Below are 122,444 nucleotides of genomic sequence, written 5' to 3'. Positions count from 1 at the left end.
ACCTTGGCGCACCTTTACATGTGAACCCGCGTCACAAGAGTTCACGTACCCACCCGTGACGACAATGGCAGGCGCAGGCTGAGCCTTTTGCTTTGTCTGCCTTTTTTTTTGTCTTTTTTTTTTTTAGTGTTAGCATTAACAAATGTCAAATGTAAAATCCAGTTCCTGGTCAGTAAGAAACATTTAGAAACACAGTGGCAGAAATTCTTAATAATGAAAAAAGGAAAACTAAACATAATCTGCATACGTCCCAATCTTCTTTTGTATAATTTTTATACTATATAATTTTACCAGAAGGAAACCATGTTTACCAAATGTAAACAAATTGTTCAAAAACAACTACGGTACAGTTCAATGTACAAGAAGCTATTTATAGTTACTGGAAATGAATGCCGAACTCAGCGCCCCAACCCCCCGCAAACCCCCAACCCCACCCCACTTCACGTCTTTATGTCACACCCGATATGGTTTGAGATGGCCACGAAGATGCACGCCAATAATGTCTTCCTACACGACTAACACTGGACTTAAGAAAAAGGAAAGGTTTGGAACAAAAGAGCTCAAGAAAGCCGCGGAAATTTTCAGAATTCAGTATTCCAACGCAAGGATGCCAGCCAGCCATCGCCCGCTCGCCCGCCCAGCCGCCCACCTGTACAAGGACTGGCCGACTAAAGCTTTGGCAATGGCGTCTGGGCCCACAAACACACACGTGTCCATACATACAGAACTGTGGCTTCAAACCATTTAAAGCCGTTACATAATTTCATAATTTATACCCGAGCAGACCCTAAGCCAGTGTGCCCGACGGTTTAAATAAGTTTTTTGTTTATTTACTAGACCCTGAACAAGTAGAGCCACTTGTTTCCAAAACCTACGACAACGTCTGCAAGAAACCTCTGTGGCTGTCATGGGTTTCTTTTTCCTGATGCAGGTTTTTTTTTTTTTTAACAAGCATAATAGTAGTACTTATTTTATTTGCAAATTTTGGAGCATGCTATAGTCATGGTGACGACATACTACGGTACACACTGCTTATGTGAAGGAAAAAATAAAAATCCCCATTTATATATTGGACCCCAAATGTCTAATCCCTCATCTTCACTATCACAATGACTAATTACAGGATTTCATTATATTTACAAAATATTAAAGTAATTTACTCCTCTACATAACCTTTTCGCCGCTTCTCATGCAATAAAAATGAGAAAGAAAAATTCCCGTTCAAATCCGTCCCAATTTGCCACTCTCGGTCACGGAGTCTCCCCTCCCTGTTCACAAGGACACAGTTGCTTTTGTTTGCTTGCTTGCTTGTTTTTAGCAAAAAGGATCTTTGAAAATTCATGAGCAACGTCTACCGATTTGTTTTTTCTTTTAAAGTCTCAACAGCTGAGATGACTTGAAGGAAAAAAAGTGCAAGGCGTCCCCTTATCATGGTGTAAAAAGAAAAAACGGAAGTCAGCCGGGGCCTATTGGAATCGTTTCTAAATAAAATAAAAATTATAATAATTCGGACACTGGATAACAAACTACAGCAGCAACACCGGCCACCACAAGGAACAACTCTGTACTCAGTTTTCTGGTTTGTTTTTTTTGGTTTTACACCATGAGTCCTTAGGAGCTATGGAGTGGATACAGTGGAGTCTTTAAAAGCAGAGCACACACACACACACACACACCTCTGGCCGGCCGTGTGTGGACTCAGTAATTCAGAGTCGAGTCGTCCCATTCCAACTGCTGCTGCTGCTGCCTGATAACGTTCTGTCCTTCCTCCTGCTCACCATCCTCCTCCTCACTACTTTCAGACTCGGCACTGGTAATGTCATCTTCTTCTCCGTCTTCACTTTCCTCTGCTTCTTCTTCCTCATCTTCGCTGCTGTGTTGGTCTTCGTAGGTCTTTTTAAGAAAAGGAAAGACAAACATGTGACTATAAAAACAATTGTTCAGGTCAGGCACATCTCATCAGGTGCACCACATGGACTTCACATCTTACACAACTTGTTCGGTGAACGTCTTCCGTATCCCTTCCCTTTAAGGCAATCGGCTTTCCAAGCCTGTACAATCCAATCTGAGAGTTGTAGGGAGCTGCCACCAACCCTGGAAGCCCACAAACTTGTCTACACTTAAAAATACTGAGCTGGTCAAAAGTCAGCAGTCACCCTCGTGTGGGTAAGGTATGCACCACCTTAAAGGAATAGGCCACCCAAAAGTGACATTTTTATGGTACTTAACACCATGTTGTCTGAAGTAACAGCAGAAAGAAAAAAACAATCTCATGTTTAGATGCAGAACAGAAATTAAAAACTTTATGAACAGTCTGGTGGGATCTCACGCTACGCGTGTTACATAATCCACATGTCAGTTATCCAGTCGTATAATCAAAAAGTGCAAAAAACATACGTTTTGATAAAATTTTGTTAAAATTCATTCTTCCGGAAAAATCAGTGCATATTATAAACAGGAAACTAGGATTATTTTTTGAATTAAAGACAGGACTCTTGACCAATGAATGAAGGGGAAAGGCGGGTCTTCAATTAAAAATGCAATCCTAGGTGACTTTAGTTTCCTGCTTGAGATTTTTCCAGACGTACATATTGAACAAAACTTGCATGTGTTTTGCGTAAGCAGTCTGAGCTCCAACTGAAATACTGACAAGTGGATTTTGCACCACGACTAACGTGAGATGGTTTTTGTTCCCCCCATTGACATTTTTCACATCATTTATTACTCATGGCATTGAACCACAAGGACTTGTTTTATATTAAAATGTTTTTATTTTTGTTGTTCATGAAAACACAAAATTTGAAATTTTTCTTGCCCCTCCCTACAAACCTCATGTGGTAAGTAAGATACTAAAAAATAACATTTTTGGGGTGGCTGTTTATTTAGTAATGTGCCTAGGAAAGAAGAGAAGCCAGAAAACAAAGCAAAGACCAGGAGAGACCTCCAAACTGGCAGTGACTCCTGAGCATTAAGGCAGCTCATAAAACCGACATTATCTTGTTATCATATTACTTTTTTAATTTCAGAACTGTTATCATTTAATTTCAGTATTACTTGTTATGGTACTAGAAACAACACCAAACAACTTGACATGCACTGTGTAAATTTAACGTCTTCCTAGTAACTTTCAAAATTGATTACAGTTCAGACACCATCCTTATTCACTTATTAATACCAACTGTGCAGTCACTGTTGACAATATTGTTAATCAAGTAATGTATGGATTGTTTCAATAATCAATTAGGAAATCCACGTACAAATTGTGTTAAAAATCGATGCAACTAAATCTTGAATGCAAAACCCCCATATTCCATGCTTTTCTATGGTAGGGTCCACCTTTGTCCTCATAGCTTGCTGAAATGGTCACTGCACAGCCTACTCTGGGCGGTAAGTTAAGGTGGTTTCTACTGTATATAATGTTTATTAAAAATCAGAGAACAATTACTTGTTTGTTATATTTTATAAATGTGTGCTGGTTAGCGTTTGCTGTTCACCGGTTTTTCTGCTTGCTTTCATATCCTAGTGACAGATGCCATGCCCCAGTCAAACGCCTCACTGGACAGTGCAATTGTCTATGCTGTGGTGGTGCTGATCTGGTAACATCACTTCAACAGAGGCCCACTGAATCAACAAGCTAATTAAAATGGCAGGCTCAGTTTTGTGACAAACTCAAGACCCCCTGAAAGGTAACAGAGGAAGAAAGAATGAAGATAAAGCGGAGTGCCATTATGAACAATGTTGTACATCCTCTCTGGCCTTGAGGACTATAAGGCAACAGATTATTGTGCAGAAGTGTGTCAAGAAGTCAGGCTCCTTCTTGCCAATGGCAATATACCTTTATAATGACTCAATGTGACCACTCTCTGTATCCCTAGCCAAGTCAAACCCTTTATTTCCTTTTAGTTATTCTGCTGTGTATTTGTGGAGGATTGCTATTATTTGTTATAGTATTTATTTATCTATAGGTTACCGCTAAAGCTCGAAAGCCGTAAATGTGCACATTACCCAGCTAATCTGCAGATTAACTGATTTGCTCTGTTAACGTGCGGGATCAAGAGTTTTCCGCATTTTACCTAGGTAATGTGCACATTAACGGCTTCCATACCGTTAAAGTTCAAAAGTTTGTTTCTCTCATTTCCTTTCCCTTCTCCTTCCCCCTCTTCCTCCACTTTTAGTTTAGTTTCGCCAGCGTCTTGTCGTCGCCGGTTGTTTTTATTTCTCATAATTTGTGTCGGCTGCTATTGTGTAGCATAGCTAATTCTGTTTTCAAATTCGTTTCTGCCTGTTAGCGTGTGAATTTGTATCGTGATTTCTTTTAAAGCAGATAAATTTAACTCCTAGTATGCAAGCAAGCACCGAATTGGTGAGTAAAATGAAGAAAAGATTCTTGGCAAACCTCTTTAGCCAAGATTCAAAATATAATAGTGTTTTAATGACAAAACGAAAGTATGACTCCATAACTGAAGATGTAAAGCGAATAAAAGTTTCCAGGAAGAAAGAATCACCTCGAGATTATCGAATAATTCAAAGGTATGATGTGTGGACTGTACAAGGCTGTGAAAAACTCATTGAGCCATTGTCAGATGCGTGAGAAAGTGTGAAAAAGTTTGTCCATGCCGAAGAATTATTTGACATATTGTATTCTACTCATTTGTCAACTGGCCACAGTGGAAGAGACAGAATGATCAAGCATTTAAATACACTTTATACAAACATAACCCAAGCCCAAATAAAAATGTTTTTGGATTTGTGCGAACCTTGTCAACAAAAACTAAAAAGTGCGAAAAAAGGGATTGTTGTAAAGCCGATTATTTCATCGCATTTGAATAGCAGATGCCTGGTGGATCTCATCGATTACCAATCTCAACCAGATGGAAAGTTTAAGTTTCTCCTCGTATACCAAGACCACTTAACAAAATTTGTTGTATTGAAGCCGCTCACATCAAAACGGGCGGATGAAGTAGCTTATAACTTGCTTGATATTTTTCTCCTTTTTGGCGCTCCAAGTATTTTGCATTCTGATAACGGACGCGAATTTTGTAATAAAATCTTAGAATGTGTAACACAGCTGTGGCCAGGAATCAAAATGGTTAATGGCAAACCTAGACACAGCCAAAGTCAAGGAAGTGTAGAAAGAGCGAATCAAGACATTGAAAACATGCTCACTACTTGGATGGCTGATAACCAAACAAACAAGTGGAGTGAGGGCGTACGATTTGTACAATTCATGAAGAATTGTGGCTATCATTCTGCAATCAACAGAAGTCCATACGAAGCCATGTTCGGTTGTCCCGCAAAAGTGGGATTGTCTTCTTCTATTATACCACAAAGTTTATTACATTCAATAAATACTGAAGAAGACCTTGAAAAATTAGACGATTCTCAAGAGACTGTGATTATGGGAATCACAGTCAAATCTTGCTCAAGAGGACATTCTGTTATCCCCTGCTTCTACAGAATCACCTATAGAAATACAAGAATTTATCGATAGTATATTGATTGAGGATACAGTTATGAAGAATATTCAGTTACCCTGCACCTCCAAGGAATCACCTCTGCATGTTGAACAAGTCATCACTGAGTTACTCTCAACTTCAGCAGAATCGCCATCACAGTTTCGTACAGAGCTTGTAAAGAGGACAATACAAGACATGGTCTGTATTGTTTGCTCAAAAGCAGCATCAGGTGCTCACAAGTGTAAATCGTGTGATATGTTTGTTCACATAATTTGTGGTAAAATAGATCCTAAAGAGGAAGGGTATGGCAAGAATGTATTGTGCAACATCTGTAAAAAGAATATGGATCAGGAAATACAGCGTGATGAAGCCAAGAAAGGTTTAGAAAAGCAAGCAAAGAAAATGTTAGCAGTTTCTAATGCAAAACACCCAAATGTCGATGAAGGTGTCACTGTGAGAATTAAAGTACCCAAAGTAGACAGAGCAAAAACTGATGCCCGCTCGATTTTAGCTGTGGTTCTTAGTAAAACAGAGGATGGCTTTTATAAACTTGGTACTAAAACGGGTATTTTAAAACAATTGTATGCAAAATCTGAATTCAGTGTTTGCAAAGAGAGATTTTTAACGAAAGAAGATGTCCCTGCTGTAGAAATATCTTTACGTCAAACAGCAATAAAACAATCCCTTGGTACTGGGCAGGGTTTCAGAAAATGTGACTGCAAATCTAAATGTACCACAAATAGGTGTGTTTGTCACAAAAAACAATTGCTATGTAATTCAAAGTGTCACCAATCTTTAGATTGCACTAATAAGTAAGCATAATTTTATCATACGTTTTGCAAATTCATTTCCTTAATTGTAATATTTTCAACCGTTTGATTCTTTGTATTATAGTTTTTTAATTGATTGATAATTGATTCTATCAACTAATTTGTTGATTGATTGTATTAACTTGATTCTTTAGATATCCAAAAATAAATAAATAACATTATGTTAATTTAAGCGTACAGAAACATTGCTGTTGTTCCAGCAAAGATCTTATTTTCACTTTAACGAGTGCCTAGTAGGTAATGTGCAGATTATCTAGGTAATTTGAGAAATGAAACAATTTTCGGCACTTTAACGGATCACCCTAGTTAATCTGCACATTACCTAGATAATCTGTAGAATAACTGATTTCTGCACTTTAGTGGTAACATATATATCAAGTTTCTGTAAAAAGCTAAACCTCGCCCTCTGGGCTAAATGAAGTACTATCTACTTATCAATCAGACCAGACCTCGCCCTATCTGGCCATTAGATGTCCACAGCCAATACAATAAGCTGACAAATCAAAGTTAAGTGGCACGCTACAAACCTTACACATCCCGCACTTTGCCGTACATCATCTTGCGGTATCAGGTGAGTCTTGGGTGAAACCTGTCATGTTTTTTAGATACTTCTGCATAGCCACTGTACTGTGATGATATGCCAAATGACTTACTGTCACAGTGTTGGCAGACAATTACATTTTTTTATTTTACAGTGAACTGTTCCCAAAACCCTGAAACTTCCTGACATTTTCTGCTAGGACCCTATTCTGGGCTTTCTTTGCTTTATACCATTTCCTTAATTACTTGAGGAGGTAAATTTTAATCTGGGATATTTTTTAAATCATGTGTTGACGAATTAACTGATAAACTGAACAGTTACCCCAAAAAAAAAAAACTTCTGCTGCTCTAACACTGAAGATACCAGAAAACACATACTGTGTACTACCACTGCTATCGCAGATGACATGTCTACTCTCACCTGAGAAAATGCCCATAAAAGACATTTATTTTGAATTTATTATTTTTCTGACAAAATCTTGACATTTGATTAGCACAAAAAATGGTATTATATCAGAGGTGATGAAGAAGTTTTTGATCCATAACAACTAATGTGTTATAACCCTTCTTAGTAAGTAAAAAAATGACTGTCTCTAAAATTAAAATAAACTTTAAAACCATTGTTTCTCTCATCTAAGAAATATTCAATTGTTCTTGCCTCCATGGGGTTGACTGTGATGGTTAAAGCAGAGTCATCCCAGTCCATTTCATTTTCTTTGCCATTCTCGTGGTCCCTCATACTCCTCTGATGTGCAGCACGGATCCGGAAAACTCCCAAAATAATCATAAACACCAGGAAGCTGACACAAACCACAATTACAATCGTGGCAGCACTTGGAACAACTGCAAGCCAAAAAAAGAGAACATGTAGACTTGATGCGGTACACAACACAAATTTTAAATTCAGAACCATTTTATCTTTACCATAGTAGATGCAAACTCAAAATTTGTAATCAACTCACACTGTCTAAAACATGATTTTTTTGGGGTCCTTCAGATGTTGTGTCTCTAAATTTTATTTTATACACATCAAAATGTATAATTTTCACTTTGGCCTTTGATATGCTGTAGTTGTTAAGTGATGTGCGTTCACACAGATTACTTGTCTAATCACTCTAAATGTTTTAGATATAACTAGAGGGAGAGCGCTAAAACACATTTTAATAATTTTGAATAATCTGAAAGCAATTACCCAACGCTGGATGAGGTTTTGCTAAATTATGCCCAGGCAAATCCGCATGGTGCATTCGATTGACAAACTGTGGCTGTGCCATCACATTGTTAGCATGGTCGACTGGATTAGCTGTGTGAATAACATTTACCTGAAAAAAATAAAATAGTTTTCAGAAATCTTATACATAAACAAATATTACAGTTTTTTGAACAAAGATGTTATAGATTTTGTTACACAGAGGTAAATAGCACATTAACACTAAAGGCAACACCAGTTGTTAAAAAAATAATTCATTTGTGCTGTTCACAAGTTGCAAATTGTTAAGTTGAACATTCCATCAACGCCTGTAATAAAACATGGCTGTGGCGCTCAGTCAGTGCATTAATATAAATAATAAGTGTCTAGTGGCGAGTGTAAAATGTTTTAAATGGTGCTACTTCATGAAGCTGACTTGTCAAGTGTGTATATAGAATTTGAGGTAAACATCCTTCGATTACCAATATGGTAAAAGCAATTAAAAAAAAAACCATATCAAACAAACACAATAGTAACAAAAGTGGATAACTATTTTTCATACTATCATAAAAAAGCAGTAATTTATGTTAGGATTCAGTAAAACAACAATTTGCAGGTCACATTATTATGTGTGCAAGAGGAGGGTCTGAACTGTCTAAGCACATGACACATCAGTTCTCAACATGCTACTGTATTTTGTTACTCTGACCAGTACTGCTCTGTTCTGTTCTGGGTAAACCTCCCTTTGATAGTATGCCTTGTAAAAATAATAAATAGTCCAGGATGTAATCGGTATATTAGGAAATCTGTAAGTGGATAACTGGATTGACATGCAAGAGTTGACTTATTAATTAAACATGGACACAAAGTTTTTTCTATGCATGAAAAAAGTCATTTTTCAAAAAGAGCAGATGATTAAAAAAAGAAAAGTGGTATTAACAGATTTTACCACCAACATACTGTACTTATACTGTGCACTGTTGACCCAAGGTTCTTCAAAGAGAATGGCCTTAACTGGGAAAGCTGAAGTTGCAGTTTTGAAGAGTAATAACCAAAAAACTCTGCATTTAATAAGATGAGAGCTAGTACACAAAGACCATACTTGATGAGATAAGGCAATTCCAAAACTGAAGAGCAGCTTTAAATGGATGAAAGCATTGCTAGAAATGTTTTAACAAATGCATACACAATATTGCACTACATCTTCTTTAGTAACAAAAGGTTGACCAGGACAACAATGAAACACATTGCTAATCCAAATATTCAAACTGCATTTTCTTGTAACTGGAATCAGCAATGGCTTAAAAACTGCAGAAAACGTCCAATATTAGAAAAACAACAGAGACTGAGATCTTTTACTGTGAAAGCCATATCATCTAGGAACACTTACCTCAACCTTGAACTCATTACTGATGTAGCGGCCATTAAGTTCAGAACAGACCATCTTGAACTTCCTATCAAAGAGGGATTCTGCATGCCAGTGTCGATAGCGGACCTGGTGGAGAACCTGCTCATAATTTGCCATAGTATCCACCCCTGTAGGAAAATTTACAGAAGTAATATTATCACACAGTATTTAAGCAAAGCAATGTTCAGCAAAGGTCAACAGGCAATCTTTTTTGAAGTCTGAAAAGGCTAAATTGTTTTTGTTAGGCATTAAAATCATGCATTTTCTCAAATCAAATAAGCCTTGTTGTAAGGTAACTTGAAATTGACAATATGATTACAAGGTGTAAAGATTTCTTCAAAGAGAGTCTCTTCTATGGTGCTACAATTTCAACAAAAATTAATCTTTAGCGCTTTTACTTTAAATTTTACTTATTGTCCAACCATTACCCAAAATGGTGGAATTCCAACTGTTACCAAAATGGAGGAAATGAAATGCTTGTTTGTTGCTGTATCTTGTGAAATGTCACTTTATTGATCATCCTTCAAGCAGAATGTATAATCATTTCTTTCTTTTTAGAGAGTTACCCTTCATTTTTGACGTTGTTTTATTACTTATGAATACTTTGCTACTATTACTTCTGAAAACAACTGATAAATACAGTTGGGAAAGGAAGGGCTTGAAAATGTGCAGAAATTGCAAAGGAATTAAAAACTAAGACGACGAATAATGTAATAGGGATTTAAAACTGATACCACTTAGATTAAAGGCTACATACCAAACAGCACCTAAAACCACCACAACTTACAATTAAACATTACTGTTTAACTTGCTCAAGGTAGCAATATGAGCCAAACAATATAATAATTATAGCAATTAAAAGTTAGAAGAAATAAAAACCTTACTTCACTTGGTATTCTGATTCACATGGAACACTTTAACATTTTAAAGGAGCTACTCTTTAAATGCAAATATCATCTCATTTGACTCTATTTTACTATGTTCTTAGTCTCAATGTCCACTAAATGTACACATTTTCTGTTTTCAGCATTAATATATACATTAAAAGGCTTAAACTTGAGGTCTTCTTATCAAATGGCAGTACATGATACGCACCAGTAATAATCATTCCAAGGTTTGATGTGCTCATCTCCATTCCTTTTTGATGAATCAAAGAAAGGTCAATGTCCAGGCTCTCCTGTTCAGTATTCAGCTCATCCCCCAAAACTGTCACCTCACACATGTCAAGATTATGCAAAATCTCTTCAGAGACAATGGACTCTTGGACTACAAAAATTAAAAAAAGGTTTTCAAAATACAACATTGATTGCACCAGCCAGAAGGCAGTCAAAAGAAACTCCATTATTCTTCATTTTAAAAGTATGGTTTTATAATCTCAAACTAGCATGAAAGGGAATATACAAAACAGCATCATTCAGACTATAAACAATGTAAAGCACACCAAAATCTTGAGTTTATTCTTAAGGGCACCAGCTTTAGCAGAAGAGCTGCTCACATTTGGTGTGCTGTAATTTTATCTGCCACACATGACATATGGATGCACCTTAAAGTGAACACACTGTGCAGCAATTTTAAAGGTCAAGCCAATTAAGATAATCCACAAATCTAAATCACTAGTGTACCTGTTGGATCATCTTCTCCTTCCCCTTCTGGCTCCACCTCACGAGAGATTGTGCTAACAATCCTGAGCTCTGGAAACAGCTTTACACCCTCTTTACTCTCAAATTCTGAAGCTGCCCTTGCAAAGTGATCAATGCCACTTAGGCTAATCTTGGGTTCCTCTGGCTGCAAAACCATGATGTAGCCTTCTACATTTGGGACAGAGATGCAGGTCTCCTCATTAAAACACCTAGAAACACAGACACGAGTTAATTAAACACAAGACTGAATAAATGTATTCAGGAACAAAATAATGCATGTCCTCTGAAGCTCTTTTTTGGATTTTCTACATGCATACAAGTATAGATTAAGGCTTGTACTTTAACATACTTGACAGCTGTTGTGACTTTAAGCCTTCTGATTCCAGGGGTTGGAAACTGACGTGAATTCAAATAAGACACATGTTGCATTGCTTTATCAAAGCTCTCAATGTCATCTCCCTCCATTACCAACAGGGACTGGTTTGGATTAAAGTGAACCTGAAGCAAACAAAACAGAAATACATTTATTTTATGCGAGTCTGCTGTAAAATTGTATGTTCGTTAAGGTCAGACAAAAAAATTAACAGTAAGTCTGACATGGAAGTTCAAACTGTATATTAAAATGATTCAGTTGCCAAATACAAGACATCTTCTGCTCAATATGCTTAGTAGATAATAAAAATGTACCAACTGAATAAAAATACACAAAACTCTGTATAATAGGAATAGAATTACCACTTTTTTACATATTTTAAATTTTCATTATACAATTTAAAGGACTTCCTAACCACAGTGTCAATTCAGCCTACTTAGGCCTGTACTTTAACTTATTTTGTTTACCCTATGAAATACATTTTCCAATGTCAGCCATGTTTTTAAAAGTAAGAAATATATGCTAGTCAGTATTTTCTTTTGTCTATCAATTTTGGTTTCTAAATTACAATAATTTTAAAAGCAATTGACAAGGTTAATACACTTGAAACTGAGTAGTACAATACAAAGTTCATTAAATAATCAGCATTTAAAAATTGCTTATGAATAAGTATCTAAATAAGCTGCATGCCTCTTGCTAACAATGAAAACTATTTTTTTTAAATATTACCAGTATTTTAAAGTTGCTACTATTAGATTCTGTTAATTATGTAGACTAACCAAAAATGCAACATTCAGCTAGAATCAGCTCACCAAAAGCTTATTTACACCAATTGAGTAAAATGTTGAACTTAAAATATAACAAAGATGGCACATTTCTGTATCTACCATATTACAAGAAAGGTCATGATTAGTCTGTCAAATAAGTCAAGTAGTCTTGTAGTGCCTATTTGCCATTATTATGCTGTGCCCTAATTAATGTTTCCTTTGAAGTTCTGCTTGTGACCAAAGTGTCAACTCTGCCTACACAAGACAGCGCTTAAAGAAATGTTTCTGTAAAATTGATAAGTTCATTAGGTGAATTTAAATGGCCTACATATGATCCATGAAAACCCAATTAAATTAGAAGCATGTTTACCAGCCACTAAAAGCGAAATATCACAAATGGCTAGTGAACACAAGAAACACAAATATTACTAGGCACAACAAAACATATGTGTACATATAAATTCATCATCCAACCCACTATATCCTAACTACAGGGTCACGGGGGTCTGCTGGAGCCAATCCCAGCCTTAGAATATATATTATGCTTTAGCATTATTCAGAGTTATCAGAAGTATGCAGTAGTGCAGCTGCTTCACGGATGAACATTACTTTTTTCCTAAGAGCAGCTCAAAATTGACCCATGTGCATGTGTGAGTGCATAAGAAGATCCTGTGATAAACTGCTACATCACCTAGGGTTGTGTGGTATGCTGCAGTTTGTGGTGATGTGGGATTTTTAAAGAATTTATTAAACTAGCTTCACTTGGCCCACTGTGCAGTGTCTCTTGCAGATGGTGAAGGACTGGCAACGGGGGATGTGTGCAGCTCAGTTGGGCACCTCATAGACTCAGAGGAACTGGGACGTGAGCCAGGTTTAACATTTGACTGCACCTGTTGGCGGGCACCCTCTCTTGCTGCAAGGCCCTGAAGAGATAAGCAAAGGAGATGCCAGATTTTTGCAAAGCAGCATTGGTGCTCATGTTTTTAGTAGAGGAGCAGATCTGCCTTTTACTTTAACCTCATTTTAAGGATGATGTATTTATTATTTAACTTCCACATTTTATCTTGATTTTGTTGAATTATTTATTTATTTTTGGATTGCCACTGCACTATTTGGGCACTTTGTGGTTTTGAACCCATGTTTTGGTTTTGTAATAAGGCACTTATCACTTTGCACCATCCATGTTGACTAATTTGCCCAGCTCATCCTCGATTATGACTACTGACAGCTGCAGGTTCAAACTGCCAAAGAGCATGGAGCCAACCCAGGCTGTTACAGGTTGTTACACACCAGCACTGCCAGGCTTTTTCTGCCAGCAATCCTGAATTCTATTAGGAGGGTCTGGGAATGTGATATTATGATATTTACAAAAAAACAAATATTCGCTCTAAAAGGGAAATGCAAAAGACAGCATATAAAAAATAGGTAAGCAATATCCTTCTGCGGTTATTAGCATATGAATCACTGGTCCTTAAGACCAAGTGTATAGCAGACTACAGAGTGAAGCATAATAGTTCTGATGATTTTTGAAAGCCAAGTATTTCATTTACTTTAACAGTATGTGTCCCACAAGTACAAGGATACAGCATTTCTTTTAAGTAAATATTGATATTTACTGATATTTCAAAACAAATGAAATGCTTAAAATTTTATTTGTGTTACAAGAATCTGTCAGAGCTGAAGCTTACTTAAGTGTCTTGATAGTCGCAAAGACCCTCATATGCCATCTGCTAGCCGATGGTTTGCAAGTGTGTGTACATTCCAGAAGGCCTTGTAGTTCCACAAGTAACCACAAGATGGCAAGCTGCTAAGAAAACCCAACACAACCTTTTAAATGCCTGCAAACATCTATTTAATAGTTCAAAGTGTATCTATAAAGCCTCCAATTTATGTTACCTTAACTTTTGAGAGGATTACTGAAAGACCTGCTTGGCGCTAAAAGTGCCATATTTCAAAATGATTACACAAGAGAATATTTTTTAAAATTACAACATAAAAAATAGACCACAAAGTCAAATCAGCCTCTCTCACTCAACAAAAGACCTAAACATTCATTTCACTGAATCAACATACAACTTAAGACACCTTTGACACCAGTCTCTCTCTTACCGCATATTACCGCAACTATGTAAAAACTGGTTTCTTACCAGTTAAAAATGTAGGAACATTTACAATGTTTTCCAAGTATGTGGGACACAAATTAATTCATTGCCTCATTTCTACAAGAATTTCCTAGTACAATGTATTATCAACAGCAGGAGTGGGGAACTTCTGGCCCATATGAAATGGCCGCTGAAGGTTTCCAAGATTTGATGCGTTTTTTTTTTTCCTTCTGTCACAAAGCTGCTCATCATAGATTCTTTAATAATAAATTATTTAAATATAAATTGGAACAGAACTGTGGCTGAATGCTATGCTTCTTTACTTCCAATACTCAAATGACCCAGTCATCTTGCCATAGATCATTTACAGTTTTACCATCCAACTGCCCTTGCAAGTGCTCAAACTGGTCTTCTTGCAATTGTAACTAACTGTGAAAATGGCAAAGGAAAGGGAATGCTGTGTCTTAACACCAGTGAACAGAGTTTTACTTCTTTGTGGACGTGAAAGGCAGGACAGTGTGCTTTATTTTTGGAATGATAACTGATGGCGCACCAGCCATTGATGACCCACATCCAAAAGGAAATGGCACATAATGGTTCTCAGTGATGTAGTTACATATAACTGTATCATTCACAAAGAGAATCTGTGTTTACCATCACTACATCCAAATCTGCTGTTTCCTACATTAAGATCATCAAAAGCAGAATGCGGCTAACCACTGGTTTTAGGGAATCACTGAAAGGCCTAGAAACAGACTACAGAGATTTTGTTTACTGCTATCAAGTGTGAAAGCTAAGCATAATATCTTCTCAAAATTCACATTCTTAAAAGACAGGCTTTGTTCCACACTGGCGGACTTCAACTTGGAGAACCAGCTATATCTGGTAACAATATCACTGCCACTAAGTATCCCGCAGTAAGTCAAGGAAAGGCATACTCAACTATCATAATTAAAATTAAGCTTAAACTGACAGGGAGCCATTTATGAACATTCAATAGCGTAAATGTCTTTTATTAACATGCTTGTTCTCAGTAGTTTATGGCCAAGTATCACATATGTAAATAATAATCTGCCTCGAAACAGGAAAGATTCCCTAACCCAATCTACAGGTTGCTCAAATCATTCTATTTGCAGCTTTAATTTCATTATGAATTACAAGAACCATGAAGTATGAAAATAGGACTCTTGTTCTTAGGGCTGTACACAAATGCCCAGTTAAATATAAGGTTAAATTATTTCAAATTACTCCTCATACCATATAAAATATTACATTGCTATGGACCTAAATGCATAACAGAGTTTATCAATACAACAACAACATTTATTTATATAGTACATTTTCATACAAACAGTAGCTCAAAGTGCTTTACATAATGAAGAGTAGAAAAATAAGACAAAGTAAGAAAATAAAATAAGTCAACATTAATTAACATAGAATAAGAGTAAGGTCCAATGGCCAGGGTGGACAGAAAAAACAAAACAAAAAAAAAAACTCCAGACGGCTGGAGAAAAAAATAAAATCTGTAGGGATTCCAGACCTTTAGACTGCCCAGTCCCCTCTGGGCAAATACAAACACTCAGACACATAAAACAATCTCATGGTGTTGGTCAGCATAAAGTTTCAAGGATTAATAAAACAACTGGGAGAGATCAAACCTGTAGCTACAGGGCCCCAAAGATGTTGAACTCTCTGCCTGCTTATGTAAGGGATGCCACATCAGTCTCAGTTTTTAAATTCAGGTTTAAGATTCAATACTTCAGTCTAGCATATAATGATTAGAGCAGCTGATTAGGGTACTCATATTGCAATTCTGCATTAGCATTTGTTCAAAATATAAAAGCCTGGCAATCATTATGAACTATTAGTGATCCTCCTCTATTCCTTTTATCCTTTCGGTACCCTACTGTAGATTAAGTGCCATAACTATGGTGCCAAACTACTACTACTGCTTCACAGTGACAGGAGAGTTTTTGAGTCTGGGATTCAATTTGCTTTTTATTAGACTATCCAGCATATGCTTATAATGTAACTGTCCATGATGACAAGGCGGTCACCCTAACCTGTACTCAATGAAGAGCACAACAGAAAAAGTAAATAAAATTCAGTGAAGGAGATTGCATACAAACCTGTGTGTTATACATGACTGCATTATTTTTACATGAAATATACCTAGGGAAATATAATACAAACTTAAAACTGTAAATAGATACATTTTTATAGCACTACAAAGTCTTGTGGTAGGCTTAAGGGGTTGCATCACTCTCTTAAACGTGTTGTTTTCCTTTCTAGTTAAGGCACTATGCACTATAAAATCTTAAAAGTTTAGAACATACAAGACAGGTGAGAACAACCATTAAGCTTGTAATCTTATTTATGCTGCAGTAAAAGCTGAGCATAGTAGTCAAACACAGTATTTATTATATAATGTGAACTGCTGTCTATACTAAAAATTTGTGTGTTTTAAGCATTTTTTCACTCTGGTATTCTGGTATTATCTAAACCCATTATGCAGTTAAACTAGTTAATTTAGCAGACATACTTAAGCAATATGGGCTGCACTTCTTGATCATTAGCTGGTATTTTGGAGAACTGTTAATTAACTTAATTATTTTACATGGTAGAAATCAAGAGCTTATAGGGCAAACAAATTTAGCTAATTCATATTTCACCCATGAAAAATATATTTCAACTACACCCTTAATGTAATTTCAAGTTAACAAAAACACAACAGAACCATTTTTAAGTACATGTTTAGGATAACTATTTAAACTCACTTTAAATATAACAAAAAACTTCAATTTATTTGTTTTCATGCATCCATCCTTTTTATAGACCTTATTGCAAAATGAATTTGTGGAAAGCAGAAACTCTAACACACCCTAAAATAATTGCAGGGAAAGTAAAAATCAGTTAAGGTAAGACTATCAGAACAGAGTGAGTTAAAATAATGCTGCATGCAGTGTTTTGGGGTTTACATAGCAGCTGTTTTTTGGCTACTTTTGATCTACCTGGGTTTCTTTAAGCCCCTCTATAGTCTGCGTATGGAATAAACCAAGAGCATAAATTTGGTACAGACTACCATCATGTGGCATATCAGTACTGAAGACACTTAATTTAGGGAAACTATAATGCTAAGGAGATACTTTGTAACAATGTATAACAAAGGAAAACAAAATGAAGAATTGCAATTTTCTATGGCACCTTACCAACAATTCACAAAAATATGTAGACAATAGTTTTAATTAAACACAAACCTACACAATATCATGATTCAAAATTGTTACCTTAATGCTGCTGCCAAGCTCTTCAGGAAGCTGAATATCCAGCCCCTCTTTGCAGGTATACAGGCAATCAATTACTTTCTTGTTCTCCAGTTTACCCGATCGAATCATTAAACCTGCTAAGTTACCATGAAAGAACTGAGCCATACGCAGGTTTCCACCTGTTGACAGGAAAAAGAAAACGAACAAAAATACACAAAAGGATGTATTTTTCTTGAAAATTATAAATTAATATCATCATGCATGTTAAAAAGTTTCACCAGAAGACCGATCTTACAAATTATGAACATTGCACTGAAAGAAAACATATTTTATCATGCAGTTTGCTTCACATTAGGCAAACAATAAAAAATCCAACTAAATGAAAAAAGGGCATTTGTGTGGATGTGTCAGTGGCATTTTAAATAACCATGCATGTTATGAAAACAAAACCCAACATGCAATGCTTATGCAGCTGTATAAAATATTGGCTCTTACATAGTATGAGGATAGAATTCAGGAAAGCATTTAAGCCAGATTTATTGAGGTTAACTCAAATAAAGATGAATTTCTATTCCTGCACCAGAAATACATTCTTTTTAAATATTCAGGCTTTAAAACACAAAATTTAAAAAAATGCATTTCTTATGTTTTTGCAACAGGTATAAATATTTACTGGTACAAAATTTACTGTACTACATCTGTAGGGTGTGCTTGAAAGAAAATAATTTAAACAGTACTTAAATATGAACGCAATTTCTTAAAAAGGAAAAAGATGTGAAAATAATACAAGCAGCAAACAGCACAATGAAAAAAAAATGATAGCATAAAAGCAATGTTTATCTCATGCTATAAAGGCACTGAAATGGCTTAAAACGCAACCTGCGAACATCTCAGGATTGGTGTCATTTTCATTCTCATGTTCTGCATTGTCTGTAAAAGGCAAAGTATAAAAGAACAGGGAAAGTGGAGAGTGGAGAAGAATTAATAGAGAAAGGGCTAATTAACTGGCACAAGAGATTGACTTAGGCTCAAAAGATCAAGAATCTGAATGGCAATTAGAGGTTATCAATTTAGGCTGTTAAAGACTATAAACAATAAAATATATTACATGTAAATTAAATTAATATTGACCAAAATTTTGCTACTGACAATCCTGCAAAATAACCTAAATTCCAAAACATTAGGGCTTTAAATACTAAACAAAGGAACAACGTTAAAATATTATTAATAACATTAATTCAATTTCAAACAACATTAATGTAAGCAAATTGGCCTGCTGCTTTTGAAAACTAGAAGTCTTTGTTGTTAAGTGGGTTTCTAGGTGCTACTGATATCTTGTAATCTCATTCATTGCCTGTTGCTGAATTGCATTGAATTTTTGGCTCCTTCTCAGAAAAAAAATTCAATGGCTATAGTGTTTATTACAACATATCCTAAACAAACAATATAAGGGAAGGTGCCTTGAATGTATTATTATTATTATCGCTGTTTCTGAAGAAAACACATAAATAGTAAAATAAGTTACTACAATAAGTTCTAGTTTTATTATTAGCATGTTAACAGTATAAAAATAAAATTCCTTCAAAAATAATTGATGGGGAGGTGTTGTTGAACACATTCTGTCTACATATTAATCAAGGTATCTTAAAGAAAATAAGTGCTATACATTTATACCAAGAGTTATAAGGGATTTCAAACCATCCTGAAAAATTCTTGAAAAACTTTAGTTTGTTCAACTTCAGAAGATTACAAGATCCAATAGTCTGTACCATGTTTATAAAATGTCCACATACCTATGCCCCAGAAAATTAAAGCAATGTTAGAAAAGAAAGATGTATTTTCTACTGAAAACCTTAGTGAGGCACAATTGTTTATTTATGATTAAATGGTAGTTTTTGCAGCATGTTTAAAGATTTCACACAACATATCCATCCATTGCACCAAACCGTACTTACAAAGCTTGTATATTTAACAAATGTTAATTTAACAATGTGGTTTTAAAGGAGTGAAGGTATAGTGCTAGGCAAATTACATTTTTTTGTTATTGGTTTGACAAATCTGGGTAACTTCTTATGTTGTAAAAAGAAATCCTATACACAAAAGTACAGGTTGTGCCTGTATTCAGTTTAATTTTCAAGAATATTTCAGTGCCCTAGAAGTCAATCTAGACAACCATTTTCTAAATGCACCACTGCAGGAAGCCAGTGCCTACTTCAGAAGCACCGCATGCTCAGGAAATGCTTCATATAATTACTGCATGCATCGTATAATTATGTAACCATATTTTCATACTCTAGCATGCTTAGCCACTTAAAGATTGAGGTGCAGCTACATCTATAAGGTGGAAACCAACTATGGATAGGGAGTTGCAGTGCATTGAAGGGCACACAAACACACACATACAGAAACCTACACTGGGCCAGTTTAGAGTTTCCAACAAAGCTAACATGGATGCCATTGTGATGTGAAAGAAAACCAAAGCAAGTACCTGGAGAAAACTCCACAAAGACATGGGGGAAAAAACCTAAACAGGTAGTGTCCGGGCTTTTCGCAAATTGTGTGTTTCCATTTCCCATTTTTGAGAACTTACAAGGAAATCGTTTAAGGCCATGAATTTGCATTTAGACACTTTTACTTTTATTCAGTTTCAAGACACAGGCCAACTAAACAGCTTTACAGATGTGAAAAATAAGATTTACTACATAAGCATATGCCCCTAAAAATATTATGCTATGAAGGCTTTAAAACTTAACCTTATAAAATGGTGCCAAATATGTCTTCTTTTTAAATATAGTTCATATGCACATTTTATTTGTATTCACAGCAGCACCAGAATCTCAAGAGGATATATATCTTTAAAAGCTAGGATTTTGAAGCTGACAGTTGTACTACGAGCTTGGAGAATGTAACATTGTCACTAAGGAGTAAAAAGATCTGGCAACTGACTGTGATTGTGTACATGTTTCTCATATAGATCACTCGAATATGATAGAAGAGTTAAATACAACTTTCATCTACTATTGTAAAAAGTGCAGAAAACAGCCAGCTGCAGCAGACTAAATAGTACAAACGTAAACACTGTAAACTGGAGAGATTAGGGAGAATCTCCTTGTCTGACAAATTCTAGTTCCTGTATTTGAAAATGAGTAAAGGAACAGCACATGGCAAAAACAAGTTCATGGATATATTTCACCAGATATCCATAATACATGCTTGTGCTGGCAGTGGAATGGTTAGATTTCATGACTGACACCGGGCCCTTCTAATATGTATAAAACACATTTTGAACGTCACAGATTCAGAAAAATCTGCATAAAGTTGCTTTCACTTTAAGATGATATAATGTACCAAGACACCTATCACAAAAACTCTTACAATCGCACCGATTTCACACTATAACACAATGAAAATTGCAAAAATGAAGCAGTATATATTATATTATTACTAACAAATAAACACCCTCACAGTTTCTACTTCTATGAACATTTTTTCCAATGAATAAATGATTTCACACCAGATTACCTTGCCAGCATGCACCAACCACTAGCTGTGTTTCAATCTTAGAAGGATGCAGTGGATAATCTTCAGTCACCTGGAATGGATCATATGACACTCCATCTACATAGAGTGCCACAGTGGGAAAATCAATGCTAAGGACATAGTGATGCCACTCTTTGTCACATGCCTAAAACAGAAACAAAAAATAATTAAAACAGAAATGACAGTTTATATATTTCACAGAATGTTTTATAAATTAAGCAAAATTTTGAATAGTTAAACATAATATATAAACAAAGCTTCACTATTTTATTTAACCATCAAACAGTTTTAACTAAAGTAGCTTTAAGGTAGCTACATAGTTTATGGAACTTTATCAAAAAGTACTCGATAAAAAAGAGGTCAGATTTCACTAGTGATTCAATAAATTGCTCCCTTCTGCATTAAATCACAGCATTACTATCACAATCTAAACTTTAAAAGTGAAATAATCCAATACTTACAAAGATTTTTTTTCCTTTCATTTTCACATTTCTTGGATATCAACATACTTTGTTAATGAAACCTATCATATGCAGTCACTCTTTTCTGCTATTTAAAGACATTTAATGTAACTGCACCTTTTGAGTAATGTGAGGTACAGTTATGCCTATAAAATTTATTAACATTCTATAACACATGTAAATTTCAGAAACCATTATGAATATGTGAGGTTCAGCTAGCACATAATTAACAAAAATAAAGCCTTAACAGATAGCCTTGCACCAAAAACACTCAATATAGATGAAAAAACTGACAAACCCCTGTCACTTGCCTGATCAAGTTTCCAATGGAATTCAGCAGGTTTGTAGATCTCACTGACTGAAGGATCTTGACGGAACAGAAATACAAATCTGCAGTTATGTACATAGACTGCATAATGATGGCGATTCATATCTGTTGAGAAAACAAAACAAAAATGTGATTCAAGTTATGAACTGAATACTTTTTGTTTCATAACAGTAATGTAACAAAAAGTAGTCGGTATCAAAAAAAATCAATTATATTTTGTTACATTATGTAATTATTTGTTAAACATTATGAATAGACTAGAAAATAAGCCCTAATTTAGAGAACACTGATTATTTGAAACCAATCTAATTTTCTGTCATGATCCTCAAACAAAAAGATTATATACAAGGGGCACTGGCCTTTGTCATGTATTTCCATATTTTCATTAAGCCATTCCAAAAGTAAATTACTCTTTCAAGCATTCTGATGTAGATCAGATTATGTCATTCAGATCAAGGCCTTGTTGCACTACAACTTTACCTACAGTTCACATACGAATTGTCTTACCTGAAGAATTATTCTGTTATAAGGAGAATTATGGGCTACTTCAATAATAAGATTAATCCTTAATGCAGCTAAGCACTCCAAACCACGACATTATGACATTGAATGTTTTTATCACATTAATGCAAACAAATAAAAGAAGCACCTATGTTTAGGATCATTCTTCTATCAGACTATTTTCTATATGATACTGCAATACCTACCCTATGTGAAAAATGTGCTATGATAGCCAAACACAAAACAACATACAAAGTGCTTTGAAAAAAAGTGTTGGCAGAAATGACCCCCAAAGATTTGAATTTGATGAGAATATTTCACATTGTTTTTGCATTTTCTACATACATACTAACCTGTCTTATCAGAGTTACACAGGATGTGCTCTTTCTCTCTGGCACCAGGACCATGTCTCATCCACACAGAGATTGTGAAAGGTTCCTTCATGTTGGTTGTAACAACACCTTCAGGAATCTTGATAGCTTGTGTACCATTGAATTCAAACACCTGGTCACTATCATGACCGTTGTCAGTAGGAAGGCCTGCAGTCCAGTTAACTGTGCTGCTGGGAGCTGGAAGTAATTCCACTGTCCCTGAAGATACACCTGTAACACACATTAATGAAGAATTGAGCAGTTATGGAGAAGTAAGGGGTCGAGCTGGCACTGTGGTCCTTTTGTTTGATTCTATGCCAAGGTACCGTCTGGGCAGACTTTGTATTTATTCTCAAAGTCCAGAGGTCTACCACCCCTTGACAATTTGGTATCCTCCCATAGATGAGAATCATTATGTAAGGTATATTCACTATGCTAAATTTCCAAGGTTGTATGCTTATGTGGAAGCATTTGAGTATAAAATGTAGTTATCTGGTATGACTGTTTAATATAAAAATGCATACAATTTCTACATTAAAAATGTAACTTGTAAAGAATTCAGATCAAAACATAATTTATAATAATAGTCTAAAGTTTGGAAGGTAGTGGATTTAGGGTGATACTGTTTAATTATTCATGATATAAAATGTTATTAATACTTGTGGAATGTAAACATGAGAAGCATCTCAAGATTTTTTATGTATAATGATGTTGGTTATCATGCAACAATTCCAAAAAACAGCTTCACTAAAAATCAGGAATAACAACTGTATATGCTAAAATTATTACATACTTTTGAAAAATTACTTCAGACTTGAACAATAAAGAGATAGCAGTCAACCATTTTTGAATGATGTAACAGAAGTGCATGATTTGCAGAAGCCTGATAATGAAACACTGCTATGACAAAAAGAAATTCTGTCAGACTATTGAATCTGAGATAGATCATTACTAATTTTATGAAGATGGCAGAAAGAAATATTACTTACAAACTATTTACAAATATAAAACAGTGACATTCATTACTTCATAATCCTTTCTCAGATAACAATACTGTGCCAAATACGTTTCCATCCACATGACACTTGGAAGAGCACATGAATGCAAAAATGGAAAGTTACTGTATCTATTAATACAGTAAAATCCATGCAAGCTGGCTCCATAGAAAAGGCTGTTTCTAAGAAGTAACAGTTCTTACCACATAATCTATGAAGAGACTTTTCAGAGTATGTATCTCTGTCACAGCCCTTGCCGATATGATTGGTTTCTAGTTCAATATTTGCCTCAATTGAAGTAATTGGCTCTTCGCAGGTTTCTAAATGCATGCCAGGGAACAAAGCCAAACTTCCTGTTCCAGGCTCATATTCCATTCTTTTATTCCACCCTGCATACATAAAGATATAGTTACATGAAAAAGATAGCAGAAAAATAAAGATTAACTTGAAATAAAATAAAGTCTTCCTATTTCAGTATCCTTTGATCTTTGCATCACTTAACACAAGCTGGTATACATCATTTATCTTTCAAAGTTTATGGCAACCATGTAAAAATAACTTCTATGTAATGTAAGAAACTAACAGTACCTTGCCAGCCAGGTTTACATGTAGGTTTTATATTTATTTTAACAAGAACATCATCCACAGCACGCTTCTTTCCACAATCATATGCTGTAACTGTTAGCTTATACTGCCGTTCTTTGCTGTAGTTAAGTTTCTCTGTGTTTCTAATATATCCTGAAAAACATCATTTATAAAAAAAAAACAATTTAAAGACAGTAATATTATAGTTACACTTAAAAATAGTATTACAAAATGTATTTAAAAAGTTCTCAATCTGTTAAAACAATCCAGGGTGGTCCCATCACAACAATACTTTACAATATTTTCTTCTAATTTTATTACTGAAGAATGCTCCTTGTTGAAAGCCAAGAAAACCCAGAATAATGATTTTATATGTTATAATAAATTAGCAGACAAGACCTTATAATTTAAATTATTTTTAAAAATTATAACAGTGCTTATAACTGTAAACTCATAACGTTAAAGCAGTATCTTTTTCAGCTCTAGTTGTAAAAGAAAGTTGTGGTCTTAACATTCTTGATTACATGCAATCTGTCATAAAGGTAATAAAACCTCTTTGTTTTAACTCTGGGCTTGTGCAATGTGGCAAAAGTGTATTTATTTCACAATATAGGATTATTGTTCCATTCATGTCAAAACTGATGATATCCCAACATAATCAAAAAAGCACGAACACAAGCATTATACAGACAATTATGGAAACATTCAAAAAGGCAAGCACGATTTCAAAAAAAGCATTATCATTTTACTTATTATTAATAAATCTATAATGGTATTTAACATGTTTAATAGATTTGTCATTTAGTTAACATAATAAGCAAAGTACACAGATTAAAAAAAAAACACAATACAATCTACATGAATATATGTGAAAACAACATTGTTTATGAAATTCTACAAATACCTGCATGGCACCAAATTTATAAATTAAATTGAATCGATTACCATGCTACTTTTAAAATCGAGCTGCATGCATGCATACAGTTACAATTAGATGATATCATGACCTGTCACAATCATGCATTTTTGTTTAAGGAAGTTGCATAAGGACTTCCACAGAGGTACAGCAGACTAGTACTTGAATTTGCACATATGCCATAGTGCTTTTATGTGGACTTTGTTATAAAGGAGCTTCATTCTCAAATCATTTGTTAGTCAACATATTACTGTATGGGGTGAGACATAAGCTAGAAACAAATGAAATTATGAAAAAGCATATTATAAATGTGAACCTCCTTAAGAAATGTTGAACTGCTTGCATTCTGGGTCAAACAGTTAACAGCAGACTGTGGGACAATTTCAACAACAAAAGTGATGAGGACTGCTTTTCTCAAATTAAGCTTTTCCTGAAAATAAGGTTTAATAGCTAAAACCATCAGAAGGGAGAAAGTACTGTAGGTGCCAAGTCAAAATATACCCCACTTAGGATCTATGACATTTTAATGTGAATGTTAAATATATATGAATACACTGTACATTACAGCCTGCAAATTATAAGAGATTTCAAATCTCTTCAATTGATGTACTTTAAACAGGACTGTACTATTAAATATTGCAGAATTGTCACATAGCCATTTAAGTCAATCATATTTGCATGCAGGTTAGGTGGATTGGCGATTCTAAATTGGCCCTAGTGTGTGCTTGGTGTGTGGTGTGTGCGCCCTGTGGTGGGTTGGCACCCTGCCCAGGATTGGTTCCTGCCTTGTGCCCTGTGTTGGCTGGGATTGGCTCCAGCAGACCCCCGTGACCCTGTGTTCGGATTCAGCGGGTTGGAAAATGGATGGATGGATATTTGTATCTCAACACCAGAAACTACATATTTATTTTCTTCAAACGTAAGGCACTGTGAAGGGCTCTACCAGAGCTTGGTGCAACCCTCATCATCAACCAGAGGAACCAGTCTGTATGTGGCTCTTTAATCCCTCCTTTACAATAAGGAGCTTGACAACTGAAGGCTGAATTATACTTTATGTAATCAAGGAATCTTAAATCATTACTAGTAAATTTGTAATTGATTGCTAAACTGCAACACATGTTGCCAGATGCTGCAACACCCAGTGTCACTTTTACATAAACTAAGACATTGTGTGCTTTAAGTGATTTACGAATGAAATACCTAAATATCCTAAATATTCATATCATAGCATTCAAATGATAATTTCTAACAGCTACTCTTTTTAGTGCTAAGTAGTATTATTGTTAGGAGTTCAGAGTTCACATATGTCTTTCAAGTTACAACAGGTAATCTATCTATAAGCACTTTTTATATGTGGTGAACACATGTGGTGTTGAAATTTCAGTTGCAATATATCGCCACAGACAGAAAAAGTTACTTATCCTTTAAAAAAATGGGGGGAGGGTACAGGATCCTCCTCTATTTGCTGGTACTGAGAAGCAAAACATATTCAACAAATTTTCCTTATCCAAAGTCACTGCCATAATTCATTAAACTTTTACATGTTTGTAAAAGACTGGGACCAAGGCACTTTAAAGGATTCCTTGTAAGGGCCATGTACCTCATATGAAACCATACATTTCGCTCCAATTTTTAAACCTTTAATTTCAATAACAGGAAAACAAAAATTCTATGATTAAATATTTTGATATCACTTTCTGGTTTAGATAAATAATAAATAAATAATAAAAATTAAGTATATTAAGCTTATTCTGCTGATTGTGTACTTGATTAATTATGTACTTCATTAGTATAGCAAGCTTTATTACAATTTTTAACAGTAACACTATGTCTCTTGACCATGACAGGAAAGTTCTACTTTCAACCAAACCCACTGTCAAGTATTCATTCATATGGGAATGTAATTTTAAAAAGATATCCAGTGATATATATTGTTTGCAGTTAAAAATAAACAATTAAGGCCTAAAAGGAAGAAAATGTTTATGCCATCAACAAATCAGTATGATTCCCCTCTTTAACAGCCCCTTGCATCTGAAAAACATTACCATCTTTATCAATGGTGAAAGGCACATCTGGAGTTACAATTTCATAGCTGCAAATCTGGCTGAACTGGAAGGAGCAGTCTGCATCAACAGCTTCCACTTTAAGGATGTTGTCATATTTTTTCCCCTCTATCACAGTTGCTTTGTATGACTTTTCTTTGAATACAGGAGAGTATTCATTCACATCATTCACTTGAATATGGACAGTTGCTCTAAGAGGTTAAAAAAAAATGATAGAAATACTATTAGACATTTAAGAATAAGATACCACTTCAACTTTTTTTGTTAGTATGCAGTATATTTTAGCTATATTCTACATCTGTTAGGGAAGCAGTGGTACAGCACTATGCACATGAAAGGAGTTATTTATAAAAATTAAATTCTGGCCTTAAATGGAATTTTCAATCATAAAACTGCAATGCATATGCAGAGTATCATAAAGGTATTCAGATTCTGAGAAAGTTTTCGGAATGTTAGATATGGCCAGTGTACCAGCTATGGAGACCATGGGCAAAACAGCATGAATTCCCCTGTGTTTGACCCTTACGTTTGTGCTGATTTGTTCAAGGCACTCTGTTTGTTTCCCCCCACTAGCTCTGTCACATGTAGATTTTAATTTAGTACATATTTCACTGTTTTTAAAGTCTGAATATTAAAAGTAGAATTGAAAAGTTCAAATCACTACACTCAGTTTCCTGTTACTCTAAATGCTATATATGACGTGGGCTAAAGGAACATAATCACATTACATACATTTTATGTTTTACAAGTCTCTCTACTGTATTTGTGAAACGTTCATTATGTTCATGGTGGCACGGTGGCGCAGTGGTAGCGCTGCTGCCTCGCAGTAAGGAGACCTGGGTTTGCTTCCCAGGTCCTCCCTGCGTGGAGTTTGCATGTGCTCCGGTTTCCTCCCACAGTCCTAACACATGCAGGTTAGGTGCACTGGCGATCCTAAATTGTCCCTAGTGTGTGCTTGGTGTGTGTGTGTGTGTGTGTGTGTGTGTGTGTGTGTGTGTCCTGCGGTGGGTTGGCACGGGATTTGTTCCTGACTTGCGCCCTGTGTTGGCTGGGATAGGCTCCAGCAGACCCCCGTGACCCTGTGTTAGGATATAGCAGGTTGGAAAATGACTGACTGACTTTATGTTAATTTTTTCATGTCACTTCTAGGGTTCTGCATGGAAAACAAAAAAGTACCAAAACTGTACTTTGATTTTTATGAACTGTTTTTTTAATTGAGGTACAGTATGATGAATGAGAGTTCTGCTTTTGCCACGGTCTTGCATGACGACATTTTCTCTTAATACCATGCTATCACACTTGAAAGCAAGGTAGAATTAAGCAATAAAAAGGCATACTACATTAACAAAAAATGCTGAAAAAAATTAAGTATCTGGATTTCCCCCTGAACACAGGAGGTGTAAGCTTCATCATACTGATTATAAAAGTCATTATGATTTTAAAAGAATCTCTCTTAAAATTTAGTATAACAAAAAAGAAACTAGTGAGGGAAACTCAAAGAGAGGGCAACACTCACTTTCAAAGATGGAGAGAAATAAGAAGCAGAGAGGAAAGTAAAGCACTATGTGTGACACAAGCTTAACACTGCATGCCCCTAAAGAAAAACTCTTTCCAGGGAAGTATGTAGAAGAAGCAGTCCTCAGTAAGGACTTCTTTCTGTCTTAGAGAAGACTGCAGCATTGGAAAATTTTTGGCATGATTTGAAAATGATTATTTATGAATATAGTCCTAGTGATGTACAATTACTGATATTCATTTATATGCTTATTTTCACCTTTTTTGTTTAGTGATATGTACCTGCTACAAGTTGGTACCACATACTGCATTAAAATGTTCCTCTACTTGGTGGCATTGGCATTAGATAGATTCTAATGTATCAAAAAATACAATAAGCTAAAATTGAGCTGGAGCAATGGGGAAATCTTATTACTTAACAAAATGTAAGCAGGCAGACACCCAAAAGGTTTGAAGCTATTGCTGCAACAAAAAAAGTGACACAACCAAAATAAATTTAGACTTTAGTTTGTGTTAGATATCTGGTTTCAAATATCATTTTGAATGTAAACTTTTTTGCACCTCAAATATTTGAGTATTAAAAAATACAAGTTGAAACAAAATATTTTCTTTTTTTATAACCAAACAATATTCCAAAACTTGCAAAGGATCTGAATACTTTTCAATCCATAATACATGCAAATCCTGACACACAAGGATGTAGCATGATGCATAACAGTTTATAAAAGAATGACTGCACTGTAAGTTAAAGCCTTGTTTAGAAATAAACACAACCTAACTCAAACAGTTCACATACAGGGTATGTTACCAGAGATGTAGTCTACTATCTTAGTTGTTGTGACTGCAACTGACTTTAGGTTACCTAAAGGGCCACTTTAACAAAGTAATAAGCCAAAACGATCTATTTTAGCAAAAAGTGTACTCACTTGTGGGATTTCTTCATGTTGGCACCGTCTGGACCCTCTCCACAATCATATGCCTGGATTGTGAACGTGTGCTCCTTTTGGAGCTCACAGTCAAGCTTTTCCTTGGAGCGAATGACTCCCTCGCCGGTTGTTTTGTCCAGCACCATGGCTTCAAATGGAACATTTTGCCCATGAATCCTAAATCCACAGATTTCACCTGGATTTTTAGTCAAATATCATAGTTAGAAGAAGATAACATATATGCAAGTCAATGCATTATCACTCTAACATTGCATTTACAAATAAATATCCATACTTTATAGCCAAGGTTTATACGGTGAGGGTCTGTGGAAAAAGCAATAGCCAGTGTGCTTCATATGGGTGAGTTTCAGGGAAATTTAGTTATAAATTACAAAACAGCATATCTGCCTTCCAAGCAACTTGTTTACATTGCATCCAGTCATGCAGGAAAACAGCAAAAGATGTAGACAGGCATTTCACAGGAGTACTTTAAATGTGTAGAATTTACAGTAAATGTAAATGTGTGTGTTTGTAAATGTATGCATAGATTCAAGCAGCTTAACTGCTGGTTTAGCTACTGTACCAAGCTACTCCTATAAAGAGCCAAGAAGCAGGTAGATTAAGAAAGGTACAAATAGGAGATTTTTCCCTATTTCAGTGAATCTGTGTGAGTGTGTTCATTTTAGATACACTACATAAACAAGTCTTCCTGTGCAATGCCTTTGTCCCTCAAAAGAAAAAAAAGAATAGGAAAATCAAAATAAAGTACTGGATGAGAATCTGTTAGAAATATCTTTTTGGTTCTTCAGACATCCATGATCTCAAGGTAAGCCACAAGCTATTTTAGATCTATTTTCCACAGAACTGATAGACATGCTATAAAACTTTGAAAGACTAAATCTCTATTTCATATTGTATAAAATGTAGATGGTAATATGTATGCCTACGGGTTATTTACCATCACCTCCGGGTGGTCATTCTCCAATGCCAGAGTTAGAAATTACTGTCATTATGAAGAATAATTGTGCAGCCAATGAATCTAATGTTATCAAGTACACTTCTAATACAACAGAAAATACATTTACCTCCACTTTTTAAACAGATCCATCAACTTCATTATGCCTTAAAAGGTGGCCATAAGAATGCACTCCATAGTAACAGCAACGACTGACTGTGGCATTTATTTTTCTACTATATACTTAAACTTTACTTTCCTATGCTACCATCAGTGAATGTAGGTGCAGATAAAATAAATGTCATCAGTTTTTTATGTAGTACTTCCCACAGGCTCTGCAGGAAGGTAACAATGATTAGAAGGACACCTGACCAGCCTACTCCATGTGTTCTCACTGAGTATCCACTGTTAAGGCAGTATTAAACCCCTTGACTGATTAAGCAATATACAATGTACAGCTAGCCATGATTTTTATATTTTAGCTTGTTATGGTTAATTAAAATGAATTAATGTTAATTTATTTCTCAATATCGTTGTGTAAAACAGAAAAATACAAAATCATAGATTTATTATAGGATGGAAAGTTACAGAAATAGAGGAAAACAAAGTCACTTTAAAAGCCAGGGCAAAAATATTTATATATTTTTTCATCACTATCATACTGTACTTTTTATAACCTCCTGCTCTAGATATCCAAGTTTGCATTGTACAATAAGAAATTAAGTAAAATACCAGATCAAAGCAGCAAGCTTGTATACAATGGTATTGCTGAAGCAGAGGCCTTCCTATGAAAATTACTTGAACACTATTTTGCGTAATTATTTATATAAGAAAATGTAAAAATTTCCAAATAACTAAATTTCAGACATGATTCATGAAGAAAAATTACAAGGAAATGTAGCTCAGCCAGCAGAAAGCATGTGCAGAATTTTCAATTTCCAAAGCCTTCACATGTTTGATTGGTTTAATAAAAATGTGCATGCTTTCTCCCAAGCATCATATGATACCTGGGATAAGCCCAGTTAAAGCTAAGGACAATGATTACTGATTAAGGACACACATTCACATAGAAAAGGGAGGGGGCTGGGGATGTTTCTTATACTTGTCATTTAGCAACTTCGGTTGCCAAAAAAACTATTTTGACATGGTTTCCTGTACTTTCCATTTAATATGATACTGCGATTTTCATAACTTGTGTGACTGCTTGTTTGCAATTAGGCACATGCTGCACAGAGTTTCACAATCCCATCATGTCACACTGCAATATCCCGAACATACATTTCAAACCAAAATCTGTTATTTCTATGCATAATAAGAATGTACATTGCAGTGCTGTGAAAAAGTATTTCCCCTATTCCTACCGATTTTTGATATAGAGTGTTTTCCAGGTCTTACCAAAATGTAACATTAAAAAAGTCCACCAGAGTGAAAAAATAACATACTTTTTGAACTTATTCCAATTTATTTAACAAATAGTGTTGACCAGCGAAATTCGGCCAAGCGTTTTTTGCAGCAAATATGCCATGTTCACTGGTGACCTAGTTTGTCAAATATTTTCCTGAATATTCATCATGCAGGTGGCTTGGACAAATTTTTCCCCCTAGTGTCCCATGATACTTTCCTTGGCAAGTGTGACATTACAAAGCTCTATGGCTGATGTTGGTTGGGACAGCACCTCAACCACATAGAGTATATAACACTAATTTTAGTAGAAGTCTAAAAAATGACTGAAAACTTGCAATTAAACAGAAAAAACACACACAAAGGGATATTGAGAAAGTGTCAGTATACTCATGTCATAATGGCAATGTCTCTTTCTATGGACTAGTATGCGACCTTTGCATAATACGTGAGCCTTCCCCTTTAATAATACTACCCAAAGAGCTATGTAGTTGATGCAAACAGGAAGGAACAAAGAATCCATGTATGTTGTGCATTTGGTGATAGCATTAGCAGTGAACAAGCAAAAATGCCAGGAAATCAAAAAATAAACTATATTTTTCAGTCTGGGAGATACGAGTTATACCGAAATGTGTGGGGGACAACCCTTAGTGAATTCATGCTTCCTGTCTGTCACTGTCTGAAAGAAATTTTACCATTCTGCTATTTAATACTATTAATTTTAACTCAGGGATGTGAGGTAGCTTAACATCACTGCCTCATAGCTCAGGTTACATTTTTGGCCACATAAATTGGTCCAGCATAGCAGGCAGAAATTTTCCTAAGCATACAGGACAAAACCATTGCACCATTATAATCTACTCAAAACTAATTTAGTTTATTCTTATTTACGGACTTCAGCATATCACAGTTTGTCAAGGTTCCTGAACATTTGTATAATTTCACCAAACTTGAAGCGAGGCAAATTTAGCAAAGTTTAATCATCAGTTTTAATGAACAAAGTTAGCCAACATCAAACATCAATCAACTCTATGAAAACTAATTACTCCCTTGTTGAAACAAAAACAGTAAACTTACTCAAAGAGCACATTGTAAATTCATCAAGGAAGTTGCAAAGGAACCTAAAAAATAACCAAAGAAGTGTAGGCTTTTCTTGCCTCAGCAAATGTCACTGTTTATGACTTTACAATCAGAAAGACGCTAAGCAAAAATCAGGCTTCCCTAGAGGGAGCTAGGCAAAAGCCCACTGCTAAGCAAGAACAACGTGAATGCTCATCTCTCATTTGCTAGGAAGCACTTAGATAACTCCCAAGCCTTTTGGGAGAATTTTATGAAATAATGAGGCAAAAGTGGTGACATGGATTCTGTAATGTCTGGCTTAGAGCAAACCCTGCACTGTAAGAACATCACACTAGCAGTCAAACATGGTAGTGGTACTTTGTTGATGTTCTGTTACATCTGAACCTGAATGTTTTTTTTTCTTCATAAGTCAAGTAACCATAAATACCTTTATGTATTGGAAAATTCATAAAGAAAATGCCCAGTCATATGTCAGTGAGCTAAAAATGAAATGTAGTCTAATATTTCAGCAAGACAATGATCCAAAACATAAAAGCAAGTCCTAACCATAATGTCTGCTGAAAAAAGCAAAAAGTTATTGAATGGTCTACTCAAAGTACAAACTTAAAGATGCACAGACAGAACATGAAACACATAGTTCATACTCAAACATCTACTAATATATTTGAAATAAGGCAGTTTAAGGACAGGTAGGCTAAAATTCCACCACATCAATGCAAAAGGCTGATGTTGGATTACTGGAAGTGTTAGGTTGCTGTCACTGCAGCTAAATGTGGCCAACCAATTATTAGGTGTGAGGGTGCAATTACTTTTCACATGTGCCATTGTATTATTTGTTCACTCAGGTGATCTTTACTTGATAGTATATATATTAGATCAGAACACTGATGTTTTTGCATTACGGAGAGTAGGACCACAAAACAACTTGCAACACCTTTTAGATAATGCCATGTCACATTTAAGGACTGCAGATGTAAAAATCTTTGGATCTTAGCTTGAGCTGTCACCTATTAATTGCATTGCATGACTAATTACAAGATGTTTTTTCAGAATTTTGACATCAGTTTCAAGTTGTCTATTGGCCAGCATGTGTACCACAAGGGAGGACCTTTTTGCCAGCAAATTGATGAAAGAACAGCAGAATGCAAACAGTTGTGCCAAGCAAAAGTAAGCAAATAAACACCATGAACAATTCAGTTACCATATGGAATTTAGTACACGAATTTGATTCACTATAATGTTTGATGCCATGATGTACCCACCCAGTAATTTAAAATTTAGGGAAAAGACTGGTATGTCCAAAACTCATACATGAGTTTAAACTTACCACTAGGTTCCTTTTTGATGCAATATGAATAGGCCCCACACATCCTTCAAACCTTCTTTTCTGATTAAAGGCTGAAATGATTGAAATTCACTACAATTTTATTTCTCGAAAGGGTAATTTAAAATTTAGGAAAAAGACTGGTGTGTCCAAAACTCATATATGAGTTTAAAGTCACCACCATGTTCCTTTTTGATGCAATAAGAATAGGGCCCACACACCCTTCAAACCTTCTTTCCTGATTAAAGGCTGAAATTCACTACAATTTTATTTCTCAAAAGGTGGCTGGTGTATTTTGAAAGAAGATAACCTTTGTGCTAGCTATCTACCATACCATACTGCATTTAATTCCATTTTTTCTTTAAAATTTCTCCCATCAGCCTTGCATAAACTATGCAGTATGAACTGATAATTTATCCTGTGACATTGATAAAATGCCTAGGAGGTATTCACTACGCTTACATTTACAGGCCTCATTCAGTCCACAGAACTGTGCAAGACAATATACAAAAAAGCCCCTGATGAAATGCTAAAAGAAAGATATTCATCCAGTCTATTGCCAGACTTCCAAAGTTAGGCCAACAGATGTCACAACTCGATAATTTTCAAGGTATGATAGTAGATGAAATGGTATATGCGCCCTAACCCAGTCCACAAGATGGTGTAGTGACCATCTGAAGTTAAGAGTTTTGATCTTACATTTACAATTGTGTCTGTTCAGTCTTTGTCTCAAACCTACTATGCAACTCTGAGCAAGTCACATTAAAAGGCCTGTGCCTCAAAGAGAATAAAAATTAATAAAATAAATTTTAATGTATCTTGATCCTGCAAGTTGACAAAATAGAGCAAAAAGATATTCTTGATAAAATTGTAGATTTTTCTATATTGGAACCAAAATAAAACTGAAGGTTTCCAGAGTATTTACTATAGATGTTGTGTTACATCAAAATAATAGTGAAAGTAAAATAATCTTCTGTTTTTATAGTGTCATTTTTTGTTTATGTCACATACTTCATTGTCCATTTCATTTCAACTCCCAACATTCACTAGCAGTTCAAAGTAAATCATTAGCACTATGGAATTATGATAAGAATATCATAAAACTAGGCTCTATTATAATATGTGACAGGAATCACAGATTTTATTATGAAACATGTTGGTGAAATAGGATTATTATCAATATTAATGAAAACATGGACTCTCAGAGTACTCAAGGAAATGAGCTTTATGATTATTTCCTTTTTCATTTAAGCTTTGTCATGAATGTCATATCAATTTGACACAATTTCATAGTCTTTTTTTGGGATAGATGGTAGTCACTGTTTTCTGTGGTATAAATATTTCAAAAAATACACTTCAAAAGGTCAACTATATATAGTAAATGAACATAAGTAAAACTTAAACAAAAGTTAACATCAAACACAATATTTCTTTGTTTTTCCCCAACTGACTCTATTTTTTCTTTTCCAAGCTTAAGCATTAGCAACCTTAAGTATATTTTTGTGAACACCTGGAATAAGATGGCTGTATGACCTCCCAGGAGAAGATGGCAAAGGTGTCTTGCATTTCGATTACACTATGCCATTTACAATACACTCATTATATTTCCAGTAAACATGTTCCACATATAAAGAGGACTAAACTAAGATAAATAATATGAATTGGAATTTGTTTAAATATATCAATCAGATCCATACCACTGAAATGTTTATTAGCTATAACTATGGATGTCTCACGTATAGATATTTCTAACCAAAGCCACTGGTCATTACACACCTCATCCAGCTATAAAATTTGGGTTTGTTTTTGTTTATTTGTTTTTTTTTTTTCCTTTTTTGTCCGCTTAACCACCCCAAGGAAAAAAATTACAGAACATGACAGGATATTCTGTACAAGTGCTGAATGCCCAGCTCATAACCAGAGTTAGTGGGTTAATACAATTTCATAAAGAAAAAAAAATAAAGGGAGAGAAAGAGAACCCATCATCACCTTCTTTGGTAAAAGTCACCTCAAAACTCTCTATAAAGGGAGAAAAGATAAACCCAAGTCAGTCATATAGGAGAATTTGAGAAGGAGTGAAAACACTGGGATATAATTTTACTATCAAAAGCAGTCTGCAATACATTAACATGCTATGGCCATTCACAGCATATCTGAGGAAGAGAGAGGAAGAAAGGAAGATTTAATTAAACCAAGATTAATCACACCCAATAAAATGCAACACGAGCTTCTGAAAAAAAGGCAAGATATAAGGAAATACACAAAACATACACTGTTATCCTAATTAATATGCTAAAAATATCAACATTTGGTAAAGAAAACATTTTCAAACTACACAAGTAATATGACTTAAAATTTACACTGATTTAATTTTAATATTGTTTTTTGCCTTTTTAGAAGTTTTATAATTTAAACAAAAGCTGAAGAGCTGAGTTTGAGCATCCCATTCACAAACACAGCATAAAAACCAAAACCCAAAATGACAAGTATTGATACAATGATTGGTATAGTGAATAAGATAGCAGGGCAGCTTGCATTTCTCCATCTGTTCTTACTAACTTCCAGAGCGGTACACTTGAGTTCATCCTGTTAAGGCACGTTCTTGGCCAAAGATCCTAAAGCACTGCAGAGGGTGGCAAAGGCAGCAAAGGCCATTACCAGCACCCATCTGCCTTCTATTCATGACATATGCAACACTCACTGGCTTAGACAGGCAAACAGTGTAATTAAAGACCTTAGCCATCCTGGAGTCACTTTTTTTAAATGTTTTGAAAACAGCACAGGACAGTTGCATCAATAGATTCAGAGAAAATTTCTACACACAGCTCTAAGGTTGCTAAACTGCAGATCATGGGTGTATATATATGTATTTCTTATATATACAGTGCCTTCCATAATTGGGTTAATAATAGGGTTGCCCCTCTGCTGTACTGACAAATTAGTCGTCAGTCAGTCATTATCCAACCCGCTATATCCTAACACAGGGTCACGGGGGTCTGCTGGAGCCAATCGCAGCCAACACAGGAAGCAAGGCAAGAACAAATCCCGGGTAGGGTGCCAGCCCAGTGCAGGACACACACACACACACACACACACACACACACACACACACACTAAGGACAATTTAGGATTGTGATTGCACCTAACCTGCATGTCTTTGGACTGTGGGAGGAAACCAGAGCAACTGGAGGAAACCCACGCAGACATGGGGAGAACATGCAAACTCCACACAGGGAGGACCCAGGAAGCAAACCCAGGTCTCCTTACAGCGAGGCAGCAGCACTACCACTGCACCACCGTGCCGCCCTGTGACAAATTACACATCAAACAATTCAGATGCGATTAAAGTGCACACTGCAGACTTTCATTTAAGTACATTTGCACATATTTTGGTCACACCATGTAGAAACGACAACACTTTTCTACATAGTGCCTCCATTTCAGGGCACCATAATGATTGGGATAATTAACATCACAGATGTTTGTGATTACTCAAGTGCATTTAACTTTTTTATTTGTACAAGCAAGGTGTTTTTCTCATTTGAATAATATTTAAATAAAAAAGAAACAGTATAATTTCTATTTATGTATAATACATACTATCCTATCTTGGCATACATTATGTGGTGAAATGACAGCTTGATGCGTAGCTGATGAAAGCCACTGTTTCACAAGACAATTTTATTATGTAAGAAAATGTCATTGTTATAGAACATTTGCAAAATACCACAATTTATAAAAATAGCTTTTGCACTCAAGCTAACTTTTATTTTTTTTTTACTATTCAATTTATTAATTTTTCTGAAATGTATATAAAATAGATTGACATACACCCTATTTTCCCCAAGGAAATGTTTTGACTAAATAATCCAGCCCTCTGTTTTGCAAAGGTAAAGACCAATTAAAAGGATTTGAAAGTAAATTTGTAATAACTGAAAAACAACAAGGGGTGGCAACATTTCAAATGGCATATAAAACACATACTGTAAACATAAAGAGAAAGGAAATTAATCAACAGTTAAGGTCTATACAACCTCTTCATAAATGATTTACAGACAACCTAACCACCATCTCATATTTAATTCAAATAATTTAATATGCATCATTAATTCATTGTGGCATATTACACAGTTTTGCTGACGATGTTAACAAAAGACTAAAAGCCTGTTGCAAAACATGCATCCCATTCTCCTGCTAGCCCAGTATTTGTTACAAGTTTAAAGGTAAACTCACAGGATTGAACTTGATTCAAACCATAAAACTTCTATATATCTGTTCAAAATAAACATTTAAGTAAGCTGATCAGAGATTAGCTTCACTGTAAGTTTGTATCTGCAAGTGCTACCAACATTGCATTACTAGATTACACATTACAGAATACAGTTAGTCACTCAAAGTCATAACCAAACTTGCCTAAAGGGATATGGAAATATTTAAAACTTCAAACCTTACACCTTCATGCTGTGTTGCTTCACTTTCAGAAGAAATATTAAAACATTTATGACCATTAATATATTAAACTCTCAACAGGATAAAACATTTCCTTTCAATTTTGAGAAAGTGTGTAAACCATATGATCTCTCAAATAAAAGAGGTACTGTAATTAAAGAGCACAGTTCAATCAAAAAGTCAGCTGCTTTGCTTTAACTTTACTGTGAATGAAATTAGGAATGCCTTTGATTAATCTGATGAAAAGAAGAAAAAGTCCAGTATGTGCAACACCTGCTTTAAATCGCAAACACAACACTTTTCTAGGTCTTTGCATAATAATAATTTAAAACTGTCCCTATTCAATTGTTTTAACCTTTATTTAGAAACTTCACTTATCAGAACAAAAGTAGAGATTTTAAATAGTTTTTGTTAACTTTATTTTATGCCGTCACATGTTCTTATCAATTTCAAGTAATGTGTACATTAATATAATTTCTAAATCCTTATTCTTTTAAATAAGTTTGTTTTAAGTTAAATCTACTGTAGAAAATATATTAAAAGTAAATAATGAAACTGCAATTTGCAATTACCTTATCAATTAACCCTTTTTTTCCTTACTTTCACCAGTGAAACAAGACAAAAATAAGTGTACAACATTGTAAGTTGCACTGATGAGAAATTAGTCCCTTTCATTAGTCCTTAAATCTATGCTGTATTTATGCTGGAGAACTTCTGGCTGTTTATATATTAATAATTCTGAGTCATACATGTTATGCACTAAATAAATTATATTTAAATATGGGATTAACCATCCAGTTGGTGCAAAGGAAATTAAGTAAATTATCCTAGAAGGCATTAAGCAACTCAAGATATGATATAATGTCTTCAGCGTACTTATGCAGTAAGTATTTTATTAAATAAATATGTCCCTATTGTTTAAAATTTAAAGAAAAATGACAATGCAACCAGGTATGCTAACTACCAAAAAAACAAAGATAAATAAATCTTCTTTACCCGCATGCTGAAGAGGAGCATCCTTATCCAATGCAATTAAAGGCGGATCAAGAAGCACCTTGTTATCATTTTCTGTAATTATTCCATGATATGTTGTTTCAATCCATGGCTTGTGTTTGTTAACTGTGGAAGAGAACATTAACATTCAGTAAATAAAAATAAAGAAAACCAGAACCAAGGATGTTTCAGCCAACACACAATGTAGTTTAGGACTACAAAAAACAATGGCATAAAATCCAAGATACTTTTAATATAAAATTGGTTGATAATTCCACTGTAAACCAGCAATGAGACAGTGAAAAGTACAAAATATAACTATAATTTCTAATAATTGCTAGCACATTCATTTAAATTAATTATTTTTAAGGTGAGCCAATAAAGAGTTTTTCTTGAAGAAAGATAAATTAGAATGTAATTTAAGTCAAAACAGAGGTATTCATATCAGGATTGCGTCTCTCAATGGACATCAAGTGAACAAGCAATTTGCTAGCCATTGTATGTAGTTTGTTAGCTTTTAACCCAGACAAGCTAATAATGTTTTAGACATAAACAAAATACAAAAGATATCTTAATTTCATTTGTGTGGAAATGTAATGTTTTCTAAAACTTTTTTTAAATCGCATAAACAGTGGTTTTCTCATTTTTTACAATTTACAAACATTTTAAGGATGGTGAAAGTATTATTAGGACGAAAGTTCCTCAGAGTTTTTCTAAAATGCTACGCCACTCCTTAATCACATATTACTTAGAGACATGATCCTAAATGTCCATGTCCTTTCATATATATATTTTTATACATACATACATACATAAATACTTTACACACACATATAGAGTATGTACACACTTCTTATAAAATGTACCATGTGTCTCAATGAACAGAGAGATGGTAAAGTAAAACTGCCTTAAGACTCTCATCTTACACGAGTTATAAGTCCACATATAGCGAAATGTCTTTAGACAACCCCCCTAGATTAACTTCAAACATGGTTTAAACTATACTCATTAATGTGTACATTATTAGCATACGTCAGTTGTTTCACATGAAAATGTGCATCAGTAGTTTTAAATACAACACGCCCACATCCAGTAACGTATTGAACATGCGACTCAGGCTCCATGTAGGAAGCTAGAGAGGAGGCTGACAAAGCAGCTAGTTTCAGTACAATACAGCCAGCTTTTGAACAGTTCATTGTTTTACAAAAATGACAGTATGCCAGTTTACCTCTAAACATACAAAGAAAAAAGCAGACACTAAGACAAAGAGGAATGCATATTTGATATGGGTAAGACAGGTGAGAATATGAGAACTGTGTTAGAGAGTACAGTAGACATGGCAAGCCAGATTGAGTGAGACAGCATGAAAGTATACAGAGGAGTATGCGTCTCTTCTGCTCCCCCTGCTGTGAGGAGATAGAGTAAGTGTACAACAGCATACACCTTGCTATTCCTCGCACACCCTGATTTGCAAAGTGATGAGTGTGAGTTAGTGAGAGTGCAGCAGGGAACATGTTTTTGTTTTTAGGCCACTGTACCTCACTGAAAGTGAATCACAGCAGTACATGGGATACTTCACACACTGGTGTGGATGATGGGGAGCGAGAATTCTCTGGTGGATGTTTTCTTCTTTCTTCCACTACTACTTGAAAGCACAAAAGTACATTAGACTATCAAGCTGCGATGACAAAGGACAGAAAAAGAGACCCCACTTGCACAATGTAATAAAACAGCAGGTTACCCGGCACAGTGCAAAATTAAATTTTTTAACACTCTTTCCCTTACACTTTACTTTTGTATTTCACTACCAATTTCCAAACTGAATTTGTGAAATATAGCTTCTACTGTATGCAATACATTCTGTAGGCATGAGATAATACAAAGCCTACTGAACAATCATTACCGAGATTCAGGCTCCACAACACAATATTCCCACTGTATAATTTTTTTTTTATAAAAAAAAGTAACATAGTGCATGTTTACTGTTACTTATTATTAGACATCCAAATATCAAAACACTGCAAAAAAACTCAAATCAATGCATAAGTAATTAAGTTTTAAAATAAGTTTATGTAAAATACAATAACCTTAAATATTAACATAAAATATTTTCACTGCAGTAATGCAGGACGTATTGTTTGTTGATTAACACCTGTCAGAATTCCACTGTACTCTGTATACATAACGATAATTGCTCGATAAACCTATATCAAAGTTATACTGGTGCAACACCATCCAAATTTAAATTTATCTTCTTGTTTTTTGAGTTTACATTAAGCATTGCTCCAACAATGGCTGTTCTTTTGTTTACTGTTTGAAAGCCTTACTGATGCATTAGCTATGGGTCTTGACTGGATCTTTGAAGACCTTTCATATTTCCTTTAAAGGAAAATGAGAATATTGACACTCTGCATGAAGCGGAGACCCCTCTGCTGTGACAATATGTCTGGCAGCTGAAACCCTCACTCCCTCCATGCTGTAATCTTCCCCTGTTTCTGAATCAGTGTCAGTGATAGCTGTATCAATGTCTCAAGCACTTGCCCTCACATCTGCAGCTTGTCAGTAAATGTAATTTACTGCTCCCAGTAGCATTTGAGTATGAGAATTGATCCAGTATAATGGCAAGTATATGCTCTGCAAGTCCCAATAGAGTTTAATTTGAAAACAAGACAGTGGATGCAGTTGTGCTTTTATCAAACAATGCTGCAACTTGTTGTACTCACCCAAGGATGAAACTCATTAAATTAAGTGTATGCAAACCAGTTAACCTATAGTCCAAACTCAATCTCACATACAGTGATGTCTATGTTGTGTACTGACAACTTTCATCTTCTCATCATTATAAAGGTGGGGAATAACAGTTGCACTAAAGAGTAATTAATTTGTCATTTTATAACTTAGTTCTAGATTTTCACTCAGTTATTCAAAGTTCCTTGCTATGAATTAACACTTTTCTTTTGTCTTTGTGTTTCATTTCAGTCTTGTAATGTCACACAACATAAGGCATATATCGTAATCCTAGTATCTTGCATCTCGAAATCTGATACTATGAAATTTAGTCTTATGACTTATTCCGATAACTGATCATTGAAATATCTGTAAGATTTATAATTAAATGAAATTACAACAGAATAATTACTTAACACTACTACAAAGCCAAAGGTCATGCAAAAAGACAGCTTCCTCTCAGAGATTAACAAAAGAACAGCAAATCAAAAAATCATGAAAAAATGTTTAAACACTACATCATGCCCATGTGTCTGTAGGTAGGTCTGCTATTTCAAAACATCAAGTAATGAGAAGTCAAGTAAAATGACACCTTTTATTTGCTAACTAAAAAGATTACAATATCCAAGCTTCTTTAGTCAAAATTTTTAACTTCCACTGTTGCAGGAAAGCTCTAAATTGTTATTCCAATACTTCCAATACATTCCTTGAAAAGGGCTTTCTGAATAACTCTGAAGTTTTTTTTCGGTAACTTAAACTTTTATTTTAACTCCTGACAGTCTACCACTTACCCTTGTACCATTTCATGGTAAGTCATTAGACTTGAACTGCTTAAATTTCAGTTAAAACCCAGAAAACGTTATGGGGACACCCCTCCAAACCAATATGGTAAAATATTATGGCATAGTCTGTACTCTTCACCCTGGGCAAAATGCAAAATTCAGCCTTAAATGGTACATCATGTAGGGACATTCAACACTATGGAAGTTAAACATTTTCATTAAAAAAAAAATCAAGTAAATTACCTGACAGTATTGAAAAGAAGTATTTTACAAGATGTGATTTTAACAACCCTTAAACTGTTTACATGAATGGTCCTTTCTAAGTAGAGCAATACAGTGATGTTGTGTTTAAAAGTATTATATACTGTACAGCAACATTAATTACTAATGAATGCCTGAAGTGTCTGACAATCTAAAAACAAATCAAACACTACCGATGAACAAATTCTGAAACACAGGAAAATAATTATAATTAAAATAAATCTAAATAAAGTAAGACAGATGCATGTATTTACACCTAAACAGCTATGAAACAGTAATATTTTAAACTTTAAAATTAAATTTACTGTATTACTTTATTAAATTGACTGCAATTTTCTTACATAGTTTCCCCTAATATTTTTGATGGTGGCCACTTCCAAGTAATTCTTCTTCTTGAAGTCAAACATGAGTGAGATGCCAACTTTAACTAGGTATTAGCAATACTGTAAAAAACTAATATACAGGTAATTACATTTTCTGAGTTTTGGTACATAGTATCGGTTCTTGTGACATCCCTATCTGTAATACAATAGGAAAAAATGTAATGGATCACATGACTATGTGTACCATATCTTGACTGGAAAAAGGTAGCATGGTCATGATGTCTGAAGTTACTGAAAATTCATAACCATGTTGCAAACTATCTAAGAACAGTGCAACATTCAGATCATGTCAAGCCTGTGTACTGAAATAATGTATCAGAAACTGCATTCAGATTTAAACTTTATGAATGGGCCATGAACTAGCTTTACCACTGTCTATGTAGTTTAACTTGTGCCATGCACATGAGAAACAAACCAACCAAACAGGAAGACAAATTTAATTTGCCACTAAAACACTGTTTCAGTGAGACATATAAAAAAACCCCAACAGCAGCAGCAAACATAAAAGTATAGTATAAACCTCACAAAAAAGTACACTCATTTAAGAATCACAGTCATTCAGTGTTTTCAATAATGAATGCAGAAAGATCACTATAGAAATTTCCATAAGATTCTGAAAATTCTAGTCTGTTAAAAAAAAAAAATGCAGTCTCAAAGACAAACTTCCTTGCAATTCCCATCGTGTTCATGTTTTGGTCTCGGGTATTGTTTACAAACACTAACCCTGTATTGCCAGTCCCTGAAACTGAAAGCGGCTTGCTGTCACTATTCAATATGGTGATGGTTTCTACAAGCAGTAGGTTGACAAATTGTAGGACAGTTTGCAAACAATACAAAATGTGCTGACTTTGGATAGATTAAATGAGCGTAAAGTAAAATCATGGAAGTGTTTAAAAGTAAGAATGGAATTAGGGGTGGTGGATGCTAGTAAATAGGACTTGATGATGGTAAAAATGAAAGATGTTTTAAGGATATATTTATTCATAGATGAATGTCCAGTTCCAGGTTAGTAGTGGTGAGCTGAAAAGGTACATTTACAATACAGTCTTCATTTTATGTACACTTTAAAGAAACCGAGTGTGATGTAAGACAAGCTAAAGATAGAATGGATATTGACTTGAAATAGTAGAAATTAGTTGCAACAATGTTAAGATGCATACTAATCTATTTTTAAGCTTCAATATTTAAGGCAGTTTGGGTTATTTCTATATCATTATTAATGTCCTTTGTAAAATAGTATCAACTAGAGACTGGGAACCCAATCGAATCGGGCTACAAATTCTACATTTGTGAAATCCATACTTCTCTGCAAAGAATTATTTGTTTTTTAAGTCCTTGAAATGATTTTGTTATCATGGCACTGATTTGTACTTAAAATAGACCTTTTCGGCTGATGTAATGAAGAGCTTCCTGTTTAAACGGGGCTGCAAGACGTGAACTACCTCTTCAGTGCACCTCATTTGATTTTTCCAGCAAACAAATTTTCAAAACAAACTGTATTTTACAACTCTAATCAGAGTCGGAGTAATAATTATGTTGGCGTAGTCATTTTAGATCTGAGATCGGCTAAAATTTAAACAATGACTATTGTTAACACCCAGCCGTTTTACTTAGTTTGCCAACAGATATCAGAAGGACGGATGCCAAAACCAAACTGCCCAAAGATAGATTTCGACGTACAAAACAAATGGTGATACGTTCTAAATTACTTATGGTTCTGGAGCTGTCGAAGGGTTTAAGTCAGTCGACGATGTTAGCCCTGGAAAGTACGCCCCACCAAAGCAATGTTCCAAAAACCAACCGTATGTACTGTTATCTGCTCGAACCAACACCAACTTACTATACTCAGCCGTCCTGCTGCATCACTGAAGCATTCGAACATTCTTAGCCAATCGTGAAATACTGCGTCCGCGTTTGCCATGTTATGTTCTAACTACAGAGACAGAGTCCCATTGCATGGTTCTAACTTGTATTGAGTCGTGGTATTGACGTGAACAACATACATGTGGATAGTATCAAATTATATATAAGGATTAGGGATGTTAAAATCCAAGAAATTTGGTAAGCATTTAGCAAAGATTTAACAACGTGTAAAAAATGTTCATACAGATTTCTGCACTTAATGTCAGCTCCACATTTGTAGATTTAACTTAGTTTTAATAGGAGTATTGGGAGACTCCACTAGTTATCTCATGTTTTATGCCTAGCCTAGAAGCTGGTTGATATTTAAATATTGGGAGGTGAGGTTTCAATTCAGCAAGTGTTCTACTGTTTGTTATTAATATGCCTCTCTCTCCCTGCGCTTAAAGGCTTATCAAACGCTTGCAGATTCTGCCTATTTCTGTTAGTTTAAACATCATTATTTCACATTTTTTAAAAGGAGAATAAAGTAAAAAGAAATTTCAATGGTGGTTTGAAGTAAACTTTATTAAGCTAGGCATGACCTATTTACGCAGTACAGAGTACAGTACACCAATTTTTAGTTTACAAAAAGAAAGAATACAAAGTGCAAGTACAAATAGCAAATTGGCTAAAACCCAAGCCATCAATGTTTATAAATTTTTAAAATAGCAAGAGCTTACCATTAATGTCAACAACAGATATATATGATAAATATTATTTACTGTACTCATAATACTGTGTCCTTAATCCAAGAAAATCCTGATGCTTCTTTTCTTATTGAGACATACAACACACTGTCAGTCTTGAGCTTTCCTCTACTTTCTTTGCTTGCTACCTTGACTTTAACCTCACTGTTGCTTTCATGTGTGTGTTAAAGTGCCAGTGTCATATCATAACACTAACTGTATTCAGATGTTCTCATTGTGAGCAATATGAAAGCATGCAAAAGGAGGAAGACATGAGGAAGGGTTTTACGGGACATTTCACCTATTCTGCAAGAGGTCACTTTCCAATTTACAATAGCAGGCTTGAATCGGCTATGCAATTTTGATGAGCACGCAGTTTGACAAGGAAGCTCTACTGAAATCTTGCACTGCTGTGGCTTGAGTGCTAATAATTTATATTTTTAAATTATCCAAATTTTTAAACAGTTTCAATTCCAAATCCTAACATCACCTTTTGGACACTCTTGATCAGCATCTGCTAAGCTAAACACAGCTCCCCTAACAAAACAATAAGGCTGATTTCCCACTAGCACCAAGAACCAGAATGAGACAGATAGCTTGGTTCCAGGTGACTCTGCAATATAATTAACAATAAATAATTACATTTATAATTACTATTTAAAACACGCCTTTCAAATGCCAAAGACGTGGTATAGGCAGAAGATAGCAAAAATAAATCCACCTTAATAAAACGAACAGTTTCTAAGTGTCTGTCTGTATGTTTTTCTGTTTGTTGTGTCTCTGTCCTTCCAAAAGACAGCACATCTTAATATAAAGTACAAGACAGTATAAAGTGCATTGCATTTGTCATTCCAACAGGTAGAGCATCACAAACACTAATACTTCTTTTACGAATCCAATACCAAATAAAAATATATGCATTACATTTGTCATGCCAATAGATAGCACATCACAAACATCTGTAATAACACTTTTTATTATTACAAATGCTGTGGTAGGTTGGTGCCCTACCCGGGGTTTGTTTCCTGCCTTGCACCCTGTGTTGGCTGGGATTGGCTCCAGCAGACCCCTGTGACCCTGTAGTTAGGATATAGCGGGTTGGATAATGGATGGATTATTACAAATATTTGTGAGGAAAATCTGTTAAAATGGCAAAAGAAATGCATTTAATTATAAATTAATGAAAAAATATATTCCAATAGATGGTACATGGCAAATGTTAACAGTGAGGTCTACATCGACTTATTAGATTTCAACCCATCTTAGATAGGAGCTAGTATATACATAAACAGATAATAGCAAAACATAAAAAAACAAATTTATACATAGGGTACAGTAAACAAATAAGTTTTGATTATCTTGTTAAAAACTAGCAGTTATTTAACTTCACGAAGACTTTGAGGAAGATCAATCCAAGTTTATAGTAGTGACTGAGAAGGTTCTGTTGCTCATATCTCTTCAGAAGGTCAGTCAGTTGGCCGGAATTTACAGCTGTACAAGGTCTGACCAGCTGCGTTTGCACTGCTAGGTCTCAGTGACCAAATCAGAACTGGCAAAGAATTCCAATCTAACATCTGTGCTGTTTACATTCCAAGGTTAAGATATGGCCTGAGCATTTACAGGACACACATAAATCACCTTATGTAAAATGTATAAGCCAGATATGTATAGTAATGTAGTGATGCAGGTAACATGTAAACATTGATCTCTATGTTTTCCTTTCTGCTGATTCACATCAGCTTTTTAGATTTCAGAAGCAAAGTTCATTTTTCAATATATTTTAAGTTAGCACAGAAGGACAAACTAGAAGGAGTGCACTATTAACTGCTTTGATGAACTCAAATGGCTAAAGAGCTTTTGAACGAGACAAATAACATTTCAATACCTGTGTAATAATGTCCCTATCATTTTAATGTGTCGCATTTTGTACAAAAATGGCATAATCAAGGCGCACCTGACAGAAAAAAACCTAACCAGTTTAAACAAAAATTGGATATGGAAAATCGGAATTGAAACAGAATGCAGTATCACATTTGAAAGTACCCTGTATCCTATCTCGAAAAAATAAATACTGTATAAAATAATACAGTTACATTAGAGAAATGGTGTATGCACACCTAAAAATAAAATGATGCTTGGTCATTCCAACAGTGTCATTCTAACACAAGCCATATTTTCAACTTAAAAATATGAAGAAAATTACTGTACTACTAAATTGACATTTTTCATGCTTTTTAAAATTCTTCCTTTATTTTCCGCACTGCATTAAGGTGTACAGTGTGTCTCCGTTTTTAACCAGATTCTTCGATATATGCCAATTTGCCAAGCCGTGCTTAAGAAAAAAATTCACATTGAAAATTGGGGCAGCATGGTAATAGTGCTGCTGTCTCTCCGCAAGGAGATCCAGGTTTGTGTCCCACGTCCTCCCTACATGGAGTTTGCATGTCTGTGTCAGTTTCTTCCCACACTCTAAAGACATGCAGGTTAGTTGGACTGATTAAGATAAATTGGCCCTAGTGTGTGGTTGGAGTGTGTGTGTGTTCACCCTGTCCAGGTTTTGTTCCTGCCTTTTGCCCTATAGTAGGTGGGACAGACACCTGTGCAATCCCTCCCACTCACTACCCTCCAATCTGTAAACCCTGTTCATGACAAAGCAGTTTAAAAAATAACTGAATGAATGAAACTAAAAATTGTCATTAACTGCATTCATTTTGTCTGCAATTTAGTACAGCTGTTATTTCATTTTGGATAAAGTACAAGTTTTAAGATAGTTATTACTGCTTAAACAGCGGTGCTTCTAACATATTGCATTATACAAATATCCTGAATTGGTGACAATACTTTGACAGAAGAGTAGTTGGCACTGGATATACAACTGGATAGAGTTATCAATATTTTGATACTTTTGACAAGTATCAATTATAACATTTAAAAATGACTTCTGTAATCATTTTAATGGTATCTGTTCTACAGCCTACATTATGAATGCACTTCCAGTTCATCATGGCTGGAGCTGTGGACCTGTTTTGCATGTTAATGAGATGGCAATTTCAGCAGCAGAAAAGCCTTCACCATACATTTAACTGACAAAGATGGCAGTTGAAGTGCCGCCTGGCAATACCTCAGCTTTGTGGTAAATGGGAAAAGATAACCACAGATACATGCAGGCCTGTATGCAAGATTCAGAAGCGAGTCAATACAGAAATGTGGAAGGAATCTCATTTCTAAATTATGGCAATATTAATAAGTATAAACAAACCTTTAAACTGTTACATTTAAATCAGGGATGTAATGTTTATTTTTTCAACAGGTTAAAATGATACTTGTACACAGTTAAAGTTCAAATGCATCAAGATAGGGGATATCAGGTATTTTTCACTCTTATTCTTTGCTGTTCATTTAGATGCAACACTCTTTAGGTCTCTCTAAATTTTCTGAAAAAAGTCTGCTGAGGTAGCACATTAATTTTTTTTATTATATGCAATTTTAAAATTATATTTCATCACATTTACTATATAATGTAAGATGCTGCAACTTTTCAGTGATCAACTGCATAAACAGTGGTGCTACTCCTCCGCGTGCTCCTATGTTTCCAGCTGTGCTTCAGAACATGCATTAATACATCAGGGTTTATCTGCACCCCAACAAAAGCACACAGTAGATTCATGGAAAAGCATGTTGACATGTTAAGTTTTTCTTGCAAAAACTTTGGTATTGTAGTTTATTTATACAAAAATGTAGTGTGCACGGTTTGCGCTTACGTAAAGCATACAAGTGTGTTTTGCTTTACTGAGTAATTGTTTACAAAAGAACACATTATTATACTTTTACATGAATGTTTCTTTTAATATTTTTATGCATACTGTTTACAAAAGATTGTGATACTTATTCAATTAATATTTAATGAAAGTCACAACATTTCATCCTCACCAACAGTATTTGTTTTCATCAATAAAAAAAACAAAAAAAAAAACTGCTGACTGGATTGGAACTTTTTATTGTTTACTCTGACCATTTATAAAAGATTGCACTACTTGAAGTATTTGCATTTAATGACTAAAATGTCTACTATTTGCTTTCATCAATGTTAAGACTTTAAAGCAGACAGAACTGCAATTTATTTAATCAGCTGTTTTACTAAATTAAATTATACCAGCCAAAGCCCGCCGTAGCTTACAGCAGTGTAAGAATAGGAACGGAAAACGGTAAGAAAGGAATTCAGAGATCAAGAAGAAATAAATACTTCTTGAAAGACGCAGGTGTGAATAGGTGTTTTGGTGGTGACGACAGATAATGAGTTGAAAGATCTAATTCAAGAAAAAGTCACGTACAACTGACTGTGGCTGAAGACTGGTTGTTAGAATTATTGTGAAGAGTAAACAGCATGTGGGATATCAGGTCTGCGCTCCGGTCTTTGGGTATCCGATATTGCATGTGGAATTTCCAGCCAAGCAGGATTACATGTGAAAGTGATAAATAAATAAGGCTGTCCGAATTTAAGTACTATGGCAATGGCATCCTGCTAGTTTTGTTGCATGTATCTTGGACTGGAAATGTGGACGGTAATAGGATCATTTTGCCTAAACGTACGTTTTTATTTTCAGCGTTTGCTTGCTGTGCATCTTAAAGTCCTTTGTATTGTTCCACGCGCAAATCTTGTTGATCTAATCTGAGATAGTTGAGTCGCGCGCCCTCTGTTTTAACATACGCATCTACGACGTACTGTTGGAATAGTTCGCCGCTGGAGTGCAAAATACTAAACACATTCCTCATTGCTAATCTGTACGAGTAAAATTGGCATTGAGTAAGCCTGCTTTGCTTGGCGGTTCTTTTATCTGGAACATGTTGTAAATCTTTGTGCCAGTCAATGTCTCCGTAAGGGAATAAAAGTGGGTAAACCGTAGGATTGCAATTCATATTGAGCATGGAAATCTGTCTACAGGAGTTGCCTATGGGATAGATGCAAAATGTCCCTTTCAGCAGGCAGTTTACTATCTTCTCTGATGAAAATCGCTGCAACATTGGTGTGACATTTCGGGGTATTGTAGCGTCGTAAATTCTGCCTAGGGTTTTCCTAGAAAATCTTTTGTACAGCTGCTGTTGGATTGGACTGAGCGATTTAAGTGTACTGCAAATGCTTGGCGAGAAATGCCGTGTCGGCTGCGTGTGGGCAGGACTGGTTTTGAAGGTGGACGTGGGAGGAGAGTTAGAGTTGGCGGGCAGGGCTCTGTCGTGCGTATCCCATGATGCGGTAGGAGGGTTAGAGTTGGTGGGCGGGGCTCTTTCAGGCATATCCCATGGTCTTATTTGGCAGGCGTGGCTCTGTCTTACTTGCTCTCACTGTCGTGCGTGCCCTTAGTGAATTATATATATGGATAATGTTTTGGGTTACGAATTTCAATACTTTTCTTAGAATCATATTGAAGTTTGGAATTTTGGAATCATGAGAACCTTACTATGGAAATCATTTCACTATCCACCACCAAATGACATGTAATTCTAAATAAACAGAAAAGTATCACAATGATAGGAAATTCAAGATGGAAGCAAGATAACATTTCTTTACACAGTGGTATAATAGGAAGCTGCAAGTAGATAAAGAAACCCTAAAAGACTTTTGAAAAGAATTTGAATGATATATTGAAATAACCATTTGCTACTTAATCTATGTGATGGACTGAATGATCTCCTATTATTGGTAAAACTTACTAGGTTCTTATCTTGCATATCAAAACACTTTTAGGCAATTCACAAAACATTAATCAAGCTTACAATTCAAACTCTGATCTGGATCATGTTTAAACATTCCACCCTGCAAGGTAATATTTGATCTGTATCATATGCTGTTAAAAAAATCTATCAGTCTATCATAACAACTGGCAAGGGACAGGAATCAGGCACAAATAGGGTTCCGGTTTAATACAGGGAATACACACTCCTCTATTCAATTTAACACTAGACACACTCAGTCATCCATCCATTTTCACTGCCTCTCATTACTAAGTGTATGAACAAAAGAAATAGGTAACAAAATGAGCCACAGGAGCTGTTTTTAAACAGTAATTAGGAAACAAAGGTTGTCCAGCGTGATGTATTAAATTGCTATATGGCCCGAACTCTAAACTAAACAAAATTTATTGTCAACCCTAGGATGAGCCTACAACCAATTGTTTTCTTTGCCTAACCCTGTACATTAGAGTAAGCACTTGTCTAATTTAACTTGCTCAACCGATATTCAGTTGAATAGGAGATAAGCAATTGCTATGGGTTCTTATCCCAACCATCAAGAATATAAAATCAGGATATTGAGCTCCTCATACCTGTTATTCTTCTGTGTCATTAATTCCACCTTCACTCTGTGAAATCCCCTTTGTTTTATAACAGCCTATATAGCAAGGATAGCAATTAAGTTTTTTCAGTGTGTACTTGTGTTCAGCCCCAAAAAGCTTTGTGTATATCCACACCTGTACCATCATTTTTTCCAATTTATACTGATAAGTGCTAAGGTTGCAACGTACTGGGATGGACTGACCAAGTCACTTTTTCCCTCAGCAAATTTCTCCAGACCTTACCAATGAAATACACAAATATACCTGTGACGATCAACAGACATAATGCCTCCAAGAATATTCTTAATGATCCTTTTTAAATTTCCCAATTAGTTGTATGTTTCCCATAGAAAATGGCCAAGGGACATCCTAACTACATGCTTAAGCTATGTCAAAGAAAACATTAAAGTGACATCAAAAAGTCAATTTGGAGAGCATGCAATAGTGCAGTGCATTGCCGCACCCACTACACGACGAAACAGCTTGGGATCCTAGTTGGCAACCCCCCAGGCAGACACGCGGTCCAGTCCCACTCTCTGGAAATGACCCTCTATCTGCCGCAGCCAAGTGTTACATGGGTGACCCCTTGGCCTGGTCAAGCCACTCGGGTCCCCAACAATGAGATCTTACGAGCTGGATCACCCTTAGGGAAACGTGCCACATGACCGTAGTGCTGTAACTGACGCTCCCTCACAATGCAGCTAATGTGCCTCATTCGGGAATCCATGAGCAACCACTCATTCAGCACAAAGTCGAGCCAATGGTACCCAAGGATTTTCCGGAGAGACACAGCACCAAAGGAGTCCAGTTTTCGTCTTAGGTCACTGGATAGCGGCCATGCCTCGCAACCACATAGCAAGACAGGAAGCACCAGGACTCTAAAGACTTGGACCTTTGTCCTTTTGCATAGATATCGGGAGTGCCACACACACCTTTCCAGAGACCTCATGACCCCCCATGCTCTCCCAATCCATCTACTGACTTCATAGCAAGAGTCACCAGAGACATGAATGTCACTGCCAAGGTATGTAAACCTCTCGACAAGATTGGCACTCTCTCCGCAGACAGGCACACTAATGATGGCTGTGCCTAAGAGGTCATTAATGGGCTGGATCTTAGTTTTTATCCAGGACAATCAAAAGCCCAGACACTCAGACTCCTCGCTCAGTCTCTCGAGCGCCCCAATCAAAGCCTCCATTGACTACGTGAAGATCACAGCATCATCAGCAAAGTCAAGATCCGTGAATCTTTCTTCACCAACAGATGCCCCACAACCGCTGGACCCCACAACCTTGCCCAACACTCAGTCCATACAAGCATTGAACAGAGTAGGTGCAAGAACACGCCCCTGACGAACCCCAGAATCAACTGGGAAAAACACAGAGGTTCTGCCTCCAGTCTTCACAGCACTTACAGTACCAGTGTACAGGCAAGCCATGATATCCAGCAACCTCGTGGGGATCCTGCGAGCCCTCAGGACGTCCCAAAGGGCACTGAGTCGAACTCTCTACGAAAATAGACAAAGGCTGAAAAGAAACTCTGCCGATATTCGTGTTTGCACTCCATGTGAACGCTAAGTGCCTGGATGCTGTCGATGGTAGAACTCTTAGGCGTAAAAACCAGACTGTTCCGGTCACTGGTAGGCAAGTAAGTGATCACGGATCCTGTTGAGGACGCCCCTAGCAAGGACCTTACCCGGCACAGAGAGTGTTATCCCCTTATAGTTGCCGCAATCCAGGCGATCACCCTTTCCTTTCTAGATAGGGACAACAAGTCCCGTTTTCCAGTCTCTCAAATGGAAGCAAAGATTACTTGCAATGCCAGGAGGGCAACCTTACCACCAACCTGGAGAAGTTCACCCCGGATACCACAGATCCCTGCCGCCTTTCCTCCCCTCAGTTGGTTTACCACCTGTGCAATCTCAGAGAGATTGGGTGGTTCACGGCTAACTGGGGGAACAGTCTCAAGAACCGTGGACCCAGAGATATCCAACATCCTAGCCGGAGGATCAGGTTTGAACAACTGCTCAAAGTAGCCAGCCCAGCGGCTTACAACTGCAGTGTCATCCGTAAGGACCGTTCCATCAGCCGCCCTGACTGTGACTCTCCGAGGAACAGATTTGGATGTGCGTAATGCTTCAATTCCTCTGTAAGCAGGACGTAGTTCGCTAGACCACAGATGGTGTGTCACTTGCTCACAGATGCCTCTTTATCCCTCTTTATAGGGAAAGTATTGTAATCGTCCAAAAATTCCACTTCAAGATTTTGATGAATCTCAACGTTTTAGACCTCCCTTAGTCCAAAACTACCATTTCTGGAATTATGTCTGTGTGTCTGTCTGAGTGTGTGTATGTAAATACAATAATTTGAGTACGGTTTCACTTGGGTCAACCAAATTTTGCATACAAGTGTATTAGGTACAAAATGTACTGTACATTCCTATCAACTTTTGGGCTACTTCCGCTAACTGGAAGTGGTACTTTACCTTTTATTCATGCAGCTGCAAAATCTGATTTATTCAACTTTACTTTTATAATAATTGTTCAATGTATTATTAATTCGATTTGATGTTGATGGTTTTTTAATGTAAATAATATAAAAATATAATCATTGTCTTCCGGTTTACTCCTCAAATATCCATCCCCATATCAGAGTATAAGAGAAAGTCTAGGGGGAAGACCATTCCCAATTTTTTTATACTGTATATGTACTTGGCTATCAAAACAGACAGCTAATACTGCATGACAAAATGTATGTGGACATTTTTCCAAATTATAGAGTTCAGGTGTTTCAGACACACATATTGTCTACAGGTACATTAAATCAAGCACATAGCCATGGATCTCCACCGACAAACAATGAAAGTAGAATGGGTTGTACTAAAGACCTAAAGTGAACTTAAACGGTTATAGGATGCCACCTTTGCCATAAGAGAGTACATAAAATTCTGGTCTGCTGGAACTGCCCTGGTCAACTGTAAGTGCCATTATTGTGAAGTGGAAGTGCCTAAAATTAACAACAACTTAGTCACAATGTGGCAGACCACACAAACTTACAGAACGGGGCTGCCGAGTGCTAAAGCGCATAAACACGTAAAAATCAGGTATCCTCTGTTGCATCACTCAGAGCAGAGTTCTATATTGTTTTTGAAAGCAAAACCAGCATAACAACTGTGTGTCGGAGGCTTCAAGAAATGAGTTTCCATGGCCAAGCTGCTACACACAAGCCTAAACTCACTAAACACAATGGTGTCAGCAGCAATGGTGTGAATCCTGCTGTCCACTGTTGTTGGAGTCTGGAGCAGTAGAAACATGTTTTCTGGAGCGATAAATCGCACTTCACCATCTGGCAGTCTCAGGAACCAAACTGGATTTGGCACAGGGCAGGAGACAGCTACCTTCAGGACTGTAAAGTACCTTCTTTAAAATTAGGTGGGGGAGGGTTAATAATCTACAGCTGTTTTTCAGGGTTTGGGTTAAGTCTTTTTCCCCCACTGAAGGTTACTGTTAACGCTACAGCACACAAAGACATTTTAGTTAATTATGCACTTTGAGCTTTAAGGCAAGAGTTTGAGGAAGGCCCTTTTCTGTGCCAGCATAACTGTGCCATTGTGCACAAAGCCAGATCCATAATGATATGGTTTGATGAGTTTGTTTTGAAGTAACCTGAGCAGCCTACATACAATACTGACCTCAACCCTACTGAATACCTTTGGGATGAACCACAGTGCTGACTGCAAGCCAGGTCTTCTCATTCAACATCAGTACCTGACTTCACAAATGCTCTCTTAGCTGAATGGGCACAAATTCCCACATATACAGTCCAAAATCTTGTAAAATCTTTACAAGACTGTGGAGGATGTTACTGCTGCAAAGAGGGGGCCAACAGGCTGTGTGTTTGAAAGAGTCTATTAGAGTTAGTTACTGTGTTAAATTTACATGAAAAGCCAAACAAAAACCAAAGACATTTCCCCTATATTTACATTAAACACTTCAAAAGTGGGATTAAGCAGTCTTTGAAATGCTGCATTACAGATTCTGTCTGTGTGTTGGTTGGAGTGCTTCAGGCATTTAGTGCTGGACTGCACAACATCTTAAGTGCCAAATTTACTTCAAACTGCACACTTGTCTTTATGTTCTCCAGTGTACAATGGTATTCCTGTCTTTTTGTAGTTATGGCAAAGACTAATATTTTTTTTAATCCTACTTAAGTATGAATCCAAGGTAAAAATCTGAATGGTCTTCATTTTTCAGATTCACCAAGAACTTGAGTTATAATTTTCGATTTTCTTTTGTTTAAGATACCTAATATTGTAACGTTTTTGCATTTTCACTTTTGGCAAAAAATGGAAAGCACATTTTTTTTTCTCTACCACTTACCAGTTAAGACATGTGGAAGCTGGATCTTTTCCTAGTATCCCCAGGCACAGGGCAGTAACTTGTCCTTAATGGAGTTCTTTTCTTTTTCTGCAATATCTACAGATAGTCTTGTTTGGTGTAATTGTACATGCATTTGCAGTTTCTCACAAAATCTTCAACTGTTAATGGTCCCTTCATTGGTTAGTGCAAAGCCAAACGAAATTTTCAACATAACTTGCGGATTTATAACAGAAAGTATTATACAGTATTGTAGAAAATGTAAACTTCCTATACTGTTCTGTATTGCTAAGTTTCTGATAAACTTGAAAAAATAAATTCTTTTGTTCTTCTTTAATATGTTAGTTTTCCTACAATCAATCAACTAATCTTGCTTTTCTCAAAGTTATAGTTGCAAAATATTTTCTTTGATGTTGAAACCCATGGAGTACGGCATGCATTTGTCAAAAAAAAAATTAAAAAAATAAATAAATATTCAGGAACTTCACCAAACTCCACAATGTGCATTAAAGTCAATAGGGAAAGAGGAACTGAACTGGTTTTGAGTGGATTATAATGGTGCAGTGGTCTTTTATGTGAGGGCTATGGAAGCATCTGCATACTATACTGGACTGATTGTTGTGGCCAAAAAGGTGATCCATGCTGTTAGGCAATAATGCAAACCACTGTGCCACCAAAAACAACAAAAGATTCAGTTGTAATGAATATCACAAAGAAAATACAACAAATTTTCAGAAACTAGCACTAGGTAAATAAAACATAGATTACTGGGCAAAATTTTGATCTTGAGACATGCCATTAGACCTGTCACGAAGCAGCATAGGACTGCCTATTTCCATTGTTTAAAGCTGTAGTTTTGGGTAGAGCTAGGAATATCTTTTGTTTCCCATTATTTGTGCAGATGCTTTGCACTTTTTTTTTTTTTTAAGAAGAACAAATGCCTTGTAAATAGTAATAAATCTTTCATTATTTTTTCTTTACAGGGTCTTCATTTTTCAATGACATATTTCCAGGAAAATACTCAGCAAACAATGGCACTGATGAACACAACACATTCACTGCTCAAACAACATTGGCAAATTTCGTCAATCAACACTGCTTATGGCATTAGATGTGATGTATCTGTATTATTCATATTTTCCAATTAAAATTGAGCATATACACTGATAAATTTAGACATATAGAAGCCAAGCCAAGAATTTTTTAAAATAAAGAGTTCCAGATTCCCATTAAGTATTTTAAACTTTTTAGTAAAGTGAATGTGACTGGTGCTTAAAAGCTTTAGGAATGACATGTAGAGCACATGGACACACTCACGAAGCATGAAATTGCCTATTTACTCCATTTAAAATTCAGATTCATCTTTACAACCTTGACTTGAAAATGACTAAAGCATCCCTTTAAACTGTCAGTTAAAGTGGGAACCTTTTGACAGATTAATTCTATGTATCCAATCCTAAAATGTTTCTCGATTACCCAAGCTTGTTCTTCACACTACTTCTTGTATATTTGTTACTGTATATTAATTTTCACTATGCTTACAAGGGCATAAGGGCAGCCAATCATTTACCATACAAATGTTTTGATTGTCTGGATCCTCATTAAAACCCTTTGCAGTTTAGGTCCACATCTGTAACACTTGGGGTCACTGTGGGTCATTTATGAAAATATTGAACTTTGCTTTGTATTTTTTGTCTAGTTTATGTTTCAGAATTGAATATAAGCAGTAACATCAGTGCTTGTAAAGCCAACACAATAATTCCTAGTTCTATGATAGTATTCAGAAACCATTTTTGGCCCTGCTTGAGTTGCTTCAGTCATTAGAAAGAGCTCTTCAATTTGGATAAGAAAATGTATGAATATAACAGCATCTTATAAAGAGTCTTTCTTCAACAAATTATCATGGAGCTTCTTATGTGCATCCCTCAGTATCACAGCTTCTAATGCTCCTGATTCACAATATTTAACCAGTTATTTTAAAACCACTAATATCTTGTGACTGAACCAACTGTATAGATTTATGTCATAATAAAATTTATTTTTTTCCTAATATATGATACAGATAACTAAGGCAGCTACAATTTGTTTCATGTAATTTTATCTGTTGATGCTGTAAAACAACTAAAATATCAACAACAATGAAGATCAAACATAATCAGTTCCAAAAGACCAATTCAAACACACTTATACATATTAATACAATTATTATTAATACAATAAGGTCAATGCAATAAATTATTGTATCTCATATCTTGTGGAAAATACTTTTATGAAATTTGGTAGTCCTTACCTTGACTAACTAAAGTTTGTTTGAATGTATATTTTCCTGCTGGACGGTTTACAAAGAATCTCTATACAGGCATTCGAATAAACAGGCAGTAACTTGGCTGATCTTACCAGGTGTGCATTTCTTACACTATCGCTGTCTAATTGGAAAACTCTCTTTTGTTTGGTGTAAATGTGAGAGGCATTTAAAAGTAATGCAATGGGCAAAGATAACAGCTTGAACATGTACTCTAATTGAGCTTGTCTCATTTCTTCACAAATGCTTTTCACTGTGTTTGGTCTCTGGTCCAGTTAACTGGTGCAAAATTGTACTTGATTAGATTTTTCTATAAATTTTGGTCAAGTCCATGCAGAAATCTTTTGGCACTTTACCTTTGAGGAATATTTCCTAATTTATCTTACCACCTTTTTATTACACCCTAAATCTTTATTTCAACAAATGCTGTGCTGCATAAATTCATATTCATTTTATAACTTCCCTGATAGTTGTAATCATAATCCTATAATAAGGAAGGGCTTGTTATTCCTGTTTACAAGCAATCTTTACAAAAATCTCAGTTACAGTCATATGAAAAACTATGGGAAGTCCTCTTAACTCTTTGGATTTTTGTTTATCATTGGCTGAGCTTTCAAAGTAGCAACAAAATTAGACAAGTGCATAAATGTGGGCACCCCAACAGAGATAGGACATCAATACTTAGTTGAGCCACCTTTTGCAAATATAACAGCCTCTAGATGCCTCCTATAGCCTTTGATGAGTGTCTGGATTCTGGATGGAGGTATTTTTGACCATTCTTCCACAAAAAATCTTCAGTTAAATTTGATGGCTGCCGAGCATGGTCAGCCTGCTTCAAATCATCCCATAGATTTTTGATGATATTCAAGTCAGGGGACTGTGATAGCCATTCCAGAACACTGCAATTCTCCCTCTGCATGAATGCTTTTGTAGATTTCCAACTGTGTTTTGGGTCATTGTCTTGTTGGAATATCCAACCCCTGCGTAACTTCAACTTTGTGAGTGATGCTTGAACATTATCCTGAAGAGTTTGTTGATACTGGGTTGAATTCATCCGACCCTCAACATTAACAAGGGCCCCAGTCCCTGAACTAGCCACACAGCATGATGGAACCTCCACCAAATTTGACAGTAGGTAGCAGATGTTTTTCTTGGAATGCGGTGTTGTTCTTCCACCATGCTTGTTATGACCAAATAACTCAATTTTTGTCTCATCAGTCCAAAGAACTTTGTTCCAAAATGAATCTGGCTTATCTAAATGAGCATTTGCATACAAAAAGTGACTCTGTTTGTGGCGTGAGTACAGAAAGGGCTTCTTTCTCATCACCCTGCCATGCAGATGTTCTTTGTACAAATTGTGCTGAATTGCAGAATGATGTACAGATACTCCATCTGCAGCAAGATGTTCTTGCAGGTCTTTGGGGGTGATCTGTGGGTTGTCTGATAATCATTCTCACAATCCTGTGCATATGCCGCTCCTGTATTTTTATTGGCCTGCCATGCTGTCTGTCATTCTTCAGAGGAGAGTCAAAGGGAAGCACAACTTGCAACTGACCACCTTAAATACCTTTTCTCATGATTGGACACACCTGTCTAAGAAGTTCAAGGCTCAACGAGCTAATCCAACCAATTTGGTGTTGCGAGTAATCAGGATTGAGCAGTTTACATGCATTCAAATCAGCAAAATTACAAGGGGACCCACATTTTTGCACAGCTAGTTTTTCACATTTGATTTAATTTCATACAACTAAATACTGCTTCACTAAAAATCTTTGTTCGGAAAACACCCCAGTACTCATATGTTCCTAGGAAATGAAAGACATACCATTGTTATCTTTTTTGTTGAAAGTAAATTATTATGCAGGCTGAGAGGGGTTGCCAAAGTTTTTCATAGGACTGTATGCCTATATTAAATCTTCTTAATTTTTTTATGTATTCTGCCATGTACTGCTCTGCTCTCTTCCTACTACAGTATATCATTAAGTTTATATTAGGCGTGTCAGGAGTAACCAACTTCCACAAAAAACTTCTACTTTAGAAAAAGTACTTGAATAAAATTTACCTCTTTCTATAAACAAGAAGCAAAGCACTGATGAGGGTCCTGGTAGAAAGCATCAGAAAAGATTAGTTGTTGGGGACATTTCAGTTAGGAAAATGCAGTTGTCTGCTGACACTGTAGCAGTAAATTAGCATACCATTACAGAACAATGCCTATGAAGCAGCATCTAAAAAGATGACATATAAGTTTCAACCAAGCCTCATTTGACTCCACAAGGTGAACTATTGCTAGCTGCTGACTGCATATATGCTACTTAACTTTCAGCTTTGTCAGCTTTTTATAATGGCTATGGGTATTTGCTAGCTGTCACTTATTCTCCTAGTTTAAATGATGCCACCAACTTAGACACAAATTTAGTACCTTTTATAAGTTCCAATGAACATATTCTAGCCTAACCATAAGGCCAATAATACATCTACTTAAGGGATATCAAATCTTTCACTTTTCTAAAAAAAAAAAAAAAAAAAAAAAAACAATAAAATAAAATAAAAACAATACACATATATATGCACGAGCACATACTACTGTTCAAAGATTAGATGTCACCCAGATGCTTAAATGGTTTCATGAGAAATTGACTTTTTAAAAACCAAGGTATCATTAAATTGAACTAAACATATAGCAGAGACATTACTAATGTTGCAAATGACTTCTAGAGAATGCACTGCCGATTTAAAATTTATGGTTCTAAATTTGTCTGAAAAGACCAATTTTCAACAGCCATTACTCCAATGTCCTATTAATAAACTCTGAAAGCTCATCCTTAATTAATCACGTTTAAATTGTACTTGCCAATCAGAAAACAGTTATCACACATAAAATGTGTTATTCTAAATAAGGTAAGTAAATTATCTTTAATTTCCAAGATACATGGTTTTTATAAAGTTCAATTATAGATTTAAAAATGGTGAAAACAAGACAACTTCTTCAAAAAAACACTTCTGCCTCTTTAGTAGTATTATTTTTTTCCAAAATAAGGTTATTCCGTTAAACAGATTGGCAAGAAGCTGAAGATGTAACCAGGACATAAAAAAGAAGCAGAAGGCCTGGATGCACAACTGCACAGCAGAATAAATATATCACTGTCTGTACATGGACAAACAGATGCATTGTACATTTTCATCAGGCTGCTTTCTTAAATAGTACAAGCCAAATGCCAGTGCCATCAACAACAGTAGAAAGACAACTCTGGGATGATAGTCTTAAAGACAGAGTTTCAAGAAAAAATGTTATGCCTGAAACCAGCAACAAGAAAGAAATGGTTAAAATAGGCAAAAGTTTGGAACTGTTAGCAAATGCACCATTCAATGCATGACTTACTTTTGTCTTTTAAATCTTTTCTTTTCACTGTTAAAATACCAGCATTAAAAAAATACCACTGTAATACTTGCAACCCAGTTTACTAAAAAAGTGTTTCATAACACTATACAAGTCTGTATAAGGTGTGAAAGATGCTCTGGAACTAGGTCAAAACTAAGTTGTTAATAAACCCCCAAGAATACATAACCCATAAATTAATTAACCAGAAAATTATATAAAACATTTATATTTTAAAATACCAAACATTACAAAGCAAAGCAATCCTTGTGTTGGTAATTAACAGAAACACAACTTCAAAGGACCAAGAGAAATGTACACTATTATCCAGTATTTACTAAGCAATCACATGAACATGTCCAACCAGATAAAGTGAAAAAAATTTAAAACAATTTCAATTACCTATAAAAGAGAATTAGCCTGATGTGCAAAAAATACTTAATTTAATCCAACAAAACCTCTTCCTCAGACAGGGTTTTTAACTCCTTACTAAAGGTACAAGATCTCCATACCCTCATTCCAAAACCAAAAGTTACTATTAATCTCTCTTTCCTCTTACTTTTAATTTTTTCTGTCCACCTTGACCAACTGAACACTGGATGCCACTTAGAGATTAAAAAGAAATTATATTTTAAGGACTTTTTCTTAATTATAGATCTATCATATGTAAATCTGCACTATTTATTTTTTGAATATAATTTATGCATTATTTTTCTTATCTAATTTTAATTTGTTTTTCTTTGTATATAACTACTTTTTTGACATCTTGTAAAGCACTTTGAGCAACATCGTTTGTATGAAAATGAGCAAAAGAGTTTCCTTGAAAGCTTGCATATTGTAATCTTTTTAGTTAGCCAATAAAAGATGTCATTTTGCTTGACTTCTCACTACATTCATAATGGCTAACACGGTACAACACCCTAGTAATATGAAAATGAGCTATAGAAATACTGACAGATTGTATAATTCTCTATTTTTCATATAAACAAATTTAAGCTTATGCAGTTAACCTTTGGAAGTTGTTGCAAATCCTGCTGTTAAGGTCATAACACTGTTAATAATGAAAGAACACCAACATAGGGATTTTAACACAGAGGTTCAGTAAGTGTTTAATCAATAATGTAGTAATTATGTAGCAACACTATACCAGAAAGCTGTAATAAGTGTCACTAAAGTGAAGGTTTCAAAAGCAAGGTTACATAAAGTATACCATGAAGTGAAATATGACTTTTATGATGTGTGTATTGCTGAACCAATACATTAAAAAAAAATACACCAGCACAAATTTACAAAAGCGAAAATTACGAATGTAATCCCCAATGACCATTAAGAGTGGCATTATGACTGCTGGCAGACTTCTGTCTACTAAGACTTGTGTACATAAACACCAAGGATAAAACAATTAAACATAGGATGTAATAAATCCCCTTTGGTAAGGTCACTATTTGACAATGTCTTAACACTAAACAATCTGAAAAGTCAATGATCAACATTAGTAGAATACCGTCATATGTTTGCTTATCATTCTTCAGTTGCACTGCCACATCTGATTCCTAAAAAAAATCCAGATTTTTACAATACAAAAACCATGTTCTGATAAATATAATGAAAGACTAGTACACTGGTTATCTAGAGTAGCTGAATTAAATAATATGCTCCAGCATCCTGATGCCTAAGTGCCCATTCACATTTAAGCATTTTTCTAGTGTTTTATTTAGCATTAGACCAAAACACTCCTTAACTGCTTAAGAAGAGACTTGCCATTGTTTTCAACGACACTATTCACACCTAAGCGTTTTAGCTACAATTGGTTTAGAAAACACTTGCATGCAATAGTTAGAAATTTTTCAGCTAAAAACTTGTTCCATTTTAATCAATGGTAACACTCATAAAACACTGGTAAAATAAAACAAATGGGGGCTTTGAAAGTGTTTTTACAGGAAGTCAATGCCTCTTCCTGGATGAAGCAGGTCATAGAAACTAGAAGAAAAAAAATGCTGGTATCACTGTACGCACGCATGCTTTGGTCTTCTAGTGACACCTATTGAGGGACAGGTTAAGATACATAGCTTACAATCAAGTGATAAGAAATCAAAAAGAGTTATAGGTATACCTTTAGTTTATAGAGGTTAAAGGTTAGTAAAGATATTTTAACAAATAGGCAAAGTGGTAGCGCAGAGCTCTTCCTCACAATGCCATATGGGATTTGCATGTGTCTATTCATTTCTGGATTGATTTGTATTACTTAATGTGCTGACGTTAGTATTATTACCTTTTTTAACACTGAACCACTTAAAAAGGTGTCAGTGATACCTCTCAATTAAGAAAATATGTTTAGTCCTTCATGATGCAAATGACATCCATCCTCCTCATCCATGCCATATCCTAGCACCTCTGGATGAAAACCATGCCCTGCACTACCAGATCACACTGCTTCAAAATATCTTTAGCAAATAACTAGATTAAAACTACAGATACAGTACTTTATTAATACATTACTAGATTGCACACAGCCTACTCTTTTCTGCCTGACTATGACACTGAATCCTAAAAATGATCAGTGCATTGTCCACCACATGTGCTTCTTGCCTTACATCAAGTGCTGCTGCGATAACCACTGTCAACCAGGGACTCTAAACTGGGCAGATTAAATTTACACCTCAGCACATGCAGGGTTAAATGAATATGAATACAACATATTTCAGTTTTTCTAATTTGATTACTGCGGTAATACTACTGTAATACTAACTACAAAATAAGCCCTTCCTCACTAGCTGTTACTAGAAAACCAGATCATGAACTTACATGATGTTGCACAAAGAGCAACAGGTATTTTTCCACATGTCACTACTTATGAGCTTATACAGTAATCTACACCTGTATGTAATCATGGAATTTTTCAGGATGCTGCCTGCCTCTTGGAGAATCCAGAATTTTCCTCTTGAATTCCTTTGCTACAGAACCCAATATGTTCCCAGGATGAAAAGCACTAAAGTCATAGAAGACATTCTAGAAACACAACTATCACCTCACAACATAACATCTCACAGCATGCAAAATGGAAATGATGTTAAGCTTTTGTGAAAACACTAACAAAATGCTTGAAGAATGCTCAAAAAATACCTGAAAAACGCCATACAAACAACAAAAAACCATTTCAAAAACTTTTACAAAAAGCCATTAAAACACCTGAAAAATGCAAAGCAGATGAAAAATTTTCATTACTTAAGTGAGAATAGGCCTTAATATCTGTATATAAATGTACATAACCAATACAAGCTGTTTGGACTAGAAATGCCAGAGTCAATGGAAGAAACAATCTTGCATCATAAATTGGGGGTAAGACAAAATTTTACCAAAGAGATGTTACTGATTATTAATATAAAAGCAAAATGTGAAAAGGATTTTTGCATTTAACATATCTAAACCATTTGTTTTATAATAGAGCTCAACAAGCGATTGAAAGTAGACCATCTCTGGCTCTTCTACTATTTCCTTCAGTCGTAGTAATACATCTCCACAACTGACTACAGAAGACACAAGCTGAACAAACTCTCATGAATCTAGTTATCAATTGGAATTTAAACAGTTGTGAAAATATCCATTAGTATATTCAAAAAATTAAATGCTTAAAGCCATTAGTGCTTAATACAGTCCATAAAAGGTTAAAAAATATGTATCTAACATTTCTGTAATGGAGTGGATAACATTGTAACAAGTATATATTGCACAGTAATGTAATTTGAAATTATTTTCAGTGCTGAAGGAACATGATAATAATTTCAGCGTTAACATTAATTTAAAAACCTTAGCAGAAGAAGTGCCTTTAACAGAGTCTGAATAGGGGACACCATCTTCAAGTTAAACCAATATCACACCAAAAATTTTACTAAAATGTTGACAATAGAATCCTGGCAAACACAGACGACACTCTTTAACAACGTCAGTCACAGCTAGCAAAAAAAAGATAATTACTAACAACAGCTGTTTAATAACATCAAACTGGTATTTTCTATCTATCCACCAGTATGAATGCTTTACTTATGACATGTGCTGCTTTTTTTAAAAAAGCCTAATCACACATGTGGTGATTTAAAACGAACCCATGTTCCCTCAGTGTGTAGTAGATGTTGTATCAATGTATGTTAGTTACTGTTATCACTTGTTATGGGTTTGTGCACTGATAGCTTTGATAGCATTTACAGTTCTTTTTTTATTCTTTTAAATGCACTTTGTGATGTGACTGAGTCATATACACGCAGTGGCGCAATGGTAGAGCTGCTGCCTTGCAGTAAGAAGATCATGGGTCCTCGCTGCACGACTAGTGAGAAAATTATTATTAAATAATAATAATAAATTATTATTATCATCATTATTATTATATGACCAAATTGATGTGCCTGGGTCATATGTCAAATGTTATTGCTAATACTGTGCATTATTTTGTTTTTATGTACTTTAAGATGTTAAATATGATCAAAATGTTTTATTTCAAAAGTGGCAAAAAGTATTTCTACTACCTCAGATTCTGTTCAGTCATTTTCTAATTGTTTTTTTGATGTGCCTGTGTCAGATGTGACCAAATTTAAAAGGAAAACAATGAATAAACTACTTGTTTTTCAATATATTCATTTGTGTTGGTTTAAAATTTGTCATAATGTGCTGCTTACCGGCCACTGAAAATGTGTGGTCCAGCTACATTTCTTGGTTTGAAAATCAGCCCAACTGAATTTGTAATTGAATAGCCCTATCTTAGGCTATTCAGTTTTTCTTCATTTTGAGTATATTTGTATACCAAAAGATTAATTCATACTGCAATTGCTAAAACACACAAGTGAAACAGAGAAAAAAAAAATGTGTGAGAGTTTACACATGCCACAATAGTATGTCAAGATAAAAGCTAAAAAAGTAGTAAACGGGTATGAAAATGAATAAATATGGCATTGTGAATAACCTTAACAATAGACTGTAAAATTCAATTCTAAAACCATCTAGACCACTTCTGTTTTACTTCTAATACCTTCCCCGAAGTTTACTGAAGTCAACCATGAAACTTTGAAGCTCACTTGGTTCCCCCAATAAATGTGTGCACTCCGAATCAGCCTGGAAGTGTTCTTAATGAGATCCTGGTAATGTAGTTGGTGTCCCCAGAACTAAGACTAAAAAGAACAATTGATTGTTATTTATAATGATGATAAAAGTGATTTTGTTTTTTTGAATCAGTTTCTTTGGACAACAATTGCTTTTTCATGTGAAAGACGTCACAAATGCAATGGATCAAATGATGTACTAATCAAAAGATAATTCAACAAAATTACAAACTTCAGTCTGTGACAAGGATATGAAGCTTATATACAAATAGTGACTGGGAGCCAGATCGAATCAGGCTACAAATTCTACGTTTGTGAAATCCATACTTCTCTGCAAAGAATTATTTGTTTTTTAAAGTACTTGAAATGATTTTGTTATCATGGCACTGATTTGTGCTTAAAATAGACCTTTTCGGCTGATGTAATGAACAGCTTCCTGTTTAAACGGGGCTGCGAGACGTGAACTCAGCTCTTCGGTGCACCTCATTTGATTTTTTCCGGCAAACAAATTTTCAAAACAAACTGTATTTTACGACTCTAATCACGAGTTGGAGTAATAATTATGTTAGCGCGGTCATTTTAGATCTGAGAATTTTAAAATTTAAACAATGACTGTTGTTAATATCCAGCTGTCATTACTCAGTTTGCCAATAGTTGTCAGAAGGACGGATGCCAAAACCTAACTGCCCAAAGATAGATTTCGATGTACCAAGCAAATGGCGATAGGTTCTAAATTACTTACGGTTCCGGAGCTGCCGAAGGGTTTAAGTCAGTCAACGATATTAGTCCCGGAAAGTACGCCCCACCAAAGCAATGTTCCAAAAACCAACCGTACTTACTGTTATCTGCTCAAACCAACACCGACTTACTATACTCGGCCATCCAGCGGCGTCACTGAAGCATTCGAACATTCTTAGCCAATCATGCAATACTGCGTCAGCGTTTGCCACGTTATGTTCTAACTGCAGAGGCAGAGTCCCATTGCATGGTTCTAACTTGTATTGAGTCGAGGTATTGTTACGAACACCATACATACAGACAGTATCAAATTATATATAAGGATGCTAAATTATATACTAAATTATTCAGTTATTCAAATATACAGCTGATAACATGTATTACATTTAATTTCATGAATTTCACAGACATTATAATTTACTTTTAATTACTGTTAGAATTCATATATACACTTTCAAATTCGCATTCATGGCAACAGCTGTCCCCTTGCTTAAACAACAAACGGCTTTTGCTAAATCACAATATTATTACATCATGACCCAAGTAAATCACATTTTGGGGTAGCTTTCTATTCTTATTCCTAACAAGTATCACAGTCCGTAATTTCAGCTTTGAATTTTCTCAGAATATGTCTTTATATACTTTGCATCTGTTGCAGAGATTTTTACCTTGTCTTTGTTATACAGTACATTTGTTCCTACTCTGACAAGCTGGATGGGAAAAAACATTGAAATGTACAGTTCACGTGTTTCAACAGAGATTAAAATGTTGAGCTTATACTGGGTAAATCAAAGATGTTTGTCTTTTCAGTACCTACTCCACGGCACCTCTGGTTTTATGCAAAGTTTCCACATTTTTGTAAAGTGAAAACCTTCTTAAGCTCTGTCTTTTTGTGGACTAAAGCAGTTTCTCTTTAACCAATCAAATGAAGTGTTACAAAAGCCAACCCCTGACAGACAAAACTAAAACTGGTTTTGGAACACTTCCTCACACCTCTTCCTCATTTTATGTGTGCCAATGATGCACACAATCAAAACTTGCAAATACAGGAAGGGAGTTTCTGCACTGGCAGTTGCACCTTTTCAGGACAGGTGTAGACACAACGGTAAAAGTTGTATATGTAGCACACAAACAATGTAGAGAGAAAGCGTACATTAGTGAGACTGAAATACCGTTTAGCTTAGTATGGGCACAAGAAGAAAAAAGTATCAGAATGTTCTTTGTTTCAGGACACAACATGCTGACTACAATAACTAATGTTTATCATCATATAACAGCTTTCGATGTCAGTGAGTTTGACGCGTTACTTGCTGCTTTTTCTGCTTACAGATGCATGGAAAGTCTGGTGTTGCACAAAATGCTATGTTGTTCACAATTGATCTTTTTGCAAAAGAAAATTCTGTGAGTTTTTAAAATGTTGTGTTTTTACACTGGAGCAGAGACATGATCGCAACTTTCAGACTGTAACTGTCCAGGAGCCTATGAGTGATTGTGTCATTTCAGTGCATTAGTTTTTTTTTTTTTATATATAGAGTAACAGAAATCTATATGCTCATACTGTAGTCAATAAGATTGCTGTCAAAACCTCCATGTTTTTTTTTCAGTTCCTGACATCATCTCTCTTTTAAATGTGTTTTAGAGGTGTAGAGGATTGTCCGTCCATCTCAGAGTATGCCGAATCTCCTAGGCACAGGGGAATGGTTTGGCAAATGATTTCCCTCACTTAGGATTCCCTAACTAATGTATTTACTTTTTATGAGTTTGAGTGTTTATGTTCCCATACAAAAGAAATCTCTTTTCTAAAAGATCATATATTCTTTCTACCTGTGTATCATGGTGTACCTGGGATGAACAATATTTTTCAAAATAGACCTTCCTTACATAGGGTCACTCACCTCCTGGCATTTCTTACAATAATAGATGGGTGCATGTATGTGTAAACTAAAAACCTGATGTACTCTACTTTATGTAAACAGGTTTGGGTTTTATCTAGTTAAATAAAGTTAACCACACGTACAGTTCAAATTCCTTTTCTATTTTAGTTATTTTAAAATAAATAGCTAAAAAACAAAACATAAATGGGCAGAATCGGCTGCATCTGACAAACTGTTTTATAACCCGTGTCTGCCATAGCCCTGAGTGAGCAAGTGTGCACAAGGCATCCTAACAGCAGACTGAAAAATGCATGCTACACATTTGAAACCCCACTTCCCATCATACAAGCGTCACCCACCTGTATAAAAATGAAACATGGAAATTACAGAGTGTGTTGTCAAGCTAGCTGATGTTCTAGAGGTATAGTGTGCTCCATGTGACCAAACAGTTCCAAAATTAAACTCAAAATCAAACATGCCAGTTTTGAGTTACTGTAATTTGACATTAATTTCTGATTCCATGTAAACATATTAATGCCATGTGATTCTTTATGCAAAATTAAAGAAATTTGCTAAATGTTTTAACATCCTCAGTACAAATGTAGCTGAATACATCCATACATACACCTAACATCTTTCAAAAAGGATTCATGACTAAACTGCAGAGTATAACCTAAACTGTAATCTTAAGTTGTCTGCACAGCATCATAAACTAGTATGCTCAATAAAAATAGTAGCATGCTAAATAATAAATCTATGCAGAGAATAATGATGCAGGGCTCAAGACTAAAAATATGCATGGGAGCAACTGGCTCCTAAAATTATTGTTTCTGTAATTTATCAACTAAAAAAGTATTGTTCATTTTAACATAAAAAAGACAATGTGTCTATTATTTTGTGCCTTTGGCCATATTAACCTCTGTGTTTTGTCTGATTCTTGCACTTCTTCATTAGGATTGACCTCTGACTGCCAATTTGCCTTTTGCTCAAAATTACGTACTTTTGTCTTAGAACTTAAAACTAAATAGAGTCACAAACTAAGTGTCTAGTCATTTCTTTCTGAGGCAGTACAGGTATCACCAACACAACAAAACATCAGTGTCATTTGGCCATCATGCATAGTCCTCTTCCTCTTAGAGCTAGCACCACACAGACGGCTAAGTATCAAACGTAAGTGAAGTGCCTTCTGAGGTGATCCTGAACAAATCTTCCAACATTACCGACATTAGGTGAATGGTGTAGTTTTGATTTTTTCCTGTTTTGTGCAGAAATGCTTCGTTCACATAGGTACAACTGACATGGGTAACAAGCGTGATCTCAACTAAATACAAAACACTCCTGAAATATGTACAGTAAGGCTCTTTTGTTAAGATGACCTACACAAACTACTGTGAGACATGTCTGGAAACTGTCCTTTGATGAGTAATCTGAGCAATAATCACTCAAGTCTGCACAACCTCTACATTACAATAGTTAAATAACAGCAGACGTTCTCTTATCATTCCTGTTATTAATGACCTTCTCCACTTGATGCATCCATACTAATTTTGGCTCTGACCCAATGCACAGATTTTATCTTGTCAGCAGTTATGTTGGCCTGCATTATTAAATGTAGATTTTATTCCTTGAACAAGGCCATATTTAAGATCAGCTTATCCAAGACTGTTTAAAGCACATTATCTCTTCAGGATACACAGGTTCCACACTCTGTGATGACTAAGACACAGTTTTCATTTGCAGGTCTACTCAGCGTTTGTGCCACAAGTTGATCCGCAAAGCATTTAATAAGTTGAGCACATTCTCCTTAGCGTTAGACCCGAGCGTCACTCAGGCTATAAAAACAGTGCTAAATGTGTTTGTCTCCAGTGTCACTCGGGCAGTGGTTTAGACACGTCTCACGCAAGACCTGGGGATTACTCGGACTGTAAAAGTGCCAACAGGGTTAGTGCTGAGCCTTACTCAGGCAACAGTATAAGCGTGTCTTATGTAAGCGTGACCCAGGCAACAGTGTAAACACATCTTTTCCTAGCCTCCTCGTCTCATAAGAAACGCCTCTCGTCAGCATTGATGACGGGGTGAATCTGTCTTCAGTCAGTGAAATTAAAACTTTCAGCAAAACTGAAAGTGATTCTGGTGAATCCAAAAGTGACACTCATGTCACTTGCACATGTGCAGTGTGCTGTACATATTATTATTATTTGTATCATTATTATACTTTCTACACTTACGACTTTATATTTTGTGTTTTGCATGTTTTACAGTAGAAAGATGAGATTTAATAAAAATGTAATTTTTCAAGCCAAAAAAATGTAACACTTTTTACATGTTTTTTTGAGAAAAGTGCAATGCTATGAAGGTTAAACCTCTTCGTTGCTGAAGCAATTTGTCACCTTGAAAAGCTAAGTTTTCCCTGCAACTTCATAGCCGGTTTTACAACAAAAAAGACACATTACAATGATTGTTTAACTTTACCAAAACCAATTCAAGGATGTTCTTGAAGCCACAAGCTTCTAAAATATAGTTAAGTGTGTAGAATGAATCACTTGATATAGATTGTTATTCAGATGTATTGCTGTCAATACTTACATTAGACTTGCCATGTAATTTCTGAGGATCAATTATATTTGTCAAAGGGATACTGAAGATGCACCAAAATCTTTTAGTACCCTCTAAGCCAACTTATTTTTGATCAATAGACACTTTTGCATTCTGCAATAGAGCAGCGTAAAGGCATGTACGTTTACCTCTTTGCCATAGGAAAAGCATTAAAATCTATTTCGAGTGATTAATTCTACACACACACACTTTTAACTGTATTTTAAAAGCTTGTGGCTTCAAAATTTTCCTTGAATTGGTTATTCAGGTGCCATTTTGTAAATTATGTATATCCAGCTGTGTAAAAAAAATCCAGGAAAATGTAATGTTCAATGAAGCCAAAGAGCCAAGACTATTTTTGCTAATTTACTAACAAACAGAACAACACAACAAGGGGGCTTCACACAAATCAATTACTTGTTCCGCTGCTGCTGACTGACTCTAGATGAGCATACACCAGATTTATATTTGGCATATAAGCAGCAATATCACTTTACAGTAAAATATCCTCTTCACTGTTCATATTAGAAAGTATTTCACATAGAGATTTCATTGACCACATTGTAACTCAAGTCTTCCCAATTATACCTAATATAAACACGGCAAAAAAACATCTCATCATGACTGACATCACTGTATTCCGCTTGCAGATGGTTTTTGTGTGTGGTGCTGTATCAGTTCTTTCCTAGGCAGGTCTGTTGGTCACAGTCATAATTATATTGAACAGATTTAAATACTATCAGGCATAATCTAAACCTAATACAGTATATCTGTTTTGTCACCTAGAGATTCACTGAACAGCAGCAGAGCTTCTCACTACGCAGATTCAGGAGTAGTATCATTAAAAACAGTTTGCTGTTATCATGTATCTATCTTCTTGTCACCATCTAAAGAACTGCTACTCAATCACACTTTAAATCACTACTAGGTACTAGCCATCCAAAAAGGCTGCAAATTCTGCTCAAATAACCACCTACCAACCAATCAACCAAGAAAACACCTGCTGTTTAAGCCTTAGCCAGTAAACTTGTGTATTTGGTGCCTACATATAATTGACGTGTAAACTCTAAGCATGAGACCAGCAGTGCTTGGTGATGGTAGGTAAAACTATACTTAAATAACTGCAGAGAAAATTATTAAAACAAAAAAAAAAAAAAAAAAGTGGTGGTGTCAGCCGCTAATAGTGAATACAACTTATAATTATTTCAGTTGCATTTTTCAAAATTATTTGTACACAACTAATATTTCCACCCATTCTACGTTCAGCTTTGTCTACGACTATACAACAAAACACCAGAAAATGCCTGGATGAGGTAAAAATAACTTTTTCAAAACAAAATAGCTTAAACAGCAAATAATATTGACTATCAAATTAATTAATAAGGATTCAAAGAAAAAAAGTGCTACCCATGAACAAACTCAGTAAATTAACACAGAAAGGAAGGAAACATATTACAAACAGTAAAAAAAATAATAATAAAGTATTCCACGTTGAAAAAAGCAGATTTAACACAAGTGATAAGGAAAAAGGTAATATAGACAGCTCTATAGCAAGCAGAAAGAAAAAACATCTTTAAAAATGGTGCTCTTTCGAATCAGAAAAAAATATCCTGAAAACTGAAATCAGAGACAAAACAGCATTTTATGGTTACAGGCAGAAAATGAACACAAGACAATGTTTAAAAAAATGTTATTTATTTTGTGTTACATGAAACAACAAAAACCTAAGTTGCATGGAACAGTTTAGTAAATGGTGAATAACTGGAATATAACTTTTTTAATCTTTAAATATCATTAATATTTACATGTTTAAGGCAATCTCTTGCCGGCTAGGAGTATTTTCCACGTTTTGCGTTTCTACAGTTCAGCCAGCTAGAAATTTCTCGGTTTCTCAACACTCAAGAGCTGCTCACCTGCAGGTCCTTGCTTATGGGTACTCATGTTTCATCTGTACAAAATAACTAAAACTGCACCCTTAAAGCAAATATTCATAGCCAAACACAGACCATTAAAGTTAGGCAGGTGTTCCAACAGCAGACAAAGCAAGCTTCAAGGGTCTTTTTTCTCAAAGCGAAATCTCATTTTATGTATGTATGCTCATCATTACTAATAAATGCAAAAAGTTTTTCTATTGACCATAATTGCAAACTGATAAAAATACTTATACATTATCAAAAAAAGGACATAATGAAAAAATGGCATAATAAATTAACATAAAAGTCAAATAATCATAACTAATATCAGCAAATTGTTGAATAATAACATGGAACTGCCTATAGAATAATTTATCACGAAAAGACAGGTCAACAAACCTGATGTGTGGACTAAACTGTTTTTAAACATAAAACAAATGTTGTAACCAAACAATAAACTGAAAATGAATAACACGGAAATGTGAAAACAATCAGAAATACTCTATGAATAGTTTGTATTTCAATTATTAAAACATTATTCCAATCTACTTATAAGAATTCACATGGCTGTGCTGCAATACACAAATACTAAGAGTGATGCTTTCAAGTGTGTTTGGCATGTTTAACACTATTATTTAACTTAATAAAATGTTATTTTTCAGTGGAAGGGTTATCTTAGAGCGATGCAGTGGGGCTATCAAGTAAGCTTCAAAAATATTAACTGATTGCCAAGTTCTCCTTAGCCATTTAAACAAGATTATGCACACTCATTTGTATATATATCAATGAAAAAGACAACATTCTGTCCAATAAGCACAAGTACTTTTAAGTTTTCAAATGGAGGACTGCCTATAGAACCTCATTTTAATTTGGAGAAGCTGGTAAGCGAAATGCTTGATTGCAGATTTATATTTCATTCACAAGAGAATTTAGGATTCCTTCATACACAAGCAAAAAAGATCAAATAAAAAGTTTCATTGCATGTTAAATGCAACCCATTGTTCACTCGCATAGAGAAGGTCTGCACCCACAGGACCAGATTTAAGGTTGTGTAGTGTGGGACCAAATTTGAAAGTAGTGAGCAGATGATGGGTGAGTAGACTATAGTCATGTAGTCAGGAGTAGGCGGTCAGAATGCAGATACAAAAAAATGAAAAATATAGTTATTATAGTCTTTCCCATGAGGGTTTAGGTTTCCTGTTTATGTGCATGCTGATCATTCAGAAAGTAACTATATAACAGAACATTTAGAGCATGAGACTGGATAATGGACATGTGGATTCTGTGACAGGACTAATACAAGATTTTTTTCTTATTTTCCCATGAACATTTTTCGCATGATTTACCATTGTACACTCGTCAATGCTGCCTTCAGTTATGTCATAAACTCCTTTCTGTCTATTGTGCAGGAAAACAAGAGAATAAATATTTTTCTCGGCCACCACTACAAAGTGCATAGGGTAAAACAAATAAATAACAAATAAAAAATATATTTTTGGGTGGAATTTTTCTTTAAGGTTGTTGATATAATCAAAACAATCATTTATAAATTTGTATGTGCTATTACTGCTGACATCTGGACAGTAAATTATCTCAAAATTTCCTTCCTTGCTTCAACTATTTACTACATTAATGACCAGTTTCTACTGCAATCAAGGATGCCTTTTACAGCACCATATGAGGAAAGTATCATCTCATAAACTATTGCCAACTTTCTCAGTCCCCTGCTGTAGAACCTCAGATTGTTTGGTATTGATGCACTGGCAGTGGCTAAGAAAGTAGTTATTATCACAGATTGTAGAGCTATTATTTCTGCTCTACAAGAATTAACAAGGCTGTACTGCAATACACAAATACTAAGAGTGATGCTTTCAAGTGCGTTTGCTTCAGCCATGATGGAAAGCTCACCAGAGGTAGTTCAGGTCCTAGCTGATGTAAATAAACTGGTCACATATTTCAAACATTCACGGCAGCAGGGCAAGCTAGAAAATTTCTAGAAAAGCTAAAAAAATCTGTTGAGACCAGATGGAACTTAAATTTGGTTTTGGAACAACATTAAGACATCGCACCTATCTTGTCTGGGAAAAGAAAACGTGACAAGACTGAAAGCAGCAGTATTACTACCCTCAAATTCATCACCTCATTCTTTAAACCATTCAAGGACGCAAGTGAAGACTTTGAAACCAACACCAGTTTCACCCAGTGCAACATTAGTGCTTCTCTGGTCTGTTAAGTTAATGGAGCATTGTGCAACCATAATACAAGTTCCCTTGTTCTCTTGTGTCACATCCGTGTATGTGTGTCACAACTGAAGGAATTGATGTTAGTTCAGATGTTTTACAGAGTAGCAACTTGTAACGGTCGACCAGAATGTGTATGTACCTGTAAGTTTGTACCTTTTCCCATATCTGTTTTTGTGGTGTGCCTTTATGTGTAGGACGGCTCTTTATACAGAGGGAGGGGAGTACCTGGCTTGGAGGGCCAACAGACTGTACGGGAAGGAGCTATCCATATGTAAATAGGTGGCGGGAAAAAAGGAAGAGAGAAGAGCTAGGAGAGAGGAGGAGGCCATAACAGAAAAAGGCACAAGGGAAAGGATTAACACCTCTTGGATATCGTCAGGTGAACCTGGGTTCATTTCCAATCTAATTATTTTTACTTTCGGGAGAAAGGAATACGGGAGAGGTCTTGACGAGCCAGCTCAAGAAACAGTTAATCGGTACATTTCCTGGAACAAAAGATATGGTCAGCACCTCATTCCCCACTACAGACTGAGCTCAACGCTACTGTACAGATAACATTTAAAAGACTATAAATCCATTGGTTTTTTTTTGTTGTGTTTTCATTTTGCTTAAATCTTTATTAATAATGTATGTTTTCAAGTGGTTGTGTCGTGATTTGTGTGGGGAGGGGATGCGCTACAGCGCGATATTATGTGTATAAGGTTTTTTGTTATTATTACAGTGATCATGTGTACTGTCTTCCAATAGTCATTTTTTCTTGACCCTGCTTTTATTGGTGTGTATCTATAATTGAAGTGGTGTAGTAGAAAAGTAGTGTTGGTCACTCGCACCCCAGATTATTTGTTTTTTTTTTTTCTTTTGCTGCCTCTCAAGGAGGACAGCGCGTATTATAATCGTGCCGGATCTCAGAGCGGTACAAATTTTTCTAATATCAAAACTACAAAGCTTGAAAATGATTAATGTATGCAGATAAGATATGATCCAAACTAAAACTGACATTCAAATGTAACAGATTGGCTATTTATTTTTACCTTACACTAAGATCAGTCTGGGGCCTGGAGTATTTTATAAATGAGATGTTTTTAATAACTGCTTTCATGATTTTGTAATCTCATTGTTTAAATTGTATCGTAATTAGTAAAACAGACAACCTTCTGTTTCTTAAACACACCCTTTTGTAACTCATTTCACACACATTTTAGGACTTTTCATCTACTTTACTACACTTGATTATGCTTTATTTGTACCCAAGTAGAAGCTAAAATTTTACAGAAGCTCCCACAAAATAATATGATAAAAATCAAACAACAACCTCCTCAAATACATATAAAAACTTCTGGCTTGGATAACAAAGACCTGCTACTGTCAATAACAGGCTTGTAGGTGGCAGCAGGATGAGGTCAGATGTGCTCAGAAAGTAACAAAAAAAGGTTTTCAATTAAAATAATTAATTTTTGGATAGAGCAAGTCTAGCTTGTAGTGTTCAAGAATGGAACAAGCCTAATAGACATTTGACTGCTTGATGTCACCAGCATTCAGAATGTACAATTCATACATTGCACAAAGAAAAGATTTTAAATACAGTACCCTAAACCTGTTGTTCTGCTCCTGATTTCATTTCTGAACCTGAGACTCATAATATACTGCTGTTTTAGACTAGAGTTTTTAAGGATCCCTCGCAGCAAGTAAAAGCTGGTTTCGTTTCTTAATACTGACAATTAGGGCTATCATATCAAATTTCACAATTCCAATATAAATTTAGATTTATTAAAAAAAAAGGTTTTATTTGAAAGCAAAAGCAGATATTATAAAAGAGTAGATTTTTGTTTTTACCTCATACTAATTTTGTCATCATGTTTCACCCGACAAGCTATGCAATGCTGGCATGGTGTCATATTTTGAATTTCTGCTTTTGCACATTACTTCTAAGATCATCCTTTCTGTAATATTGAATGGTTAGCTTCTTGATTACTAAAGATTATTGCCACAGCACTTTTTTTTATCTACTACATACCCTTTAACAATGTATTGTATTGTTACTATTGTGATTTCCTGGTTAAAAACTCCAATTCATTATTAAAGAATTTGTATGAACTGCTGAGTAAAAAAAAAAAAAAAATTTTCTAAATAAATAAGTATAATGTGGAGGAGACACTTAAATTACAATTCAACATTTAGTAATTTGTTTGTTTCATTTACAAGACATGTATATACTCAAAGTGTATAAATAAAAGATATGGGATGTGCCTTCCAGCAACAAAATGGGGCAAAACTAGAAAAAGATTATATTATTATTATATATTTCAGAGTACAGCCGCTGTTCCTCCGCATCGAGAGGAGTCAGATGAGGTGGCTCGGGCATCTGATCAGGATGCCTCCTGGACCTCTCCTGGTGAGGTGTTCGGGCACATCCAACCGGGAGGAGGCCCCGGGGAAGACCCAGGACACGCTGGAGGGACTATGTCTCCCGGCTGGCCTGGGAACGCCTTGGGATTCTCCCGGAAGAGCTGGAAGAAGTGGCCGGGGAGAGGAAAGTCTGGGCCTCTCAGCTTAAGCTGCTGCCCCCGCAACCCGACCTCGGATAAGCGGAAGAGGATGGATGGATGGATGGATAGTTCGAGCAAACAAAAGAGATTTTGTCTGGGTTTCTTGTGCACACTACAAGCACAGTGAAATGTTCCCAGCTCTGCTTTCTCTTTGAGCTTGACAGTTTGTGCAGAGAGTGAATCGTTTTTGTGAAGCAGTATGTTTTAACATGTTACATTAATTTGAGTTTTCATGTGTGTCTTTTATAATAAAGTGGGGTATTACGAGTATAAGGTTTACAATATATTTACTATACTATTAAAATCACATTTTATTATATAAAAGATACTAGTGTTTCACAACTCTAAATTTACAATATACTAGGTTTTTACATGACTTTGCACTCCATGATTTCAAAACTCGGCTGCAAGAGTCCTTACTCAAACCAGCAGCAGCGAGCACATAACACCCATCCTGCTCCACCTTCACTGGCTCCCTGTATCTTACAGAATCGAATATAAAATACTACTAATAACCTACAAAGCCTTAAACGACCTTGCGCCAAACTACATCAGTCACCTTCTACATCACTATGTGTCTGTCCGCCCACTAAGGTCCTCCGATTCTGGCAATCTTGTTGTGCCCCACACTAATCTACGCTCCATGGGTGACAGGGCTTTCAGCTGTATAGCGCCCAGACTCTGGAATGACCTACCGAAATTAATCAGGCCAGCTGACTCCATGAATTCTTTTAAAAAACAACTCAAAACTCACCTGTTCAGGAAGGCTTTTAGCTCTTCCTGACTTGATTACCCTTCTCTCAGTTTACCTCTTTGTCAAGATGCTCATGCAACCTGTATGTGTGTGTGCTAGATTATCAATTATGTTGTCTGTTACGCTTTTCTCTGAATTTACTATCTTACTCTTCTTTATCTATCTGGTTTAGTACAATGCTATATACTGTATACCCTGTCGTTCTTTCTTAAACTCTGTAAAGCGCCTTGAGCATGTGAATGGCGCTATATAAATAAAACTTATTATTATTATTATTTATTATCATGATTAACATGTGGCTATTCTTGAAAATTGGCAGGGAACCCACAACACAATATTATGACAATACTTAAGCCACAATACCATGAAGAAACTAACATTCGTATGCTGTAAAACAATACTGTGATTTGACTCTGCACCACAAAAAATCATCTCATTTTTAAATGACTGAATTTAAAATTAATTATATACTTATATTAAAAAAATTATCACTCTATTATCCCTAACAACATTTTTTTGGCCCAAATCATCCCACTTAAATAGTTTTATAATGCAGAAATGGACTTCAAGTATCTCAGCAGTCTCCACAGTAAGACTGGGAACAGTTAGTTATGGTACTTAACACCCACACTCACATTAGTACACTGTCTAAATTTAGCTTTGGGTCACTTCTTGTGAGTTGAGCACTTACAGTATATTTGCAGTAGAGCTGTTCACCAACAATTGACATTAGAATTTTTCATATTAAAATACTTTTTGAAAATAAATATATCAATATTTAAAAATGTAATAATGATCATTGTGTTATTTTACCATAAATTGTTAAACTGCCATATTCAAAACATGTTCATTATTCAGTTCTCTCAAGTAGTGATAAAAACTCCAAGTAACAATGGTATTTTTATGTAGTAGAGCTTCACTGCAGCTTAATACTATTTGCAACTTCAGCTGAGGTTTCTTGCCCCTCTGATTTCTCAGAGTGTGTTGTGCAATGCTCTAAATTGAGTAAAAATCAAACTTTAAGCCCTGCATTAGATGGTAGAAGAGTCTAAAACCTTGTTTGTAGTGTAGTTTGTTCACACACGAACACCAAAATATATCTACACACTTAAATGTGGATAAAGCATTTCAAATTACAAATACTGCTGCAGTATTCACATTTTCAGTATGCCATCTGTTGAAACACAGAAGGAATTAATTTTATTATGCAGGCAGCCAAAAAAGGCAGTTTCTACATTCTAAAAGATGTTGCTCTGCAAGTCTTAGCTCTGCTACAGAAATTATTACGTCTGCAATGAAGTGCAAAAAAGTAAAAAGTCAGGAGTCCTTAAAGTATTTATGATACATCAAGTTAAACAAATATAACAATGTTCTTGTGCTTCTATTTTTATCCCAACCTTTAAAAATCATAATGAAACCAAATAGAAGATGTACGGAAGATGACTGGTGCTATTCTAGCTTAGTTTCAAACAAAAAAGTATCAAAAGATGCTCCAAGCACAAAATACAAGGGGTGGCAATAAAACACTGCATACAGAAATGGTAGGTACAAAAGAATAACCAATCTTAACTGAAAATTATATAATACAGTGACATACAGAAAGTAGGCTGGGGGGTGTTGCTTTATTTTTATTTAAATACCTGCCTGAATTTATAAAGTTGTGATATATATATATATATATATATATATATATATATATATATATATATATATATATATATATATATATATATATATATATATATATATATATATATATACAACAGGGTGGGCCATTTATATGGATACACCTTAATAAAATGGGAATGGTTGGTGATATTAACTTCCTGTTTGTGGCACATTAGTATATGTGAGGGGGAAACTTTTCAAGATGGGTGGTGACCATGGTGGCCATTTGGAAGTCAGCCATTTTGGATCCAACTTTTGTTTTTTCAATAGGAAGAGAGTCATGTGACACATCAAACTTATTGGGAATTTCACAAGAAAAACAATGGTGTGCTTGGTTTTAACGTAACTTTATTCTTTCATGAGTTATTTACAAGTTTCTGACCACTTATAAAATGTGTTCAATGTGCTGCCCATTGTGTTGGATTGTCAATGCAACCCTCTTCTCCCACTCTTCACACACTGATAGCAACACCGGGAGAAATGCTAGCACAGGCTTCCAGTATCCGTAGTTTCAGGTGCTGCACATCTCGTATCTTCACAGCATAGACAATTGCCTTCAGATGACCCCAAAGATAAAAGTCTAAGGGGGGTCAGATCGGGAGACCTTGGGGGCCATTCAACTGGCCCACGAGGACCAATCCACTTTCCAGGAAACTGTTCATCTAGGAATGCTCGGACCCGACACCCATAATGTGGTGGTGCACCATCTTGCTGGAAAAACTCAGGGAGCGTGCCAGCTTCAGTGCATAAAGAGGGAAACACATCATCATGTAGCAATTTCGCATATCCAGTGGCCTTGAGGTTTCCATTGATGAAGAATGGCCCCACTATCTTTGTACCCCATATACCACACCATACCATCAATTTTTTGTTCCAACAGTCTTGGAGGGATCTATCCAATGTGGGTTAGTGTCAGACCAATAGCGGTGGTTTTGTTTGTTAACTTCACCATTCACATAAAAGTTTGCCTCATCACTGAACAAAATCTTCTGCATAAACTGAGGGTCCTGTTCCAATTTTGTTTTGCCCATTCTGCAAATTCAGTGCGCCGATCTGGGTCATCCTCGTTGAGATGCTGCAGTAGCTGGAGTTTGTAAGGGTGCCATTTGTGAGTAGCTAATATCCGCCGAAGGGATGTTCGACTAATGCCACTCTCCAGTGACATGCGGCGAGTGCTACGCTGTGGGCTCTTGCTGAATGAAGCTAGGACAGCCACTGATGTTTCTTCATTAGTGACAGTTTTCATGCGTCCACATTTTGGCAAATCCAACACTGAACCAGTTTCACGAAACTTAGCAAGCAGTTTGCTAACTGTAGCATGGGAGATGGGTGGTCTCGTAGGGTGTCTTGCATTGAAATCTGCTGCAATGACCCGGTTACTGCGTTCACCAGACATCAACACAATTTCTATCCGCTCCTCACGTGTTAACCTCTGCGACATGTCAATGGCTGTAAACAAAGAGAAACTTGTAAATAACTCATGAAAGAATAAAGTTACGTTAAAACCAAGCACACCATTGTTTTTCTTGTGAAATTCCCAATAAGTTTGATGTGTCACATGACCCTCTTCCTATTGAAAAAACAAAAGTTGGATCCAAAATGGCTGACTTCCAAATGGCCACCATGGTCACTGCCCATCTTGAAAAGTTTCCCCCCTCACATATACTAATGTGCCACAAACAGGAAGTTAATATCACCAACCATTCCTATTTTATTAAGGTGTATCCATATAAATGGCCCACCCAGTATATATACACTCACCTAAAGGACTATTAGGAACACCATACTAATGCGGTGTTTGACCCCCTTTCGTCTTCAGAACTGCCTTAATTCTACGTGGCATTGATTCAACAAGGTGCTGAAAGCATTCTTTAGAAATGTTGGCCCATATTGATAGGGTAGCATCTTGCAGTCGATGGAGAATTGTTTGGATGCTCTATTGGGTTGAGATCTGGTGACTGTGGGGGGCATTTTAGTACAGTGAACTCATTGTCATGTTCAAGAAACCAATTTGAAATGATTCGAGCTTTGTGACATGGTGCATTATCCTGCTGGAAGTAGCCATCAGAGGATGGGTACATGGTGGTCATGAAGGGATGGACATGGTCAGAAACAATGCTCAGGTAGCCCGTGGCATTTAAACGATGCCCAATTGGCACTAAGGGGCCTAAAGTGTGCCAAGAAAACATCCCCCACACCATTACACCACCACCACCAGCCTGCACAGTGGTAACAAGGCATGATGGATCCATGTTCTCATTCTGTTTACGCCAAATTCTGACTTTACCATTTGAATGTCTCAACAGAAATCGAGACTCATCAGACCAGGCAACATTTTTCCAGTCTTCAACTGTCCAATGTTGGTGAGCTCGTGCAAATTGTAGCCTCTTTTTCCTATTTGTAGTGGAGATGAGTGGTACCCGGTGGGGTCCTCTGCTGTTGTAGCCCATCCGCCTCAAGGTTGTGCATGTTGTGGCTACACAAATGCTTTGCTGCATACCTCGGTTGTAACGAGTGGTTATTTCAGTCAAAGTTGCTCTTCTATCAGCTTGAATCAGTTGGCCCATTCTCCTCTGACCTCTAGCATCAACAAGGCATTTTCGCCCACAGGACTGCCGCATGCTGGATGTTTTTCCCTTTTCACACCATTCTTTGTAAACCTAGAAATGGATGTGCGTGAAAATCCCAGTAACTGAGCAGATTGTGAAATACTCAGACCGGCCCGTCTGGCACCAACAACCATGCCACGCTCAAAATTGCTTAAATCACCTTTCTTTCCCATTCTGACATTCAGTTTGGAGTTCAGGAGATTGTGTTGACCAGGACCACACCCCTAAATGCATTGAAGAAACTGCCATGTGATTGGTTGATTAGATAATTGCACTAATGGGAAATTGAACAGGTGTTCCTAAAAATCCTTTAGGTGAGTGTGTGTATATATATATATATATATATATATATATATATATATATATATATATATATATATATATATATATATATATATATATATACACACAGTGGTGTGAAAAACTATTTGCCCCTTCCTGATTTCTTATTCTTTTGCATGTTTGTCACACAAAATCTTTCTGATCATCAAACACATGTAACCATTAGTCAAATATAACACAAGTAAACACAAAATGCAGTTTTAAATGATGGTTTTATTATTTAGGGAGAAAAAATCCAAACCTACATGGCCCTGTGTGAAAAAGTAATTGCCCCTGAACCTAATAACTGGTTGGGCCACCCTTAGCAGCAATAACTGCAATCAAGCGTTTGCGATAACTTGCAATGAGTCTTTTACAGCTCTGGAGGAATTTTGGCCCACTCATCTTTGCAGAATTGTTGTAATTCAGCTTTATTTGAGGGTTTTCTAGCATGAACCGCCTTTTTAAGGTCATGCCATAGCATCTCAATTGGATTCAGGTCAGGACTTTGACTAGGCCACTCCAAAGTCTTCATTTTGTTTTTCTTCAGCCATTCAGAGGTGGATTTGCTGGTGTGTTTTGGGTCATTTTCCTGTTGCAGCACCCAAGATCACTTCAGCTTGAGTTGACGAACAGATGGCCGGACATTCTCCTTCAGGATTTTTGGTAGACAGTAGAATTCATGGTTCCATCTATCACAGCAAGCCTTCCAGGTCCTGAAGCAGCAAAACAACCCCAGACCATCACACTACCACCACCATATTTTACTGTTGGTATGATGTTCTTTTCTGAAATGCTGTGTTCCTTTTACGCCAGATGTAACGGACATTTGCCTTCCAAAAGTTCAACTTTTGTCTCATCAGTCCACAAGGTATTTTCCCAAAAGTCTTGGCAATCATTGAGATGTTTTTAGCAAAATTGAGACAAGCCCTAATGTTCTTTTGCTTAACAGTGGTTTGCGTCTTGGAAATCTGCCATGCAGGCCGTTTTTGCCCAGTCTCTTTCTTATGGTGGAGTCGTGAACACTGACCTTAATTGAGGCAAGTGAGGCCTGCAGTTCTTTAGATGTTGTCCTGGGGTCTTTGTGACCTCTCGGATGAGTCGTCTCTGCGCTCTTGGGGTAATTTTGGTCGGCCGGCCACTCCTGGGAAGGTTCACCACTGTTCCATGTTTTTGCCATTTGTGGATAATGGCTCTCACTGTGGTTCGCTGGAGTCCCAAAGCTTTAGAAATGGCTTTATAACCTTTACCAGACTGATAGATCTCAATTACTTCTGTTCTCATTTGTTCCTGAATTTCTTTGGATCTTGGCATGATGTCTAGCTTTTGAGGTGCTTTTGGTCTACTTCTCTGTGTCAGGCAGCTCCTATTGAAGTGATTTCTTGATTGAAACAGGTGTGGCAGTAATCAGGCCTGGGGGTGGCTACGGAAATTGAACTCAGGTATGATACACCACAGTTAGGTTATTTTTTAACAAGGGGGAAATTACTTTTTCACACAGGGCCATGTAGGTTTGGATTTTTTTTCTCTCCCTAAATAATAAAAACCATCATTTAAAAACTGCATTTTGTGTTTACTTGTGTTATATTTGACTAATGGTTAAATGTGTTTGATGATCAGAAACATTTTGTGTGACAAACATGCAAAAGAATAAGAAATCAGAAAGGGGGCAAATAGTTTTTCACACCACTGTACATACTGTATATAACTATATATACTTTGGCTCCCTGCCATTGCATACATAAAAAGTATAAATGTAATTCTGAAACATCAAAACCAATTTATATCAGCACAGATACAGATGTCTCTGTACATTCATCATCTACTTTCTGAAGACAATGAGAAGCCAAAGGAAGGCAAAGGCAGTCCTATATAGACTGCTATTGCATGAAGGCAAACAAACTCATTTGCAATTGGCCAAATTTAGAGTCACTACACCTGGGGAAGAAAAATCATGTCCTCAGAGTAAATCAACAAGAACACATAGGTAAGGTAAACACAAAATAAAAGAAGAATGTTGGTTGGTGGAAAGAACAGTCAATAACTCCGGAGTGGATTGTTAATGTAGTGTCATACTCAGATTGAAAGGGTTACTAGACCTTTACTTATTACTCAGCTAAAAGGTACTGTCATACCTGTTATGTTCTAAAATGCAAATATCACACAGAGGGCAATAGTATGTACATCAGACATTGTCTCATAGAGCTAGACACCAAGCTCCAAGTAACTTTTAAACCAAAGCAGAATGAAAAAAATGCTTGTTTTCCACAAGAACAACACAAGACAGCAAGTGCCTTAGCCAGACAAGGTGAAATGAAGTTACAGCCTAATTATTATTTTTTTTCCACTTTTAGCTGCAAGTACTCATCTTTAAACATATAACATGTGTCATGCCATCACAATTTAAAACTTCTCAGCCTATTTCGCAAATCTCAAGACAAATCTTTACACAAATAGTGCAACCGTTCTTCCAGTTTGAATTTTTACTTTCCTTTTCCATTACGAATCCTCATTTAGGGTTTTTTTTTCCTTTTTTATTTCCAGCTGATACAGATCACCGATTTCTTGTTATTAAAACTTTTCAATTCTCAATACATAACCAGTCATATAGAAGCCATATGTTCAATATTAAGTTGGAAGTTTTACAATTAAAATGCAGACCACAAGTAACTACCTGTTCATTTCAAAGTAAAATGCTGTAAGCTTATTGTTTAGCGACTATAAAATATACTTAAAATAAATAAAATCCTCTTCAAGCATATTTTTTTAAAACTGATAAAACATACATACAAAATATTTACCCATAATACACACGCCAAAAAATAAAATACATGTCATAATTATAATCCACAATCCAAATAAAATGTTTGTGTGTACCAAAAAGATACAAGACTAATATGCTTAACAAGCTTACCAGTAAAATTAACCCAATCTAACATGCCTATTGTTTACTAAGCAGGTAGGACAATTTTTCTGTATCTATTCTCTTTTGAATTAAAAATGTGAGCTGCTGTACTAAACACGAGCTCACTCACCATCCACATTCAGACAAGCAGTATCCATTTTAATTACAGGACAAAATGAAAACATCTGAACTCATTATATTTCATTTCTTCCAAAAACACCATTCTCTTTTCTTACACTACAACTTCAGCAGAACAACATTGTCTGCTGTTCCTCTCTATACACAGGATGACTCCTCAGTTTCCCCATTCTCAGTTTATTATTCCATATACTTTAATGGAGAAGCCAATATTTCTTCTAAAGTCTGACCATCGGCTCTCTGTTTACAAGAAGATCTTGCAGCAAAATGACATGTGCGATTTCTTATGTACCACAGTACTTTGTGTAAAGGAGCATTAAAAATAAATTTCCATTGAGCTTAGAAAATCAGAATCTGAAAAAAAGAAATCTGTTTTTGAGATGCCTAATTTAATAAACACCAATGAGTCATCTGGAGTGAAACATCGGCCAATCTAGGCGTGTCATCCCCTAATAATGCCATCACCACCACCACCAGCAGTTTTGTTCATGCCACCTGGTAATGCTCTCACCTCTTGAATTTTGTGGTTATCATTTTTTACTTTTGTGCCACTTGCACTATAGATATCTGCGACTCAGGCATAGTTAGTTTAAGCTAAACTTGAGACAAATACAATGGCTTTAACCACATCCTATGAAAAGAACTAGACAACATCTGTAGTAAGCCTACTACATGAACGTCATTTATCCATTTTCTAATTTACTATATCAGCTTCAATATTGTTGATCCCAACACTACTGGGTACAAAGCAAAAGTTAACCACCGATGAGGGGCCTGTCCATCATAGGGGCATAATGACACAGAAAAGGCTCATTTAAAATGGACCCTTGAAATAACACAAACCTTTTGGATGTGGAAGGAAAACTCACAAATAAGGGGGAAATGACCAAAACCGCACTAGCAGTATCCATACCAAGATTCTACAGATGTGAAAAAGCAGTGGACAAGAAGGCATGTTTTACATTGAAAGACATACGGAATTAAATCTCTTCAGTCTTGAATGGAGATGGCTGTGTGGGGCGCTAATCCAGATCTATCAAATTCTTTAAGTGATCAATATAAATTATTCAGCAAAATTACTTTAATTAAGAAGTGCATACTTAGACACAAGTGAAAATTAAAAGAAAGTGCACTCAATACTGAATTCGGGAAGCATTTCTTCACAAAGCCATATAGCTGAAATGGAAACTTTGTCAACTTTTTTTAAATCTATCCAAATGAGCTATACTTCCAGTTTAGGTATTTGGTAGATTGGTTTGACTCCTACCTGGCAGGTAGAAAATTCTTTGTAAGTTGTGGTAATTATACTTCAAAGACACATGATATTCTATATGGTGTCCCATAAGGCTCTATCCTGGGCCCGCTGCTCTTTTTGATTTACATGCTTCCATTAGGTCAGATTATCTTGGGACATAACGTGAGCTACCATAGCTATGCTGATGGCACACGACTGTACTTATCAATAGTGCCTGACGACCCCGACTCTCTTGATTCACGGACACAATCTCTTACTTGTGTTTCTGAATGCATGAATAGTAATTTTCTCAAACAAAAACTGAAATTTTTGTGATTGACAATAATGGATATAATGAGGTTAATAGAAATACACTTGATGCATTAGGATTAAAAGTCAAAACAGAGGTAAGGAATTTAGGGGTAACTATTGACTCTGACCTGAATTTTAAATCACATATTAATCAGATTACTAGGACAGCATTTTTCCACTTAAGAAATATAGCAAATGTTAGACCCCTTATAACACTGCAAGATGCTGAGAAATTAAACAACGCTTTTGTTTTCAGTCGACTAGATTACTGTAACACTCTCCTCTCTGGACCACCCAAAAAAGACTGCAACTAGTGCAGAATGCAGCTGCTAGAATCTTAACTAGGAAAAGAAAATCCGAGCACATCTCTCCAGTTTTGATGTCACTACATTGGTTACCATTGTCATTTAGAATTGACTTTAAAATCCTGCTTATAGTTTACAAAGCCTTTAATAATCTCGCTCCATCTTATATTTCGGAATGTCTTACACCTTACACTCCAAATCGTAACCTTAGATCTTCAAATGAGCGTCTGCTTAGAATTCCAAGAGCTAAACTTAAAAGAACCGGCGAGGCGGCCTTCTGCTGTTATGCACCTAAAATCTGGAATAGCTTGCCAATAGGAATTCACCAGGCTAATACAGTGGAGCACTTTAAAGCACTGCTGAAAACACATTACTTTAACATGGCTTTCTCATAGCTTCATCTTAGTTTAATCCTGATGCTCTGTATATTCAATTAATTATCATTATTATTCATGGTGGCTCCAAAATCTGTACTAACCCCTACTTTCTCTTCTGTTCTTTTTCCAGTTTTCTGTGGTGGCGACCAGCGCCACCACCACCACCTGATCAAAGCACTGTGATGTCCCTACATTGATGGATTAAAGGCCAGAAGTCCACATGACCGTCATCATCAAGTTCTTCCATGAGAACCCTGAATACCATGAGGACCGATTGAGATCATTTATGTTAGGTAGAATGCCTAAAGGGGGCTGGGCGGTCTTGTGGCCTGGAACCCCTGCAGATTTTTTTTTTCTCCAGCCGTCTGGAGTTTTTTTGTTTTTTCTGTACTCCCCTAATTTTTATTTATTTTGTCTTTTTTCATCATGTAAAGCACATTGAGCTGTATAATTTGTATGAAAATATTCTATATAAATAAATGTTGCTGCTGTTGTTAAGAAAGACTGTTTCAGGCTTAATAATTACAATGGGCATAGGATACAAAGCATGAAAGCTCTCACTCTGGTATTAGCCATATTACAGTAGGACTATCAAGCATAGGAAAATGCAGTAATAATTAAACATTGGAAAGGTAACTAGGGCAGCATTTTTTTTTTTTTTTTTAAGAATTCCACGTAAACAATAATAAAATGCAAAAACAACTGAAACACATCCAGCAATTACAGAAAGGGCAGCAACACATTTAAATGAAGCAATTATGCCATGTAAAACAGGCATAAAAATAACTGATTTAAATATGTATAAATATACAGAAAATTTCTAATTCAAAAGTTCTGACAAAAGAATATTTGTCATTGGTACAAAAACTTTTTTTAAACCTGCTTATTATGCTAAGAGTCATGCACAGCATATCCTGGTAGTACTGGGAACAGGCTGGAAACAAACCAAGTACAAGTTCACTGCAGAGCTCACTAACAGACAGAAACTCAACTACCTTAAATACTATTAATTAAGAGTTATTAATTAATTTGAGATGCACAACTTTAGTATACATGGGAGGAAACTGTAAGCTCCACAAATACTGAATCTCTACATTGCTGTTTAACAGTCCATCCTCTTAAGAGTGACTGTAATACAAGACAGCTGACATTCTACCAATCAATTGATCCAAAGTCCACTATTAGTCAAAAATCAATACTAAACCCATTTTTACCCACAGCATTTAGTGATTAATATTACATTAATTTCTGATTTATCAAAGTCTCCCTTTTCATAATCTGGGTTATTTTGATTTATCATTTTGTCACAGTGCAAGTAAATGTTAAACTGATTATTGATAAACTAATACAACAAAAAAATGATAATTTTGAGATAGTCTGTTAAACATTTTCACTTTCCAATTATACAGCACATAAATAAGAAGCAGATTAATTTTAATGCAACACTCCTTTTCTTCCTTATCATCATCCTTTGAAAAAGCACCCAGTTTCAACCAGTCTTACTGCAAAATCTGGCCTGCAATGCGCAAGTGCACAAAATGCTTTAAAATTAAAAGAAAAATCAATATTTCACAAAACTCCACTAATGAAAACCAGGATGTCATCGAAGGTGCAAGAATTTGTTCATAAATTAAAAAGATGGATGTAGCAACGCAGTAAAAAAAAATCAACTTCTCAAGGAATGCACCAAACCATTCCCAGTTAATTTGTGTTCATTAATAGATGTTACTACAGTTACTTTGTTTAAAAAAAATGTTTCACATTAGTGTTATTCATTATTCATTTACTTAAATTATTACAGGTAACTAGGTACTATTATTTACTGTAGTGAGTAATAAACAATTGACCATAAGATGTGAACAGTCAACAGCATCGCACAGCGGTTTAAAAATCTGCAATAATGCTAATCTGATATATTACCACAATAATTTCAGAATGAATAGGAGGTTGCTGGGATGTGAATAATGCTGAGTTAGCACCGAAAACTTTTTTTACATAACAAATACTTGTGTACAGCGTTGTGTACTGTGTTTATATTACTATTAATGAAAACCGAACGTATTTATAAGCCGGGTCTGTGCAGATAAACGATGGCCAATAACTGCTAAAGGGTGTAAAGCTGACAGTTTTAATGCAAACATAACTACTAAACTGACGTGCTAACTATTTATAAAAGCTTGGCAGACAAACGCCGATTTTAACTGAAAACAAAGGAAATGTCTACTTTAATTACTCGTGGTGTCCATTAAAATTAGGAAAAGTACGAAAAACTAAATTAAAATGATTTACATTTCACATACAATTTACTTTGCGAATGATGCTTATCAATATATCAATGGCCTGCCTTCTCTAAGAAGATACCGATACACTCCGCAATTTTGAACTGGATTAGATGAGCTTTACAATGTTTTCGTTAGTGATAAAGCAACAATTTCATGAAACCCGTACAGTGGCAAATCAAGTAATTCTTCATATTGCTTTTCATCGAAGATCACATCACAATTCGCAAAGCAGGTAAAATGACACCAAAACAGGATCTCGTAGGTAAAACAGAGGCGGTGAATACTCAGGAGTACACACAGGTGGACAACACTTCAAAGTATGCAGGGATGGGGCAAGAATTGAAATTTACGAGTATAGTGGATTTATAAACATGTCCGGACTTTACATGTGATTAACACATAACCATAACCTGAGGGACAAAATCGGAGAGGCGCACTAAAACGCAAAAATAGCGGCGAGCCTGATCCTGCCAATCCCAACGGGAGTAATCGTTTGACGCTGGCGGAAAAAAAAGAGATAATTTGCGTTACTGGGGAAAACGTTTGGACTCTATTACAGCTATAATATGAACGTGAAAAATCTGCAATAACCGTGACTTTAAAGGGTGGGTGGGGAGAGGGTCGCCAGTACTGACGAGAATCGGGAGGAGGCGGACTATCAGATGCTCTGGAGCTGAGCATCCCTCGCAATCGCATACTGGCAAAACAGCATGTAACCCACGCCTAAAAAAATAAAAATTGGCGTCGTTTAAGGCGACACGTCGCCAAAACTACAAAGTAACGAAGAGCAAAGCAGGTGGCGCAGTGTTGTGCGTTTGACGCTTTTTCTTCTTACCTTTAGCTGCTTGAATCCCGCAGAATAGACTCCACAGACAAACCCACTCTATATATTTCAGTAAATGCATCCTTTTTGTTTGGCGTTCTCCTCTGAATTGGCCCCTCGTCATGCAATAAATAACAATGTATCTGGAGGAATGTGCAAATAATAAAAACAATAATAATAAAATAAATAAAAAATAAAATAAATCGTATACAGAAATCCCAGGAATGCGCTGCCGAAGAGCTCGGCGAATCTAAGATGGCTGCCACAGCGGCTCGTTCCCTTGCCCTCCCCGCCTCCTATGACGTCAGGCACGACGAAACACCGCTAAATCTTTCGCTTACCCCACTAGCCGATTCTCGCGCAGGGGAGAGAGAGAGAATAAGGGATGCTGTGTGTGATTTGTGCCGTCCTTCATGCTTTTCTTATACTGTTTGACATTTTTTTCTCTTCAGCTATTAAAAAAAATCTTAGTTTAATTTATTAGTTATTAGGATGAGACATTCATTTTCACTAACCCTACGGATAAAACCTTAAGAATTTGGGGTTTTCAAGCACGGCATAATTCTGAACGTAATACTTGCTGGGTGAGTGGACAAGAGTTTTAAAACTGCTACTGATACACTGATATGTCCCCGAGAATAAGATTACGTCGCCTACATTTCAGAGAGTGAAATTAGTAAATTCACAGGTCATCGAAAGAGTATGCAATCCAAGTCAGCCTCAACCTGTTCGACATAATGGCTCTTTTTCTTCCAGGGGTTTGAGATTGCCTGTGTAATTACTGCCTCCAGATGAAAACAAGGAATCTCCTGAAGAAGGTGCTTGCCACTCTAGTGGTTGAGAGGTTTGAAATGTCTCTTGGAAGTGGTAGGGTGTTCTGGAGGCAGTTTATCTTGCTGTCTTTCAGAAAAAAACTCATTTCGGAGCTCACAGTGTCCTGGAAAGATGCAGTCTGCCAGGCCTATGAGCAGACATATCTTAGATACACTGACTAGGCCACAGATGCTAAGCAGCTCAGAAGTGCAGATTCTTCCAGTAGAGGTTGGCTGCAGAGGATCTGTGGCTACTTCCATGGTCAGGGATTGGGAGTCCAAGACCAGCGTCAAGCTGGAAAACATCTTTTGGGGACAGCTGAGCATAGCAGACACTAGTTATGGATGAAGCAGAATGAAGGCAGTTGGGTTCCAAATCAATATATATGTATAGTATGGGGAGGCACCTGGAACATTATGGTATACACTCAAGCCCTCTGGAAATGTAGTGAGCTTAAATCTACTGTACTACACATCAAAGAAGGGGTGTCCACCTGATGACCCCCTGGGAAGTCTCTGCAACTCATCAAAAGCTGTGTCAAGATTCTTTATGCTATGATCCAAGTTAGGATCTGCTTATTTAAAGGACTGAAACATCTACATGTGTGCTTGAACTGTGAAACCAGGATGTTCCTATGTAATTCACTGATTCCCTGGATGCCCTTGTGCCAAATATTCTTGCATGCCATCTTCTCCAAAGAACATTTTTTTTTAGTATAATGCGTTGCAGCTTAGTTATTCACTAATTCAATGGGTATCTTAAATGATAGGACTTGTTCATACAATGTTAGAAAGACTATGCTTTGTGGCTAAAGTGTATGGAACAAGGAGAGTCTAAGCTTTGCTATGAAACTAAGAGGTTCTAGGTTCAGCCACTGTTCCTGAGTCAGTTACTTTACAAATCATCTGCTTAAACTGACTGCTGTTTGTCTTGCGTGGAAGATTTAATCCCTGATTCAATAGGTGATCCAAAGCCAGATCATTCCATTGAAGAGGATACTTTTGAGGCACCTCCAGCAATCCTTGCTACCCTGTGACCAATGATTGAAAAAAAAACTAGTTGTGTATCTCTGCTATTAAGTGACTCTTTAGCTCTCCTTGAACCAGGTCACCTTATACAACACATGTCTGAAAGATCAAGTTTTTGTCCAGTCAGTACAGAATATAACCGTTGACTCATTGTGAGATCTAAAGCCAGGTCAAATCACCGAATTGGATTGTTAACGTCTGCCACACTTCCTGTCAGGCTATCAACACTCACACAACACTTAACACTCCCACAGAGATATACTCTGATAAGTAATTGGTGCATACAAACTAAACAAAAAGAGGGGAAACACACAAAGATTAGCCTGAATTAGAAGACAGTCTTTGCACTTGCTGGAGGTGTTTTTTGAAAATTGTGGCTCATTGGTGTGCTGCCTTGCCTAATTACCATAAGCTCAGTCTGCTTTCATGGTTTTGCCAGAAGGCCCTATAGATAGTGTTAGATAAGATAAAAAGCAATCGGGTAATGAAAGACAGGGCTAAGTACAAAAGGAATACAATGAGGAATATGAATAAGTGGGTGCAGCTTTAATGCTTAGAAAGGAGTGGCTGGAACATTCAGAAGGGTTTCCTTGCCTAGGGGCACCTTGTCGAAAAGCATTGCATCCAGGGCTGGAAACATGTAGAAAATGCCTTGGGTGAGATTTTGTTTTGTTTTTGTTCTGTAAAGCACTTTGTGATAATGTAAACTGGGATTGACATTATATTTAACAAATATGATTGATTGATTTGGTTGATTTATTGCAAGCCATCAGCCAGTTTAAATGATGCTTTATAGGGTCACAAGAGCAATTCCAACAACCCTGCCTCATTTATAGATAGATAGATAGATAGATAGATAGATAGATAGATAGATAGATACTTCTTTATTGTCCTCAGGGGAAATCTGTTGTTTACAGAATCTCATTCAATAAATAAATATAGAAAAAGAAACAACAACAACAACAATTTTTCTGTATCTATATATTTTCATACAAAAAACTGTAGCTCAAAGTGCTTTACATAATGAAGAATAGAAAAATAAAAGACACAGTAAGAAAAGAAAATAAGTCAACATTAATTAATATAGAATAAGAGTAAGGTCCGATGGCCAGGGTGGACAGAAAAAACTCCAGATGGCTGGAGAAAAAAATAAACTCTTCAGGGATTCCAGACCATGAGACCGTCCAGTCCCCTCTAAATAAAAATAGATTGATAAATAAATATATATACATGTACACTATAGTCTGAACCCACACCAGAATTACTAAAAAGGAAGAAAAATTTTAAAAAGAAAATTTCTGACTTGGGTGTTACAGTCATGGTGAGGCAGTATTGCTGTTGGTATAAAGGAGCTCCTGTAGCATTTCTTGACATACTTCCACTGAACAATTCCTCAGTGTTAGTGTGTCATGGAGACAATGTGCGGCAATTTCCATAATGTCACTCAGTTTTGTGTTCATTTTTTTTTTAATTTTATTGATTTTTATTGAAATCACACAACATTCCATACATTCATCCATTATCCAACCTGCTATATCCTAACTATGGGGTCACAGGGGTCTGCTGGAGCCAATCCCAGCCAACACAGGGCGCAAGGCAGGAAACAAACCCCAGGCAGGGCGCCAGCCCACCGCAGGACACACACCCCCCCAGACACACCAAGCACACATTAGGGACAATTTAGGATTGCCAATGCATCTAACCTGCATGTCTTTGGACTGTGGGAGGAAAACGAAGCACCCGGAGGAAACCCACATAGACACGGGGAGAACATGCAAACTCCACCGATGGAGGACTCGGGGAGCGAACCCGGGTCTCCTAACTGCAATGCAACAGCGCTACCCACTGCATCACCGTTCCACCACACATTCCATACAAAGAGATCAATTTTACAAGAATAGAAATGAAAACAAATCAACCACCACCCCTGAGAAAGAGAGCATGGGCAGCAGAATAAAACTTAAACCTAGTAAAAATAAGTAAATAGATACATTAATAAGTGAATATAGATGAATGGAGAAAAAAAAGAATAGGGAGAGAATCTGCTTCCTCAGTGCTTTAAAATCTTATTCTGAAATGTTATTGATTAGATCCTGCCAGGTTTTGAAAAAGTTCTGCACAGATCCTCTAACTGAGAATTAGATTTTTTCCAATTTCAAATAGTATATAACATCAGTTACCTAAAGACTTAAAAGGGGAAAGTTTTGATTCTTCCAGTTGAGCAAGATAAGTCTGTGTGCCAGTAGTGTAGTAAAGGCAATTACAGTTTTGTGTTAATTTTTTACTTTAATACTAGCCCCAGGGGGTCCAGGGTGCATCCTATAACGGAGCCTGCCCTGTTAATTAGCTTGTTATTTCGGTAGGCCTCTCTTGATGTGATGTTAATGGCCTAGCACACCACAGCATAGAAAATAGAAAATGATTTATCGAATATGTGAAAAATGTCACTTCCCACATTAAAGGAACACAGTCATACACTGTAAGTAAAAATGAATGCTAACACAGATGTAAGCATGCAGACATTAGACAGACTGTACTCCCAGCCTTGGAGTATATCCTAAACTATTAAGTTTTTCTTAGTTTATAAATCAATGCAGGTAATGTAAATGAGGGCAGTTTTAAAAGTCAGGCTTGGATAGCTATACAGTAGTCATGTTTGTTTAAACTGTGTTTTGAGATTTTTCAGGTAAGGAAGACAGAATGTAGTTCTACTCACTTATCATGGTGTGTGATCCATGTGGATTAACACAAGTAAGAATTTCACTCTGCTCTGTACACATAATGATGCTCCGATAAATTTATAATTTTCCACAAAACAGTATCCTCAATAGAGGACACTGTATAATTATAAGAGTTGTGATTAGGGAGAATTTTGGATCTCAAATGGGTTAAAGCCACATTGGGCCACAGCTAGGAGTGTCTAATGGGATTTGGTGTGATAGTCAGTGCAGTATTTACATGGAAATAATGTGAGGATATTATTCTCTGTCTCTTTACTGATAGAAGGTATCCAATATTTGGGATACCCGAGGTAGGATATTTCAGTTCTACAGATGCAGAAATGTTTGCCTAGTGGAAAAAAAAAATACTCTGTCTATCCAACTGAGCAAACACGGTGATAACCTGAGATTTTTATTAGTGTGATGCTGGAAAGAAACCCCCATACTGCAGGGAACCTTGAGATGCCTGGCCTTCTTCTATGCTATATGTGGACACTAAAATAAATACTACAATGTTTTGTTTGTAATGGGATATCAAGCAAACTTGTCCTGGAATGGGAATTGTCTTTTCAGCTGTCTAAAGTTGTCCTGCTATGATAACTCCTTTAGATAAACTTGAGTGAATCCCTACAGGAATGTACAAGTCTATCTACTATAAATGTTGTGCTTTTCTGACATACCAGGAGTCAGTGGGTCCAGAATGTAAATCTGGGGTATTTCCACTGCTCATTTTGCATGGTGTATCATTTATGAATTTTCATATGTTGTGACAATGAATGTTGGCAATCCATCTATGCTTACTCACTTATCCATCCTCAAAATCACCAGTGTTTAATTAACCTTTCTAAGTATATAAATGGAAAGAGTGAACCCATATAAGCACTTTAAGTGATAGTTTAACACTGGTAATTTTGCAGTGGCAGCCATGTCCAAATTACAACTGTCAAGAGCCAATGGACGGCACTGGTGAAAGATTGTAGCTTACCTTTGATGAAACCCCAGTCTGCAGTATCACAGGGCCCACTCACACATCTCCATGCATGTACACACTAGAAAAATCAGTCTAGTAGCCTGCTTACCCAAGCAGTGTTTGAAGCGGCCATAGTGTCACTTCTTTGTTCTCATTGACAAAAAGACATTTTAGTGTAGAACCTCTGAATTCAACTGCTGCCAGGGACTTATTCACAGTAAGCAGGAGCCCCCAGGCAAGTATACCATACCCCAATACACGTGCCGGGCAGCTGACAAGGCTTTAATCTTACGTTTTTTTTATTCTTTGTTCTTGTGTTGGGGTCCCAGAATTGTTCTGGGAAATGTTTATACAGATAGACTCCCAGAATTCTGAAGAGAATTGTTATACAGAGGCACATCAGAGAAGGAGAGATAAAAGTGTAAGCAAAGCATTTACTGGAAAGCATTGCTTGTTACAGGAGGAAGAGTGTGATAGACTTCTGGCTGTTGTTTGTTCTTACAAAAGAAATTTACAATGGGTTCATTCAGTTTTGTGGTAAAATGTCCTTACTTGTTAGACAAAGACCTTTGAAGGGAAACTGGCTAAAACCTATCATAAAAATGCCACAGGTCACCCTATTAACTGTTGAGCCAATCATAATGTTTTATTATTGTAAGAGATTTTTTTATAAAAGCACTTTGTACTCATTGTAATCTTTAAAGTGCTTTGTTCTGTGGAAGTGTGAACTTCTCTTCTGCAGAAACAAATACTTGATTGACCTGACTTTGAGCTCCAGTGTCATCCTGCATTTACTGCCGTGATTAATCCTAACAATACTGTATGCAGCCTTACATGGCTGAAAATTCATAAATACAAAGGGGTGAAAAAAACCTGTCTAACTTAACTGCACACAATTTTATTAATTCCATTCATTCATTGTTTAGTACCATTTTAACTAAACCAAGGAATTAAGAGAATTAAGGCAGTAATTCAACCCTGGCCAAGATGTTAGCCCACCACATGGTACATACATTCATTTACCCTTCCTCCCTCCCTCACTCCCTCCCTCCCTCCCTCACTCACACTAGACCTTTTTAGAGATATAAGAATACATCTACATATATTTAGGATATACATAAGGAAACTCAAGTACACACAAGTACACATTTAGAAAACATGAAAAATCCAGACACATGGAGACTTAATCAGTGTTAAGAGTTCGTATCTCTACAGGCAAAAGAGAGCAGCATTCATCACATCATCATCATGCCACTCCAGTTCAATAGACATATTTAACTGAGATCAGTTCAGCTTCATTTAATTACTCCATACCATCCCAATTTCTGACCCCTCTTAACCTTTAGCTGGGTCAAGAAAGCACTGGGCACCAGTCTACCACAGAGGAACACACATGCACATATCACACATGTACCAACATTGCAAATCCACCTAATCTGTATGCCCAGTTCAATCCACCAATTGCTGTGGCCACATTTTATACTGGCATGACCAAGCACAAGGTAGGAGCCGCTCCTAGATAGGGTACCGTTACGGGAAAAATTAATGAAAAAAATCACACACTCGCTCATACCAATGTAAACTGAAGTCATAACCACAGCAATAACATTTATTTCTATAGCACATTTTCATATAAACAATGTAGCTCAAAGTGTTTTACAGGATCTCAAAGAAGTATTTTTAGCTGAGGTTATCATTACTTACAATTGAGGTCCAAGATGCCAGCCTACTTAAGATTCCAAGGATTAATAAAATAATAGTGTGAGGTCAAACTTTTAGTTATGGGACCCCAAAGCTGTAGAATGATCTGCCTACTTATATGAGAAATGCCCCTTCAGTCTCAACTTTTAAATTCAAGCTGAAGATTCACAACTTTAGTCTAGTATACCATGACTAGAGCTGCTGATTAGCTGATTATACTGCATTTCTGTTTTTTATTCATTTTAAACCATTAATAACCCTTCTCTATTCTGTTTCTCTTCTCAGTATCTGGATGCGACACTTGGTGCCACTGCTCTACTACCAGGCTGTTCTCCTGCATATGGAAAAGTCGCCTCAGGTAAAGAGAGTTAGAATTATTGAGTGAAAAGATTTTCTCGTCTGATTGGACGGCCAACACAGACTCTACTATAGAAAACCCAGGAGTGGACAGACGGTCAGTTGGCCGAAGTTTCCAAGGCTTTCACTTTGTTTTTAACTTTCTCCTTTATAATTTTAATCTCCACTGTTGTCAACTGGTCACAGTTCACTAATAATTAATGCACGGATACTGTTGGTTTTCATTCATGTTTAATCAGTTTCTACCTTGTTCTCTGTGTGTTTTAACAAATCTGCATTTATACAGTATATGTACCAGTTTAGTATTTAGTAATTAATATCATCTATACTTGTATTTTAACTGAGAATTTGCACCTGTACTCAATGAAGAGCGCTGTACAAAAATAAGTTGTATTGTTGTTAGGAGTTACATTCAAAGAAAAACAAAATACAATTAGACAAGAAAAATGATGAATACATAGTATACACAAAATTAATAAATAATGCATACTTGCCAGACATGTATAGTTAAATTCACTTCACTTCTCTTCCGCTACATAATATAACCAAACGTTCTCAGACTTGCCTAATGTGACAAAGGATGGTTGGGCAGGCCCTGTTCCAGAAGCATCAGGTGCAAGGAAGGAACTATCCCTGCCTGTGTGGACATTTAAATATAATTTCAGTTTTCTTGCACTAAATTCAGTCTTACCTCAAACAGAATAAAGTTCATTTAATTTTCTTTACTTAAGTTGCTTTGCAAATCTTTTGCTTGTTTCATAATTGATCTTGTTATGCGTCCCAGCATGAAAGACATTAAACAAAATGAAGATAGATCATTTGACTTTCACTCAGGTTAATTCAGGCCTACACAGAACAGGTCAAGGTTTGGTTCAGTTTACCTTTGTTGGTAGCATTAAGCAGTTAAAAAATCAAATCAGTACCCATCTAAATTATGATTATTTGTTGTGCCATAGTTTTGAAAGCTTTGCCAATCCGATTTTTTAATGGGACTGCCATCCTCCTGTTTACCATGATAATTGTAGATTGATGCTCCCTGTTACAGTGCTACTACTTTATTATTACTTGGCCTACGCCTTTAAGTCAACTTAAAACATCGGAGATACAAATGGTTACATTTCTTTTTTTGCCTTTCCAATTGGAGCAGTGAAGTTAAATGCTTATGGTCACACAGTGTCAATAGTGGAATCTAAGACTTCAGGGTTTGAAGTCCAACTTCTTAACCATTACATCACTCTATAGTATAACAGTTGAATGCTATAACGTTATTATAGTCTAATGAGAATCAACCACACACTCACGTGATAATGAAGGGAAACATGTAATCCAACATTTATAAAGATGGGTGGCACTTGTAGCACAGAATACGTGGACAAATATAGCAATCTTTCATTTTTTTCATCATCCCTTCCAGCCTCTCAACTTATTATAAAATTCCAACTTCATTTAAATGAAGTCTGGCTTCATCTTAATCTATAGCAGGAAAAACACTGTAGGCCAATCAATAGTGTGCAGAGAGGCGGATTGTGAAAGCCTAAGGTCCCACACACCTTAGTGTATAAACTGACTTTTATCTAAAAATTGTGGTCTAAATATTTCTAGGGCTGAGTTTGCACTTTTGGGTTCTGGTTAATGGTTTTAGAGTTGGGAGTTCCTTTGATGGAGTTTAAAAAGAAGACAAAAGTATTAGTCATGCAAGTTTCGTTGTGTTAGTGCATTAATAAGAACATAAATAGTTCCTATTGATCTCATTGCAGGGTTATTTTTCTTCCTGAGATCATCAGCAAATACTGCAAATGGAAGGAAATCCCACAAAAGGTCACACTGTCAGCAAAGAACACGCAGTTGACTACCATGACTAATGAAGGCAGAGAGAAACTGAGCCGTGTGGATGTTTGGTGAGTGTCATTTAGTAAAAGTGCTAATTATATTATAAGAGTATATCTTGGTCTTAGGTTTGGGAATATGGGGAAAGACAGAAGGTACATTTCTGATAAAAAAAAAACCAAAAACCTCTACCAGTCCGTTACTAAATATCTTGAGAACGCAGCACTTTCTCTTCATTAGAAACTCTGCCACCACACTATATACAAAGATTTTTTTCTTTTTTTCTTTTCTACTTTAATCCATTCTGGTCCTGTGCCTGATTCAGCAGCAACACATGCAAGGATGACTAAAGAGCTGGGTTCAAAAATATTATGGGCCTGGGGTCTGAGACAACCTCTCTGATCCCCATTTCAATCAAATATTTATATTCATTAATAAAGTCATCCATCAAATATTTATTCACTAATGAAGGCATGAAAATACCTTAATTCCACCTAAAACAAGGAGGTGAAGCCATGTTGAAGCTTTAAGTTTATCCTTCATTTAGGGGTATCTTTCATTACCTTATTTAAATTTTTAACTTTTTATCAGAATTTGGATCTGGTTGTTCGACAAGGAAACAACCAATACAGCCCTCAAATAGTAATCTACAGTACAGTATATATATAAAAGCCAAATACCACTGCCTCACTCATCACGAAATCTCCCGAACCATGAGGACTTGGGACTTGAAATTTGGAATGTAGGTTACCCTTGGCCCATACGTGCTCACTAAGAAACGGTTTGAAAAATTTCATGGTCCAAGTGCGTTCTGTCTGTATGTCTGTCCACTTTTTGTTTTCTATAATTTACTTGAACTTTCCGGTTGATTTTGCGACTTCTCTCGTTGCGCTAAGTACCATAGTTTGCGTGCGGTACCGATGTATTTATGCAAATCCAAGAGAGTGGCTGTGGGCTGACAGCAGGGGAATGGGCCCTCCTCACTCATACGCCAGCCTCTGTTCGAGTTGCTTTACCTCTCGCCACATGTTGAAGTGCACCTTGCCTCCGCTTAGCTAGCAATACCTGTTTGTTCAACAGACATTATCATCTAGAGATTGTTAAGGAGTAACATTTTACATTTCAGGGAGAGAGATCACAGTTCTATGTGTTTTAGAGGGTAACTGCTGATTGCTAGAGATATCACGGCCATGTGCTTTTCTCTTTTCTGAACACGATCAGATATAGTGCCAACGTCTATTCATTTTTAAAAATTGTCCTGTTTCATTACTATGTGGGCATAGCCACAGGGTACAGCTAGTATAATATAAGTATACCTTAATATATATGATATAAATGTCCTCATTCTGGTTGTCTTTTGATAACAAATCTCTTCTTTGATTTTGCTCAGGTGATGAATTAAGGTAGTTCAACACACTAATCACGGTGACATGTTGCATGTCGATTAGCACATTCTGACTCCTCAATGTGGACTCCTTTTGAAGCCAGATCTGGGAATGCTTCCGGTGCCACAGCATTTCCTCTTGGAAGAACTTCTTGGTCATATGGAAATCAGGGAGGTCCTCCCTGACAGTACCCTCTACCTATACCTAGGGACCCCTACAGGATTGCACTTCCGGACTCCAACACCCAAGCATCCCTGCTAGTTTACAATCTGGGATACCACTAGAGGACCACTGCCACCAGTTGCATGGGTAATGGAACTGCTCCTGCCTTCTGGCTTCCACTGGTCCATCAATTATATTACTCGTCCATCCTTCCATTCTGGCCTCACATTCAGGCAAGAAATTACCTTCCATCCCAGCCAGGAGGCCTGTCTGTCCTCTTGGCCACTTACAACTACCACTATACTTTATATGCGTGACAATAAAATAATTTCACTATAATCTGTATATGTGACAAGAAAACAATTTCATCTTCTCAAACCTGCTAAAATTCAGGTTCAGGGTTGTAGGGATTCTGTAACGTGTCCCAGCAACACCAGGTACAAAACAGGAATGCACCCTGGATGGACTGTAGTCCTTTACAGGGCCATGATAGAATAGAACAGAACAAAATTGAAGACACAATATATATATAGATTTTCTCTTTCTCTGCCTTGGCTTTGTTCCCTCTTTTCCTTCCTATATGTGTTACTTCCACATTCCCTTTCAATTGCATGCCCGATGAAGGCTATACAGCTGAAATGTTGTGTCTTTATTCTTCTTTCTTTTTTACAATGGAAATAATGTTTAACCTTTTTCCCTTTGTATTATTTATATATATATATATATATATATATATATATATATATATATATATATATATATATATATATATATATATATATATATACACTAGCCATGTGCGCCCAGCTACGTTGCGCGTGTTAAAGTTGTCTGTGAAGGGCTCCCTGTTTAAATGCGGCTGCCAGTCGTGAACTGGGCCCTTCGTCGCACAGCTTTATGATTTTTTATAAGGGAAACAAAATTACAAAAGAAAACCCTTGGATATTGATTCAATAGGAACGGCCTACTCGGAATCACTGTCCGAATAGTAATTATGTGGTGGTGTAGGAGCATTTCTGCTTCTGCCCGTTCGCGGTCCGTCTCGTTTTTACGACGCTGTAGTTTCCTCTCACGATCTCTTCTCAACCTTTCTCCAATCTCGCAGGTTGCTTTGTGGCAATCCAAAGAGTAAGGCAATATACACAGAGCAATGGTTATAAAAGGGGGACACATAGGTATCCAGGTGCTTTAAAGCATAAATAGGGATCACTTCACTGACATGTGAGCAAGCCACGGTACAAATGTGAGACGGCAAGCACTCGCCGGCTACAACGTAACAATAATAATTTCCAGAACGTGCTGTTACGTTGTCATTCATTTTACCCACGTAACAATAATAATTTCCAGACCCCTTTTGTTATTCCGTGCTGACATCCGTTGTCATTCATTTTACCCACTGTCCTTCTTTCATTCATATGTTACGTAGGCACATACCTTTTATCTTCGTCAATCTCATTCTCTAACCAGGCCTCAGGAGCTAACCAGCGTAACACTGTCCACCACCCCTTTTGTTATTCCGGCACATTGTTGACATCCGTGAGTAACAACAACGCCCTGACTAAACTGGAAGGTGGTCTACGCTGTGTGGAATTGCTTGGACAAACAAAGATCAAGATCTAAATGAAGATCTCTTTAGTTAATTTAAAGCACAACAATTTGTTTAGTTTGAATGTCTGTGTTTTGAGGTGTGACTGGAGTACTACAGTCTTCAGTAGTATAAGCATGGAGGAGATTGCGGCGACCGGGCCACGAGGCGCCATTGTCCCGGAGAGTAATGCAATGCCTAGGTTTTACCTGCTCTGTTGTCTCTACTGTCATCTAGTGCTTCTTCTTCTAATTCATTCACGGACAAACAAAGATCAAGATCCAAAGGAAGTATATATATATATATATATATATATATATATATATATATATATATATATATATATATATATATATATATATATATATATACACAGTGCATTTAGAAAGTATTCCCAGTGTATCACTTTTTCCACATTTTGTTATGTTACAGCCTTATTCCAAAATGGATTAAATTCATTTTTGCCTCAGAATTCTATACACAACACCCCATAATGACAACGTGAAAAAGTTTACTTGAGATTTTTGCAAATTAATTAAAAATAAAAAAAATTGAGAAATCACACGTACATAAGTATTCACAGCCTTTGCCATGAAGCTCAAACTTGAGCTCAGGTGCATCCTGTTTCCCCTGATCATCCTTGAGATGTTTCTGCAGCTTAATTGGAGTCCACCTGTGGTAACTTCAGTTGATTGGACATGGTTTGGAAAGGCACACACCTGTCTATATAAGGTTCCACAGTTTACAGTTCATGCCAGAGCACAAACCAAGCATGAAGTCAAAGGAATTGTCTGTAGACCTCCGAGACAGGATTGTCTCGAGGCACAAATCTGGGGAAGGAAAAATGTCTGCTGCTTTGAAGGTCCCAATGAGCACAGTGCCCTCCATCATCCGTAAGTGGAAGAAGTTTGAAACCATCAGGACTCCTCCTAGAGCTGGCCGGCCATCTAAACTGAGCGATCTGGGGTAAAGGGCCTTAGTCAGGGAGGTGATCAAGAACCCGATGGTCACTCTGTCAGAGCTCCAGAGGTCCTTTGTGGAGAGAGGAGAACATTCCAGAAGGACAACCATCTGTGCAGCAATCCACCAATCAGGCCTGTATGGTAGAGTGGCCAGACGGAAGCCACTCCTTAATAAAAGGCACATGGCAGCCCGCCTGGAGTTTGCCAAAAGGCACCTGAAGGTCTCTCAGACCATGAGAAACAAAATTCTCTGGTCTGATGAGACAAAGATTGAACTCTTTGGTGTGAATGCCAGGCGTCACGTTTGGAGGAAACCAGGCACCACTCATCACCAGGCCAATACCATCCCTACAGTGAAGCATGGTGGTGGCAGCATCATGCTGTGGGGATGTTTTTCAGCGGCAGGAACTGGGAGACTAGTCAGGATAATGGGAAAGATGACTACAGCAATGTACAGAGACATCCTGGATGAAAACCTGCTCCAGAGCGCTCTTGACCTCAGACTGTGGCGACGGTTCATCTTTCAGCAGGACAATGACCCTAAGCACACAGCCAAGATATCAAAGGAGTGGCTTCAGGACAACTCTGTGAATGTCCTTGAGTGGCCCAGCCAGAGCCCAGACTTGAATCCGATTGAACATCTCTGGCGAGATCTGAAAATGGCTGTGCACAGACGCTTCCCATCCAACCTGATGGAGCTTGAGAGGTGCTGCAAAGAGGAATGGGTGAAACTGGCCAAGGATAGGTGTGCCAAGCTTGTGGCATCATATTCAAAAAGACTTGAGGCTGATAGTCAATCCATCCATCCATCCATTTTTGAAACCTGCTTATCCAGGACAGGGTTGTAGGGAAGCTGGAGTCCAAAATCACACAAGGAATGCCTCAATGGGCTTTAGCAGGCTTTGTGTTTTTGATAGCCCCCCAGCTTTGACTCTCTAAGAAGACAAGACAAGCACTGGATGTAAGTCAGGATCAATCCCTGTACAGGGCACCAGTCCATCGAAAGGTGAACACACACAAATCAGGGGCCAACACAGCATGATCAATTCAGCATGTCATTGGACTGTGGCAGGAAACCAGAACACCTGGAGGAAACGGGGCACAGAGTAGTATGCCAACTTCACATAGGGAACACAATAACTTTGGTCTCCTTGGTGTAGACAAAAAGGGCCAGAGGAGACTGGGCTTGATAAGGAGACTCAGGTTTTTTGATGTGTGCAGCAAGCTGCTGGAAATACTCTACCAGTTCATAGTAGCCAATATGGTATTCTACACTGTGGTCTCCCGAGGAAGCAACCCGAGCTCAAAAGAAGCACAATGCCTGAAGAAACTTATCAGGAACGTCTGCTCCATCATAGGCCAAACACTGGACACACTGGAAGCTGTTGTGGAAAAGAGGATGAAAACAGGACAATACTTTCCATCGCCTCCAGAAGGCCCTCTCGTGGAGCACTTTTAGCCACAGGCTCATTCCACCATGGTGTGCTAAGAAGCACCTCTGGGCTCTTTCAGTGCATCCTCCCAATGTACCCTTTACGTTCATTTTGAAATATCCGCATAATATTTATTTATTTATCCATCGATTGATTAGTTGACTGATTGGCTGTATTATTTGTCCTGTGAGTCAGTAACTTTCTTTTTAATATTTTTGCTGTTTTATGTGTCTGAATTTCCCCCTGCACCTTCCTATAGCAACACCCACAGACCCCAGCGGGGACATCAGGTGGAACTACAGCTTCCTGGCAGCCCTGTGAGGGGACAAATGGGTGCACCCTGAGAAGTAAGTGTGCCACTCAGCATAGTGACTGAACACATGCATCCAGGGGGCCTTCTCCTAATGTCCATTTGGTATGATGGCCTCCTAACTGGATAAGGAAATACCATCACACCCAATCAAGATGCCAGTCCTTCCATCCGTTCATTACTATAATATAATATAATATAATATAATATAATATAATATAATATAATATAATATAATATAATATAATATAATATAATATATATATACACATCTTTCAATTTCTGAACCATTTCTTCATTACAGAACTGGAATTTATCCTGCTAACGGGAGCACAAAAAAAGAATCAAATGGATGCTACCGCAGTTTATCAAAGGGCGTACTCTCACAAAACACTCATCCGTCCATCCATCCCTCCATCTATTCATCTAACTATTATCAGTCCTGCTTAATCCAGTTCAGTGAAGCAGCAACATGAAGCTCAAGGCACAATCAACCCCAGTCACCATTTCACTGCTGGGCACGCTCATATACGCTCTCATACTCATTCATACTTGGAAAGCTTTAGAGTTGCCAGTTATGCTAACATTTACATTTACATTTATTTGCTTGGCAGATACTTTTATCCAAAGTGCATTACAAAAGAGCTAACATACACATATGTCACATATACAAGGAAGTTGCAGAACATACAGAGGACCACTAATTGACATTATTTCAATGATTTTTTTTTTGTTATATATAGAGAAGCACCATTAACAGTTTGTATTTTCACTCTCTAATCTTGCACATGTTGCTTGCACATTCTCAAGGCTCCTCACACCCACCAGCTATGGAACAAGGTCAGCTATACAAGGGTATTGTGTAACATTTCAGTAAAAGCATACTTCTGTTTACTCTTCATATCTTTTAGGTAAATGTATCTTTGGAGGAAATTTTCCACAATGGGACACTGTCCAGCTCAATCAAGGTTGACTTCTGCCTCAATGTAGATGGAATAGCCTCTGGTTTCCCATGACCCTGACACGGAGTAAGTAAATTGGAAAACGAATGAATAAATAGTCCATAATACATAGAAAAGTCCATATTGAAAACATTATTGTGGCTAATGTGTAGCATTTACTGTACATCTTGTGTCATGGAGAAAAAAATGTAAAGTTCCTGCAATGTTATAAGGTCCACCTTGGAAGCAATACAAGGCAGCAACACGCCAACAGTGAACATTAGGCTGTTTATGGAATATAAGTGATTACCCTTTTATTCATTTTCAAGCCTGCCTAATTCACTTCAGGGTCACAAGAGTGACTGGGGCCTATCACAACAGCATTGAGCACAAGGGGGAAAAATACAAGGACTGTTAGTCCACTGCAGGCCACACTCGTGCTTACAAACATATTCAATCACAGAGAGATAATGTAAAGTAAGTGATCAACAAAAACCCAGTAACCAGAGAATAATCCACACAGACACTGGGGGAATATGCTAAATCCACACAGACACTGACAAGGTCGGATTAGAGCTCAGACTCCTGTATCTTGCTAATCACTGTGCCATAAAATCATTTACATGTATAAAATGATAATGGGTGTCCGTCTGTCACACCATTCCTCACAAGCTAATAGGGCTAGAACGTTGATCCTAGTCTTAATAGAAAGCTCATGACATGATATGTTGTTGAAATTCAAAAAAATGGAGGTAGCAGCAACCTCTTGGGAATGTTACTGGTGGGCAGAAAAGCTTATTGTTACTACAGCACGGCTCCTCACAAGCCCATCTTTTGATAATCCCACAGGACACGGTACATACAGTACATGTTCAGAATTCATAATCAAGTATTACTGCTTACGTTTGTAAACAATAGGCGGAGAGTTTACGGTCATTTATATCGAGCCTTTCATAGTTGGACGGACCTAATAGAGTCAGAGGTCCGTGTGTTTCATTAGTTCTACGTATTGATGTAAATGCTGCATTAGCAAACATTGACATCATTAGAAATGTTTAAAAAATTCCATCTATCTCTTTTTCCTAATCTTTACTTTAAATGTATTTGAAAAAATGGATATTTCCATGAAGACCTCATACACAGGTCAAAGAGAAAAATAACATTTGACAGGGGTAATGAAGAATACAACAACAAACTACTCAATTTGCTAATTCTCTATTCTATGTAGCTAAGATACTTTACGTTAAGGTCAGCACTAAGCTGATCTGCCAGCCTGCTTTATGCTAACTCCCCATTGGTTCTGGCATAAACACATAAAAGAAGTCTCTGAATAGAAACGTAGTTCACATACAGAATATTTTAAGAATATACTAATCTTGTTTTATAATGATAACAGTTCACCTAACACTAAAGATACCAACTAACCTCTTACGTTATGTTGGGCACCACGCACATGCACTTAAGGGGCACCTTCAAGGCTGTCACAGGGTAATGTGTATCACAACAACTTCAGAGGGAGCGCTGTTGCCAACACCTATTCCCTCTCCACCAGCAGTTGAAAAGGGCAAGTCTTGGAAGATGCCTTACCTCATTTTCCCTCCAGATCCAAAAGTTCAACCTTTTCCGGTGAATCCATTATATATCCTAGCCACCCATCTGAAGTGGCTGTTCACTAAAGTATCTGCAACTGAGAATGACACAACTCCCACTCAGCAGCAATAAGAGATCTACTTAACTTCCTAGCATTAGACCTGAGCATCACTTGGGCTGTGAAAATAGTGCTAAAAGCATTATAGATTCATCTCACGTAAGCATTAGACCCAAGGATTACTCGGGCTGTAAAATGAGCTATCAGTGTTAGTTCTGAACATTACTCGGGCAGCGGTATAGGTGTGTCTTACGCAAGTGTTAGGCCCGAGTGTTAACTTGGCAGTGGTGCAGGTGCCTTCATAATAACATAATGGCATCTGCTAAGAAATGTTTTTTGGCAACCCATAAGCAATGATGTTGAGGAGCCCCTCATCAGCAGTGAATCAGTCTTCAGGCAGTGAAACTGAAATGGACAGTGAAACCAAACGCGATTCTGATGAATCCGAAAGTGGAAAGCAACGTTCACATTTGGGTTTCTGTTAAACCTGCTTCAAATAAAGCAGCGCCACCTTATTTTGAGTTTGTGGGCAGCCAGGAATAAAAGTGAATGCTGACAGCCAAGATCCATTTACTTACTTGAAGTTATTTCTTGATGGTGACATGATTGAAAGAATTGTTGTTAAGACGAACTGTTATTCTGCACAGTGTCGTATTGTGGAGTGTCATATTATTTATTTCATATTATTATTATTATTATTAATAATAATAATAATACTATTATTATTTATATCATTATTATACTTTTTACACTTCTGACTTTTACTGTTTTGCATGTTTTTGGCAGTATATACAGTATTAGCATCATTATTATTATTTGCTTCATATTATTATTTTTCATCATCATCATTATTATTATTTATATCATTATTCTACTTTTTACAATTTTGACTTTGTGGTTTTACTGTTTTGCATGTTTTTGACAGTATATACAGTACTAGCAAAATACCCGCGCTCTGCAGTGGAGAAGTAGTGTGTTAAAGAAGTTATGAAAAAGAAAAGGAAACATTTTAAAAATAACGTCACATGACTGTCAATGTAACTGTTGTAGGCTTATTTTAGAACTGAGAGTGAATCTGATGATTGTAAAGAGTTTCATTTATGATTGTAAATGTTGCATATGAGAAATGCACCTTTTTAGCATGTAAGGATCTCTTTGTAAACGACGTTTGCAGTTTTGCCCTCTGGCTGTAAAATGACCAAGCTGTCTGCTGAGCTCACTCTTGCCATGTGAGATGCAATCTTATGTCAAGTCAATGGCGACCTTTTTTTTAGAGTCTGGCCCTGTGACTTATTTATTGTCATAGCCAAGCAGACCCTTACTGGGAATTGGAGGCGTTTGAATTGGAATGGGAGGTCAGAGGGTATGAGAGTGATGCGAGGAATAAATCCAGTCTCCGCTGGGCCAGTTCCAGTGAAGACAGTCACCTCAATGAGGTTCTTGATCTGAAGCCTGGTGCCGTTACAAAGTTTTGGTGGTTGTAAGTTTCATAGTAACATAATTGTTGCGCTGACCTTCAAAAGCAGAGTATGCGGAGGCATGGCCGGAGGATTAAGAGTGTGAAGAAACTAAATGAAAAGGCAGGAGTCACCAGCTGGAAGACGTGAAGCAAGGCGAACAATAACAGACTTGAAGCGGTGGAGTAAAGAAGAAGGGAGCAGTGAGTACAATGAACAGCTGAGGAAAGTAAAGAACGAGTGAGGAGGCACATGAGCGGGGGATGTCATTAATGTATATAGGCAGGGAGCCAATCACACGGTAGGTACGTGGACGGCGGCCGTGCAGAAAAAGGAAGGGGGACCGGGGACCCTTGTGCGTCTCTGCCGTGAAATAAATCCTCTATTAACGGAAATAAGGAATGAAACCGCCAAAAGGAGATGTCAGTTCCGAAAGTCCCTTATGGCATAATGGTGAGAACCACCAAAAAGACGACATTATTTTCGAAAGTTTATTACGGGGCACGGCGCGAAATGAAACATACTTAACGTTTGTAAGTACAGTGTAAAGGAAGAGCATGGGAAATTTGGGCTTCCTACGTATATTGGAAGTCACAGAAATAGTGAGGAGGGGTTTCCCCTATCTATATATACAGTTTAGGGGGTACACCCGTTTTCCCCCCTTTGGGTGCTGCAAAAGGACATGAAACATACCTAACTTTTGTAAATACACTGCAAGGAATGAGTTCGCGAAATTTCAGCTTCCCACCCATATGGAAAGTGAGAGAATCAGTGATGAGTCAGCGAGGGCTTTGCCTTATAGATTAGCATCATTATTATTATTATTCATTTCATATTATTATCCATTATTATTATTTGTTTCATATTACTATTATTCATTATCATTATTATTATTATTATTATTTATATGATTATTATACTTTTTACACTTTGCATTTTGCACATTTTACAGTAGAAAGATGAGATTTAATAAAAATTTAATTTTTCAAGCCAGAAAATGTAATGCTTTTTAAATGTGTTTTCTGAGAGAAAAATGGAATGCTGAAGGGGTTAAACCAGTTATTTTCATTACCTTAAATTACCTTACTTACAGGGACAGGAAGAAATGTTAAAATCAGCTAAGTGCCTGTTACCGGCAACCTCTTACCTGTCTCACTGTCTTATTTAATGCTAGAGACCACCAATGGCAGGCTGCTGTGCTGGGTGAGGCTGCTTTTACTTTCAACCATTGACTTCAAACCCAGTTTATCATCAACAGAAGGCTTAAGCAAATGTACCCTCTTGTGTCCTTAAAGGACCGCAATTAGACAAGAAACCCTGCATTGTGTTTAATCTAGAATTCAAAAGTGTTCTGCCTGTGCTCTTGTGGGATTCCAGAAGAGCAGTTTTCTCCAACAATCCACAGACCTGCTGTTAGGCAGAGTGGTAACCATAATGTAGGCTGCCAGAATAGCTTTCTGCTTCCCAGGCCCCCAAACTAGAAGAAGAAAAAGGTCCAAAAAGTCAGTGGATGTTTTAAGAGCTAAACTTGCCTTAATCACTTCTTTGAGATACAGTATACTAGGATCAAGAAGAAGAAAAACGGCACAGATGGATTACTCACTGACGTGGCCAGCCCTGCTACCTTCAAAGAATAAAGGCAATGTGTAGGAATAATGGCAGAGGCATACAGAACAGGATTGCTGTGAGGCAGAATGTGATAAATAAATGAAAAGCTTGGATTCAGATCTCATAACATGTCAAAAGAAACCAATTAGGCATAGCTGACAAGTCTGTTCTTTCTCTGAAAAAAAAAAAATATATATATATATATATGCAGAGCATCTTTCATGTTGAGACTTCATCCCACATAATAAAGCCTCAGCTAATAATGATATTAAAGCAATTGAGACTCACACTTGAAGATACATGCAAGGCTTTAATATGTTAAAAAATACGTTAGGCTCGAGGTAACGACTTTGAAGGTGGGGTGACGCTTTCATACTTCTTAGATAGCCTACAGGTGACTAAGGAAAGCAGTCAGGACTTGCTGCAGTAAGTAGCCTGCCATAAATATCTACAGCCTGAAGTTTTTGAGGTATGGATTATACAAGGTGCTCAAGACATTTCTTAGGGCCTTTCATCCATGCTGGCTTGATAGCATCACGTAGTTTCTAAGGATCTTTTGGCTGTTCCACTTCTATTAGGTCGGAGTCACTTGTCATGTTTGTGGATCAGTTTCAGATAATATGTGCTTTGTTTAGGGGTATCTAGAATTTAGGGGTAACTATTGACTCTGACCTGAATTTTAAATCACATATTAATCAGATCACTAGGACAGCATTTTTTCACTTAAGAAATCAAAAGTTAGACCTCTTATAACATTGCAAGATGCTGAGAAATTAGTTCACGCTTTTGTTTTCAGTCGGCTAGATTACTGTAACGCACTCCTCTCAGGACCACCCAAAAAAGACATCAATCGGCTACAACAAGTGTGGAATGCAGCTGCTAGAATCTTAACTAGGAAAAGAAAATCCGAACACATCACACTAGTTTTGATGTTACTAATTTAGAATTGACTTTAAAATACTGTTTATTGTTTAAAAAGCTTTAAATAATCTCGCTCCATCCTATATTTCAGAATGCCTCTCACCTTACACTCCTAATTGTAACCTTAGATCTTCAAATGAGTGTCTGCTTAGAATTCCAAGAGCTAAACTTAAAAGAAGTGGTGAGGCGGCCTTCTGCTGTTATGCACCTAAAATCTGGAACAGCTGACCGATAGAAATTAGAAATTACAGTGGAGCACTTTAAGAAACTGCTAATAACTTTACATTATATGAACATGGCTTTCTCATAGCTTCATTTTAGCTTAATCCTGATACTCTGTATATGCATTTAATTATCATTATCAATCATGGTGGCTCCGAAATCTGTACTAACCCCTGTTTTCCCTGCTGTTCTTTTTTCCAGTTTTCTGTGGTGGCGATCTGCACCATCACCACCTGATCAAAGCACCATGATGTCCCTACAAAGTCCACATGACCATCATTATCAAGTTCTTCTATATCATGAGGACTGATTGTGAGGTCATTGATGTTAGGTAGAATGCCTAGAGGGGGCCGGGTGGTCTTGTGGCCTCGGAACCCCTGCAGATTTTATTTTTCTCTCCAGCCGTCTGGAGTTTTTTTTGGTTTATTCTGTCTTCCATGGCCTTCGGACCTTACTTTTATCCTATGTTAATTAATATTGCCTAACTTTATTTTTTTTAAATATATTTTGTCTTTTTTCTGTTTCTTCATCCTATAAAGCACTTTGAGCTACATCATTTGTATGAAAATGTGCTATAAAAATAAATGTTGTTGTTGTTTGTAAATGTAAGTATCCTTTTGAAAAGGTTTGAATGTGGAAATAAAGGGATGTGCACGATCAGCACAGACATCTACACCATTACAGTTCCATCACCAGAGTCTACAGTTGACACAAGCCAGAATGGGTTCATAGATTCATGCTGTTTGTGCCAAACTCGGATCCTAGTTATCTACTGTAAATGTTGCAGCAGAAACATAGATTGTCCAGACCAGATACAATTATTCCTGTCATCAACTGACCACTTTTGGTGATTATGTGCCTATTGTAGCCTCATGTTCCTGTTCTTAGCTGAATGGAGTGGAACTGGCATGATCTTCTGCTTCTGTAGTCCATCCGCTTCAAGATCTGACATATTGTGCATTTGTTTTATCTTGGTAGAGTGATATATATTGCTCTACTTTCCCCTATTGTATTATTAATATGTAGCCTTAGAATGCCTAATCTCACAGACTTAGCACTGTTTATAAGGTATTATTGTATACTGTATAACTTATCCCCACCTTCCCTTCTATATCTATAACATCAGGCAATTAGATGTAGTAAAAAGACAAACAGGAGTTAAGTTACACATAAAATAATGTATTACTGATAATATTAATTAAAAATAACAAAATGCAAAGTACATTTGAATATTGCCAACCATACAACCTGATTAAATGGTGATGTGTAATTCAGGTGGCACACAGACTTGTAGTTACTTAAAATGTCTCTAGTTAAGGCATCATTGGTGCTCAGCTTTCTTCAGAGCAGGCCTCAGGCCTGTTCAATATGGCTGAAGCTGTGCTCTTCATTGTGTTGTCTTCAGTTCATGGTGTGATGGTCTTCTTCAGTTGTTAGTAAGAGAAAGATACTTCTACATCGTCACAGGTTAGCAAGAGAGAGAGAAGGTAGTTGAGCAAGCAGATTTATAGGTTTTTCTGTCCAACCCCTACAGCCAATAGGACATCATGGTACTTAAAGGCCACTGAGACAAGCCAATTCCAAACAGCCATACCTCAGACTAATGGGGGAAATAGTACATCTTAACACCTGCAACAAAAGACCATATGTTAAACTAACCTGGCTTTGTGTGGGATATGGGAGAAAGAATTTAGCAAAGAAACATTCGCCAAACTGGTTTAAGACACATCCCCCAAATCCTATTGTAAAAAAACAAATAGACTTATAACCCCCGTTAAAAGGGGGCAAACACGAATGCCTCTCACCAAAGTAACACTAAATTACATTGCTTTGCCTAAATTATAAATAAAGACATACAAAACATTTATCAAGTCATATGCAAAATCTTACATCACAACAGCATTCAAAAAGGCCCCTTAACACCCCACAATTGTAAAGGGCAGTTATTGGGGTAAACAGTGTGGCCTTCATGTTAGCTTGAAAGATTCTACATTAATGGAAGGATATTTTTTGTTTCTCTCTGTAAAGTCAAGAGCAGGAATTCTTAAACATCTTTAATCTTAGGGCTCAAATAAGAAAACTGGTACCATACTGGGACCCCAGAAGAGGACAGAGCCGTAAACAGACAATTAGCAATGACTATACATTTAAAAAAGTAAAGGTTTTTGTTTCTTTTCAATCATATTTCACACATGAATATCACCAAAGAGAAAAGTGAAAAGCAAGCATATAATAAATAAAACAATAAATATCATTTAAAACAGGGAATGGATTCCTGAGGTGTATCACTGCTTATAGTGGAAGATTTAGTAAGAGTGAGAGAAATCAATTCTTCTTCATAACAAGCACAGTGTGAAGATGTGATGATTTTTGACAGGATAACTTAACTTAGTTACGTGAAAAGCAATAAAGCAGTCAAATAATAATTTATGTAGTTTATTTACTTGGTCTTAAATAACATTATTTTTAAAAAAGAAAAAATTTCAGTTGATCAAAACATTTAACAATAGATTCTTCTAAATGAGTTTGCAAAAAGTTCAACATTCCCAGGTTTTAATTTAATAATTCAGAAAACTGAATAAAAGGCTGAGCTGAATGGCTGTTATTTAAAAAGAAATGTATGTATTTGTAATATCTGTATTTGGCTTGGGTGGTAGGATAAATCTCAATGAAGAATTACTTAAACTCTGAACTCCTTAATGCTACGGACTGACATTGGGCTCCGCTCTACAGCTTGTCACTCAGGCCCTCAGAAAAAAAGTTGTGGATGCCTACGAGTCTGGAAAGGGAGTTCAAAAGATCAGCAAATTATTTGAAATCAATCATTCCATTGTAAAGAAAATCATATACAAGTGAAATAGGTTTGAAACGACTATTAATTTGTCCATGATTGGCCCAAGAGCTGAACGTTTGATGCTAAAAGAAGTTTCCAACAACAACAATATTTATTTACTGTATATGGCACATTTTCGTACAAATGATGTAGCCGAAAGTGCTTTACAGGATGAAGAAAGAGAAAAAAGACAAAATATAAAAAATAAAATTAAGCAATACTAATTAATATTAGAATAAAAGTAAGGATCCAATGGCCAGGGAGGACAGAAAAAACAAAACAAAAAACAAAACTCCAGATGGCTGGAAAAAAAATCTTCAGGGGTTCACGAGACCATCCAGCCCCCTCTAGGCATTCTACCTAACATAAATGACCTCAATCAGGGGTTTTCAGGGGTGGGGATCGATCTGTTCTTAACAAAATTCTTTTTTTTTGTAAAAACTTGATTGCTATGTATTGATTGTAATAAAATTAATAAATAAAAATAAAAAAAAATAAATAAATGACCTCAATCAGTCCTCATGGTACTCAGGCTTCACAAAGAAGAACTTGATGATGATGGTCATGTGGACTTCAACATTTCATCACAAGATCTGCAGTTGGTGTCAAAATGCATTAATCTACAATCAGAAAGAGATTGTACAAATCTGACCTTCATGCAAGGTGTGCCAGGAAAAAAATCTTTGGTGTCCACTGAACTTCTAGGCAAAGATCATACCTTCTAGAACAATGTGCTCTGGACAGATGAATCAAAGATAAGGTTGTTTGGCCACAGAAACAGCAGACATATTTGGCGTAAACCAAAGACAGCATTTCAGGAGAAGAACCTCATACCAACTGTGAAATATGATGGTGGATGGTTTGGGGTGTCTTTGCTGAATCAGGGTCTGAGCAGCTTGAAGTCACTGAGTCATCTATGCATTCTGCATTATATTAAAGAGTGCTTGAGGAGGTTGAGAGGTTGTCTGTCCGACAATAAAAGTTGAACTGGAGATGAACTTTTAAACATGATAATGATCCAAAGGGCACTAGCAAATCCACCAAGGAATGGCTCAAAAAGAAGAAATGGAGGGCTATGGACTAAAATGTCATGGGGTGATTTGAAATGGACAGGACATGCAAGAAAACCCCACAAATGTCTTGCAACTGAAGGATGTTTTCATTAAGCAGAGGGCAAAAATATCACCAAATCAATGTCAGAGACTGTTGGGCAATTATGCTGTTGTGGTGTGCAAAATCTGTACATTTTGGTCTATATTTTCATCATATTTGGTTCAAGACAAAACAACAAATGAACACAGGACGCAGGATGAATACAGCATACTTTCATGGACACAAGAAGTAATTTTTGCTGAAAGGGAAAACGCAAACTTCTGTGGCTAAGGGAGGACTGACTTATTCCCTAGCAGACCATTACATCTATTGATATTTTTCCTTGTGTTTATCACCTTTATCTATAGGCACTGTTTGCATGAAGATCTATTGTTTCTTCTTCTTGTACTTCTTCCTCTTCATCTTTTCCCTCTTCTATGTGAGGTCAATGTGCTTATTCAGCCTTCTCCATACAGCTCAGTCCTGCACATCCTCCTCAGTCAGACCCTTTTCCTTCAGATCTTCTTTTACTTTATCCATCCACCTCCATCACTTTTTCTTTCCATTTCCATCACTCTTTTGTCCACATATTCCTTGTCTCTCTTCATCACATGTGCATACCACTTGAACCTACCTTCCTGTAATTTCTTAGATATCTCCTCCGCTTTTGTTGTACCTCTGTCTAATTTCTTGTTTGTACTTTTTTGGAACTCCAAATGTTCATGTCAACCTTATCAATTCTGTCACATCCTGCTTCTTCTCCTGGGCCCCCTTTACTGCCCAAGTCTCAGCTCATCATCTTAAAAATCTTAACTTTAGACTTTGCCTTAACTATTGAATCACACAGTACTCCTGATAACTTCCGTCCACACTGTGCTCTGTGGGTTATATCTGCATCTACTGTATTTCTCAGTCTTGGGCTGCCATTGATCCTAGATATTGAAACTTCTCGAGTCTTTTCAATAGCTCTCCATGGAGGCTAACTTTGGATGCTGATTATAATTCATCCTAAAATATTCTGTCTTCTTCTTCCTACTTACAGTATCTTCAATCCTCTGTCTTCCAAAGAACTTCTCCATTCTTCCAACTTCATCTTCATTTCCTCTTTTCTGGTGCTAAACAACACAATGTCATCAATAAAAAGCCATCACCAGAAGGATTGGTGTTTTTTCCCATGACTCAACACATCCATAACCAGATTAAAGAGTTAAGGACTTCAAGAAGATCCTTGGCACTACTTTTCACCAGACTCCTGACTCCCTCATACATATCATGGACAATCCTCACAGATTTCTCTGGTCCTCATTTCTCTCTCCTTCACCTCCAGACTTCTTGAAGTGACGCTCTACCATAAACCTTCAAATCAATAATATGCAAACAGTTCTTTTTTCTCAATGGTCCTCTATGAGCTGTCTCAATACAAAGTCTGTTTCAATTGGCCCACTCCCTGGCATAAAACCAAACTGCTCCTCCATTATGGTGGTCACTTTCCTAAACCTTTTCTCTTTCTACATCAGCTTTATCCCTACATTGTTTCCACAATCTTGAATATCACCCATCTGTACCATTATGGGTACAATCACACTGTTCCCTCCATTGCACCCGTATTTTTTGTATATGGTTGAAATGACAACAAAGCTTACTTGCTGTCACCAGAACCTTGTATTTGTTCCCACATTCACTGGCAGGTCCCTTCATCCTCGTTGCTACTACCTGCTAGCTTTGTACCACAGCCTTTCAACACTCAATGGTCTCCCTTCAGTCACTTGTGTTCTGCACCTTCTTGCTCCAGAAGTGACCCAGAAAGAAAATGTTTTCTTCTAACATGTGGCAGGTGACATCACCTTCGCCACCCTAAACCCCCGATGTTGTTCGGCTGGTATCATGGCAGCAGCAGGAAGGGAAAGCCGCCTCTAATGGAATTAAGTAGCCTGCTTTACCGCAGCCAGGCAACAGTGACGCTATTTCTTTGCAGATGGTGTGACACGGCGACACAGCCGAGGACTCTGCTAGAATTAGCATAATTACAGGCGACACTAGAAAGCACCTCCCGCTCCACAAAGAAAGGCAGATTGCTTAATTGCTGTTTGCAAGAAGATTCATTGTCGTCTAAAACGAAATATTAATCACAGGATAAACAGTGTGCTTCCCAGTGCCACTCGCAACCAACAGAGCTGTTCAACACACTAATTTGCATAATTTTTGTTTTCCTTTTTTCCAGCTTGCTGAACGATGAAACTCAGAAGACGAATCGGTGACACATTCCTGCATGCGTGGAAAGGCCACCAGTGTCAGTGTCGTGTACAACCCGTGCCTCTATGACTGCTACAGCTTTTCTTCCCCCAATCTCTTCTTCTGCTCTGATTCATTAGCAAATCCTCCGAGTTCCACCCGAGAGCTAATGATCAGACTTTAATACAATGGATTCTTTCTTGCCCTGAGTTGTGAAGCACAGAGACTCCAAACCTCCATGTTCTCTCAACCCATCGAGGGCGACGGCCGCTGTTGCCATGCCAACAGCCGTGTATTTGCAATCCATCCTGTGATAACTCAATATTGAGCGCCCCTCGTCTTTATCAATGCACTCTGCTGAATAGTGAAGTCTAGCCAAGCAGAGAGCTGCTGGAGCCACGCATGTATGCCGC

At 36.5% G+C, this 122,444-nt stretch overlaps 1 protein-coding gene across 4 annotated transcripts; it reads right to left on the bottom strand.

Annotated features, from left to right (window-relative positions):
• Window positions 1-818: 818 nt before the first annotated feature.
• On the bottom strand, window positions 819-94,105 carry clstn1 (calsyntenin 1). Of its 4 annotated transcripts, XM_039755510.1 has the most exons (19): window positions 93,837-94,105; window positions 39,978-40,100; window positions 36,522-36,551; window positions 29,773-29,968; window positions 27,314-27,522; window positions 24,356-24,505; window positions 23,971-24,156; window positions 22,755-23,003; window positions 21,884-22,005; window positions 21,094-21,256; window positions 18,451-18,501; window positions 17,593-17,750; window positions 11,413-11,561; window positions 11,046-11,272; window positions 10,519-10,689; window positions 9,406-9,551; window positions 8,019-8,148; window positions 7,485-7,669; window positions 819-1,893 (listed from the first exon to the last, which is right to left on the bottom strand). In XM_039755510.1, exons 1-19 carry the CDS (start codon window positions 93,946-93,948, stop codon window positions 1,699-1,701), a joined length of 2,952 nt encoding a protein of 983 aa, XP_039611444.1. In that variant the 5' UTR covers window positions 93,949-94,105; the 3' UTR covers window positions 819-1,698. The 4 variants fall into 4 exon arrangements, with proteins under 4 accessions (XP_039611444.1, XP_039611446.1, XP_039611445.1 ...); XM_039755512.1 differs by lacking the exon at window positions 18,451-18,501; XM_039755511.1 differs by lacking the exon at window positions 36,522-36,551.
• Window positions 94,106-122,444: the final 28,339 nt, after the last annotated feature.

This window comes from Polypterus senegalus, chromosome 6 (assembly GCF_016835505.1).
Source record: "Polypterus senegalus isolate Bchr_013 chromosome 6, ASM1683550v1, whole genome shotgun sequence".
NCBI classification, from domain to species: domain Eukaryota; kingdom Metazoa; phylum Chordata; class Cladistia; order Polypteriformes; family Polypteridae; genus Polypterus; species Polypterus senegalus.
Note: the sequence above shows the minus strand (reverse complement) of the source record. Positions and strands in the feature narration are given on the sequence as shown.

What these genes read in the sequence shown, in the direction of transcription:
- clstn1 (XM_039755510.1), bottom strand. Translation starts at nt 93,948, where the DNA reads ATGACGAGGGGCCAATTCAGAGGAGAACGCCAAACAAAAAGGATGCAT. An exon ending in AACATGAAGAAATCCCACAA is followed by an intron (nt 27,523 to 29,772) that starts GTGAGTACACTT and finishes TTAACCTCTTAG; the next exon opens with AGCAACTGTCCATATTCAAG. An exon ending in AGCTTGGCAGCAGCATTAAG is followed by an intron (nt 11,562 to 17,592) that starts GTAACAATTTTG and finishes TGTTTGCTTCAG; the next exon opens with GTTCACTTTAATCCAAACCA.